Source organism: Lactuca virosa, chromosome 5 (genome assembly GCF_052849685.1).
Source record: "Lactuca virosa cultivar CGN04683 chromosome 5, Lactuca_virosa_CGN04683_v6, whole genome shotgun sequence".
NCBI classification, from domain to species: domain Eukaryota; kingdom Viridiplantae; phylum Streptophyta; class Magnoliopsida; order Asterales; family Asteraceae; genus Lactuca; species Lactuca virosa.
Window position 1 is genome coordinate 312,297,846 of NC_136430.1, and position 144,179 is coordinate 312,442,024.

The window sequence follows — 144,179 nt, forward strand, 5'->3', positions numbered from 1 at the left end:
ACAAATTAAGTCCGGATTTACACTTTTAACCCTCAATCTCTTAGTGTGTGACAATTAACTCCTCGAGACCAACCTTTGACATATAATTATCTATTTTAGGGCTACTATTTGCTTATTAAATTATTTATTTAATAAATAAATAAATAGAGTGTTACATAAAATTTACTATATTTTTTATTTTCTAAATTTTTTATATATAAGGGCATAAAATTTTTTATCTCGCCCGGGGTAGCAAAAAGCAATGGACCAGCCCTGATGCTATGTGTGCATATTATCTGTGTTCTTGATATCTATGCTGGATGAACAAAATATATACATTTTATTTGATTTAAACTGTATATGTATTTTATACCTATAAAATATTGGGTAAAGATGGGTAGATGAATGATGAGAGATGAAAGACGATATAGATGAACATTGGCGGCTATGGACTTCGTGCCTTACAAATGAACATTGGCAGCTATGGATTTAGTTCCCTATATATGAATATTGGCAGTTATGGACTTAATGCCCAACAAACAACATCGGCAGCTATGGACTTAGTGTCTTACGAATGAACCTTGGCAGTTATGGACTTAGTGTCTCGTAAATGAACATTGGCAGCTATGGACTTAGTGCCTAATAGATAACATTGGCAGCTATGGACTTAGTGCCTGTTAGATAAACCCTGAAAGTGATGGACTTTGTACCTATTTCTTAGGAAGATCCTTAGGAATGAATGAATGAATGAATGATAGATGATTGTTAGGGTAGATCCTTAAGAATAAAGAAGATAATGGGGATGGGTAATTGGGTTGATTGATTGATGATTAAACATAATAATTATATTATTGTGGGTTGAAAATCCTATGTACTCACCAGGTTTCCCAACCTGACCCACTCAGTTTATTTGTATCACAGGTGTCGATACGAAACTACATTACACTGAGAGATTAACGGAGATGTAGATCATTAGTGTAGATGAATGTAAGGTATGTTTATGCTTATGTTTTTGTATTGACGATGAAATCCCAAAGTTTTGATATAAAAAAAATACATTTCTTCGGAAATGCTTTGATAATATATTTATCATGTTTTCTGGGAACAAATTCCGCAATATTATTCTTTAAAAATGAACACTCTGATTTTAAATAAGCATAAATAAAAATTTTAAAATGACCGTGAATTTGGGGATGTCACAAAAATAAGCATAGATAAAAGGGTTTTTCTGACTGTGAAAAATGGGGATGTCACAGTTGGTATCAGAGCATTAGTTTAAGTGAACTAGGAATATTTGAGGATTTCTAGACTTAGACTTAGAATGTTAAGCGATGATCGTGAGATGTGTGTCTATTATATTTTAGGTAGTATACCTGAGTTGACACAATCACTAGAATACTTTAGAATAAGACACCTAATTTGATGTTATGTGCTAAATGATTTATAACATGCTTTAGGTTGCCTAAACTGCTATTACTTGACTAGATTTAAGGTCTGTTGTCGATTTGGATTAGGAAACTTTATGTGTTCAAGATTCTAAACGTATAAATTAATGTATTAGAAATGACATATAACTTTTCGGGGCTATAGGGAGGATTATGTGTCTAAACATAAATAAAACCATCCCCATCATAATAAATTTGTGTCTCGGTTCACTGAACACATGCATTAGGGATCATCATGGCGAGAACACGTAGCAGATCAAGAAACGGTAACGAAAAGCAGCAGCCTGAACCTCGATGTATGATTAAGCATGCACCAGAAGTTGTATCAGCATCTGAACCAATCACGATGGTATGAGTTAAAGCCATGGTTCAAGTGATGCTAGCTGAGCAAATGGAGGAAACCAGACAAATTGCTCCAAGGAGATAAGAGAGGAGTTACTGCACCAATTGTTCAAATAAAGGTCAGACCGAAGAAGGAAGCTATAGGAAGACTGTAAATCAAGCTGAACCACGAAGGATGGGGAGAAATAACACCAAAGAGGAGACGAGGAAAATCGTATGTATGTGGTAAAATGCATAAGAAGTAGATTCTACCAGGACAAGTGCTTATTTGGACACATTCGTATATGTTAAATTGTTTTGTGATTTTAGGAGTGGTAATTTGGGGACTACGAGGCAATTCATGAGACGAGTACGAGTACGTGTGAAAGGTAATAGAGGCATATACTAATTGAAGCACAAGACTCGCACTTGGATTAGGAAAAGTCACAAGGTTAATAAGACACTAGTAGTTTAGTTGTTTTGTTTGTTTCTGTCATTACCTTCGTTTCAGTGATAACTACGAAGATAAATGTTATTCCGACCCTAGTGTTCATATCAAATCGAGTCTTATTAATATCTGCGAAGTAACTTACTTGGTTCAGAGAACCACGTTCGATGTAGTATCCCACTTTAGTCAGGAAATTGAAGGAAAATATAACAGAAGCAATCGACAGAAGTATTACAACCGTCATTAAGGCTAAGCACCAAGTAGCTAGAAATGCTACCTATAATGATGTGGTTGTACCACATTATAACATGAAGGAAGGTGTCTTTCGTGCTAGAGTACGATTCATAATAAACCTGAGTCTAATTTCATCTTGTTCAATCATAAAGAATCCACATATGGAATTCCAGTTAGCATTCCAAACGGAGGTAATGTTCCATTCAAAGGAGTTGGAAGTGTCACTCTCCAATCGACATAAACATCAATGATGTTTTATACATTCTAAACTTCAAATGCAATTTATTATTTGTTAATAAAATTACCAATGAATTCAATTGTTTGATAACTTTCTTTCTGGATTCTTGCGTATATATGACTTACACTCGAGGAAGTTGATTGGCATGGGGAGATGTGATAATGGTCTATATCACCTGGAAGGATCTGACAAAAGAATCGTAGCTATGGCAGTCAAAGTCGACTCGGAAATTTGGCGCAGAAGGTTAGGACATGCTTCGAACAATAAGTTACAGCATGTTGATTCTATTGGTAGCATAGTTAGTAGTGAACATTGTGATTATTGTGTAATGGCAAAGAAAACTCGAATTCCCTTTTATGATAGTTCAATAAAAAAAATGCTTGTTTTGATCTTATTCATTGTGATATATGGGGTAGGTATCGTGTGCCTTCTACCACCGGGGCTCGTTATTTTTTAACCATTATTGATGACTTCAGCCGCTCTACATGGGTGTACCTAATCATAAACAAATCAGATAACAACTACAATCTTATCGTATTTTGTAATATGATTAGTACATAATTTGGGAAAAATGTTAAAAGAATAAGAAATGATAATAGTGGAGAATTTTTTTCAAATCAAATGATGAAATTTTATGAAGACAATGGAATCATTCATGAAACTTCATGCATACATACACCCCAATGGAATGGGGTTGTAGAACGAAAACATAGACACTTACTCAAAGTTGCAAGAGCCTTGATATTTGTGGCAAATTTACCAATAAAGTTTTAAGGAGAGTGCGTGATGACTGCCACATATATCATAAATAGACTTCTTTCTAGAGTTCTAAAGAATAAAACACCATATGAGGTTTTGTTAGGATGCAAACCCCAATATGATCATATGAGAGTTTCTAGTGCTTAGTTTATGAAAAATAAAATAAAGCTTCCAAAGACAAGTTTGAAGAAAGGGGACGGCATGCGTGTTTTTGGGATATCCTCAAAGACAAAAGGGTTACAAATTGTTTGATCTAAAGGAAAAGAAAATCATAGTATCAATAGACGTCAAGTTTGTAGAGTGCCATTATCCTTTCAAATCAACTAATAATGACCAGATTCTTGATAAGTCAGAATTCGAAAACACGACCTCTGGACCTAGTTCTTGGCCAACGGACGTTGATTTCGAGCAGCATCCTGTTATCGAATTTCATGATAAACCAAACTCTGGTCATACACCAAGCGCCACTTCTAAAAGTCAGCAGCTAACTCCATCACATCCGAAAACGAATGAACAACAAGGTTTGAGCATATATCCCTCTTAACATCATCGATCTGAACGAAGTAAAACAATGCCTTAATGCTTTGGTGAATATGAAGTGAACTTGCCACCTTCTATAGACCATTCTCTCCCTAACATGACGACAATGACCTCGACGGTACATCCTTTATCTCACTTTGTATCTTATAAAAATTTTACTAATACTCATAAATATTTTTTGACCGCCATCTCATCTCACAATGAGCCCAAGCATTACTCACATACATCAAAGAATTTAAAATGTTAAGAAGCTATGAAAGATGAGATCATAGCTCTTGAAAATAACAATACGTGGATATTGACAGATTTTCCCGTAGGAAAGAAACCCATTGACTCCAAATGGGTGTACAAAATAAAATACAAATCGACGGAGAAGTTGAACATATAAAGTGAGACTTGTCGCGAAAAGGTTCACAAAGATTGAGGGTGTGGATTTTCATGAAACTTTCGCACCGGTTGCTAGACTTGTAACTGTTCGTACAATTCTGGCTTTTACAGTACAATGCAAGTGGAGGATTCACAAGTTGGATGTTAATAATGCTTTTTTGCATGACGATCTTCATGAAGAAGTTTATATGAAGATGCCTCACGGTTTTGCCAAAACAGGAGACATGCGTGTTTGTAAACTTCAAAAAGCGTTGTATGGTCTTCTTCAAGCGTCTAGAAATTGGTACAACAAGTTTACTAAAGCCTTCGTTGCCATTGGTTTTAAACACTCTAAAGTTGATCATTCTTTCTTTATCTTCAAAACCTCATCCATTTACATTGTTGCTCTCATATATGTTGATGATGTTATTATCTTGGGGAATGATATGGATCGTATTGCTAAAATCAAGACTTATTTGAATGACAAGTTCAACATTAAAAATTTAGGGACCATTAAAATATTTTATCGGCGTTGAAGCAACTCGAACTCCAGATGGGATGGTGCTGAGCCAACGCAATTATACGTTGGACATACTAAACGATTGTGGACTTTAGGGCTGTCGACCAAGTTCTTTTCCTATGGAACAGAACCTTCATCTTGATGATGCTGACAAAACTCCTCTTGTTGATGCTAGTCAATTTCATCGTCTAATCGGGCGTCTTTTGTATCTACAGGTGACTCGACCAGACATTACTATTCCTGTCAACACTTTAAGTCAATATGTCTCCTCTCCTAGATAATTAGATTTTGATGTTGCTCTTCGAATATTGCGTTATCTCAAGGCCACACCGGGTGGCATTTTCCTACCTTCTAATGGAAATCTTACTCTCAAAGCGTTTTGTGATTCAGATTGGCTTTGTTGCCCGCTCAATCGACATTCTAAAACTGAGTATTTCATTATGTTGGGTAGTGCACCCATCTCCTAGAAAACTAAGAAGCAATCAATGGTTTTTAGATCATTCGTTGGCTGTTAGAAGATCTCGAAGCACCTCAATCCGGTTCTACTTCTCTTTATTGTGACAATCAGGCAGTTAGACATATTTGTCAACGATCTGGTTTTTTATGAACGGACCAAACATGTTGAAATGTACTGTTTTTTTGTTCGTGAGCGTATTGAATCTGGCCAAGTTCAAACGTGTGTCATAAGCAGTACTGATCAGGTTGCGGATATTTTCACCAAACCTCTTGGCACTTACATATATCATTATTTGCTTAGCAAGTTGGGCGTTCGTGATCTACACGTTCCAATTTGAAGGGGAGTAAAGGAAACCATATATCTTTCATTATACATATGTGATTATTGTTTCCTTATTCTAGTTTATTTTATTTATCAAGTCTCCTAATTTATTTAGGTTTCTTTTAAGCCTTGTAGAAATTCATGTTGTTTTAGCCTTCTTTTCAATTGAATGAATTAGCTTTAAACTCTTTATCAGTTTCTTTAGTTAGTGAATAAAGACTTTATTGGAATCGGTGAATTTTTTATAAAAAAAACCACCGCCTAAAAGGCGAAGACAAGGCAAAGGAAAAACAGTGCATAAAGACTGTTGGAAGTTTGTTAAGTTCGTTTTTGCTTCTTGTATATAGTTAGCTTTTGTATTTGTTTATTTCAATAATGAAAAATCAAACATTCATCAAACTTTTCTCTCTCTAAATTTCTCAAACCTTTATCATTCAAGAAATCAACACAAATGTCAAAAACAAAAAAAAAATTAAAAAATAATGAATATAACGATATATCTCTCTATTCTAATAAAAGAATAGTTTTATTCTCCTTTTGACATGTGTCATCATATTAGGCCTCATAATTAATGCATATTTTATTTTTCTTTTGCCAAGTGTCACCTTACTATGTCTCCTAATTAATGCATGTCACTTGTCAACCTATTGATTCTCTATTTCAAATTTCAAATTTTAAATTTTCCCACTTTAATTACATAAAATTAGTAACATTAGAATAAAAATTAAAATAAAATTAATACAAATTATAAAGTGATATAATTTTACATATTTATTTAAATCAATGATTATAATTTTATAAATTTAAAAATAAATCTCTTAATCTATAATTTATTTAAAATAAGTGATTAATAATTTTGAGTTTTTACTATTAAAGTTTAATTAATTTGGTAACCGTAGTTCCCACGGGTTATAAACTAGTATATATATATATATATATATATATATATATATATATATATATATATTTCTATTCTATGTTGCACCAATGTTATATACACCTAAATGCTTTTACACAGACAGCTTATAATGCCCCCAATGTGCCACCAAGGAAACAATAAAATACACCAAATAAAAAAACAACACCTTTTTTTTAATATGGTCATGACAATAAGTAAAAATGATTTTGTAGGCTAATAAATTATTATTTTTTTACATATTTAATCAATTTTTTTTATATACGAATTATCTTTAACTTCACCCGAGATGTTTCAGACCTATCATTTAAATGAATATTGGGTTAATGTTTTTTTGTGTACACGATTTACAATTATATTTTTTTAATAAAAATTGACATCAAATTTCGTCATGATTATCTTCTCCGGCGAACATCATCCACTATCACCCACTAATGATGTGATAGAAAATCGAAACCGAATAATCGAACCGAACCAAATGATGTTTGGTTTATTTAGTTTAGGTTATTCGTTCTCGGTTAATTCAATTTGGTTAACTGAATAGATACTTTATTCGATTTAATTTTGGTTAAATTCTCATTATTTTGGTTAAATCGGAATAATCGAATAAACTATTATATATATATATATATATATATATATATATATATATATATATATCCCCTATTATAATAAATAAGTACTAAATCGCCAAGTGTCACTCTCCCAGCCCCCTAAATCAAGTTTTTCCGCTTCTTTTATTCAACTGAATTTACGTCAATGCCCTTCAATTCCTATACATGCAATAAATATATATAAATATGCAAATTATATGCAAATAATATGCAAAAATCGGTAATTCAAATTTCAAATACGTGATATCCGATAAAATACGGAAGTTCGTTTTTTGAAATTGGAAATTGATTAATTTCCAGTGATTAAATCCCAAAAAATTTACACCAAATAAATGCATACCGAAATATATACCACTATACCATCTATACTCTTTTGTATCCACGATTCTGCTTCAGAGATTTCTTTGCAAACGGTATTCTTCTTCAGTTCTTCTTCACTATACCTTCTCAGTTTTATCTGTTTTAACATAAGTTATTCAATAAATCAAGTTGCTAACATAAATTATTCATTAAATCAAGTTGCTAACATAAGTTCTTCAATCCTTCCTGTCTACCAGGATTAATTTCCTTGATTTTGTGATCGTTTCCTGCATAATCATCCTCGACGACACCAACAACTACACAATGTTAGAAATCTGAATTCATGTGGAGTCTTTCTTTTACAGCGCAATCTGAATTCATGCATTTGTACAATGTCGATAATTGGATATATTTTTCAGAGTTTTCATGTTTATGTTCTTACTTCTTCCTTTTTGAGAACTCTACATAGTTAATCTTATATTGTTTCCTTTTAAATAAATTTCAATTGATCGTTTTTAAGGTTGTTTCTAATTTAAAACTGCATGGTCTGCTTTATATCTATTTTGCAAGTCTAATTAACCGTCTGTGGCAAAAGATCACCCTCGACAGATAACATTATAGAATAATGGTATCTGTAGGGACCAATTATGTAACGTTTCAACGAATTTGAGTTTTTTTTAGATTAAAAAAATGTGCTATATGCCGTATCATATTTACAGAAAAATATTAAATGACAGATTAAATTTATATAACAGATAATATTATATAATATTTATATGTAACTTTTTAATTACTTATTGTTATCTTATTGGGCAATTTGTTTACAAAAATGACAATTTGTTTAAATAATGTTATCTGTAGGGACCAATTCTGTAACATTTCAACGAATTTTAGTTTTTTTCAGATTAAAAAAATATGCTATATGCCATATCATTTTTTTCAGAAAAATATTAAATCGCAGATTAAATTTCAGATTTTTATTTTTCATTATGTACATTAGGTGATTGTATTTTTTTTAGATACTTTCATTTATGCTAAATATACTAAATCGCAGATTAAATTTCAGATTTTTATTTTTCATTCTGTACATTAGGTGATTGTATTTTTTAGATAATTTTATTTATGCTAAACATGTTGGACATTGACCATTTTACTATGTATTATTTTTCATTATGCTATTTGCTTACATTTCAATATGCTTTCAATTGTTTGCAGGAAATGAATATTGGTAATAAAGTTTACCTAAGAAACACTAAACAAATTGATGATGATTCACATATAAAAGTGCGGGTGCTGAAAATGTGGAATTTTATCAAGAATAATACGGTTTTATCAATTGAAATGATCGTGATGGATGAGGAAGTTTGTTGTATTTGTTATCTTTTTAATACCCCATTCAATATTACATATGTTTTAACCAATAAAATAATTGTTATTTATTTGATTTAACAGGGTACAAAATATCATTCTCGTGTTTTCAATCATAATTTTCCAGATTTGATGATCTTCTAAAGGAAGATCAAACTTATATCATTTTAAAACCCAATGTGGCGGCTGTGAATAATGGTTTTAGTGCTACGGGTCATAAACAAACCACAACTTTGAATTGGAAAAGTATTCTAAAGAAATGTGAGGATTTTTCAGGACCGGTGAATGGATTTATGTTTGTTGATTTTAATTCTATTATTGAACAAACATGCAGTTATTAAATTTTATTCCAATCACTTTTATAACTTGTGTAATTTATTATACATTTTAGTATTTGATTATTTTAATATTTAACTTAATCTTACTCATTATATTTTATTATACTTGTGTAGATGTTTTTTTTTGAAAGGGAACTTCCCCCATGAGGGCTTCCGGGCCAGCTTTCGCGCACCGACTAATCCCCCGCTGCAAACATGAAGCTTTGCCTCATGCCCTGGAGTCATTGCAGGCGAACCTCCATGGCCACAAGGGTTGAGTGTGTAGATGTTATTGGATAAATTGTCTCATTTCGAGCACTTGAAACATCAAATCCTAACCCATCCAAGCATTACATAAATATGACTATTAGCAACCTACAATGAGCTTATATTTCTTTTATTTCTTTATTATTTTTAATCACAATTTATTCGAAATAACTAATTTAATTTTTTATTTAGATCTGTACATCTGAAGGTCACTATATTTGGAACTCAACCATACCAGATGTCACAATACCTTGAAACTAACCCCACGATCACTTGTGTTGTTATAGTGATGCAGTTTGTAAAACTTAACATTTGAGATGGTTTGTATTCACACTTTATATATTTTTTTTAATTTATTTTTATTGACTAATTTATTTTTACAGGAATTGGTCAAGTCAAAAGTTATTTTGATGTAACCAAGCTTGATGCATTCATTAAAGACTTAAGGGAGAATCACATTTTCGACAAAGTTCAAGCATGTAATTCAAACTATATTTTTTCATTATTTATAAAACATTACTCTTATTATTCTATATTTTTTATATGTTTTTACAATCTAACCATATTTTCTTTTTTTTGCAAATTATTTTACACATGTTTATACCATTGAATTTCAAAAGAGAGGTTTGTCGCATTCGGACAACAAGCTACCAACTGTTGAATTTATCGATCCGATAATTTCCGCCGAGATACCAGACAGAATTGAAGAACCATAATTGTATTCACTTGTGAATGAGTTTATGATTCATGGTCCATGTGGAGCTGAAAATATCAATTGTCCATGCATGGTGGATAAAAAGTCCTCTAAAAACTTTCCAAAACAATTCTATAATCATTCTTCTGTTGATCAAAATGGTTTTCCGTAATATAGGTGAAGAAACGATGGTCATTATGTAGAAAAATCGGGTGTCAAGTTGGATAATAGAAATGTTGTTCCATACAACAAATATCTATTGAAAAGATATCAGACACATATTAATGTTGAATTATGCAATCAGGGATTTTCTATAAAGTATTTGTTTAAATACATAAACAAGGGTCCTGATAGAGCGACAATTGCTGATGTACGAGCCAACAATGAATATGAAAATAATGATGTGGTCGATGAAATAGCTGAATATTACGATTGTAGATATTTATCAGCATGTGAAGCATCATGGCAAATTTTTAAATATGATGTTCATTGCAGGTTTCCTTCTGTGGTCATACTACCTTTTCATCTTACTAATCAACAACATATTGTATATAGCGAAGACGATGATATTGACGATGTTCTGGACAAACCTTCTGTTGCTGCTTCAAAGTTCACATTTTGGATGGAGTGTAATGCAATTGATAGCGAAGCACGAGAACTTACATATGTTGATTTTTCTACAAAGTTTGTTTGGATATTAAATGGTCGGTTTTGGAAGCGAAGGAAAGTAGGAAAAGTCATTGGTAGAATTCATTCGGTTTCACCTAATCTTGGTGAAGCATATTTCTTAAGGATTCTTTTAAAAAAAGTTAAAGGTCCGACATCATTTGATGAAATTCGCACGGTAAATGGTGAAGCACATTCTTCTTTTAGAGATGCTTGTTATGCACTCGGCCTATTAGATGATGACAATGAATACATCGATGCAATTAAAGAAGCAAGCCATTCTGGATCTGGTTTTTTATCTACGCTTCTTATTTGCTACATTGTTGATGTGTAATAGTATGTCTAAACCAGAGGTCGTTTGGGAAAATACATGGGAATATTTGGTCGTATGTTTTGCGATGACTATTAATAAAAGTCAAGGACAATCGTTATCAAATGTTGGTTTGTTTCTTAAAGATCTTGTTTTTTCACATGGGCAATTGTATGTTGCATTATCTAGAGTTCAAAGGAGAGAGAGATTAAAATTATTAATTTTAGATAAAGATGGTAGACCCACAAATAAAACTTCTAATGTTGCTTATAAGAAAGTTTTTCGCAATTTATAACCGACTTTTTTGTAGCATCTTTTAGTCATTTTTAGCAAATCACACTTAATCCATCATATTACTTTATTTATTTATAATTACGTATTGTATTTTTTTATGTTAATTTCATTACACACATGGGTAAGGCATCATCTGCGTATGTTCAACGATAATCATACACCAAAAATCAAGGTTTTATAAATCTCCATTTGTAATTAAATACTTACAATTTACTGTATAATTAAACACGTACAAATCACAAAGTTATTAAAATATGCAATATTACAATTCATAATTTTTCTAAATTAATGAAATATTATTTTATTACATAATTAATTTTTAAATTCAATTTAAAATTAACGGGTTCCACGAGTTTTAACCTAGTATTTAATATTTAACTTTCCAATACAATATTATCGATGGAAAACACAACAAAGTGACGCGTGTCTCTCTATTGCCCAGTTTTTCAAGACACAAAACTCACGAGTTTTAACCTAGTATTTAATATTTAACTTTCCAATACAATATTATCGATGGAAAACACAACAAAGTGACGCGTGTCTCTCTATTGCCCAGTTTTTCAAGACACAAAACTCACACAAACATAATGTTTCTGTCGTATAAAAAAAACAAGTAAATACAAAACGCCCGAAAATCGGAAAGATCCGAACTTGGAACAGTTCTCTGATCTCAGCTCCTGAAACCAGATTCAGCGATACAGAGACTGCGTGAAGATGACGAAGAAAGCAAGGGTATTGTTCCATTTCCAGATGATGTTGTTAATGATGCTCATCATGGTGCAAAATGGGGAGTGCATATGGTTGAATTTACCCAAATCGGGAAGGAAGTGTGTGACGGAGGAAATCCATACCAATGTCGTCGTTTTGGCTGATTACGTCGTCATTTCTAATGTTCATATTCACCCCACTCCCTCCATCACCACCAAGGTAATTTCATTTTCTCGCTGCATGTATATATATAATATGCAGTTGATATTTCACACGTAGCCTTATGAAATGATGTGATTTCTGAGCTTGTTTCGAGGTCATAACATTGAACAAGTATGTGACATATGTAATCAAGCACGAATTCGTGTATAATATGCAAGACGGGTTGTGAATTTCAGTAACTTTGAAAGTAAACCCCCAATTTAATATTTTTAAGGAACGAAGGTTGATAGGAGCTAGGGTTTTTAGTTTTTAGGTTTGGAATTTGGATCTATATTATGAAGATAAATATAGTCATTTAGTTATGAAGTTTTGCACCTAGGTGACATCACCTTATGGAAACATTCTTCACTACAAAGAGAATGCAACTAATGGTCAATTTGCATTCACAACAAATGAGGCTGGGCAATATCTGGTGTGCTTTTGGGCAGATGACCCTAATCAAGGTGGAGCTTTAAGTGTCAACATTGACTGGAAAACTGGAATTGCAGCAAAAGATTGGGACTCAGTTGCAAGGAGAGAAAAAATCGAGGTAAGGAATGACTATTTTTTGTTGCTAATTGCTATCTTTTATAAATATATAAATAGAAAACAAATCTGAATTGCTTCATACATTGCTAGGGTGTTGAGCTTGAGTTGAGAAAACTAGAAGGAGCTGTGGAGGCCATTCATGATAATCTTCTCTACATCAAGAGCAGGTGAGGTGCTTCTTTCGAATTCCTATGCACTTAATATATTCATAATAGCAACATACTTATATATATATATATATATATTTTTTATTTTATTTTATTAATTAATATGAAATGTGGTTTGTTTGGTTGTATATGGTTATGCAGGGAGGCACAGATGAGAGAAGTGAGTGAGACCACACATTCTCGAGTAGCAATGTACAGTATATTGTCATTAGGTATTTGCATTGCAGCTTCTTTTGCACAACTATGGTATTTGACACACTTCTTTCAAAAGAAGAAACTAATCTAGACTTTGTTGTTAATTATCAACATTTTTTATACCATTGGAATCATTTTTTACTCTTTCAACATATGGCAAATAGTCTTTCTTCTTATGGGTTGTGTTTCAATCTTGTTATTGGAGTTTAATAGTGTCGCTCGCCAAGTGTTTGTTTAAATGACATGCCGACTCTTTTGCTTATTATGAAGAAACATAACATGCAACACGCGAGGTAATCAATGATGAAATGGAAACAGCCTTTGTATATATATTATCAGAAGTGGATGAACCCTTATTTTGTATTTGTGGATGAAATGAATACATATTGTTGGTGAAATAGATTTTACTGAGATGCTTGTTTTGTGCCAGGGAGAGAGAAAATAGGTGCTCTATCAACAAGTACTCTTCTTCCATGATGAGATGATGATTCAAACTTCCATGCAGGACCAATAAGCCATGATATAGCAACTCCACCTATTAACCCTCCAAGCTGGATAAAGTATAAACATTTAAAATTTGTTAGTATGAGAGAAATGAAACCCTAAATGTGAATCTAAGTAAAGTGTGATCAGAGACTACTGACATGTCCCCAGTTGTCAATACTTTGTGATAACAGCCCAATAGCCTACATTACAAGAGAATGTATGGATCAGATTACATAAGTTTGATGCTTATATATAAATCAAAAATCAAGAAAATAGAAACAATAAGATGAGATGTGATGTTACTACCATATTTAAGGCGATCACACGTGCAACATGCTTCAAGTCTCCTACACCACCTTTAACAATCTTGTTGTGTCTCAACACAAATATGGCAAAAGATCCCACCTATTTCATAACAGCAATGTACTTTTATTTTGTTCCTCTTAAAGCATTTTTACTTTGAGAACATTTACCCAATTTTAGCAATGTCATCCAAATAAAACACAATTTTCACTTGGGTAGTTAAGGTGTTGTACAGATTCAAGATTCTAATTATTACACTCCTGGGAGTTCATTTAAGGTAATATGAAATTAGAAAAATAATAAAGAAATGAAAACTCAACATGTTATTTCAAGATCTAAAAACTTACTAATCCAAAGATTGCCCCAGACGCACCAACTGCTGGTGATTTATTAAGCCAATAGCTCGTTGTTGAACCTATAATTGTAAAATAACCAAATTAGATGAACTCTCTCCAATACACATGTAATATATAGGTTAATGTTATTACTTGAGATTGCAGAAGCCAAATAAATTGTCAGGTATCTTTTGGGGCCACTAAGAAGCTCCATGGTAGGGCCAATGGAATTTAAAGAATAACAATTAATCTGAAAAGGGTTTAAATGATTTAGCTTGTTTAGAAGTACTACATAGAGATTATTGGAAATACGATATCTGAAGCAGAAAAACTCAAACCTGACCATAAGGTGTCCGAGATTTGCATGTAGAAAGGCAGATGTAACTAGCCTCCATAGCTGTCCTTTGTCAATTAGACCATTAATCTAACCACAAATTTTTAACTATAAGTTACAAAAAGTCATATAGCATCTAAATCATCTTATCAATAAGTAATTTTTCTTCAAAAGATCTAACCTTTGCTCCCCACATTAACAACTGTCCTTTTGATGCTACTTGTGCAATATATACCCTGAAAATACAAACTACCTCTTTAAATTTCCTTCCATTAACTGGACCTCTACAGAAGTAAGAGGGATGTACATGTACTTACAACACATTAATGGCAAGCAATGCATCTGTCAATCTCCTTCTATTAACTGGACCTCTTGTGGGAGTTGTTAAGTATGCCTTTTCTTGGTCTCCAAAATTGGTTTGGTTTCCTTCTCCACCAAAAAACAATAGGCAGCTAGAAATGGCAGCATGAGGCCATTGAGGAAGTTTAAACCATTGTAATTGGTGTGATCTTCCCCGAGACACTCCGTTTAACTGGAAAACATGAATAAGATGAGGAATCTGTTTGACAATTAACATATATTATAGGCAAAACATAATACACTCTAAAGTTCCAATGAAATACCCTTTTCACCTCAAAGATCAATTACAGGTTACAAAATGTGATAACTACTTAAATAGCATGACATTGATGTAAAAATTGCAAGAAGTGCTAATTCTGAGTCAGGTAAAAATTCAATTGGTTGAGTTGGAGCCCTTGAAAACGCAGAATCATCCGATATTCATGAAGCTAATTGAGTTCTATGTGTTATTTATTAAACAGGACGAGGAGAAATGGGACTTGCCTTTAAAGGTGATTGCAGAATAGACTCCAAGTGATGGCGATGGGAGACGAAACTGTGACGAAGGAAGCGACCAAGGCGGAGAGCGGCGACGTTGGTGATGAGATGGAAAGGTTTGGGACTTGCACCGAGCCCGGAAATCGAGAAGTCCGATGGCTGATGTGCAAACGAACCAACCATCGCAGTGAAACGATACCGTTATCTGATAGAGTTTTGATCCCAATCCGTCCAAATTCGACTTTAAACAACCGTCCAAAGTTGTTAATTGACGTTGTCTTGGTGTGCACTCAACTTCCGTTTTATACTCGAGATTCCATTGGTTTTCTTCCCGGTAAATGAATTACGGTTTCGGTTATCTGGCACTTTGAGTCCAAATTTTAAAATTTTAACATGGCTCATCTTGTAATTTTCAAAAGTTTATGGTCCTCATATAACTCCACCAATTACCATCTTAGTTAAATACATGTAAAATGACCATCATATCATTTTTAATTTATTTTTGTTTTAATGACATTATTGATAGCTTTAGGAACCATTTGCATAAAATATTGAAAACAAGTCCTAAGGACATCAAGTGTACATGCCCCGCAACAACACAGACTAATGGCCTTGAGCAAGGCGCGGATACACCATGCCCCTTTGCACGGTGTCCCCAAAAAGCAAGGGTTCGACAATCGACGATGAAGCATTGTGCAAGATTATCTCTCTTTCTCTATCTAAAAGATTAATGGGCATTTTTTTTAAACAATGGAATGGTGGGTATTTTCTTGGAAAAATTGTTGTGAAAGGTTGAAAGACATATAAACCTTATACCTTATTTCGGCCATCAACACGTCGTTATACGACTTCTTTGCCCCTCCCCTCTTGGCATCTCCATCGCCCTACAACCATTGTTGACGCTAAAACCAAAGCTCTAACTGCTACCTTTTCATCATCCTACTGCCTCCTCCTCCTACAAATCAATGTTGGTTGTCTTCCCTATCGTCGATGGTGTCCCCATTAACACCCATATGCTCTCTATGCTGCTTATCTCCTTTGACTACATGTTTCTCTCATGTGGCTTCAAGACCAATTGGCGACTGCAACCATCATCATGATCAATCAATACGTCTGTTGACCTCGTCGCACCTGTCACTCCTTTTTCCTTCCCATTTTGATTTAGGGATAGGGTTATATTTGGATCAAATGTTCATGTTTTGAATTTTCAGATATAGATTTATAGATTTGAATTTGTCAATTTGATTTTGATTTTGATTTTAGGTTATGGATTTAACTTTAGTTTTGATTTTAGATGGTTGTGGTAGTGTTCAACAGTTTTAAGTGGTATTGTTCATTGGTGAAGATGGTGGTGGCGATGTGCTTGGTGGAATCAATTATGGGTTTAATATGGATGGGGTGGGGATTACGATTGTATCGTGGGTGAGATGATAAATATATTTTAATAATTAAAATGAACATGACTAGAAAAAAATGATAAAAAAGAGCAATCTCATCATTTCACACGTTCTTAATGGAGAGGGATTGATGATAACCGGTTAAGAGACTGGCCGAGAATAATTTTATAACCATAAAAACCAACCATATCAATTTTTGAAACTTCGGGCTTAAATTGCAAATAAGTACAAATTACTTATACTAAAACTGTAATTTACTCTTAATCTTATTTCAAAGTAAAATTCTCACCTTCACACACACAATTGTTGTGATGGAATTAAGAAAATAGCGTGTATACATTTACATCAATAAATTAGGAGGTATTATGATCTTAAAGTATATATCTTTCATAATGACCAAGTGCAAAATTTTAATAATAACCATGAATTTTGAAATTTGTTATTTTCGAAATTGTTTTTTCCGACAAGAAGCAAGTTCAAAACTTGTTTTTTTTTCAAAAAAAAAAAGGTTCAAACTAAAGAACGAAAATACACGAATGATGAAATGTCATAATTTAAACTTTACATTTATTTGTCTTTCATCACGCTGCTACTTATGTTTCTTTGTCTAGCATTATGATGTCTATAATCATGTTGATCATGACCTTCATGTCGACATGGATTTGTGTGTATTTGAGCATAAAATGAATCAGATTTTGCTATTTGTTTGAACTTTTACATATTTGTACAATCTATGATGTGTATTGAGCACAAAGCGAATCATAATTTGCTATTTGGTGATATTTATTTATTTTCAAATAAATTATTTTATAAATTAGGATTCATGATTAATCACCAACTAATCTCGTCTAAACCATTGTCTTTTATAAATTAGGATTCATGATGTGTATTGAGCGTTTTCTCGATTGAAGTTAGGTTTTATGTTGTAAATATGGAACATCAAATTTTTATTAATTGTTTTACTATATTTTAACAAGTTTTCTTGGGACGTTTTTCAATTTGGGTCGAGGTAACCTAAAATTTTGAAATGTTATATTTGTCACTAACAAAATAAACTAAAAAGGCTTTTTATCTTTTGACTCTTTTTTTAAAAGTTGTGATATTTATCTTTATGAAAAATTAGGATTATCGGGTCACTTGAACTCGTATGAAACGATTAAAATGTGAGATCCATTTTTCATAAAAATGTTAGTTTCAAAAAAGGTATATATTTTAGGGATACATATAAAAAGGACCATTAAAAATGTCGATTCAAACCTTCTTTTTTTGGTATTTACCAAAATGACAACATTATTTGGAATGTGTATTTCGAACATCGGTCTCGGATTTCTTGCGCGGTGTAAAAGATTTCGAACAAGCATATTGTAACATTCAGTGGTATCCATGTATCTTACATTGTTGACCATTGATATGAAATTTTATTGCAAAGTTGGTCCTTTGGTGCTTTAATATGAACTGCGTGACTTTGATGCGTACGTTGGGCGTATGTTTGGTATGCTGGGCATACATGGTCAGTGGTCAAACCCTAATTTTTAGGGTTTGAGCTCTATTTAAGCATCATTAACTCCATAAGACTCCTTCCCTCATCAACCTCCAGCCCCATTTCGTACCTTGCAAACCCTAATCCATCTTTGTGAGCATTTTGAGCCTTAGAGTGTATTGTTGGTGTTCTTGAAAGAGGAAGAAGGAAGTGGATTCACTTTGGAAGCTCAAGACCATCTAGATCCAGAAGTATCTTGCCCTCAAACAACCTTTGGAGCTATAAAGTTCAAACCTTGATGTTTATTTGCTTTGGATCTTATTAGATCCTAAGTTTTGTGCTTTTAGTCCCATATTCTTGGTCTAAGTGAGTATGGACTACTCTAGACCAAATGAGTTGTCCTTTTGGACGTTTTAGAGTGTCTAGAGCTATAAAAAATGGAATCTTGATTGTTCATATCCCTCCATGCATGCTATTTAGTGGTTTAGAACCTTGTGTTAAGTTAGGGTTTTGGTGTTGAACACTTAATAGACATGCAAGATCATAAAGTTGGAAACTTTATGATTTAGAACGTTATTTGGGAACTAGATCTGGGCTTTGAACGAAAGGACTTAAGTGAATAAGTACTTAATGAGAAAGTTGCCATCTGTTGAGTACGTTGGACGTACTTCTGAGTACGTTGCGCGTACTCCCTTGAGCTTCGCTTTGGATTAGTGAGTACACTATGCATACATGCTGAGTACGTTGGGCGTACTCAACCTAAGTTGACTTGGTTGACTTTTTGACCTTTGAACTTGACCATGATTTTGACCAAGTTTGGCCCAGGGGTATTTTGGATATTTTGAGTTGTAAACTGAGATTTGGTCACTGTTTGCTGTAAAGGTGATCGGTAGAATTCGTATTCAGAGCAGCGTGTTATTCAACTATTTCGTCAGACTGTGAGATGAGTTTTCTTCACTGTACTTGTGGGTTGAAGGCACCAAGGTCAGCCCACTGGATTTTGTATCCTGATATATTGGATTGATGTTATGTTGAGTATGTGTTAGACTGGTAGATCTGTTTGATTACCTGTGTTCACTAAGTATGCGTTAGATTGGTAGATCTGTATGATTACATGTGTTGTTGATTATTGATTGTTATATATGTCGACATGTGTATGGTTTGTTGGGTTAAGGCGGTCCCACTATGTGTTGAAGGCCAAGATTCCCGCGGGGGGGGGGGGGGGGGGGATAGACTGAAGGTCTGCGAGGCGGTCCAGTCAGGCCGAAGGCCCGGAGAGCGGTCCAGATAGACTGTAGGCCTTGCGAGGCGGTCCAATTAGGTTGAAGGCTCATATATGCATGTTGTTATTTGTATTGGTTGTGTGTGGTACTTTGGGGGGACTCACTAAGCGTTGACTTACAGTTTAAGTTTCATGTTTCAGGTACTTCAGATGGTCGTGGCAAAGTGAAGGTGTAATCATGCACATCTTTCTAGTTTTATGTTATTGGATTTTGGAGATACTCTGATTTGTGATTATTCCTTTTGAGAACAATGTTTTGTAAACAATTATAGTATTTGGTTGGGTTTTAAAAATGAAAATTTTACCTTGATTTATGGGATGTTACACATATTTTTATTATTTTATTCTTTCAAATAATTAAAAGCATTATTTTTTTAAATGTGTTTATTATGCACATTTTTAATCTAATTCATGATTAGATGCAAACAAAGTCAAATTTGAAATTAAAAATAAATGAATAATCATTCACTTTAGCAGTGTACTTTCATTCATCTATCATGTATAATTGTTGTTGTATTTACAATATTAGGTTTTTCTCAATAATAATGAATTAAGTAAATTATTTAAAATTTTATAAACATTTTAAATATTAAGGTGTTTATATAGTAAAATATGGTGCTTTTTTATCCTACCCCTATTTCAAATATCCCTCAAATATATTCCTCAAATATATTATAACATTATAATACTTTTCTTAAAAAATAAAAGACAAAATTACAAAAATGGTCCCTATGGTTGGCAAAATTTTGCGGTTTTGGTCAAAAAAAAGTTTGGCGATGCATCGGTGGTCCAATTTCAGATACCTTGTGTGGTTTTGGTCTCTATGGTTGACATTTTTGTGTGATTTTGGTCCACCTGAAATGACGAATGCCTTTTATTAATTTTTTTCTAATTAATTTTAATTAAAAAAATATCACCCCTACTAACCCACCTACCCTCTTTCTTTCTTCCCCATCACTGATCAATGTCTATCTCTTTGTTTTTATTTTCGTCGGACACCACCACCTGATATGCCATGGAAAATCCAAAAAAAAACAGCTCCATTTTACCTCCGTCTTCCATCAGCATCTACGAGGCCGGAGAGGTTGTGGCTCAACAACCGGAGAATCGATCTAATTGTTGTTGCACACTACCTCCGCCAGATCCTGTTAAAACCCAAAAGTTTTGGACCTCCATTGTTGCCAGTCTTCACCTGTAGCCGTCGACCTCGTCGCCACTTTTCCCCTCCCTCTCTCTCACAGGTCTGCTCTGATCCGATCAAATCGGTTCATAACCCCACCGATGTCGTTTGTAGGAGGCTAGATGGGGTGTTGCTCTGTTGTGGTTTTCAGCTGAGGTGATGCTCGATGGTGGAAGGAGTGTTTTCGATGGAATGGTGGAGGTTTATGGTGGTGTGTGAGGCTTAACAGATGGCGATGGAGGCTATGAATGCGATGAAGGTTTTTGTTTCCATTGTCGTAATTCATTGGCATAAGGATCTCGTTTTTTGGTGTAGCAGGTTAGATGATTGATGGTGGTTTTAATGGTGGTGCGCTTCGACGATGATTACAGGTGGTACGATAGGTAGTTGTGTTGATTTTAATCGGGGGGAGGGGTTTGATTCCAACAAAACAGAAGGAGAGAGGACAATATGGATGGGGAATTTGAGATCTATGGCAGAGGTGGTGCTGGTGATTTGGGTGAACTCCGACGAGAATGTTGGCTGCCGAAGGTGGTTCAAAACAACGGTGATAGAGGGTGGAGTTGGAGATGAAGGGACCATTTTTACAACTAATTTATGTATTTTAGTAATTAAAAAATAAAAAATATAAATTATAAGGGCATAATCATCTTTTTAAGTGTATAGGGACCAAAATCAATAAAAAAGATACAATTTTGGACCACTGCTGCACCATCAAAACCTTTTGGACCGAAAATTAGAATTTTGGGGACCATTTTTGCAATTTTGTCAAAATAAAAATAAAATGGGGAGTAGTTAAACGGCCACAAATAACCAACCAATGACCAGTGTCCAAAATTAGGGACCAACAATAGCATCTTATCCTCTTCATCCGCACTCCCAACCCCTTCCCTCTACGGCGGCGCGTTTATGGAGGACCTCACCTCCAAACTCCATTACTGGCTAGTCGACCATCCAACCATCACCAACTTCCAGTGGAAACCCAACCAAACATGGGGCGCCTCCCCTCTCTTCCTCTCCATAACCCTCCTCACCTACCTCCTCCTCACTTTCACCCTCCACCATGCCCATCTCCCCACCCTCAATTCCACCTTCCTCCGCCTCATCTCCGCCCTCCACAACCTCATCCTCCTCATCCTCTCCCTCATTATGGCCGTCGGATGTTCCCTCTCTACCTACTCCCAGATGCCCAACCACCGGTGGATCTTCTGCTTCCCACCCAATTCAACCCTTCCACAAGGCCCTGTCTTCTTCTGGGCTCAGATCTTCTACTTCTCCAAACTTCTTGAATTCATCGACACACTCCTCATCATTCTCAGCGGCAGCAACCGACGGCTTTCCTTCCTCCACGTCTACCACCACACTGTGGTGGTCGTAATGTGCTATGTATGGCTCTCCACATCGCAGTCTCTGCTCCCGGTGGCGCTTGTTACCAACGCATCCGTCCACGTGCTAATGTACGCATACTACCTGCTGTGTGCACTTGGATGGCGTCCATGGTGGAAGGTTTTGGTCACCAACTGTCAGATTATCCAATTCGTCTTCAGCTTCATGGTATCCGGTCTGATGCTGTATTACCATAATACCGGGTCGGGTTGCTCCGGATTCTACGGTTGGTGCTTCAATGCCGTTTTCAACGCCTCCCTGTTAGCCCTTTTCATCAACTTCCATTTCAAGAATTACGCCAAGAGGAAGAAACCCCACGACAACACTAAAACCAAAAGCCTCTGATTTTCTTACCCATCACCATTGATGAACAATGTACGCTTGCTAATAACAAACCGTAATTGGTTTTTGGGTCTTCGTTATATTACAATTTTGAACGATTTTTGTTGTGATTTATGCACGAAAACATGAATGAATGTTTGATTATGCTAAAACACTACTATTTCAGTGTTTTAAAACACTCTGTACAAAGAACCCTTAAATGTTCAAATGGTTTAATCAGAGTAAAACAAGAAACAGAACCACACTTATTGTTTTTTCCGAGTTTTTTCTGAACTTAGCAAATTGTTTCTTTCCTTCTTTTCATCCTCCATGGCATGATCAGCAGCATCATTTTTGGACATGAATGGCAATACAGATACAGGGGTAGCAGGCACAGTGTCCCAACGTTCTTTCAACAACCTATTGAACCTCCTAACTGTTTCTTTCCTGAATTCAAGTTCTCTTGTGAAGAGATCAAATGTAAAAAACGCAAGAATATACTTGAAAGGGATGATGAGTAGAGTAGCAGACCCAAAAAACAGAACCACAGCAACTTCTGTTGTTATCTGAAACGTTTCTAAAAATGTCAGATGAGAAACATGATAATTGATATAATAAACAAAAATGTCGGTGTTAATTAATACCTTGGGTTGTCCTGCAAGAAGAATTGTACGGATTTTAAGAAGTGAAACATTTAGGGTTTGCATGAACTTTTCTACATCACGCATGGCTTCTTTCACAGCTATAATCTTCTCAATTGTATTAGATGGTGGTTGATCACATATGGTAACTTTCCCAAAATATCTTCCAAGGCGTCCTTGTTCCTTTAACCCCTTCACTACTAACATGCAACTTGCTAACACCATTAATGTTGTTGGGAACACATAACATAACAAATTTCTGAACCCAAAAACAAACATCATGAGCTTAATTTACATGAAATGTACATGAAGTGAGAAATTTTACCTGAAAATGAGTGTATATGTAAATGCAAGAAAAGAAGCAGTCAAATATGGTTCTTCCCATCGTCTAAGTTTCTCAAAGCTCTTAGCAGCCATAGTCAAAGGAAGCAAAAGCTCCTGAAAACAATACAAGATGAAGAAGTATAAAACTCGACCTTCTAGAAACTTCTCAAGCAAAAAGATAAAGTTTTTCATTTTTCAACCTTGAAAAGATCGATATTACTAGGAATCCCTTCAATCATGGCAGCATCAATGGTGGCTTGTGTGCTTTCAACCACTTGATATTTATCCCTACATGTAATCATCGCCTTTTCTACCAAATTTTTATCTTCAACAACATGACTTTTACTCAACACAAGTGCTTGTTTCACAGAAGCATTCTTCCAAAAAGCAATACTAACACTAGAATTCCATGATGGATGCTTCATCCACCTCCTTAAATACACACTTCCATCAATATCATACACATGATTACTATAAACTTCTGACACCTCACCAGGTGACATCATTCCTTGACCAGGTTTATTAGAGTCTGTTAATCTTGTGGTCAATGGTCCACCCCACAAGTTTACTGCTAAAGTTTGTAGGACAATTTCACCATAGGGTGCGTTTTGTAAATATGAGAATTGAACAAGTTTAGTAGGCTCATCCAAGAGCTTTTTAATGATTTGAAGAGCTTGAAGTCTTGCAATGCCATTAATGGCATAATCTGTTGCCCTTGTCTTACCCTTTTTAGCACCATATACATTGTGTAGTGCTTGATCTTTTTCTTTGGGTCCAAAATCTTGTACGAATTGGTGTACAGATATGACTTCTTTTATGAAAGCATGCCATACATCTCGCCTCATTTCACCTCCAAAATCAACAAATTCAAGTATCCATGATTTGGACCTGAGAAGATAGGAATACAATTAATCTTACATTGGTTTTTGATATATGTGCATATGACATTGTTGAAACTTACTTACTTTGGGCCAGAAGTAATGGAGACAGCTGAATCAAAAAGATTAGAACCAAATGGGCCCACCTTAGCTTTCTCTACCCTACAACCATGACATGTAAGATCCATTCTAATGGCATCACGTTTACCCCTCAAACCAATTTCCTGCAATGTGAGAGTGGAATAATCTTAGCTAACTGAGTTAAGTCATGTCCTCATTTAGTCAATTGAGTGAAAATTACATTATGGGAGCGGAATCTGTAGAGATAAAGAAGTGTACTTACTTCAAAGTAAAGTGCTTTATCAGTGAGAGTTAATTTTCCAGGCCATGCCATGTTATTCTCCCATTTAAGAACAGGTCTTTTACTTCCAGAACCAAGGCATAAAATTCTCTCATCACCAATATCAGGAATCTCCTCTAAAAGATATGATTTCCTTCTTTCATACACTCTGCAACATGGAGGAGGAAAACTGACATCACAGAATGAACGATATTGTATTCTAAAAGATTTTTGTATTTAAAAAGAAAAGGACAATATCATGTGATTATTAATGTGTATGATTTTAGAAGAAAATGCTCTCACTTGAGAAGTTCATTGACATATGTTGACCACACACGGAATGAGATGCCTTTTTGAGCACCAGAAAGAGCCTTGAAAAGGTTATGTGCTGTTGGCCAATCAGCTACCCCACAAACAGAAGGAGCAATGCGAACAAACGCCTCTTCTCCTACAAGCTTCCTCTTCAAGTTTCAAACAATAAAATTTTAATTTTAATTTGCAAATAAAAAGGGTTGTAAGTTTTAAACATATTATTAGGTGAAGAAAAAAGAACCTGAAATGGAACTTTATCGTCTTTGCTGTTTCTGTAAGGATGCTCCCATGCAAGCATGGTTGCAAATATCAGTCTTTGAAAAGCTGGCTCCTATCAATCAGAATCCATGATTAATTGGTTATAACAACACTAATCAGGATAAAAAAAAAAAAATAGTATCAAACATTTCTAAATTACAATTTAAAGTTGAAATCGAACCTTAAGGGAAGGATGAATTTCTGAAGTATCTCTGCACAAGAACTTAAAGCAGCAATACTCCACCAAATTACGGGCATTACTAGACACACTTTCACGCACAAGCTCTTTAAATGTCGTCTGCATTTTCTTCCCAGTTAATCCATTCATCCTGCGTTTTCAGTTTTGTCAACTTTCCAACAAATTCCATGTATGATTTATAAAATCACATTTACTTATAACAAATTCCATGAATTGTTTACCTGCTAAATTGTTCAATTGAAATAATAGCAACTATAGAAAGATCTCCCGATGGTGTTCTGCTGTCAATAGTGTGCTCTGTCATGAAGACTTCCTCCACGTCATCAGTCTCGTACGAATTATCGATTGGGGGTTTTTTATCTTGTGGAGAAGTTAATTCATTCAGAAAGTTCGTCGTCTTTGATACCCAAATGTTTATATGGTCTTGCATCAAATCTGTCACAAAATAAAACATGATTCAAGTTCTTCCCCACATCAAATACTGAAGTTCATAACTGTTCTCGAAGTTAGTCTGATCAAGCTCGCTTTTTTCGGTGACCCACTAGGAAATTTTTGACAAGAAGACAAACCCACAGTCAAGAAAAAAGAATTTTACCAAATGGATCAAGAATGAAGCAACTATAAAAACAAAATCAAACAAAAAGAAAGCGTACTCACTGCCATTTAAGTCGTTTAGCCTCGTCCTATAATCAGCCAAAGATTTACCCAGAATCTTGAACCCATTTTTGTTCTCTGACGACGACGACGAAGAAGATGATGATGAGGAGTTCTTGACACATGAAATAAATTTCGGGAAAGCTTGATGGGCGTGCTGCGAGGTTAATGGAAAGGATGGAGGAGCGTTTAGGAATTTCGAATGCATTTTCTTGGGAATAAAAAAAGAAAAAGAATCTACCAGTAGTTCTTAAGGTTCATTGATAGTAGCTTTGACTCCAGATGATTCTTTATAGAGAGGGAGACGTTGGTTTTAGCAAACGGGGATCTTGAAGACCAGGGTAGACTGGGTAGTGTGTGGGTGTATTTCTTTCTTGAGGTAATGACTTTTTTTTTTTGCTAAAGTGGGGTATACTATATCCGGTCGACTGTTGATTGCCCGATGGAAAAATGGGTCGGGTATGAATCCACGACATTTATGAGAAAGATTTTGTTGTTTGAAAGGATAGTAGTTTGCGGTTCGAACAAAAATAGAAAAAATGACATTTTGAATTTATATGTAGCTTATGTTTGAGTTTTTATATAAATAAAGATGTACATATAGTAGCATTTTTATAAACAGCACACTTTAAAATATTTTCTTGCTGGTTTAGAGGGTGTTTGGATAGGGAAAAAGTGGTTGTTTATTGCTTATTGTTTATTCTCACCACAATAAACTGAGTTGAAGTGTTTGGAGAGGAAGCTTAAAAAATCAGCTTATTGTGGTAAGAATAAGCTAAATAAGCTGATTTTAATAAGCAATTGGGGGGAGGGGGGAATGCTTATTGCTTATTGTGGTAGGAATAAACTAAATAAGCTAATCCAAACACTTTTTAAAAAACTGTTTATTTCCACCGCAATAAGTTAATAAGCAATAAGCTAATAAGCTAAAAACATATTTATCCAAACACCCCCTTAGAATAAAATTAATATAAGGTCTTCCGATATAGAGGAGATTTCTACGCGTGAAATCCGAGTTGGCGCACTTGAGGACGCGTGAACACCGCCCCAAGCCTAGTAGGCGTGTTGTGCCGTGAAGCTATTCACAAACGATCATGGAGGCTGTGATTGGTTGAAGGCTTGAAGCCATCTGTTTCTCCTCTACCTTCTTTTCATATTTCATCTCCACAATCGACTCTATTTTCTCCTCTCTTGTCTCTTTGATGTGAGAAGTGACCTTGTGTCCCAACACAATTCTTTCTTTTGTCATAAAATTACATTTTTTTCAATTCAAAACAAGGTTGTGTTGAACACACTTTTGTAACACAACATTCATATTTTTCAAACAACTCTCAAAAGTATCACCATGAACAGAAAAATCATTCATAAAAACTTCAACAAACTTTTCAACCATGTCCGAGAAAATAGACATCATGTACTTTTGGAATGTAGCTAGTGCATTACACAGTTCAAAGGGCATGTGTCTAAAAGCAAATGTATCAAATGACATGTGAAGGTAGTATTATGTTGATCTTCCGGTGCAATAAAAATCTAATTATATCCAGAGTAGCCATCTAAAAAGCAGTAAAAAGACTTCCTAGTAAGACGGTCCAACATCTGGTCAATGAACAGTAATGGGAAATAATCTTTTCTAGTGGTTGTATTTAATTTCCTATAATCAATGTAGATCCTCCAACCTGTTAGTAGCCTTTTGTGATCAATTCCCCACTCTCATTTTGTATTACCGCTGCTCCACCCTTCTTTGGAACACAATGCACTAGACTGATCCATTCGTTATCAACAATTGGGTAAATAATCCCAAAATCTAACCATTTGGTGATTTCCTTCTTAACAACATCTTTCATCAATAGATTCAATCTCCTTTGGTGCTCAACGTATGTTTTTGCTCCGTCCTCCAAATTTATCTTATGCATACACATAGATGGACTAATTCATTTTATATTTGCTAACGTCTATCCAATTGCCCTCCTCGTTATTCTTGAGAATCTCGATTAGTTCATTTTCTTGCATACTAGACAACAAATATGAGATAATTACAGGCAACATATTATCATCTCTCAAATATGCATACTTCACGTGTGCTGGAAGTTGCTTCAACTCCAAATCAGGTGCGTTCTCAACAGAGGGTAATGTCAGTGCAGTTACCCTATCTTTCAGGTAAAAGTCCTCTTTGATCCAACTCATATATTCTTTTGTTTTCCATTCTTCTATTTCCTCAAATTCATGAATCACTTTACTCAACTGCACCACTTTTTTCATTTACCAAGTTATTTATGACTCGGACAAATGAGCATTCTTCCATATCAAATGGTTGCTTGAGAGCCTTAAACATATTGAAAGTTATTTTCTCATCATTCACTGTAACACCCGTAGATCCGGGCTAGTCAATTTAGAGACAATAAGCATCAAAAATGAGTTTTTGATGGAAGATTATTTAGAGGGATTAATCTTTTCCAAGTGGCAGTATATGTTACAAGGGTTTTCTACATATAAAGAACGCCGAAATCTGAGTTATAACGAAGAAGTTATGGCCCGTCGAAGTTTCGCGGCAAAACCGGTACGGCACCAGGAGACGTAAATAGTGAATTTAAGATAGAGGACTTTTTGGCCATAGTAATCTAAACCAAAGTTGTAGTATACGTTAAACCGAGATCGTCCATAAAAAGAACGCCCAAATCTGACTTCGTATGAGGAAGTTATGAATTTTCTAAGATTTGGCATAGCAGTGCACGGCCCGAAACTCGAATTTTAGTTCGAGCGGTTTTTGGCCTATGCGACCTAAATGAGAGTTGAATATCTCATTAATAGGAACTCAACGATAAAAAGACAGACGAAAACGGAGTCCGTATGAAGGAGTTACGAATTCTCTACGGTCATTTAACAGTCTATTCTCCTCCTACTGTAAAATTTAAAATTGGTCGAGAATTAGCCAACGGAGTCTAAATGAAAGTTGTAGATCTTGTTTTTACCTACGCGTGGAAAAAAAGAACGTCGAAAACGGAGATCGTATGCAAAAGTTATGAATTTTTGAAAATCGGCTGATTTCCACCTTGTGTACGATGCCACGTGTCAGCACCAGGCTGTGCCTGGCTGTATCCAGCTGGCTCACGACGTGAGCATCTTAAAACTCACGACGTGAGTGACCCTCCAGCCTCCTATAAATAAGAAGTGAAGCCCTCTTCATTCCTCACACCTCCCATCACTTCCCTCTCTCTCTAGAACTTCTCTCTAGCCCCGAAACCCCCCGAAAAGCCTAGGGAACCTCCCTAGCACGAGGCAGAAGCCCCGGAGTGCCCGACGGCTCCAAGAAGAAGAGCCTTTCGGTTCGTAAACGTTGCTCCAGCGAAGCCCGGTTTTGATAAAAATCCGTTGTAAGTGAGCTACGCCTACCCTATCTTTAGTATAACTTATGTTTTAATATAGTAATGTTGTTATTAGGACCTTATAATAATTATTTGGGCTATTATTATGAGTTATATAAGTGTCGTTATAATATCTTTTAACCACTCGCGGTACGGGGAATCTGGTTTGGAGGGTCGCTTGGGTTGCTGGATTCAGAAGTGCAATATGCCGAAATGATCCTGCCCTCCGGTGTCTCATGTCTGGCCCCTGTCTGTACATAGTGGTTGAGAAATATTGTTTCGTACTTATATAATAGTAATAATAGCTAGACTAATAATGTAACATCCCCATTTTCACGGCCAGAAAAGACCGATTTTGTTTATGCTTTATAAAAATCAGAGTATCTCTTTTGATAAAAATGTTGCGGAATTTGTTTTCAGAAAAACATGATAAATACATTATCAAAGCATTTTCGAAGAAATGTATTTTTATTCATTTTTAAAAACATTTGGGATGTCATCGTAAATACAGAAACATAAGCATAAACAGAACTTACATTCATTTACACTAGTGATCTACATCTCTTTTAAATCTCTCAGTGTAAAGTAACTTCATATCGACACCTGTGATTCAAATAAACTGAGTGGGTCAGGTTGGGAAACCTGGTGAGTACATAGGGTTTTCAACCCACAATAATATAATTATTATGTTTAAACATCAAACAATCAACCCAATTACCCATCCCCATTATCTTCCTTACTCTTAAGGGTCTACCCTAAGAGTCATCTATTCGTTCATTCCGAAGTCCCTTGCCTCCAGGGTTATAAGACAGGCACTAAGTCCATAGCTGCCAATGCTCGTTCGTGAAGCACTAAATCCATAGCTGCTAAGGTTCATTCATCGGATATTAAATCCATAGCTACCAGTGCTCATCTAATAGGTACTAAGTCCATAGCTACCAACGTTTATCAGGTACTAAGTCCATAGCTACCAACGTTTATCAGGTACTAAGTCCATAACTACCAACGTTTATCCATCAGGTACTAAGTCGATAGCTACCAACGTTCATCTATCAGGTACTAAGTCCATAACTGCCGATATTATTTAGGCACTAAGACTATAGCTGCCAATGTTCATTCACATCATCTTTCATCCCTCATCATTCATCTACCCATGTTTCACCCAACATATTTGTAGATATAAAATACATATACAGTTTAAATCATATAAAACCTGTATAAAATCGTTTATCCAGCATAGATAGCAAGTATACAGATAATATGCACACACAACATGTAGTTTATATAAAATACTTCATATCTATGTGTAAGATGAAAGTAACTATGCACTCACCTGGAAGGTGGTGACTCTGCACTCGAACAGCGCTTCGTTACTTCTTAAAACAATTTCCCTCAACAAAACCTAGTATCAATACCACTAGGGTTTAGTCTAACGTTAACCGCGACTAATTAATAGCCTAGCTATTATTATTATTATATAAGCGTTAAATAACACTCAATATAATTCATAATAATAGCCAAAATAATTATTTTAAGGACCTAATAATATTACTATAATTATTTAAAAGCTATATTAAAAATTGCATAGGCGTAGCTCACTTACAACGGGTTTTATTAAAAACCGGGCTTTGCTCGGAGCAGCGTTTCCGAACCGAAAGACCCTTTTTCTCGGGACTCCGGGAGCCTCGGGGCTTCCTTTAGGTGCTAGGGATTTTTCCTAGGGCTTAGGGGTGGTTTGGGGAGCTAGAGGGAGAAAGAAACTAGAGAGAGAATGAGAATTGGTGTGAAAAATCCGGAAACCCTCGCCCCCTTTTATAGCCTGCGAGCCCTCTCGGAATGCTGGGCGTTCAGCAGCTACGCGGGGCGTAGCTTTGGATAAGACGGACAGATGGCGAAGCCTCGGTGGTGCGACGTGGACCTCCTCGGACCGCAGAATGAGTACGCGCAGCGTTCCCTTCGGACGCGAGGCGTTCCCCGGACGCGCTGCGTTCTTCTGGTACGCACTGCGCTTTGCGAGCCAGGTGTCCGAATCCGAAGGCTGAGCCGTGATCAGCAAGCGACGGCCCAGATGCTGCCACGTCATCAACTTCTCATCAGACTTCGCAATTTCGAGTGAAATCTTTAAAAATTCGTAACTTTCGCGTACGAGCTCCGTTTTTGACATTCTTTATATCCACGCGTAGGCGGGAACGTACTCTACAACTTTCGTTTAGACTTCGTCGGCTAATTTTGATTTATTTTAAATTTTATATTTTTAACAGGCTGGGACAGGATTGGTTCGTTAAAAATTCATAACTTCTTCATCTGACGTCCGTGTTCGTCTGTCTTTTTATCGGTACGCTACTATTAACGATATCTTCGATTCTCATTTAGGTTGTGTTGGCTAAAAACCACTCGATCTAATATTCGAACTTCGGGCTGTACACTGCTAAGCCGAAACTTCGAAAAATCATAACTTCCTCATACGAAGTCAGATTTGGGCGTTCTTTTTATGGAAGCTCTCGGTTTAACATTTTCTACGACTTTCGTTTAGATTGCTAAGGCTAAAAGTCGCTCTATCGTAAATTCACTATTTACATCTCCCGGTGTCGTGCCCGTTCCGTCGCGAAACTACGACGGGTCATAACTTCTTCGTTATAACTCGGATTTCGGCTACGTCTACCCTATCTTTAGTATAACTTATGTTTTAATATAGTAATGTTATTAGGACCTTATAATAATTATTTGGGCTATTATTATGAGTTATATAAGTGTCGTTATAATATCTTTTAACCACTCGCGGTACGGGGAATCTGGTTTGGAGGGCAGCTTGGGTTGCTGGATTCAGAAGTGCTATATGCCGAAATGATCCTGCCCTCCGGTGTTTCATGTCTGGCCCCTGTCTGTACATAGTGGTTGAGAAATATTGTTTCGTACTTATATAATAGTAATAATAGATAGACTAATAATTAGTCTCGGTGAATATTAGACTAAACTCTAGTGGTAATGATACTAGGTTTTGTCCGAGGGAAATTGTTTTGAGTAAACGAAGTGTTGTCCGAGTACCGAGTCACCACCTTATCAAGTGAGTGCATAGTTACTTTCATCTTACACATAGATATGAAGTATTTAATATAAACTATGTGCTATGTGTGCATATTGTCTGAATACTTGCTGTATATGCTGGATGAACAATTTTTATACATGTTTTAAATGATTTAAACTGTATATGTATTTTATATCTACAAAAATGTTTGGGTAAAACATGGGTAGATGAAATATGAGTTGGACGATAAGTTGAGAGGTAATATAGACCATGAGGTAAGTGTGAGAGGTGGACGATGTGATAAGCCTTTTTCCAAATGCTGGCCCGTCATCTAGCAGAGTATGGATGACAACCACGGACTATTCTAGACAGTCCAGTGGAACACTAGCAGGCTCGCAACCTGTAGGTGTTGTGAACGATGTGTTCACCGGTGTACTCTAAAAACCCATTGACATGTATTGCGAGTGGACTCTCGAAAATGATATTGTCAATAAACGAGATAACCATGGCAGATGAGCCAAAAGGACTCTACCGGCAGAAGCGCCTAATAGAAAACCTCATAACCTCGACAGATGCGCCTAAAGGACTATACCGGAAGATGCGCCCATAAAGAATGTCACAATTCTGGCAGATGCGTCTAAGTGATAATATTAGCAGTTGTGCTTGACAGATGTGTCATTAGCAACGATGGATTTTGTGCCTATTCCTTAGGATAATCATTAAGAATGAATCAACGAGGAATAGCTTATTCTTAGGGTAGATCCTTAAGAGTAAAGAAGATAATGAGGATGGGTAATTGGGTTGATTGTTTGATGTTTAAACATAATAATTATATTATTGTGGGTTGAAAACCCTATGTACTCACCAAGTTTCCCAACCTGACCCACTCAAGCTTATTTGTATCACATGTGTCGATATGAAGCTACTTTACACTGAGAGATTTAAAAGAGATGTAGATCACTAGTGTAAATGAATGTAAGTTCTGTTTATGCTTATGTTTCTGTATTGACGATGACATCCCAAAGTTTTGAAAATGAATAAAAATACATTTCTTCGGAAATGCTTTGATAACGTATTTATCATGTTTTTCTGGGAACAAATTCCGCAACATTTTTATTAAAAGAGGTACTCTGATTTTTATAAAGCATAAACATAATCGGTCTTTTCTGGCCGTGAAAATGGGGATGTCACAGTTGGTATCAGAGCATTAGTTTAAGCGAACTAGGAATAATGATTTATTTCTAGACTTAAACTTAGAATGTTAAGCGATGATCGTGAGGAGTGTGTCTAATATATTTTAGGAAGTACACCTGAATAGACACAAGCACTAGCTTAATTAGGGAAGATGCCTAAAATGCTTTTATGTGCTAAATGATTTGTGATGCTTTATGCTATTGTTTGATCGGATTTACAGTCTGTTGCCGACCGGATCTGGAAATTTTATGTGTTCAGATCTCTAAACGTTTAATTACGATATTAGAACTGGCATGTAACTTTTTGGAGTAATAAGGAGGACTACGCGTCTAAATCTTCCTCTATCTATATTCTCGTCTCGATACACCGAACGCATGCTTTGGTGTATAGAATGTCATGATAAGGACTCATAGCAGACTAAGAAAATGGAGGAAATGAGAAGGCTTACGATAGTGAATGATACCTATCGGAAGATATCGTAAGAGTGATATCTTGCCTTTAGAATGCGTCTAATAAATAATACGTCTAGTACGAGAGCAGTACACTTTTGATTAGCAGAAAGAAAGATTTTTGGTATAATCCATGAAGTTATCCCATCGTCTGAAGTTTCCATCACCAGCCAAGTTGAAGCAGAATTGTTGTTGAAGATATGCATGGAAGAAGTCCTAGTAGAGTCTAGGGAAATATTAATGATTATTTGGACACATTCGTATGTGTTAAATTTTTTGTGCTTTTAAGAGATAAGAACTTGGGGAACTGTGAGACAATACTTGGGACGAGTATGAGTAGGTGTGAATGGTAGTAGAGGCCTATACTACCGGAATCACAGGACTCGCACTTGGATCAGGGAAAGTCACAAGGTTACCAAGAAGCTAGTAATTGATTACGTTTTATTCAAGTATGTCGTTACCATCGTTTCGGTAATGACTAAGAAGATGGTTGATATTCCGACCGTAGTGGTCATATCAAATCGAGTCCGACTAAGATGAGTATGTTACATGGTACAGAGAACCAAGTTCGATGTAACATCCGGCTTAAGCCGGAAGATTGAAATGAAAGATAATCAAAGCGATCAGTAGAGGTATCGCGACAGTTGCTTGTAGCTAGAAATGCTACCTTTTAAGATGTGATCAGAACATGAAGGAAAGTATATTCCATTCCGGAATTTGACTCTAAGAGACCTAAGTCTAAGCGTTGCAACATACGATGAGAGGTCATTAGAACGTGACATATCGATCTATTGTAGTAATCAAATAAACTTATCTTAAGTTTGTTAAGAAGAAGAAGGAGTCTCTGATAAAGAGCGAGGTTGTGACATGAAGGTCATGATTGAAAGTCTAACGAGGCATAGAGAACGGGTGCAAGATCAAGCACCGCTTGCAGTCAAGAAGACCAGGAGTTAGATACGCATTCGAAACAACATAGAACTTACGGTTATTACCTAGGATGAAGAGATAACGTATGGAGTCATTATACAAGCCCTTTTTCGTTGATGATTCTGGGACGTAATCATCCTAAGGGGGAGATAATTGTAATGCTCATAGATCCGGGCTAGTCAATTTAGAGACAATAAGCATCAAAAATGAGTTTTTGATGGAAGATTATTTAGAAGGATTAATCTTTTCCAAGTGGCAGTATATGTTACAAAGGTTCTGTACATATAAAGAACGCCGAAATCCGAGTTATAACGAAGAAGTTATGGCTCGTCGAAGTTTCGCGGCAAAACTGGTACGACACCAGGAGACGTAAATAGTGAATTTAAGATAAATGACTTTTTGGCCTTAGTAATATAAACCAAAATTGTAGTATACGTTAAACCGAGATCGTCCATAAAAAGAACGCCCAAATCTGACTTTGTATGAGGAAGTTATGAATTTTCTAAGATTTGGCATAGCAGTGCACGACCCGAAACTCGAATTTTAGTTCGAGCGGTTTTTAGCCTACGCGACCTAAATGAGAGTTGAAGATCTCATTAATAGGAACTCAAAGATAAAAAGACAGACGAAAATGGAGTCCGTATGAAGGAGTTACGAATTCTTCGCGGTCATTTAACAGTCTATTCTCCTCCTACTGTTAAATTTAAGATTCGTCAAGAATTAGCCGACAGAGTCTAAATGAAAGTTGTAGATCTTGTTTTTACCTACGCGCGGAAAAAAAGAACGTCGAAAACGGAGCTCGTATGCGAAAGTTATGAATTTTTGAAAATCGGCTGATTTCCACCCTGTGTGCGATGCCACGTGTCAGCACCAGGCTGTGCCTGGTTGTATCCAGCTGGCTCACGACGTGAGCATCTTAAAACTCACAACATGAGTGACCCTCCAGCCTCCTATAAATAAGAAGTGAATCCCTCTTCATTCCTCACACCTCCCATCACTTCCCTCTCTCTCTAGCCCCGAAACCCCCCGAAAAGCCTAGGGAACCTCCCTAGCACGAGGCGGAAGCCGCGGAGTGCCCGACGGCTCCAAGAAGAAGAGCCTTTCGGTTTGGGAACGCTGCTCCAGCGAAACCCGGTTTTGATAAAAACCCGCTGTAAGTGAGCTACGTCTACCCTATCTTTAGTATAACTTATGTTTTAATATAGTAATGTTATTAGGACCTTATAATAATTATTTGGGCTATTATTATGAGTTATATAAGTGTCGTTATAATATCTTTTAACCACTCGCGGTACGGGGAATCTGGTTTGGAGGGCCGCTTGGGTTGCTGGATTCAGAAGTGCTATATGCCGAAATGATCATGCCCTCCGGTGTTTCATGTCTGGCCCCTGTCTGTACATAGTGGTTGAGAAATATTGTTTCGTACTTATATAATAGTAATAATAGATAGACTAATAATTAGTCTCGATGAATATTAGACTAAACTCTAGTGGTAATGATACTAGGTTTTGTCCGAGGGAAATTGTTTTGAGTAAACGAAGTGTTGTCCGAGTACCGAGTCACCACCTTATCAAGTGAGTGCATAGTTACTTTCATCTTACACATAGATATGAAGTATTTAATATAAATTATGTGCTATGTGTGCATATTGTCTGAATACTTGCTGTATATGCTGGATGAACAATTTTTATACATGTTTTAAATGATTTAAACTGTATATGTATTTTATATCTACAAAAATGTTGGGGTAAAACATGGGTAGATGAAATATGAGTTGGACGATAAGTTGAGAGGTAATATAGACCATGAGGTAAGGGTGAGAGGTGGACGATGTGATAAGCCTTTTTCCAAATGCTGGCCCGTCATCTAGCAGAGTATGGATGACAACCACGGACTATTCTAGACAGTCCAGTGGAACACTAGCAAGCTCGCAACCTGTAGGTGTTGTGAACGATGTGTTCACCGGTGTACTCTAAAACCCCATTGACATGTATTGCGAGTGGACTCTCGAAAATGATATTGTCAATAAACGAGATAACCCTGACAGATGCGCCAAAAGGACTCTACCGGCAGAAGCGCCTAATAGAGAACCTCATAACCCCGACAGATGCGCCTAAAGGACTATACTGGTAGATGTGCCCATAAAGAATGTCACAATTCTGGCAGATGCGCCTAAGTGGTAGTATTAGCAGTTGTGCTTGACAGATGTGTCATTAGCAACGATGGATTTCATGCCTATTCCTTAGGATAATCATTAGGAATGAATGAACGAGGAATAACTGATTCTTAGGGTAGATCCTTAAGAGTAACGAATATAATGGGGATGGGTAATTGGGTTGATTGTTTGATGTTTAAACATAATAATTATATTATTGTGGGTTGAAAACCCTATGTACTCACCAGGTTTCCCAACCTGACCCACTCAAGCTTATTTGTATCACATGTGTCGATATGAAGCTACTTTACACTGAGAGATTTAAAAGAGATGTAGATCACTAGTGTAAATGAATGTAAATTCTGTTTATGCTTATGTTTTTGTATTGACGATGACATCCCAAAGTTTTGAAAATGAATAAAAATACATTTCTTCGGAAATGCTTTGATAACGTATTTATCATGTTTTTCTGGGAACAAATTCTGCAACATTTTTATTAAAAGAGGTACTCTGGTTTTTATAAAGCATAAACATAATCGGTCTTTTCTGGCCGTGAAAATGGGGATGTCACATTCACTCTCAGCGTGACTTCTCCCTTTTTCACATAGATCAATGCTCTGGTAGTGTCCAAACATGGTCTTCCTAAAATAACTCCACATTCATCACCAGATTCATAATCTAAAATGATAAAATTCAAAGGGACAAAAAGATTGTCAACCTTGATAGCAATGTCCTCGATTTTACCTTCTGGATAGACCACCGGTCGATCTGCCAACTGGAGTGAAACTATGGTCGGTCTAACTTCTCCAACTTCTAATTGTTGAAAGAATGAAAAAGGCATCAAATTGATGCTTGCTCCTAATTCACACAAACCTATCATGTTTAAATTTCCAGTTCTACATGGTAGGCAGAAACTACCTGGATCATCTTTTTTTATAGGTAATTTATTTTGGATGATTGAAGTGCAACTTTTCGTCATGGCTACCGTTTCAAACTCTTCAAAGACTGTTTTCCTTGTGAGAACATCTTTCATGAACTTAGCGTATGTGGACATTTTCTTCAAGGCTTCGACAAAAGGAATGTTGATGTGTAATTGAGAAAGGATCTCAAGAAAGTTCTTGAATTGTATATCATCGGCCTTCAACTTACTTTGCCTTGGTGGAAAAGGAAAAGTTATTCGTGATGTTCTTATGTCAGTCTGAACATTATTCTCTTTAATTTTCTTTTGATTTTCATCATTATTCTCTTTCTGCCTAATTTTTTCATCGGCCATGTCTTCTGTCTTAATGAGCTATTTCTCTGTGTACTTCGGCTCAAAATCTTTCTCATTTGTAGTTTCCTTCTCCTCAACTATCGGATTCTCTTGTGACTTCTATGAGGTTGTCATTTTATGGTCTCTTTTCTCTTCTACTTCTTTTCCAGATCTCAATGTGATAACATTACATTGAGACTTGTCTTTACCATTTCCAAGATTTTGAGTATTACTTGGCAACTGGTTCCCTAGAGTTCAATGCTTGCGCTAATTTCCCTAACTATTTTTCTAAATTTCTCATGGCAACCGCTTGATTTCTCTTACGCTATTCCGTCTTTTTTATCTTGCTTGATCATGAACCCCATCATTGCTTTTTTGAAAGAAGTCATCTCTTTATCTGGTGCAGTTGTTAATTTTGAACCACTACTTGATGCTTGGTGGAATGCACTTTCTTAAGGTCTCATTTGTTGATTTAGGATATGATAAAACCCCGGTGGATTTTGAGACTTTTTTTTATACTATCCTTGTTGTGGTTGCATTTGTTGCTGCTGTCCTCCCCACAAAATTTTTGGATGATTTCTTCATCCTGGTTTGTATGTCTCTGAGTAGGGGTTGTTTTGTTTTGGGAAACATTATCTTTCCAAGAAAAACACGGAGTGGAGTCAAACACAGTCTTTGGTATCTTCGAGGTACAATAGATATGGGTTTATACTAATAAAAATTATCAAATGCGGAGTTAATTGGTTATGCAAATACTGGATATTTATCCTATCTACACAAAGCTCGATCCTAAACAACTTATGTATTCACTTGTGGAGGTACCATAATTTCTTGGCGTTCTGTTAAACAAACTTTAGTTGATACTTCTTCTAACCATGCATAGATTATAACAATTCATGAGACAAGCTGTGAATTTATTTGGTTAAGAAATTTAACTCATCACATTCATGAAGATTGTGGTCTAACTTCTAACAACGACGTTCCAACCATACTATATGAAGATAATATGACATCCCCAATTTTCACGGCCAGAAAAGACCGATTTGTTTATGCTTTGTTTTATAAATCAGAGTAATCTTTTAAAGAAAACAGTTGCGGAATTTGTTCCCAAAACAAAATGTGATAAGAATTTATCAAAGCATTTCTTTAAAGAAATGTATTTTCATTAAATAACAAAATCTCGGGATGTCATGTTCCGATACAGACCAAAAGCATAAACAGTATAAAATAGACCTTACAACAGTCATTTATAACTACTGATCTATAATCCAAAATCTCTCGTCAAGTCCACCAACTTATACTCTTGTGCCATTACCTGTAATGCAAAGAAAACTGAGTGGGTCTGGCTTGGGAGCCTGGTGAGCGTATAGGGTTTTCAACCCACAATAATATAATTATTATATTTAATCATCAAACAATCAACCCAATTACCCATCCCCATTATCTTCATTTAATCTTCCCTAAAGATATTATCCTAAGGGTCATCTCATATATCATATTTACCTCTCATCTCCTTACATCTTATTTCCTTATATGTTTGTTCCTAAGAACTTTTCCTAAGGATCATCGCCTGCATCGCATAGACAATACTAATTCGGGGATCACTCCCTCAATATGTGTCTAGTAAGGGTTAGGGTATCATCGCATGATTACGCAGCCACAACATCGCATGGACTCGTAAATCATAATAAGGGTTAGACTATCATCGCATGAATACGCAGCCACAACATCGCCTGGACTCGTAATTCATAATAAGGGTTAGACTATCATCACATGAATACGCAACCACAACATCGCCTGGACTCGTAATTCATAACAAGGGTTAGACTATCATCGCATGAATACGCAGCCACAACATCGCCTGGACTCGTAATTCATCACCTATCTATCATCACCTAATTATCATCACCATTATATCCTCACCTATCTCTTATCACATTATTTCATCACACACCAACTATTTCATCTACCCATGTTCTACCCAACATATTTGTAGATATAAACTACATATACAGTTTAAAACTATTTAAAAACTCGTATAAAACATTCATTCAGCATCCATCTCAAGTAAACAAACAAAGTATAAACACATAGCACGTATTTCATAGCAAATACTTCATATCTATGTGTTAGAAGAAAGTAACTACACACTCACTTGATTAGACGATTCTCGGACAGCACTACGGCTCGTAAAGTAGTATTCTTCGGTAAAACTGGAAGATCTTCACACACCGGGCTTCTCGCAGGCAGAGCTTCGGCTCGGAAACTATTTTCTTCTCGGGATCTTCGGGCTTCGGGACTTGCTTCGTGTCTCGGGATGATACCGGGGCTTCGGGGGGTTAAAATAGGGCTTAGAGAGGGTATCGGGAGTGGGAGAGAAGAGATTAAGCAACCAAACTCGGCTGCCCCTTGAATTCTATTTATAGGGCCATTTTTCTGGATTCACGTCGTGAATCTCAAATATTCACCTCGTGAGTTCAACAGTCATCAGGTGCGTCATCGCAACCTGCGTCTGTCAGGCTCCAGAAGTCATAAATACTGAGTTCACATCGTGAACTCTGACAGTTTTAGGGTTTCGCGCCCTGAACTTCAGAAATTCATAACTTTCGCATACGAACTCCGTTTTCGACGTTATTTATATGTACGCGTAGGTGAGATTACGCTCTACAACTCTCGTTTAGACTCCGTCGGCTAATTTTGAATTTATTTTTATTATATTTTTATTATATTATTTTTAGTAGGCCGGGACAGGAAAACTCCGTTAGAAATCCATAACTTCTTCGTCTGACGTCCGTTTTCGTCTGTCTTTTTACCTTTGGACTACTATCGATGAGATCTTCGATTCTCATTTAGATCGTTTCGGCTAGAAATCACTCGATCTCATATTCGAACTTCGGGCTGCATACTGTTAATGCTGAAACTTCGAAAAATCAAAACTTCCTCATACGAAGTCAGATTTAGACGTTCTTTTTATGCACGCTCTCGGTTTAACGTATTCTACGACTTTTAGTTAGATCGCTAAGGCCAAATATCGCTCTAACGTAAATTCACTATTTACGTCGCGCTGTGTCGTGATGGTTCTGTTGCAAAACTTCGACAGGTCATAACTTCTTCGTTATAACTCGGATTTCGGCGTTCTTTATATGTACGGAATCCTTGTAACATATACTACAACTTAGTTAAGATTAATCCCTCTAAATAATCTTCCATCAAAAAGTCATTTTTGATGCTTATCGTCTCTAAATTGAATAGCCCGGATCTACGGGCGTTACAGATAATGCGGCTTGTATAGCCAAATTCAAAGAATGGTTTATCAAAGGAGACAAACCAAACATATATTACCAAAGTTATTTATTTATTTTTTCTTTTCACGCATGATCTTCAAAAAGAGCGTGACATCAGCATCTAGAAAATTCAATCAAGTAACAACTGACCGATTTGTTCACTAAAGCGCTTCCTACATCCAAATTTTAAAAGACGGTACGAAACATTGACATGCGACGCTATAAGGATGTCAATTGATATGATGATCATGGGGAGTTGAAAACATATTATACTCTTTTCCTTAGCTATGTTTTTCCCACTGAGTTTTTTTAGCAATGTTTTTAACGAGACAATTGTTTCCAATATCTATTATTAATCATGTACTATTTTTCCTTAACAAAAGGTTTTCCCATGAGGTTTTACCTGTTAAGGTTTTAACGGGACATAATACAATCGTCATTTAAGGGGAGTGTTATAATTATTATTTAGTAAATGATTATTGGATTCCCCATATTTCCCCATCACTCTCCATAATTAGTGAATATTATAACAAACATTATTATGAGTTTTATGAGTATAGTTATGCACCATTATAACGAACATTCACAACATACATCACTTTTCATCTTCTTTGTCTAGTATAGATAGTGAGTATTATGTATTGTAAAGTTTGGTTGTTTTTACCACAAGTACTGAAATAAAGATCTTTACAATCTCATTTTCTATATTGTTCTTTAACTTAGCTTAATATTTTATAATATATAAGAGGTATTTAGTACGAAAAGAAACTATATTTTTCAAATCTATAAACGAGTAACCGTCAATTCTCCCAATTTAGTAATGTTTTTATAAAAGTTTGACACTGAAATTAAATTTGAATCTTTGAAAACATAATTAAAAAAATAAAATAAAAAATGGAGCAATTAGGGTATCTCATGATTTGAAAACTTTCCTCTGGAATTTTAGCAAAAGTTGTCTCGTTGAATTAGCTTTCTACTTCACAATACTAAATACTGTTTTAAAATTCGTACCATATGCTCTAACAATTGATATGTTTGAATATGATTTTAATTATATTGTAATCACATGCTTTATTTTTTTAATATAATGATTTAGAAAGTTGTACAGTATTAGTTAATTAGATTCAATTTTGACGATGGTCGGCTCAGTTGACCCGTTTGACCAATTTCAATATCACACAGATTTAATTTACCTAATTCATACAGAAACATAATAAATATAAAAAACAAAAGATCTATTATATGGATAAGATGTCCCGGGTTCGGGTTCAAGTTGGGTTGTGGTCCGGGTCAACCGTTACCACTTACCAAGTTCCATTTTCAGGCGCGTGAGAAATTGGACTCCCTTCTGAATCACTGTTGACAGTCGTTGCTCATTGTTTGTTGCCGTAGCTTCGATTTCACTCCTCCCTCTTTACTCTCTCTCTCTCTCTCTCTCTCTCTCTCTCACACACACACACACACACACACGCACTGCTCCCACCAAATTCGCCGATCCCGTTTTTCTCTCTCTCCAGAATCCTCGAGTGAACCTCCATGAATTTCGTAGGCATTTCAAATCTCCGGTTCATCACCGTCACAACGCTATATTTGTTCCTAGCATTAGTATTATTGGCGATCGACTCCACCGACGCCTCAATCCACGTGTACGATCGAGATCCATTCCGAGAAGTCGGCAATGCTTATCTTGTCTCCGGGGGTAGCGAAGGTCTCGCAGCATCTCGCATCACAACTCCGCTCCCGCATCATATACCCTCTCCCAATGCCAATGACGGTCGTTCCTATATCGGGTATGATATTATTTCCCTATCGAACAGCAATTTCCATACCTGCTCGATGTCTGTTTGTGTATATTATTGTGTCGGTGTGTGATTGATAGCAACTCAGATCTGTGGCAACATTGGACCAAAATTTTAGATTTGCTTAAGTACTTCGAAGTATATGACGCTTTTAGTATGTTTCATAGTGAAATTTGCAAAACTGATTCCAAATTGCTTCTAACTCTTTGCACAAGAAGATCAAGAACAGTTTTACAATATATCATAGCTAGAAATGAGGCAATATCTTGTCACTTATATAAATTAGATGGAAATATTGGTGTTATATTATGGAAATCAAAGACTATGATGGCTTATGAACTGAAATAGTTTGTGGATGAATCCAAATAAGGGATGTTTAAAATTCAAAACATCCATCTAGAAAACCATCTTATCTAAAAGATTGAAATAACTGACTAGGGTTATAGGCAAGAAATAGCAACACATTCTCATTGGTTTGCTTATTAGTTATTATAATTCATACTTTCATTTTCTTCGTACTAGAACATTCTACTTTGAACATTCTACCCAATCATAGCAATGTCTTCAATATGCAAATCAATATTTACTGCTATAACTGGATAGATTTTCTAAGTATAACATCTAATAACAAAAATAATTCAAGATAAGCTATCATTGGGCAGATTTCTCAAAGCACAATACCTTAATAAGAAAAAAGAGATTGAAAGTACAATGCTTTAACAGAAAATACACAAATAAATGAAGGTACATTGCTGTTTCTTTAACCCTCTCAGAATCTTATTTTGTCAAACACATTCAGATTTCAAAACATCACATTTCATAGGACTAAAGAAGCTTCATCCAATCATTCAAGAACAGCACGTCGCACGGGATTAGTACAAGTTATAATCTTTGAGGCTGCAGACCGTGATAACATTGGTGGGTCCCCATACGGAGGACAAAGATCCATTTGTTGCACCTCTGATCTATCTAAAATTGAAGGCTGCAAACAAGGAGAAGTCATTAGAATCCCATCTAAAAGAGACCCCAACTGGCCTGTAACTGTCAATGTCTACTTTCGTGGACAATCCACAACTGCACAATTAAAAACCACAGAAGCTTACATCACAAAAACTGGAATGTACAACTTGTTCTTCATATCATGTGACCCAACTCTCAAAGGAATGACATTGACCGGTCAAACCTCATGGAAGAACCCTGATGGATACTTACCTGGAAGAATGGCTCCTTTGAAGAAATTCTATGTGATCATGGCTATTGCTTATCTTCTTCTTTGTGTAGCCTGGTTTTCTCAATATGTGAGATTTTGGGATGATGTGTTGCAACTTCAACATTGGATTAGTGTGATTGTTGGTGTTGGGTTGTTTGAAATGACACTTTGGTACTTTGATTATGCGTATTTTAATAACACTGGAACAAGGCCTGTTGTGATTACAACATGGGTTGTGACTGTTGGAGCTTTAAGGAGAAGTGTTTCAAGGTTGCTTATGTTGTGTGTTTCTATGGGGTATGGTGTTGTTAGGCCTACACTTGGTGGGCTTACTACAAAAGTCATGCTTCTTGGGGTAACCTACTTTTTGTCAACTGAGTTGTTGAATATTACTGAGTATGTGGGAGCTATAAGTGATAAAGCTGGAAGAGCTAGGGTTATTCTTGTCCTTCCTAATGCACTTTTGGATGCCTTTTTGATCATGTGGATTTTCACTTCTCTTTCAAAGACACTTACACAGCTACAGGTTAGGCTATTCTTTTTTTTATATGGGATACTGAGTATGTGGCTATTATTATGCATATAAGCTTAGCTGCTTAGGTGTAGTTTAACCACTCAAAACGACGTAGTTTTGAATAAAAAAATAACTTTTTTGGTTTTCTAAATAGGAGTCTCATGATTCTATAATTGGTGATTAGTTTACTAATAGTAATTTTTGATTGGTCCACAGGCAAAAAGGAGTTCTGTTAAGCTGGATACATATAGGAAGTTCTCAAATGCATTAGTAATTACAGTTGTTCTTTCAGTTGTTTGGATCGGATATGAGGTATGTATTTTGTAGATGTTTTACATAATAGACAATCACTTATCTTTTTATTTTTGCGTATTATTATAAAAGTCTTTATGATTTTGATAAATGATTTGTCGTTGAAGGTTTACTTCAAAGCAACGGATCCTTTCAATGAGAGATGGCAGAGTGGGTGGATTATCACTGCATTTTGGGACATTCTTGCATTTGCATTGCTTTGTGTTATCTGCTATCTGTGGGCCCCATCACTGAGTTCTCAAAGGTACATTACAAATATTATTATATTTAATGGAATGTTCATATGAAAATAGTTAGGAGTTAATGTGAAAAGTGTTGAACAGATATGCGTATTCAGAAGAAAAAGGTGAGGATTCTGATGGAGAAGAAAGTGAAGCACTATACAGTGGAACACCTAAAGGTGACATCAGCTTAGTCAACCAGGAAAGACGAGAAAAGAATGGTCAAAATGTGGTTGAGTTTGATTTAGAAGAGGATCATGATGCAGAAGAAGGCAAGAGAGAATGAATAATTACCAAATTGTATTCATTTGTTGTACAGATTTAATGCCAAAAAAAGAAAGAAAGAAGTAAAACTTTCAACACAGGGAGAGAAAAAAAAATGCAACATGCTTTTCGGCTTATTGTGCTTTCACTTCACAATGTTGTTGAGTTATTTTCTGTTTGCTTTACTCTCTAGTGTGGGTTCCATGTTAAGTCATTGTTGAGTTGAACTCTGGTTAAGGAAGATTGAGTCTATATGTTTTATTTTTCAAAGTTTTGTTGTTTGCTCATATGATGATTATGTACAAATAGCCTTTATTCGTTGTATGCCACTCATGGTATGTTCTTGTGGGTTTCACTTATCATTAAAAACAACCAAATTGACAACTTTGCTTGGTAGCAAGTGGTTATTTGTAATGCATGTCCTGGGAATTGGATTAGGGTTGAGAGTTAGATTTATGTCAAATGAGACATTGTAACATACATCTAACTAGTTTGAAATTGATGTCATTGAGACAAAATTATGCTACAGGCTTCCTATTGGGGAACTCTCGCTAATGTAACTATAATGATGAAGGTATCGTGTGATTTGTTAACTTGGTAGACATCTTAACAAGTTGAAGCCAAGGGGGTATTTGGTTCATAAAATGTTAATGAAATAAATCTCTAAAAGATAACAGAAGTTGAAAAAAAATCAAATGAACTTGCATGTGTTTAACCATGTGTTTGGTTGGCAAAGAATGGAATGTAAACAAGCAAATATATGCATGCAAACATGGAAAGTAGGAACCGTAAGAAATGGGTACATCAAAGGGTACAAGTGTATTTTGAGACCCAAATAATTGATCCATAACATGTATTTAGTACTATGGTGGTGATAATGGACAACTTTCGGTAATGTTTATGACATCTATTGGTCAATAAAGTATTAACTGAGAAATATTGATTGAAATACTTCTGGAATGAAATTGTTTGAAACATGAACTATGTTTACATAATGTGTTTTTGTATAATTGGAAGTAGATTGTCTAAAATGACAAGATGGCAAAGTACATTACCTAACTGAGAAATATAATTTATAGAAATGCTTGGAAGTATTCCACAAGGTATTTGGAATAAGACTTAAGTATTACATGTATGAAAATGGAATTTTGGGGACTTAAGCGTTAAAAGTGGTCAAATCTAATAGTTTTTATAAATGATGCAAATCTTGATTCATAAGTGGTATGACTATGGGAGGCTACACAACATGTGAGCTAACGTCTAAGTTGCATGGAAGCTCGTAAAATCAATGTCACATAGAGATGGAGTATGTCACACAATGTCATATAATATAGACTAGGTCTTCATAACAATTTGTAATAAAATTTCTAGGTGTTAGATATAACAAGATTCTAAAACCAAAACCAATATATTTCTGACAAAACAAGTAAAGCAAGAATTGATCGGTTTTATCTATTATATGTAATCATATATTCCATAAATGAGTAACATGGACAACCAAGAATCATGTATTTTTGATTACTTGATATACGATGGTTATATAATTGAAATAAGGACAATGAAAGAAAGCAAGAAAGAAAGGAGAATTTGAGATTGAGGAGCACCATAAGAATAAAGTGACATATACAAGAAGTTGAGAATATATTTGAAACTATTTATTAAAATATATATATATTTTATAAATTTGATAAACAATTTCCTAATTTATTAATACTAGAAGCTGTCAACTCCCCGCTTCGCGGGGGACGCAAACATGTTCGTCCATTGTCGATAGATGTTTAGTTTTGGAAACTTTTTTGGTTCACCATGTTATTTCTTTGGGTTTACATGACTAACTTCAATTTATATCGTCGTATGAAAGCGTATTATATGTGAAAAAAGTTATATGTGGGAAACGTACATAAAAATAAACACGAAAACGTACACAAAATTTACGTCGAAACGTAAAGAAACTTGAATTTACAACGTAATCTTTAAATTTTCGATTATATAGGGACTGTTTTTGTAATTTTTTTTAAACATATGGACAATGTCTGTAATCTTTAAATTTTCGATTATATATGAACCGTTTTTAAACATATGGATCATTTCTGTAATCTTGAAGTTTTCGATCATATAGGAACCATTTTTAAACATATGGATCATTTTTATAAAAAAAATATTCACATCTTTTCTGTAAATTTTAGAAAGATATTTTTTGTAATTTATTTTCTATACATGGATCAAACTTACCAACAAATAAAATTTTTGTGGCCAAAGTCCTAAAAACAAAAACTTTGTGGTCAAAGTCCTACTTTGCTTTTTATTATATAAATGTTAAAGACTAAAGAGGGACTACTTTTGTAATTCGTTCATAATTTATTTGGCACTCTTTGTTGGGACCAAGTATTTCACTTTCGCCACTTCAAAACTCACTGTTCGTTTCCCGCCTCCTTGAACACATCTCTTTCTTCCTCAAGCCTCCACTCACTTTCCGCTCTAGCTCACACGCTAATGGAGGATTCAGCCACCATCACAGAATCTTCACTCCTCTCCAAGCTCCAATCGTCCTCTGATCTCTCCTCCATCCACCAACTATTCTCTCTTTACCTCCACCCCTTCTCAGCCATCATCAATAAACCCAATAAACAGTCCAAATCTTCAAAAACTAATGCGGAAACATCAACTATCATCCGTTCGCTCGCCAAAAAGTTCCTTTCATTCCTTAGCAAATCCTTGTCTTTAATACCGAAACGCCTAAATGAAACCCCCAAAATCGATTCTTGTTACGCATCCGAACTGTTTGAAGCGTACAAGCTTTGTCTACGTTGTTTGGAATCGGTTTCTTCGGAGCTGTCGTGTAAACCCCATTCCGTTCAGATCCAGCGGGTTCGGTTGATACATTGTTATGAAAATTGGGGGAGATATGAAGATGCACAAAATGAAGGGTTTTCTGTGCTCGAGTTTATTGGGAAATTAGCCGATAAAGGAAGTGTAAAGTTAAAGCGAGGGGTTATCCCGGAATTAAGAAACGAGAATTGTGACAAGGAGGTTGCAATGTTGATCCTGGAAGTAGCTGTGACCCTTATTAAGTGTGTTTCAAATGGTAGAAGCAAAGATGAGGAAGATTATCCGAGACTACTTTCTATGGTCGATGAAATCCAACCATGGTTGAGGTATAGTGCATACTTGCAATTTTAATGTTTATAATTGGATCATGGATAGTTGTCAGCATGCTATTGCGATGATTTCATCAACACTGAATTGAGCAGTAATCATCTTTTAACAACACCAAAGAATTGAAGTAATCTTGAAGTTATTCTTTTATGTATTTAGCAGCTAGAACACGATTCTTTGCTTAAAGCCATACTAGGATGTGCAGACACAATCCCTTGTATCTAAGTGCATCAACTGTAGGAATTTTATCTGAAATGTTAGGTTGTAAACATGACAGGGTTGTTGATGTGGATGCATATGAGAAGCTACAAAAAATGCTTGTGACATATCTGAATAAATGTACATTGTTTCTGGTTGGAGAACTTGCAAGCTTTGATGGGAGCCTTGTCCATAGATTTTGTGTTTTAACATTTTCAGAGTTTAGAAAATCGTCCATGAATGATCAGATGGAAAAGGTGAGATGCCATTTTTAACATCCACCTCACCAGTATCCTGTTGAAGTTTAATTGGTTTTATGTCTTATATATATGTTCTCTTTGCAGTTTGGACATAGGATATGCAGTTCAGTTTTTTCCCAACTGGATGACAAAATTATGTGCAGTGTAGACATACTAACTTGTGTGTTGGATGCTATGGCTCATGAATGCAAGGTAATCTTCTAACAATTTGTTGTGTTTACTTCATTGTGCCATTTTGCTAGGGAAAAAAAAACTCTAGAGTATGTTAGGTTTGAACAATGCAAGATTATATTAATATTTATTGAACATAAAAGAAGAAACTAGACTTTGATATGCGAACTTTGCTTCATTCTTTTAGCCCATATGAAGTTTAACCCAATATTTATCAAGTTACATCTGAGTCAATGCTTCCTAAAAAAAGAGAAATTGCCTACTCTAGAAAACCTCCTTAAAACAAGAAATTACATAAATGTACAACAGAAAGAAAGTCTCTATTGGGCCTATATGAAAACATAAGTTACCAATAATATAATGACCAAAAATGAGAACAAAACATCCATAAAACTGTTTTACCAAAACCTTACCTTTGACAGAATTCTCTCCCTATATTTCTTATTTATCTTGTGATCTTCAAAAGATTGATATGTTAAGTCCACTATAAAGATACTAGGAACTACTGTTAATGGAAATCATAGTAGACATAACAAAACTCCAGAGGCATAGATTTAACACCAATGAAACATGAGGGAAAAAGGTATGATCATAGCTATTAGTTAAGAGGCTCTGACTCGATTAACATTTTTCTATAACTGAACTTGATTTTTTTGAATTAATCAGGTTATTATTTTTGACACATGATCCGGAAAAACTTTAGAGACAAAAGGTCTAGATAACTATCACAGTTTTGAACCACATAACGATCACAGAAAATTAGTTGAGATGAATTTGTTACTAATCTACAATCTCACTTATTCTTTTTGTAAGAAAATTAAAAAGCCTTTGGAAAATGATGTTTTTTTTCTTACTTACAACATGAATTGTTGTGGCATTATAGTCAACTAGAAGAACAAGGCATTATAGTCCATGCATTGTTGTGGCATTTTGTTTGTTTCTCATGAGTAATGGTAATTCCATTTTAATTTATATGCACCAAATAGGAATTTGCTTTATTTGTTATAATTATGATTGGCAGAATGGCAAGGACAAGTCCCATGTGGAGTTTTTGGAACTTGCAGAATATTGTGCCATCAAATGTCGAAATGCAAATGTTGATTTTTGTAATGCAGTTGCAACTCACTTTGACAAATTAGCAACTGAATTTTCTCAGGTACTTGTTAACATGTCATTTTTTTACTTGAACATGTAACTTTTATGTTTTCCAGTTTTAATAACAGTCTGTTTGTAGGTCAATTTATCACCAGTTGATTTGATAATGAGGCTTTATGCTATCACATTGTCTATGGGCGACTTGAATTCTTACACAAATGGGGGCAACACCAAGATACCAAAATCTGGAAAGGACATTTCTATCCTCAACATTTTGCTTAAAGTGGAAGATCAGCTACAAACTTTAAACACCACAGATGGATTATTAACGCAAATGACCTACGTGCCCTTGTACTTTACTGCATTAAAGTTCTTGTGTGGGCCACTTTCTGAGCTGATTATCTCTGAACGAAAAGATATACTTTGTGGACTTGAAGACGTCTCTTTTTCTATTAAGCTACCTAATATACAAGATGCTTTCAATCAGTTTGGACTTGTTTTTCTCACATATCGGTAAGTCTAATGACATTTTCTTTAATGCAATTCATTTTTACATTCTAATTTAACAATTAACAAACTTCTTTTCTTTAATTAATGAATGCAGGGCATCTGAAAAGGAACGAGATGTATATGAGGACAACAGGCGAACTGTACTTGCTGTAGCTGCAGCTTCTTTCACACTCTCATTTGCTACACAGAAAAATGTCAAGGTTCCTTTTTTTAAAGCATCACATTTACATATTATCTTGTTTGTCTTCTTGATGAATGATGAGTTCAGATCCAAAGTATATATTGAGGTTATGTTTTTCTTTACTCATTGCAGGAGAGCACTAAATTTCTTAAGCATCTTATTTCAGCAGATTGGGTCAAAGTCAATGGATTGCAATATCTCTTTGCCACTCTACACAATGTTGGTATAGTGTTGTACAGAAGCAATAGATTAAAAGAGGTATTTTACATAATGTACATTTACCTTTTGTATTCTACAAGTCTACAACCACAGTTACATACAGTATTATGTTGTTTGTCTTTTTGATGATTGTGTTTTGTTTGTAGGCTACAAAGTTATTCAAATTATGTTGTAAAGCAGCATGGAACTGTGTATTACACTTTTGCAAGACGTTTACTTCAAGTAGAGATGGATTTTCCAGTGATCTGACAGAGGATACCATAGTTGGTTTTGTCACAGAGGCATGTGCAAAAAGTGCTTTTTTGTTGGACATACTTTATCAGTGTGGTAGTAACAAGATAAGTAAGATTTTCATGGATTGTCTTGGAAGTTGGTCTGTTGGTCAAAGCTTGTTTGACCAGATTCCGACCCCTATAGCACTGATTAAACAATGGGTGAAGGTGAGTTACAAAAAAGTGTTTTTTGAGTTTTGATATATTACTCTACATCTTCTTTGCTATCTGATGTCTTTTGTTTGCAGATACAATGTAAACAGATAAAAGACCCTGAAGCTGGGCATATGATTCCAACCATATATTCGCAGATGTCTTCTATAAATATATCAAAAGAAGCTTTTGGCATCTTATTGGAGCAGGTTCTCTCTATCTTTCTACCATTTGTAGTTTTCTATGAACTTCTTTTTATATAAATATAAATGTTAAGATCCATTACTCTCTTGTTCAGGAGCTTGAAGCGTATAAGGAAATGAAGATTCTTAATCCAACATTATGTAAAACAATGCAAATGACTATCACAAACATTCTCTTAGAAGAGATCTATAGTACAAAAGATAATTATTTACAAAAATCAAGAATTCTCATTGCAAATGCAAGGGAATCACGAGCACATGGAGTTGAAGGCCTAAATGACTGCAGTAAATATTTATCTGAAGCAATATCTATAATGGTCAGTTACTCAATTTGGCTTCTACTTTGTTTATGTTTTCTTATTCTTGTTTGATTCAACAATTTATTTTGCACTCATTGAGCCAGAATGACTATAAGAGCAAGGATGACAGTGGTTCAGCTTGTCATGTATTAGCCGAGGCTTACTGCTTGCATGCATTATGCACCCAAGAGGCAGATCCAAACTCAAAGGTTGTAGATTTTTTGTTCATATATCTTTTTATCATATTATTAATCTCTTGTTTCCTATTTACTTTTCAAACAGAATTTTATTCAAGATGTTGGCAATGCCTTAAAGCTATGGTTGAGTCAAGAACATTTCCAATCTGATGAACATGCTCAAAATACTCTTATCTTGCTGTACCATGTTGCTGATTTTCTATCACTTAAGGTTCTTTTTTTTGTTGGAGTTTATAGTTATTATGTTTATTATGGTGCCTTATTGTTTATTATCTTCTCTTATTATAGGGCTACATGGAAGATCATTCTAACATATACGAGACAATGATCAAAATTATTACATGGAAGAATATGCCTTTAAACAAGTGGTTGACCATGCTTTGGCAATCCAGAAGCCTTAGTCATGCACTTTGTGCTTCACCTGTGAATGATGCATTCATCATGACATTGTCAAATCACTGTAACTTGTCAAAGTCTATGGAGTTCTGGATAAGTTGCATGAAGGGATCAAAATCACTTGAAGTTGGATTTCAACAGAGTTTGTCACTCATTTCTACTCTTTCCTCTCCAGATTCTTGTAAGCATAATCATGCTATCCAACCACATATAACAACTGATGAAGTCAAACAAGCTGCTTCTGATCTCATTAACAGTGTATGCTCCTTGGATATATTATATATCACGATCTCTGTGATTACATATAGAATTATCTATACATATGCTGATGTTTTATCCATTATCACTTCTTGTTTTAGGTTCCTCTGTCCACCAACTCATTGTTCTTTGCTGCACATCTCTATTATGATTTGGGTGAAAGAATGATTGCACAAGGTTTAATGATTGAGGTACTTTGATTTGCTCTCAAATCTTGTACATCATAGATCTACCATTTGCATATTGTGCTACTTTTTGCTTCTGCATCTCTTATTTCCCTGACTTGTAATTTTACATATGCTGAAATCTATAATAATTTAATGGAACTCTCTTTTTTGGCTAGTCTATATAGGTTAATTGGAAAATATACAACCAATTGTGTTTGCACATGTGATTTGTTTATGCATGAGGCCAACTTTAATGGAACATGATTTTTGTGATTTGGTGTGAAAATGTACTCTAATCACACTTCATTTTCATCACCAAAATGGTGCTAATGAATAGTAACACACCGATTTGGTGTTTTCCTGTTCACTTTACACTAAAAACATCTTGTTGATTTATAGTCATGTTTGTTGCTACTTGCTAGTTTCTACGTCTGTTGCATATGAGTAATTGGCATTGTTTCATTAGAGAGAAATAATTATTTTTTAGGATTTTTAGTTTGGCCTCATATCTTACTCTGTCTATGAAAAAGTGTCTTGCTTAATTCTACCGAGACAATCATCGCCATTCACAGTGTGAACTTTTAGTTTTAGTAGATTATTCTATTCACCTAAAACTTAATATCTTTTGATGAGTCATCTCTTTTCTTTAGGCTCTTTGTTATGCAAAAGAAGCTCATCGTTTGCGCACCAAACTTCTTCAAAAAAGTTTTATGTACTCAATAGAGCAACAAAATGACATGGTTGGTGTTAATGGGGACTCCATTCAGAAACACAAATATGTCCTCAAGACTTTCCACATGCATCCTTCAGTGGCTACATCTGCTTGGTCATATGATAAGGGTTCTTTTGACTTTGAGGACTGTGTAGTAACCCCATGGAATGTACTTCGAGTTTATCTTGAAAGCACTCTTCAGGTATAATTGCCAACCTTTTAGTATTATTACATTGAAATATGTTTCATGTTTGTGTAAATTGTATTGTAATTCAGATAGGAACCCTTCAAGAAATAGTTGGAAATGGATCAGAGGCTGAATCTCTTTTACTGTGGGGAAAAAACATTGCTACTTTCCAATCCTTGCCAATCTTTATAGTTGGATTCTCTTGTGTTTTGGGTACACACTTCTTTCCTTTTGTATTCTCTCATATATGTTCAAGCTACATTTGTTTAATTCACTCAATGCAGTCAATAGGTATCCAATTGAAAATCCATTATATTTTTCCAGGAAAGCTTTATGGTAAGCAACACCATTGGCATTTAGCTGAAAAGGAACTGGAAAGTGCCAAACATATGTTGGCTGATAGTTGCAGGCTTGTTTCTTGCTTGAAGTGCAGATTAGTTTTAGAAGTTACAATTGATCAGCAACTTGGTGATCTATTCAGAATCCGTTTCAAGAGCACTAATAAACTGTTAGAGGGGTTGTCAAAAGCTGAAGCTTTTTATAGGTCTGCTACAGACAAATTGAAAGTTTCTGAATGGAAAAATTGTGTTAGTGATTGTGAGGAATCTGGTGCAAGAAACACAATTTTCTGTGATGCACTTTCGATTGGTGAAAATCAAGTTGAACAAAATGATGAATCCCAAATTAATGGGAAGGAAACCATTCGACCCAAAGTAACTAGGAAGAGTAAGAAAAGTGCTAAGCCTTTACCAGAGAAAAATACGACTTCCAGAATTACTAGATCATCTAAACAAAGGGGTGAAGTTACTTGTGTTTCTGATGAAGGAAAGTGTTGGCATTGTCTTCCTTCTGAAGTTATGAAATCCAAATTGTTGACAAGTATTCTACAAATGAAATGGGAGTGCATTCGCAGACGCCTTTTGCTTAGACTACTCACTGGGATAGGTATGATAAAAATAACCTGAAAACTTTACCTTTTTGTCATCATAGAAATGGAGAAAATACTCATGTAATTTGCATAAGCCACTGCATGTCATGTTCACATTTAAAAAATAATTACAATGTCTCAGAACAGTCTTGTACATGGGCAGGAAAATGTTTGGGGATTCGTGGTGAAATTCAGAGAGCACATGAAGTATTTATGGAGAGCATATCTGTGTTAGTCCACAGAAGCACATTTCACCAATCACATTTCTCAGTTTCCATTGCTTTCTTGGCTGAGTTGGTTGAGAAGAATGTAACAGGAGATGTCTTTGCAGTTGAGCATGCATCAATTCTGTATAACGTATGTTGGTTTTCACTAAAAAACTTATGTGACAAGGGTACAAGGTATTACTAGAAAACTATTCTTCTCAATTTGATTTATGAAAAAGTTGTTAAATGAATTTGTATTTCTTATGAAAGTTGCATATGTCTTTTGATTACACTAATGCACCATCTCTTTTGCTCTTGTTTTTTCTAGGCATGATGGTTATGACATGTTGATGATTCCCATAACAACAATTGTGTCTGGATTGAAGTTATCCTTTATACTTTGTCGTGAGGTTCCTGTGCTCTTTCAAAAGGTTATACCTTTTTCCTTCCATTGTTTTGCATTTCTTCTTTAAAAAATCAAATCAAAGGAAGTTTATTGGTTCATGAATTGAGAATTGACAAATTCTTTTAAGAGGTCTTTGGTGATATTTCAACCGTATAGAACTTAGGTTTGACACACCTCTATGATGTTTTGCATATATGCCATAATGCCATATTAGATATTGATGATTGTTCAAATTCAATGGTTTCATTACAACAAACTTCCACATTCTAATTATGTTTGTTTTTGGCCATTGATAATGACATCACAGGTTTCACGGTTGCTTGCTATGTTGTATACACTTTCACCTTCAAACAAGGCATTGTCCATGTTGTCATCTTCCAGCAGTGTTCTATCAGAAAGCCAGTGGGCATCATTTTTCCATCAAGCATCACTTGGAACTCATCTACATCATCAATTGGTTTCTCGTATTGGAAAACACAAAGACCAAAACACCACTGCTGATATTCATGTAAGTATTTTGAACAAAAAAAATATATTTGTTGCAATTATAAATTGTTCATATGTTGGTGCTTTTTTCTATTACATGTTACTTATCTATGTGGTGCACTGTATCATGTCTCTAGTTAAGGAATTTATTTTATTCTTCCAACTAAGTTTAGATATAGTATTGATTATGAATTTAGCTCGAAAATGGGCAACTGTTAATTTGCACATGATTTTGTGTCATATTTTTGTTTTCAGGGTACTTGTCTCAACTTGCTTAGAGTGGCACCAGAATTCATTCTGGATCTTGAAGGATTTGTATTGAAGTTTTATAAAGGTCTCCCCTGCACAACGATTATCTGTATTAGCATGCTTGGAGATGATTACACCACCTTGTTGAGAGAATTATTGCCCTATAATCCCTCTACTCATGCTTGGATTATATTGTCTCGTTTGAATTCTGATACCATACCTATTATCACACTTCTGCCTATTAATTCAATCTTAACAGGTAACAAAACTTGTTCACAATTGTTCTATATCATGTGCTTTTGCACTAATCTGATGTTTGTTTGATACCTTTAGAAAGTTCAGAAGGCAATGAAGATTCAAGTTCCAGTTTCTTATTCAACAAAAAGAATTGCAACAAATCATGGCACTGCCCTTGGGGACACACCATTGTTGACAATATTGCACCATTGTTCAAAACAATCTTGGAGGAAAATTACATATCATCTTCAGTGTACCCTTTGGAGGATACTAAAGAGAACAGGTCATTATGGTGGGGTCAAAGGAGAAAGCTTGATCAATTGCTAGGTGATCTTCTGAGGTGAGGAAGATTTACTGTTTTTTTTTTTACTCCTAAATACAGTTTTAGTTGGATTAATATGAAAAAGATAAATTTCTTATTTCTTCAGAGACTTGGAAGATTTATGGTTTGGGCCTTGGAAGGTGTTGCTTTTGGGGGAGTTTTCAGACAACAAGCACATTGACTCTGTACACAAGAAATTGATGAATGATCTGAAATTTGAGAGTAAAGTTGATGTACGTGAAAGCATTCTCAAAGTGATAATCGGAGGTGGTGGGCCCCATGCTGCCTCTCAACATGAGGAATGGGTATCAGAGATGATCATGAAGAAAGGATGTTATGTTGGTGGAATAAAATGTGAAGAAAGAATTGACACCTTATCTTCTTCTGTTTCAGAACTGATACTAGATGCAATCCGTGGAATTGAGGAAGAAGATAGAGAACCTGTGATATTAGTTCTAGACTTTGACATCCAGGTAATCTATTTTCAATGAAAAAGACATGAATGCCCTTCTCATGTTCATGTTTGTCTGTTTTGATATGATAACATGTGATGTGGATGCACAGATGCTACCATGGGAAAATCTGCCAATACTAAGAAACCAGGAGGTGTATCGCATGCCTTCTGTTTCAAGTATTTCTTACACATTTGATAGATGTTGTCAATATCAAGAAAAGTCTGCATTCTTTCCTATGATTGATCCACTGGATGCATACTATTTGCTCAATCCAGGTGGCGACCTTCCTAGCACCCAAGCTGAATTTCAGCATTGGTTTAAAGATCAAAATTTGGAGGTAACACATTTTACCCTTTTTGTCTTTTATAATCTTGATTCTTGAAATGATTTCATTTTAAAATCTAAGCAGGGGACAACTGGTACTTCACCTACAGTGGATGAACTGAGCATGGCCTTAAAAAAACATGACCTTTTCATGTATTTCGGCCATGGAAGTGGTATGTATGCTTTTTATTTTATTTTTTTAATAAAAATTTATGCATCTGTATTTTTTGAAAATACCTAATTGTATTATTTATGATATGGTGATAATTAGGAGTGCAATATATCCCGGGTGATGAGATACAAAAACTTGATGGGTGTGCAGCTACACTGTTAATGGGGTGCAGCAGTGGATCTTTATCTTTAAACGGATCATACAGCCCAAAAGGAGCCCCGTTGTATTATCTATTTGCAGGATCACCTGTAATAGTTGCCAACTTATGGGAGGTGACAGATAAAGATATTGATAGATTTGGTAAGGCAGTTCTTGATGCCTGGATTAAAACAAGATCAAGCAGCTCTACAGATTGTGCACAATGCACTGAAATTTCGGATAGGTTAAAGAACATGAACATAGTAGATGATGATGATGGTGATAAAAGAAAAGGGGGGAAGAAGAAAACATCAAGAAAGAAATCTGTTGAATGTTGTGAAGTTAATAGTAATAATAATAACAATAGTAGTTGTAAACATAGACCAAAGATTGGGTCGTTCATGGGACAGGCTAGAGAAGCTTGTACACTTCCTTTTTTAATTGGAGCTTCGCCTGTGTGTTATGGTGTTCCTACAGGTATTAGAAACAAGGATTTGTGAGCCTTTCATTTCATTTCATTGGCTTTTGTATTCTTTAGTCTATATGAGCAAAGCAATAGAATGTAGAGTGAAATCTGTATTTATGTATCAATATGTACAAGACGAATCAAATATAATGAAAAAAGTACAGATAGATCATTGTTAGTTAAGAACGAAATTTGATGATGGTGGTAAACGGCCTTGTAAATATGGGGTGGTGTAGGATTCTATCATGGGAAGGGAACCTATGGATTTTAACTTTTTTATGGAAATGACTTTTCTAATCTCACTTGAGAATGAGATAATGCTTCTAACTAACTAATAGAGGATGAATGGTACAGGACAGATTATTTTGCCATTGTTTCATCCTTTTCATCATCTTATTTGGTATGTGAGTATTTTTAAAGTAGGTATTTTCATTTAAAATTAGATTATATAAAAACTGTATGCTTTTATGAGAGGAAGATAGTCTTGAAATCTATAAGTTTTGGATTATATTTGATATTTTAAAATTAAATAACATTGTTTCTGTTGTGAAGTACGACGGATCCAAATTGACTTAAATAATATTAGCTCAATGCGGAATGGGATCAAAAATTATCAAAGTGTAATAATCACAACGAAATACGAGTAAAATAAATAGAATAGAGACACAGGAATTTACGTGGAAACCCAAATCGGGAAAAAACCACGGGCGGAGGAAGCCGAGAAACAATTCACTATAATTTGCAGTGTTTACAGGAATTATGAAAGAGATTACAAATAGAGTGAGAGGGCTAAAATATATGGTGGTGTATCAGTATATATATATATATATGTAATGTTTTACTATATATATATATTTTGATTGTTGGGTTATTTTCTCTGGTTCATGGCTTAGACTATTTATAGCCAAAAACAATATAATATGAATTGTAGAAAAAATGTGCCGTCCGAATTCCAATTGTAGGCGCCTACCAAAAATTCACCGTCCAAATCAAATTCACATATATATACTACTATTCATAGTCAAGCTATGAATAGTGAAAGATAGACGTCCAATTTCATTTCAATTAACATATATATTACTATTCATAGTCAAACTATGAATAGTAAATGATAAGTTACTGAAATAACACCTGAATTATTTGCCACTTGCTAATTTTGGAGGCAACTTTTCCACAATCTCCACCTTGACATCAAAATTAAGCAAGTCATGCTTTACGATTAGTCAAAACCTATAACTCATCAAACTCTAAAACTTCCATAAGAACCTGCAAATTTTATATAGAGAAAAAAATTGTTTCCGAAAAATAAATAATACTTCCTCCACCTACGAGCCTTCAGGCTCAACTGCGATCAGAAACACCCACCATGTCCAAACATAATTTGAACTTGGCTATAGGAAGACTTTTAGTGAACATATCCGAACACCCCAGTGTTAGATTTACCAAAACGTAAACACATAGAAGACGTACCACGTAAATAACGAAAAATCCACTGTACTGCTTTCCAGTGTTCTTTCCCCGGGTTCGCCATGTATCTACTAACCATGCTAACAACATAAGCCAAATCAGGGCGCGTGCAGATCATAGCATACATCAAAGATCCAACAGCACTAGAGTATGGAACACGTGCCATGTAAGCCATATCAGTCTCATTAGTAGGACTCAAAGCGGATGATAGCTTGAAATGAGCTGCAAAAGGTGTGTTGACAGACTTTGCTTCGTGCATACTGAAGCGTCTTAGGACTTTCTCAATATAACTTTTCTGAGAAAGATGCAAGATCCTAGACTTCCTGTCACGAATAATTTCCATACCTAAAATCTTTTTGGCAGCTCCTAAGTCCTTCATTTCAAATTCAGCTTTCAACTGGTCTTTTAACTTCTGAATCTCCTTCATATCTTTTGCTGCAATCAACATGTCATCCACGTACAAGAGTAAGTAGATCTTTGAACCATTGTCACCTTTCTTGAAATAAACGCAGCTGTCATAGGTGCACCTGCTGAATTTGTGACTGGTCATGAAAGAATCGAACCTCTTGTACCATTGTCTAGGAGACTGCTTGAGGCCATAAAGAGATTTGTTCAACTTGCATACGTAGTTCTCCTTTCCAGGAACTACAAAACCTTCAGGTTGTTGCATAAAAATCTCTTCCTCAAGCTCACCATTTAGGAAAGCTGTAGTGACATCAAGTTGTTCTAACTCAAAATCGTTAGAAGCAACCAACCCCAACAATACACGAATGGAAGTATGTTTGACAACTGGGGAATAAATGTCAGTGTAATCAATACCAGGAATCTGACTGTAGCCTTTAGCTACTAACCGAGCTTTGTATCTTGGTTTATCATTTGGGTTGACAGGTTCCTTGAGCTTGTAGACCCACTTGCATTTAACTGGTCTCTTCCTTTTCGGAATAGGAACTAAATTCCAAGTACTGTTTCGCTGCAAGGATTCCATCTCATTTTGCATAGCGAGCATCCAATCATTTGAGTCTTCAGATTTGATAGCCTCGTCATAATTCGCAGGCTCCGTTGCGTACTCAATATTATCAGCAACAATAAAAGCATAGGCAACCAAATCAGATTCAGCATACCTCTTCGGAGGAATAATCTGTCTTCTCGGTCTATCTCTTGCAATGCTTGGAGTAGTAGCTTGTGGTTGTGAAGGTGTTGAATCTTCACCAACAACATGCTCATCCGACGAAGAAGAATCTTGATGCTGATTTGTACTCTGATTAGTGGTAGGTGAAGTAGGAAGCTCCACCTCCATTTGAGCATACTCTTTATTTGCTTCGGATGATACATCTGATGCATCTGTTCTTTTAGAAAAGTCAGCAACTGGTTGAATCATAGCAGACTCATCAAAAGTAACATCTCTTGAGATGATAATTTTCTTCAAATCAAAGCTCCATAACTTGTAACCCTTTACACCTTGATTGTACCCAAGAAAAACGCATTTGATTGCTCTTGGTTCTAGCTTCCCATTGTCAACTCGTGCATACGCTGGACATCCGAATGGTTTTAAATCTGAATAATTGGCAGGTTTACCGGACCATAACTCAAACGGAGTTTTCTTCTCGATTGCTCATGACGGTGATCGGTTGATAACATAGCAAGCAGTCGAAGCAGCCTCCGCCCAAAAAGACTTTGGCAATTTGGAATTAGAAAGCATACACCGGACCTTCTCCATAATGGTGCGATTCATCCTTTCAGCTACACCATTTTGTTGAGGTGAATGGACTACTGTGCGATGTCGAGTAATGCCTTCCTTTAGACAATAGACATTAAACTCTTCTGAGCAAAACTCAAGTCCATTATCCGTACGAAGATACTTTACCACCAGACCTGATTGCTTTTCAACCTGAACTTTCCAATTTCTGAAGGTATAGAAAACGTCTCCTTTATGTTTTAAGAAGAAAGACCACACCTTCCTGGAGAAATCATCAATAATGGTGAGCATATAAATAGCTCCACCTTTTGAAGCAACTCGAGCCGGTCCCCACAAATCCGAGTGAACATAATCAAGTGGTCCTTTCGTTGTATGGATGCCACTTGCAAACCTCACTCGTTTTGCCTTGCCATATACACAGTCTTCACAGAAAACCAAATCAACAATCTTTTGTTGACCAAGTAAACCTCTTCGACTCAATTCTGACATGCCTTGAAAACTCATATGGCCGAGTTGAAGGTGCCAAAGACGGGACTGATCTGGATCAGAAAGAGACTTTGAAACAACAACAGCATCACTCGAAATTGTTTGCCCGTCAAGAAAGTAAAGATCTGAGGTTTTTCGTTTGGCTCTCAGTTTGTCGGAGCCGTCTTTGAAAACCCTGAGAACTCCACCTTTACCAGCAAACTCGTATCCCCTTTTGTCAAAGGAACTGAGAGATAACAAGTTTCTTCTGAGGTCAGGAACATATCTAACATCCCCCATGGTTCGAATAACTCCGTCAAACATACAGATCCTAACTGAACCATGTCCAAGAACTGGACATGTAGTATTGTTACCCATCAACACATAGCCCTGGTTAACCTTTTCAAATGTGTAAAACCAACTTTTGTTGTGACACATATGAAAAGTACAACCAGAGTCGAGTATCCAATCACCAGTGGAATCCAGTTTATCTGAATAAACTGTCAAAAGTTCTCCAATACCTTCCACCTCAGCTACATTGGCTTCACCCGAAGTGCTAGCTTGTTTACCATTTGCTGCCGTCTTCTCTTTTTCTTTATTCTTCAACTTGAAGCATTCTTCAAGCACATGTCCCTTCTTGTGACAATAGTTGCAAAACTTTCGTTTGCCTTTTGATTTGGATCTGGTTCTGTTGGAAGATTGAGAAGTTCTACTTCTCTCTGTTGTTCTTCCTCTGGCATTCAAACCTTCGGCTTTAGCATCACTTGAACCACCACCAGTAATATGCTTCATCTTCTCTTTGGAATCCAAAGCTGTATAGACTTCATCTAAAACTAAAGTGTCACGGCTATAGATAATAGTATCACGAAAATGGCTATAGGATTCTGGCAACGACGACAGTAAGAATAAAGCCAAGTCTTCATCTTCATACTGAACATCCATATTCTCTAAGTTATTTACTAACTCTTTAAATGTGGATATATGTTCAGTTAAAGAGCCTCCTTCAATCATCTTGAGATTGAACAACCGTTGCTTCAAATGCAACTTTTTTGGTAAGCTCTTGGTCATCAACAGTTGCTCCAACTTTAGCCATAAAGAAGCCGCTGACGTTTCTTTTAGAACATCTTGCAAAACATCGTTTGACAAGTGCAAACGAATCTGGGATAAAGCCTTCAGATCTTTCATCTCCTTTTCTTCTTCGGTCCATGTATCGGGCATCTTATTGAAATCCAAAAGCGCCTTGTGTAAATCCATCTGAATGAGAATGTCTCTCATCTTTACTTGCCACAACGGAAATCGTGTGTTACGATCCAGTAGTGGAATATCGTATTTTACCGAAGACATGATTAATTACTTGATAAAATGATCCCAATGAGCTAATATTACAACCCGGATGCTCTGATACCAATTGTTGTGAAATACGACGGATCCAAATTGACTTAAATAATATTAGCTCAATGCGGAATGGGATCAAAAATTATCAAAGCGTAATAATCACAACGAAATACGAGTAAAATAAATAGAATAGAGACACAGGAATTTACGTGGAAACCCAAATCGGGAAAAAACCACGGGCGGAGGAAGCCGAGAAACAATTCACTATAATTTGCAGTGTTTACAGGGATTATGAAAGAGATTACAAATAGAGTGAGAGGGCTAAAATATATGGTGGTGTATCAGTATATATATATATATATATATATATATATATATATATATATATATATATATATATATATGTAATGTTTTACTATATATATATATTTTGATTGTTGGGTTATTTTCTCTGGTTCATGGCTTAGGCTATTTATAGCCAAAAACAATATAATATGAATTGTAGAAAAAAATGTGCCGTCCGAATTCAATTGTAGGCGCCTACCAAAAATTCACCGTCCAAATCAAATTCACATATATATACTACTATTCATAGTCAAGCTATGAATAGTGAAAGATAGACGTCCAATTTCATTTCAATTAACATATATATTACTATTCATAGTCAAACTATGAATAGTAAATGATAAGTTACTGAAATAACACCTGAATTATTTGCCACTTGCTAATTTTGGAGGCAACTTTTCCACAGTTTCCATTAGTTTATAGTTATTCTAAAATGTAAAAGTTGTAATGCTAAACAAACACCTTTTAACGCTATATGAAGTGGTAGTGTAACATCCAAAATTGAGATGATGTGACAAACCCAACACTATTTCCTATAACCAGTGAGTGTGTAGTGGTGTAAGTCCATTTATAGGACATTAAAAAGGATCTTTCTCTCTCTCTCTCTCTCTCTCAAGCACACATACACATGTGAACACTATTTTCTAACGTTGGTGATGATGTGACTATCTTTGACTCGTTAAGTATTCCTTAGGCTGGAGGGAGTGGCCCTCACTAGGGACTCGCCTCCTGCTCGTTAAGATTGCCAAATCCATTCCCTTCAAAGTGTTAAGGAGCTCGCCAAAAATATCTCGCCAACCATATAGCAAGAGGAAAGAGAGAATGAAGAGAAAACAAATGGCTTTGATTGACTTGGTTTTTTTTTTCTTTTCTGTTTTTTTCTTTAAAAAAAAAATTAAAACACAAATATTTAATGTTATCACTCCCTATCTTTTACAACTTGGATGCTACCACTCTCTCTATCCTAGGTGGCTTTAGAAAATCTTATGTGGCAACATGCTAAGCATGTTACCACTCCCTACAACCTTATAAGGGATTTACTAATGATATCTTTATTTATCAATTTAATATTTTAACAATAAATTATTTAAAATATAGAATCAAGATATCTTTTTTTTTTAATTACTAATGGTATCTTTGTTTTTCTTTAATCTTATTATATAAACTTTTACTTTATTGTTATTTTTACTATCTATTGATTATAATACTATTGTTGTAATTTTTTTTTGGTTTAAAGTAAAGGAAAAAAGATTTAATAGGATAATTTATTTTTTATTTTGTACACATTAAGTCATTGATTTTTTATCCACATTTAACTATTTAACTTGTTTTTTTTTTCACATCCAATCCTTATGACCGGTTACTCCAGATAAAACCGAAAAAATGACTTAATAAAGTAATATAATTTTCAGTTTTTACACATTTAGTCATTAATGCTTTTGTACAAATTTAGTCATTATGATTGGTTTCTTCAAGTTTTGCTCATGATATCCTACATTTGAAAATCATTAATGAGTTGTTCTCATTCGTGGCTTGTTCCTCACTTATATCGGTAGCCTAATTCATTAATTGGTCAAATAATGTTGGTGTCTTATTTTTCTTCAAGCAGAAGATGTCTTCGACTTCAGTTTCATCTATCTTCATAGCAGACAACGAAATTCTTTGTCTTGGAAGTGCAAATTGGAGTTGGGAGGAAGCAATCACAAAGAATCTCGTTGTCAGCTATAGAGATAGATGAAACTTTTTTCCAGGGTGTTCTTTTGCTATAGAGATAGGGCACCAACATTATTTGACCGATTTATGAATTAAGTTACTGATATAAATGAAAACGCGCAAAATATGAAAACATTTAATTAATGATTGCCTGTAGGATGCTGAGAACAAAACCTAAAGAAACTGATCATAAAGACTAAATGTGTTAAAAAACATTAAAGACTGGACGTGGATAAAAAAAACAAGTTAAATGGTTAAATGTGCACAAAAAAAAAATCAATGATTAAATATATACAAAATAAAAAATATATTATTTTATTAAGTCATTTTTCCTAAAATAAATAAAAACGTATTTTTATTGTGTATAAGTAGAGATGCATATATAATTAAGATAAAAAATGGAAAAACGTAAATTATATTAAAATGAGAAACCTAGTTGTGGAGATTTGACTCTTAAGTATCTAACGTACAAACGATTTTTAAAATCATAATTATATCAAAATTTTCTATTAGGGTATAAGACGTTGAATTTCTAGGGTTTTTTTTTCTAGATTAAACTTTTTTATTATATTAACAAATAGTTACATTAAACTAACTGTTTATAAATTTTATACAATAAGATTTTGGAGCTAATTAACAGAATACCAATATTGCAGGTGTTTTTATCATCATTTGATATTTTTAAACATTTATACAAAATTAGTACACTTTTGCCAAAAGGCTTAGCCCAGGTGTTTTACCTCTCTCCAGCAACTGCTTTGATTTGCTTACTTAGACTAAAGATCAATAATAAACGAAAATGAGTTCACACATAACCACAGAGTGAGAGAAAACACATCAGACCCTGCCACCCAGCAAGGTAACTGTAACACTCAACTTTATGATGATTCGTAATACACTATGGTCCCCACTATTTAATTAGTTAAGGTTGTGAAAATCATTCGACGGTCGACTGACGTTAAACGATTAATCGAACTAAACGGGGACCCTAAATTATTAATAAAATTATTTAAAAAATTAATGTATCCTAAAAAAATAAGTACTTGAAAATTTTAAATTTTAAAAATTTGAAAATTTAAAATTTTGGTGTAATATTTGAAAATTAAAATTTTGAATTTTTTAAATATTCTCCGCATATGACCGCCAAACCCAAGTTTGACCGATTTTGACCAATTTCCAACAAACAACCTAATCATAATCCGTTCAAGGCCGCCAAACGATTAATTGCCGATTTCTACAACACTGAATATAATCAATTTGTCTATTGCTAATTGTTATCAATGAAACCCTTATATCACACAAAAAAATAACCTAATTTGCATATGTACTTTTCAAGTTTTCACAAAAATATATAAGCTGTTTAGTTAACATGTTGGATCAATATGATTTTATAGGGATGAAAGTGGGTTAAAAAAGGGACCGGTTTACCCGGACCCAGGAAACCCGGAAACCGGAATTGAAGGATTATAAGAACCGAGAACCGGACCGGTATACGGTAACCGGTTCCGGGTATTAAACCGGGTATATAGAGGGTATGGAACCGGTTGGACCGGAAATTGCTAATTGGAACCATATTCGTATATTAGACCCAGAAATAACCGGAAACCCGTAAATGAAACCGGATTCGTATATTATTTTTTCACAATAATTTAATGCCATAAATAATATGATTTTCATATACTTTCACATTTTGCCTCTCTTACGTTTTTGCCCCTGATTTGGGCTTGCCGTGTGTGGGCATTTTCTTAATCATCATCTCCAATGTTCATGGAGCTGTTGGCATTTTGGATGAGCTTATCTCTAGTCTTGTTTTTGCTGTTAGTTGCTGGTTATTTGGTAATTGTTAGTGGGAGTTCTTTGCTACACCTTGACCATTTTACCTAGGCTTGGCGATAGGGGCGGACACAAGATTTTAAGTTAAGGGTTGTACGGGAAAGTCAGAGGTTGCACAATAGAAAAAAAATTTCGAAGAAATTTTGCACTGCGTCTGAAAAAATCAGAGGTTGCACAGGCCACTACTGTGTGTCCTATACTAGAAGTCTAGAACCGCCCCTGCTTGGCGATTTTGGTGTGGGGCTGTTTGTTTTGGTGCAGGTTAATTGGTATTTTCAACCTCGTTAGTCGTTACATCCATTTTCAATTTTCTGGTGCATTTTGCTTTCAAGGTTGCTGGTGGGTAGATTTTTTTTTTTTTTTTTTTTTTTTTGTGTTTTTGACCATTTTACCCTTTTTGGGTTTTATCTTCTTGACTTTAGGCCTCTGCTTGTTTGGTATTAACCTACTCATGACCTTGCTTTCGATATCTATCAAATATAATTGCATTATCTGTTTCTTGTATCCATTAATTACAACTTAACACATTTGATTTTTTTCATAGTAATGTAACTAATGGTAGCCTTACAAACTGATGCCACATAAGGTATAAGTAACAAAATTAGATTAAGGTGCTCTTGCATTTTTTTTTAATTAATTACTAAAGGGAATGTGAATATGTGATCGACAATGTGGATCACATAGATGAGAATAACTTTTTTGTTTTGAGTCCCTCTTCTAGTCCACCAAGACTCTTGTCGTCGATCACAGTGAAGGGCAAAAAAATCTCGTTGATTTTTTCTAGTCGATGTTGATTACAGCAGAATGAGGAGATTTTTTTTTGAGAAGCCTTGTCGTCGCGTCGAGCAAGAAAAGAGACAGATGAGCCATATATTTTTGATAACCCTTTGTTTCCGGTTCCTCGGCCCATTAAACCGGTTCCGATCCATTAACCCAGTTCCGGTTGTTTTACATATCCGGTTCCAGAAACCGGTTCCGTATTTTTTTACCCGGAATACCCGGAACCGTTGGACCCATCCTGGAACCCGGATAAAACTAATTTTGGAACCCAATACCCGGACCGACAAAGCATTTTTCGGTTATACCGGTTCCGATTTTATAACTCATCCCTATGGTTGTATGCCTATTTAACCAAACTGCTTCTTCATTTAGGTGTAGTTTGTTTTTTGTCTGTAGATCTTCTTGGCTTCTTCTGTACGCGTCGCGCAGACCACGCGTAAACATTAACCTTTGCAGACTGTTTGATTTTATGAAGACCGCGGACCCAAAAATGTATGCGCGTCTTTTTCTTGGCGCAGACATGAACCAGAGTCTTCTAACATCTTCAAGTCTAAAAAAACACATACATCTTCGTTTTTTTTTTTTTAACTTAGATTTATTCCAACTTTATCTATGATAAATAATTTGAAAAAAAAAGTTACAATACTTCAAGAAAAAAGGTTCGACCACACCTTTGTAACAAATTTATAAATAAACATTTAATTACAATACTAATTGATTGTTGGAGCTGTTTATATAAATACGAAAAAAATCTTAATATTGTTTTATATTTTTTGTGCCAAGTTTTATAAAACATTAGTTAATGATGTATCAATCATTTCTTAGGAAAAATATTATGATAAATTTTTAATTGATTTAATTAAAAAAATGAAATGAAAAGTTTGAAAATTTCATTTTAAAACCGAAGTTTATTTACATCCATTTTATGTGTCAAATTCTTTGATCCCTAATTACAATATTTAGACATAAATTTGTGATTAAAGCTTATTGGTTTTTTATCGTTAATTCATATAATTTTATTTTCACTTTTTATATAATAATACATAAAATTGATTTAGATTTGTTAATTATCTATAATAAAGTCATGATTTAGATTTGTTAATTATCTATAATAAAGTCATAAGAGTATTGAAAACCTCTTTTAAGTTTAAGAAAAATGAGTTTATTTAGATTTTAGTATATATTTTAACATTAAAAAACAAACAGAAAATATGTTTTTAGTAACTATAAAAACTACAATATTCCATTCTATAGATTGTGAACAGAAAATTAACTAATAAATTTTGCATCACAAGGCATAACCTATTTCATTAAAATAACTTCACAATTAGTAAGCAAAACAAACACAAATTGAGAATAGATGGAAGATTGAACACTAATAACAAATATATGCAACTTTGGCATATTTCAACAATAAATCTTGTTGGGAGATTGACAAAAAAAAAAGATTCAAACTTGAAAATTAATAACAAGAACAATTAAGCAGATGGGTTACTGTCTAGAACTGAAGACCATGTTCTCTGGCTGCATCAGCAAGCGCCTGAACACGTCCATGATAAGGATAACCACCTCTATCAAATGCCACAGCTGTGATCCCTTTCTCAATGCATGATTTTGCAATTGCTTCCCCTACTTTTTTAGCCACATCCTGACACCAAATAAAAACTCAATAATCTCAACTCTCATAGCTTTTACAAATCATGTTAAAATAAATGATAAGTTTTGTTGAAAATGATATACTTACAATGGTGGGACCAGAGGTGTAATCAAATTCTTCAGAGAGTGGTTTCTGCATTGTTGAAGCTGATGCAAGAGTATGCATTTTGGTATCATCAATCACCTGAACATATAGATGTTTGTTGGATCGAAACACACATAATCTTGGTCTTTCTGGTGTCCCTTCCACCTACAACAACAAAAGAAAAGGGTCTTGTAAAAATGGCAGCAACGGGAATTGGGAAATAACAGTTCCTCCATAAAATTACTTCATCTGGTTCAAACAATGGAATGCGTCAACAAATAATATGAAACAACTTGAGTTCTTACAAGTTTGGTTGGAACAAATGAACAATTGTTCATTTCTTCTTCTTTGTTACGTGTGTTTATCATTAAGGTGGAAATTAGTGGAACTTAAAGAGTTAGGGTTTGACATTGGATGCCAAAATGAGCGTCGTTTATACTTCAAACAGATTCTATGAAATACACACAAAAGTTGATGAAGATATTGGAGATTACAACAAATTATACAATTAGGAATACCTGGAACACAAACTTTCTGTTTGATTTAAGATAGACTAATAGTAAGCGAAAAATTTAAGCTAATTAGTGACTACTATAATCTAAATGATAAAAATTGGGACAATAGTATAGACCTGGAGGAACTAGGGCTAAAAAGTGGATAAAATTGACCTTCTTACGGAGACGAGCATGGCGAGCTTGTCTGTTATCTTGACGAGTTCTGGCCTTGGCTTCTACAACCAGAGAGGTTCTTCTCGGCTGAGAGGACGATGATGATGCTATCAATGGCGTTTGAACGAAGAGCTTCTGTTGCTGATGAAGATTAGAATAGGAGCAAGTGCTCTGTAGAAATGATAGCGAAATCGATGACATTGTTGCCTTCCTCCACAAACGCCTCTTCTTCTTCCTTCTTCTTCTTTCTCTGTAACACCTGCTCAACAGACGAAGATAACGTTTTATTGAGCAGATAGACAAAGCACTGATCTTTTAGCAAAATGGTCCCTTGACTTTTCTCTTTTTTAAATAAAACCATAAATTGTATATTTACATGACATATTGTATCCTTTAAACTTCAAACCATAATATTTGATTTTTATAGGAGCCAGACAGGTTTATTTTCGGTTAAATAGATTTGATTATATTCAAACAAGTTTTTTTAACAGCTTAATTTTATAAAAAAAAACACAAGAAACTAGTGAGAAAACGTAATTACAAAGAGTCACAAGAGAATTTTTCATCCGTTGGAACCAATAAATTTTACAGCTACTACTCCTATGAAAAAACCAATTGAAAGAATGAATAACGACACTTTCAAATATATGACTCTTCCACGTCTTGAACGATTGAAACACGACATTGTTTCGATATTGCCATAACACGCATATAGCCGTGATACAAATAACCTCTACAACTTTCTTCTTTTCATTCTTTAATCTCAACGAATCAATCCATAAAAACAACTCCAACATATCATTAAACAACGGAAACAGAAGATCCAACCACTTAAAAAACCTTATCCCAAATCTGATTAGCTATATCACATTTCACAAACATATGACAACAATCTTCACTCTGCAAAGAGCACATATGACATAATATAGAATGAAAATCAATACTTCTTTTCACCAAATTTTCTCTAGTAGGAAGTCTGTCGGACTCGCCAAAAGAGCACATTAAGCTTTAAAGGAACTAATCTACACCATCTAGTTTGGACTAAATCTTCCTGCAACATAATACAATCAGTATGTTTGCTGGTATTGTAAACTTCAAAACTCACATACGTGCCAATTAACCACTCCTCTTTATCTGGACAATTACTAAAATTCATTTGATTCAATAACTCCATAAGTTTCTCCAATTGAGCAGCCATACCACCTCCTTCACGAAAAGGACGATGCCAAAAAAAAGTCCACCTTCACCAACCCACTTTTCAGCAACACAATAATCTTTATTCAAATCCAATGCATAAATCCTAGGAAACCTAACCACCAACGTATCTTCCACCTTTTGGTTTAATAGATGTAGCTCCCATCCAGGGACGAATCTTCTTGGGGGTTAGGAGGGGCTGTGCCACCCCCCCCCCCCTTGTTTTTTTGTCACAAACTATTCCATAAGTATTAAAAATTTTACATATTGGACCCAAAACTATAAATTTTGGCTTTAACCCCCCTGTTCTCCAATTTTTACATATTGGACCCAAAACTATAAATTTTGGCTTTGGCCCCCTGTTCTCCAATTTTCATACATATTATACTTTGCCCCCCCCCCCCCCCAAGCTCCGTCACTGCCCATCCCACAATGTTTTCCATGAATATTCTGAACACCTTCACTCAAATCGCATCAGATTCATTATAAAAGCGCCAACCTCCATTTAGAAAGTTATTATGAGTTTTTCACCACACATTTTTTTTTAAATATACAAGTCTTCTTTATAAAGTTTTTTGTAATTCTAATGCATGTTATCACAATGATGAGACCGATAATCACATATGAGATCAAAATCAAGAAATTCATTTATAAAGTCATATAAATAGACAAATAACCATACAACCTGTGCTACAAAATCTCAGTCTAGCATTCAAACAAATGGATGATTGATAACAATACATATCATAACTAAGAAACAACATCGCGTATTTTTATGTTTGAGTGTTTTTATGGGTGCAACAAAAAACAGAGAGAATGGAGAAAGGGGTGGGGATAAGGGATGTGCGAATGGGGGCCAAATAACTAACATGAGGTTGCGTAACTTGTACATGAGAGGATCTTAATGTAGATGGTATCAGAGTGAAATGAGATGGACCAAAATAATTGCGAAGTTTAGAACAATGGTGTTATATTCATCAAAGATTCAAGACCAAACATGTAAATTATTCTATATCTGGATTTTACAAGTTTTAAGGTTTACCGTATTTAAAATCCAAATTAGGTTCTAAGTTCTAACTGCAAATGGTTCGTTAACTGGCGTTTTCCAGCTAGAGGACATTGTTTTGGAAAAATCATATACAATTTATAGAATATCAGAATTAAGTGATGCAATTTTTTATAGAAACGTTTTTTTTCGCTTACAAAGGTTAGCAGAAAGTTAGTCAGCAAGTTGACCACAAAAGATTTCAGTTTGGCTTTCTCCTAACCATCTGAGTACATAAATCATCACCAAATGATTTCTCTACCCGTACCCTTTTACCGTATCGGGACTCTAATTCTTATTTATTGAGATATGAAAATATATTTTCAAAAAATAATGTATTTCTTGATTTCATTGTGATGCCTTTGTGAAGGTATGTATTTTAGACACATGCACTAAAAAAAATAGGAACAACTACCGTTTTGTGCATATCCGTAATCGTCACTTATCATCATAAAATTCTGAAATATACATACTTATTTACCAAAAACAAGGATGTTGCAACCAACCCTCTCTTAACATGAGGCCAAACATAGTTTAGATTGGGTGTTGTGGTGCTTTTTATCTTTGTAATTTTATTGTATCATCTTTTCTAACGTTTATTTTTATATAAATATTTTGTCATTCTAATAAAAATCAAATAATAAAGAAAGTAAAAAAAAAAAAAAAAAAGTAAACCACAATGACGGATGGAAAAACAAATAACAACTACATGAGTAAAGTAGTCCTTGTGCATCAATAGAGTAGTCATTTTTTTCACAATTTACATATTAGCATCTAAACTTAGGAGATTGCAAGAGGGCTGATATCAAAGAAAGAGAGAGGATTGACTAGTTGAGTTTGCAAAGTGCCATACACCAAACGTGATAGTATCAAACTTATGTTAATAATAAAATATACATTGTATTTATGATTATATACCATTGATTTTGAGTACATGGAACAAAAAACATAATCATTTCACCATGTACGCAATTATAAGAAACAACTATGAAGATTTCATAGGACTTGGGGTCAATGTGGCTTGTTGAGTTGGAACGTCTAGGCACTAAATAGTACATAGAGATACAATTTAGACTAGTATTGGAAATCAAATTTCATGACAAAGTAATCTCCCAATATCTGGATATGTAAAATTGATGAATTGCAAGACAAATCTCCCTTGGCAGTTGGTGTTAGCAAACGACTTACTAACTGCCAAAGGAGTAATTACCTGGTAATACATCCATACATTAAAATAATCTTCAAGGGCACTTGATTGATGAAACACATAAGAAACCATTTTATAGACCAAAAGAAGTATGTATATATTTACTGATAGCATATACTTTGCACATCCCTTCTCTCTCTCTCTCTCTCTCTCTCCTCATTCACCCAACATCAAATTGAGCATGTTTGCAAATGATACTTTTGTGCCATGACCTTTTACAATTCCAAAAGACATAATAATTATAATGTGTCATACAAAAATGAGTACGGATTATGTTGCCATATATTAAGAAAAGTGTTGAAAACCATGGATTCGCTTTTTAGGATGCCAATTATGTAAGCAATACCAAGGTCCACAAGATCCTTGTAAAAGGTTCTTGGTCAAGATTGCAAATGTACACTAAATTATTCCTATATCACCTAACATGTTTCAATAGCTTCAATGTAAATCGATATTTTGTCTATTAATATAATATAATATAATATTTTGTTTTAATAATAAATCGATATTTTGTCTATTGATGCAACATAATTTTTTGCCTGTTAACTTCAAATGTACACCAAATTATTCCTATATCACTAACATTTTGTCTGTAGATATAAAATACTAATAAACCAAAAAACCTATCAAAATATATAAAAACTTTAACTTTTGTTTTAAAGTACCACTGTAACCATGAAAAATGATTATTACCGACAAGAATTAAAGTTTATTACCTGTTCACTATGTTTTTTTAAGGTTAATGATATTTTCAAAATACTTTAGATGGTTTGTTATCCTATTTTATCATTAACCTATATATATATATATATATATATATATATATATATATATATATATATATTTGTTTATTTGTTTTAGAATGACCTATAAATAATCTTTGTCAAAACTTCATATCTTTATCAAAAATGAAATGACCATAACAACAATAACACCCTTCCTTATACCAGTATCATCGTTGTAATTAAAAGAAAAACAAAACATAACATTATAATTTATAGAAATAAACACCATTGTATATAATAAAGTAATAAACACTCTTATTAAGTGTAACATTTTTTTACAAGAATGATATTAGCCTATTTGCAACAAAAAAAAAAAAAAAAAACTAAAATTACAAGAAATACTGATATTAATATGTACAACAAAATTACTCTACAAAGGTGGTTGGTTATATACATCTGCTAGCTACAACATACCCCTCTCTCTACAAATAAAATCAACATGAGAAACAATACATAACACATCATCTTCACAATTCTCAATTCCTCCCATCCCAATAAATGCTGCTGATTAATTCAATAAAAACCATGCACAATTTATTTATTTCTTTCTTTCAATTAAAAAAAAAAATCATATCTAGTTAAAGTAAACTTGCCTTGTATTATCATTATACATGTAAGAGGCTTCTTTGTAGCTGCTATGCTATCATCAATCAACACATACCATAGATATCATTGTCTTAATTCATACAGACCTATTGTTGTTGTTGTTGTTGTTATTGACAAAGGGGTGCATTAATAATTGAGCAGCAGTTGGACGATGACTTGGGTTAACTTGTAAACATTTCACAATGAAATCTTGGGCATCTACTGACAATGTCTCAGGAATAGGAGGGGGTTCACCCCTCCCGATTCTGAACAATGCTTGCATCTGTCAATATTACAACAATTATAAAATTTATAAACAATATCTCAAAAGAATCAAGATATATTTTCTATTTTCTATTTTTTTTTTCTAATGTACCCCTTCCAAGTGAGAGTATGGAATTTTTCTTGTTAACATCTCCAACACAGTGCAACCAAGACTCCATATATCAACTGCAAGTCCATACCCGTTGTTTTTTCGATTCACAACCTAAGGACACAATCGTAAATTGTCATCCGATTACCTTTTTTTTGTAGTTTGAAAGTACAATGTTTTAATATAAAAAATAAATATGGGATGATAAAATAATAGACAAACCTCTGGTGCCATCCAATATGGTGTCCCTTTGCAAGATTTAATGTCATTCAGTTTGGTTGCCTGTGTAAATAAACAGTGTTATGTTTAATAAAAGAAAATGACACAAAAGAAAGAAAGGGATCTAGTTAGTTAGTTACCTTTGCTAACCCAAAATCTGCAAGCTTCACAGATCCGGTTACATCAACCAATATATTAGCACATTTTATATCCCTGCAAAATTAATATCAACTCCTCAAACTAGAAAAAAGATGCATTGGAAATTGGCAATTAGCATAAAATACAAAAGGAATAAACTTTAACCTATGAACAACATTCCGCTCATGTAGGTAACTCAACCCACTCAAAATCTGTCTGGTGTATACAGAGACTTGGGAATCTCCTAAATGATACTTTTGATAAAGACTTGCTAGTGAACCTTTAGTTACAAGCTCAAGGAAAATGTAAAGTTTTCCATCACCCTGAAACACCATTTAAAAGCTAACTCATATAAATATGGTAACATAAAAGGAATTTCAGTTTTGGTAAAAGACAAATTGCATACTGTATTTGTCCCAAGGTATCGAACTATGTTCTCATGTTTGAATTGGCTTAATAAAGAAATCTCCTAAAGGGGAGAAACAATTATACAAATTAGTATAATTAGTATAAAGAAAATCATGATTGAAGATAGAAGAAGAACCAAATTATAGATTATTAAATCACCTGTTCAAGTTGAACAATGCTCTGCTGTCCTTGGCTTCCTTCATCAAGAAGTGAAACCTCCTTCACAGCAAAGAATATTCCATGTCTGCAAATAAGTATCTGTCATATGATATAAAATAGTTTCAAAGAAAACGATCTTATGATCAAGTAAACACTTTGACATGTTTACAATAGAGCAAAGATGCAAAACCTTTTTGGTGATGACAGAAGTTGTAGTGTAATTGCACTGAAATGTTAATGTACTTACTCGGTGAAGCCTTCATAAACGGTTCCATATGACCCCCTTCCAAGAAAGTCGCCTTTCTGCCAGCTTTTGTACCTCAGAGGTCCATTAGGTGAATCGGAATCCTCCAGTTCAGTGGCTGCGTTTGAGGAAATTTCATCTTCATCTTCATCTTCATCATCCAAGGTATTTGAACTACTTGGTGAAACGATGGCATCGTTTCCCAACGTTATCCCCCCGTTTTGATTTTCTTCAACACCAATTTGTTCATGAACATCGGTGTTGGCATCTTCATTTGAAGCCCCAACTATTGCAATTGGTCCAGCCGATGCAGAGTCTTCGTCGTCCTTTGTAGCAAAACCCCGAATTAGCTCCCAGCTGGAACCCAGGTTATCCACCACCACTCGTGACTTTGATATACCCGGTGGAGGAGCAAGTAACGGCGGCCGTACACCCTTGATTCCACTTTGACCCTCCACATGACGTTTCGCACGAGATTTACACGCGCCGTCGTCATCGAAGACCGGAGAGCTCTCGGCATTAACTAAGCCAACACCAGTTCCCAATTGCGAACCAGTTACACATTTTACCTCATTAATTCCCCATTCATTGACATCATCATCACGTTCCTCAACCTCGTCTGTCCGCAAAACCCTAGCTTCTTCTGCCAGCGGTAACCTAGAACGCTCTGATTCACGCTTGACCTCGTCATCATTAACTTTAACTTTACTTCCAAAAATCTCCGACAAACCACTCCCCTGTGAATTTCGAGTCGCATTCTGAGCAGGATCAGGAAACGTAAAACTCGGCGGAGAATCGACATCCGTAGGGAAGGAAGCTTTACGAGCTTTCCAAGCAGCCGCCGGAATCTCGAAGTCTTCCGGCCCTGAAAGCCCTAGAGAGCGGCAAATCAAGTCGACCTCGCCATCAATCCCTCCAATCCTGAAACTAGTTTGATCAGAGAGCAAAGCAATATCAAGTGATCGAGTACGATGAGCTGATCCACCATGAGAGGATGAGGATGAGGATGATGATGATGATGATGTAGAGGCGTCATAATCGATGTTCTTGATTGCATTTCTTCGTTCAAGCTTCGGTCCTAACCGGTTGGGCTTCCTTGACATATTCGTGTTGCTTTGTTTGCCTCTGCAGAATTCTTCACCAGCATAGAGAGAGAGAGAGAGAGAGAGAGAGTTTCTCTGTGTATGTGTATATATCTATATATGAATAGGAAGATTTAACTGTGCATGAAATGAATAGTGTGCAATGGGACGTTGGACCATTCAACAGGATAACCTTTTGTCTGAATTCAGAAGAAGCGTCCTTTAAGGTCGTTGAACAGCGTTGACTCTGGACCTACACCAAATTCGACAAATATATAATTAAAAAAAACAATAAATTATAGTTTTGATCGTTATGTTTGGTAAAATTCACATTTTTGGTCCCTTGTTAAAAAAAATTGATAGATTGTACTCTTAATAAGATTCGATGCCATAACTATGACGTTTTCTAGATAGCTCTTGGTCCATCCTCGCTCATTAAATGCAGAGTTTTGTTTTGTTACAAAGGAAGAGCAAGGAATTGTCGATTGTTGCAAAATTGTGGTCTTGGATGTGATTACACGAGATGATCTTTGGTTTGATATCTCAATTCATCTAAGTAATCAATCAAAGAAATGTATGATTTTGATTAATCTCTTTCTATTTCTTAACGTTGCAAGGAATCATTGAATATGTGATCCTAGTGGATTTTTGTAACATCCATAAAGTTCAAGTCAATTTAAAACTTTTTCAACTATTCAAAAACCATTAATTGTTACAAAGTGTTTTCAAAATAGCTTAAACATAAGAGTATCCCATAAATCCAAATCATAAAACGTGAGGAAGTGTACGGTCACGCCTTCGCCTTCCCGCGATCATCTGAAGTACCTGAAACAAAATCAACAACTGTAAGCCCGAAGGTTAATGAGTTCCCTGAAAATACCAACGCCATACAATCAAAACAATATCATAGCAAACAACAAGCATCCTGAGCCATCAGCCTGACTGGACCGCCTCACAGGCCTACAACCTATCTGGACCGCTCCCGAGCCTTCGGTACGTCTGGACCACCTCGCAGGGCCTACAGCCTATCTGGACCGCTCGCCGGGCCTTCGGTCCGACTGGACCGCCTCGCAGGGCCTTCAGTTTATTCGGGCCGCCCTGGGTTTGTTGGCCTTTAGCACAAAGCAGGATCGCCTCAACCCAATCACACACACATATGTCGACATACTCATAACACATAAACAATCAACAGACAAGCATAGATCATACAGATCACTAAGCATAACATCATCCTATCTACTAGGATACCGATCTAACATATCATAATAGCATAACAACATCCTATCTACCAGGATACCGATTTAACAGATCATAACTGCATATAACATACTATAACTAGTATAACAATCCAAAAAGGGTCGGCCTTAGTGCCTTAGACCCTGTTAATATAGTGAGAAGAACTCATCGCACAAGTAGTGCTGTAGTGACAATCTCCAACTCCTAATCACAACTTCGAACTCAACCGTCTGTAATCACCATAGGACCAATTCTATCAAAATCTAAAATTACCAAAATACCCTTAAGGTCAAACTTTGTCAACCCTGGTCAAAGTCAACAGTCAACATTCAAGGTCAATAGTCCTTGTTGACCCAACTCGTCAAGTGCATTTAGCAACTCGTCGAGTTCCTTCAGAACTCAGAAATCGGGAAAACTCTTGTCAACTCGCCGAGTCATCTCACCTACTCACCGAGTTCACTCAGTAACCAGAAAGCGGGTAAACCCTAATCAACTCATCGAGTTGGCTACGCAACTCGTCGAGTTCTTCCTGTCTTAACGTGTTCAGCCCTTTCCAGTCGACTCCAAGGCCCCAAACTACAGATCTAGCCTCTTAGGATAGAGATACCACGTAAAGTTGCTAACTTTACGTGCATGCAAGGCTTCAAAGGGATTAAAGCACTAAGACTAAGCTTAATAAGAGGTTTAGGGCATGGAAGAGGGCCAAGACTAGCTAAAGTCGACCACTTTATGTTCATGGAGGCCTAGAGGTGTCCAGATCTGAAACCACCTCCTCTGGACAAGCTCATATCCAAGAATGACCCCATTTGCACTAGGAATGATCATATTCTTGCATAAGGGAAGATCTAAGAAATGGAAAGCCAATGTAAAAACTTTTTACCTCAAAATGGTTGCTAACACAGAGTAGATGTTGGATCTACTGCTTCTCCCTTTGCTCTAACCTCTTCAAGCTTCAAAACCTTTCCAAAAGAGCACAAAAATGACCTTCTAAGCTCACACACACACAAGGAAGTAGTAATGTAACATCCATAAAATTCGAGCCAATTTAAAACTTTTTAAAACATTTCAAAACACATGATTATTTCAAACTTGTTTTCAAAATAGTATATTGTCAGAGTATCCCAGAATCAAATCATAAAATCATAAAAATGTGAGGAGCGGTACGATCACGCCTTTGCCTTCTCGCGATCATCAGAAGTACCTGAAACAATAATCGATAAATGTAAGCTCGAAGGCTTAGTGAGTTACCCCCAAAATACCAATGCCATACAGTCATAATCGTATCATATAACATAATAGCAAACAACATGCATAATGAGTCATCAGTCTGACTGGACCGAATCCCGGTCCTCAGTCTATCTGGACCGCTCTCCGAGCCCTCGTCACGTCTGGACCTCCCTCCTCGGGGCCTTCAACCTATCCGGACCACTCGCTGGGCCTTCGGCCTGACTAGATTTGCCCGGCCCGGGCCTGCAGTCTACCCGGTCCGACTAGGGTGTCTTGGCCTACTGCACACAGCAGGACCTGCCTCAACCCTTTCCCCAAACCAACAAACATGTGCACATATATATAGCCAAGTAAACATGCAGATCTAACAGATCACTAATCATGGCAACCATCCTATAACCAGGATACTGATCCAACCGATCTCTAGCATAGCAACCATCCTAAACCAGGATGAAACCTAACATAGGAACCATCCTAAACCAGGATAAAATCTAGCATAGCAATAATCATAGCAACCATCCTAAACCAGGATGTAATCTAATATAGCAACCATCCTAAACCAGGATGAAATCTAACATAGCAGTAACATAGTGACCATCCTAATCCAGGATGTAAATCATAAAGGGCCGGCCTTGGTGCCGTAGACCATATTGATATAGTGAGGATAACTCACCTCCCGAATGTCGCACCGAAGTGATAGGCTCAACTCTCGAATCACCAACACGAACTCCACCACCTATAGTGACCATAAAACCCTTTTCCATAAATTTCCAAATTACCAAAATGCCCCCAGAGGTCGACTGGTCAACCTTTGGTCAAAGTCAAAGTCCACAGTCAAAGTCAACAGTCCATGTTGACCCGACTCGTCGAGTGCAGTTTACCGACTCGTCGAGTCCTTCCTGAACTCGAGAAGTCGTGAAATCCTTGGTTGACTCGTTGAGTTTCCCCGCAACTCGCGGAGTTCATGCATGTCCAAGGGTTGAGAGAAACCCTAGCCGACTCGTCGAGTCATTCGACTGACTCGCCGAGCCCAAGGCAATCTTCATCGGACTCGCCGAGTTGTTCATCCAACTCGTCGAGTACAGGACCATCTTCATGTGGCTCACCGAGTTGACTATGCAACTCGCCAAGTCTCTTCAGACCTTCATCCATACAGGTACTTTTAAGCCATGCAACGGCTCCATATTGCAGATCCAAGCTTCTAAGGCATGTTTATCACGTAAAGTTGCAAACTTTACGTGCATGCAAGGCCCTAGAGACTCTAAATGACCAATCTAAGCTTCTAATGGAGCTTTACACCTTAGGAGAGTCTCATTCTTGCAAGAGCTGGAAACTTTATGGACTTAGAGACCCAAGAGAGTTCAAATCTGAGGTTGCAACCTCAGATCTGAGCTCAAACACAAGAAAGGCTTCCTAATAAGCTAGAAAAGCCCTAAAATCCACCCAAAATAGATCTAGAATGAAAAGGGGTTAGGATAACGGCTTAATACCTTCCAAAAAGGATGCCAACTGAGGTAGATTTCTGGTTCCACACGTTCCTTGCTCCTAGTCACTTGATCTCCAAGCTTCTTCCCACCAAAAATCCTCTTCCCAAGCCTAAGAATACAAATGGAGTACACTCACACGGATTAGGGTTTTGCTGAGCTCTCAAGGGACTGTAAAGAGGCTGAAGGAGGCTTATGATTCTTTAAATAGGGTGCAAAGCCCCGGGAATTAAGGTTTCACCCTCCAGCTTCAACTCGTCGAGTCACTCATCCGACTCTGCGAGTTGGTCACTTAAACCCCCGTCCCAAACCCACTACTACTCGACGAGTCAGGGCATCCAACTCGTCGAGTAGACCTTGAAACTTGAAAAATTAAAGCCACAATGTTAATACCTGATAATCGGGGCGTTACAAGTAAAGAACGGCTAGGGTTTCTTTCTTTGGGTAATGAGGTGATAAGGGAGGCCAAAGGATGCGGGTTAAATCTTTTAAATAGGGTGCAAACCCTAAAAATTAGGGTTTTCCCATTCAATTCCTACTCGTCGAGTTGGGGTCCTCCAACTCGTCGAGTAGGTCCCATAATTTACGCGGCATGCTCAGTTTCTACACGACGAGTTGGGGCCTCCAACTCGTTGAGTAGGTCTTAAATGATGAATAAAATTCTTGAAATTCATACCTGGGAGTCGGGATGTTACAATTCTCCCCCACTTGAACTAGACATGTCCTCGAAGTCTGCTGCGACAAACAACTCAGGATAATGCTCCCGCATCTCGGCCTCCGTATCCCAAGTCCACTCGGATCCTTTCATATGTTGCCACTGTACCTTTACCAAAGGTATTTCCTTGCTCCTCAAAACCTTCATCTTTCTCTCCAATATAGCTATGGGCCTCTTGACATAGTTTAGGCGGTCGTCCACCTGAATGTCATCCAACGACGCGACCACATCCTCGTCCAATATGCACTTCCGCAACTGTGAAACGTGGAAATTGCTTTGAAATCGACTGAGCTCCTCCGGAAGTTCCAGTCAATAAGCCACCTTGCCAACCCTGGCAATAATCCTGAATGGCCCGATGTATTGGGGACCCAACTTCCCCCTCTTCCTGAAGCGTATCACACCCTTCCAGGGTGAGACCTTCAGTAGTACCAATGTACCATGTCACCGACCTGAAACTCCAATTTAGATCGGCGTCGGTCGGTGTAACTCTTCTGTCGACTCTGAGCAATCTGCAACCGCTGCCTGATCTGCTGAATCATCTCGGTAGTCTGCAGAACTACTTTGGTCCGACCCATCAACCTGTGACCAACCTTGCCCCAAAAAAGTGGGGTACGACATCTCCTTCCATACAACAGCTCATAAGGTGGAGCACCAATGCTGGAGTGAAAACTGTTGTTGTAGGAGAACTCTGCAAGGGGTAGGTAGGAGTCCCAGCTCCCACCGAAGTCAATAACGCAGGCCCGTAATATATCCTCGAGGGTCTGAATGGTCCGCTCGCTCTGGTCGTATGTCTGCGCATGATAAGTTGTACTGAAATGCAGCCGCGTGCCCAGTTCCTCATGGAACTTCTACCAGAAACGAGAGTTGAACCGAACATCACAGTCTGAAACGATAGAGACCGGAACTCCATGGCGAGCAACGATCTCGCATATATACACATCGGCCAGCTTCTCGGCCGATGAGCTCTCCCGAATGGGCAGAAAATGGGCACTCTTGTTCAATCGATCCACAATGACCCATATAGCGTCGAAACCCTTTGTCGTTCTCGGCAATTTGGTGATGAAGTCCATCGTGATCTGCTCTCATTTCCACTTGGAAATCTCTAGAGGCTGCAGCTTTCCATGCGGCCTCTGATGCTCGGCCTTGACCATCCTACAGGTCAAGCACCTCTCAACGTACCAAGCAATCTCTCTCTTCATGCACGACCACCAGTAACTCAAACTCATATCCCGGTACATCTTGGTGCCCCCGGGTGAATAGAGAAGCGAGACTTATGAGCCTCCTCCATTACAATATGTCTGAACCCACCAGACATCGGAACCCATACCTGACTACAACGGGTCAACAATCCCCGACTTTCCTGCACAAATTTGGTGATCTCGCCCCTAATTCTCTCCAGTTTCCAGTTCTTGTGTCGCACACTCTCGTCCCGAGCTTCCCTAATCAAGCTCACAAGTGGAGAATCCACTGATATCCTCATAAATGTCGCTGGAATAGAAGATCCAGCCGACTTGCGGCTCAAGGCGTCCGCCAGAACATTCGCTTTACCCGGATGGTAAAGGATCTCGCAGTCATAATCATTGACTACGTCCAGCCACCTGCGCTGCCTCATGTTCAGGTTTGGCTAATCCATGATATGTCTCAAACTCTTGTGGTCCATGTATATGGTATAACGGATCCCGTAGAGATAATGCCTCCAAATATTGAGAGCGAATACCACCGCTCCCAATTCCAAATCATGCGTGGGATATCTGGTCTCATGCGGATTCAACTACCGCGATGCGTAGGCTATCACTCATCCTCTCTGCATGAGGACCGCTCCCAGTCTTGTGATGGATGCATCACAAAACACTACAAAATCCTCAACTCCCTCCGGGAGAGTCAAGACTGGAGCCTTGCAAAGTCGCTGTCTGAGGGTCTCAAATGCCCTCTGCTACTCAGGGCCCCACCGAAAATCCACCCCCTTCCTCGTCAGACGAGTGAGGGGTACTACAATCTTGAAGAAATCTTGTATGAATCTCCAGTAGTACCCTGCCAATCCCAAGAAGCTCCTGATATCCGAGGGAGATTTTGGAACCTCCCACTGCATAACCGTCTCGATCTTGGCCGGATCGACCAAAATCCCATCCTGGTGAACGAGATGTCCAAGGAACTGAACCTCTCGTAACCAAAACTTGCACTTCGAGAACTTGGCATAAAGTCGTTCTCGTCTCAAAACTCCCAGTAGCTCGCGAAGATGCTCCTTATGCTGCTATCTGGTCTTGGAATACACCAAGATGTCATTTATGAACATAATAACCGAGCGATCGAGCATCAGTCGGCATACCCGATTCATCAGGTCCATAAATACTGTCGGCACGTTGGTGAGCCCAAACGGCATCACCACGAACTCGTAATGTCCATACCGAGTCCGGAACGGGGTCTTCTCCACGTCCTATTCCCTCACCCTGACCTGATGGTATCCGGACCTCAACTCTATATTGGAGAGCCAAGATGCTCCCTGTAGCTGATCAAAGAGATCATCAATCCATGGTAGTGGATAAAGGTTCTTCACCGTCAACTTGTTCAGCTCCCGGTAATCAATGCACATCCGGTGTGAACCATCCTTCTTCTTGACGAAGAGAATCGGCTCTCCCCACAGAGAACTGCTCGGACGAATGAACTGCTTGCCTAGCAGCTCCTGCAGCTGAGATGACAGCTCCTGCATCTCAGGTGGTTCCAACCGGTACGGTGCCTTGGCGATAGGGGCCGCACCTGGCACAAGGTCGATCCTGAACTCGACCTGCCTCTCTCGAGGCACTCCGGGTAACTCCTCCGGAAACACATCAGCGAACTCTATGACGACTGGAGCCTCTGATACTAAGACCTGATCCACAACCCGCGTATCCACCACATACGCCAAATAACCCGCACACCCATACTGAATGTTCTGCCGAGCCCTGACGGCTGAGCAAAACCCTGAACCCAACCTGGTGTCCTCGCCATAGATAACCAGCGCTTCCCCACTTGGGGTTCGAACTACCACACGCTGACCCTCGCAGTCGATCATAGCACCGAAGCGACTCATCCAGTCCATACCCACTATCACACAAACCTCCCCCATGGGAATCGAAATCAAATCAATCGAGAAGGACACCCCGAAGATCTCGAGAACGCAACCCCGGTAGCCTGAAGAAGCAGAAATCCTGTGTTCGTTGGATATGGAGACTCGCAATGGACACACTAGCTCTCCTAAGGGCAAACCGAACTCCGTACTAAAAGATTAAGAGACAAACGACCAACTCACTCTAGAGTCAAACAATACAAGAGGAGGCAGAGAGTTCACTAAGAACGTACCTAACATAGGCACAACATATAAGAATAAAATAAATATAATCAATAAGTTAAGGGATAGAAACATACCAACAACCACATATGGCGCTGTCTTGGCCTCCTCGGTTGTGAGCTGGAAGGCGCGTCCCCGAGCCCTCGGGGCTCTGCCCTACCTTGACTCCCGTCAGTGATCTGTAAAGTAGCAGGCGCGGGAGCCTGCACCGGCTTGGCAGCGAGCGACGGACAATTGACCTTCATATGGTCAACCTGATGACAATGATAACAGATCCTCATATCCGGAGTAGGGGCGGACTGGCGACAATCCCTCGCATAGTGCCCCTCCTTGCCATATTTGTGGCACCCACTACCAGATCGACATGCTCCAGAATGAACCTTCCCGCACTTCCCACAAGTGCGGCCATGCTGACCTCCCGTCCTAGAATCAGCGGCCTTGTGCCGCTTCGGCACCGGCTGCGCCTGTGTCGAGGCCTGGCTCTGCTCCCTTAACTGCAACTCAATCTATAACATCCCAATTTTCAAGACCAAAATTTTTATTTTTAATCAAGTAACTTATAACACAATTTACTAAAAAACATCATCGATTCATATCATTTCATAAAACATAGTCACGTGTCTCAAGCCATATCATCAAATAGTAATAATGTCAGAGTACAATCCCATGGATCTCAAAATTCGGAAATCATATGTGTGCGATGCGCTGCTACCGTGTCGACTCCTTCCCCTTCGCTGAAGAGGTACCTGAAAATAAAACTGAAACTGTAAGCACAAAGCTTAGTGAGCTCCCCATCATACCACATACCATACAACATACATATTGCCAGACAATTCTGGGGTGCCCGACCTAGCCTGCCAAGCATTTTTGGGGTGCCTGACCTACCCATGTCAAGCAGTTCTGGGGTGCTTGACCTACCCTGTCAGGCAATTCTGGGGTGCCCGACCTACCCTCAGGTCCTTACAACCGTGGTACGGGGACTATTCCCCCTACTTCTACTATCACATATCCTCATATCATGCTAACACATAAAAAATATCAAGTAGTAGCAAACCTAGATAATTATCACAAAGACAATCATCTAATCAACAACTCCTACTAGTGGGCAGGCATTGTGGCCGTAGACCCACTTCTATTGGAAGGTAACTCACCTCAATATCGTGACGAAACTGAACTGTCCTCGATGATGGGATCAACTCCTCTCAAACTCCTACACATGACATTCTTCCTTAATTACTATCTCATACTCTTGACCCTTCAAGGGTCAACTCAGGTCAAAGTCCAAGTCAAGGTCAACACCTTGGTCAAAGTCAACTTTTGGTCAAAGTCAACATCTGGTTGACTCAACTCGCCGAGTTGGTCCACCAACTCGCCGAGTTCCATAATCCACAAAACACTGGGACTTCGATCCTACATGTCGATCCTTTCAAGAACTCGCCGAGTTCTCCTTTATACAGAATCGGGACCTTTTGCCTATGGCTCGCCGAGTTCATCCTTGAACTCGTTGAGTCCTTCTTCATGCATGTTGGAATGTTAGTCCTTAAATCACCGAGTATTTCCTTGACTCGTCGAGTTCTTCTTCATATTCATTGGGACATTGCCTTGAACTCGCTGAGTTCATCCTTGAACTCGTCGAGTTCCTCGATCTTCAAGTCCATATTCAAGTCCATCTTGTTGAGTCCTCTTCTATACCCAACCAGATCGATCAGAAACAGAAAAGGCTGGGGAACCATAACCCGACTCACCCGAGTCCCCATGGTCCAAGTCTACCAAGTCGATCTCAGTCAGGCTTAATGCGTCCAGAACATAGATCTGGCCTCCTAGGGTCCATATTATGCGTAAAGTTACAAACTTTACGTGCATGCAAAGCATCATGAACCAGAAACACCATTTCCAAGTCTAAAATGAAGTCTACAAGATGCATGGGGCTCCCATGGCCATAAATTTGGCACCTTTATGCCATGGGAACCCTTAAAGGTTCAAGATCTGAAGTACAACTCCATGGATACTTACAATCCCAAATATGGCTTCACTAAGACCTAGAAAAGGTACAAAATAGTCCTAAATGGAGATCTAAGAAATGAATAGTCAAGGTATCAACTTTATACCTCAAATAAGCTGGGAATGTGCCAAAACTTCTGGATCTTCTTACTTTCTCTTGATCTCCCAAGCTTCCTTCTTTTTCTCAAGTTTCAAATACACACAAATGACACAAAAAGCTCAAGAACACTCAATATTCGATTAGGGTTTCGTGAAGAGAGTCTGAGGGTGATGGAGGCTGGAGTGGAGACCCTATAAGTTGTTTAAATAGGGTGCAAACCCTAAATTTTAGGGTTTCATCCAGACAGACCTACTCATCGAGTCGGGGCTTCTGACTCGGCGAGTAGACTTTTCCACCCGCGTCCAATCACTCGCACCTACTCGACGAGTTGGGCCTATAACTCGTTGAGTCCCTGTGTAACTATGCAAAAACTTGTAATAAAAATACGTACCGGGAACCGGATGTCACAAATCTCCCCCACTTATTTTAGACTTCGTCCTCGAAGTCTGCTGCTGCATCTGGAAAAAGCTCGGGGTAGTGCTCCCTCATCTCGTCCTTCGGCTCCAAAGTCCATTCCGAGCCCTTGCGGTGTTGCCATTGCACCTTTACCAACTCGCCCTCTTGTTCCTCAGATCCTTTGATTTCCTGTCGAGGATAGCTACTGGTCGCTCAATGTAGTTTAGGCTGTCATCTGCCTGAATATTCTCTAGAGGCACCACTGCAGAGTCGTCTACCAGGAACTCCCGCAGCTGGGAGACGTGAAAGGTACTATGAATCTGGCTAAGCTTGGCTGACATATCCATCCTATACGCCACCTTGCCCACCCGGGCTGCAACCTTGAAAGGAACGATGTACCTGGGGCCTAGCTTGCCCCGCTTCCTGAACCGGATGACACCTTTCCAAGGTGACACCTTCAGGAGAACCATATACCTGACCTGGAACTCCAGGTCCGAACGACGCTTGTCGGCATAACTTTTCTGCCGACTCTGAGCAGTCTGGAGCCTGCTCCGGATCTGTTGGATCCTCTCCGTCGTCTTGAGTACGACTTCGGTACTCCCCAGGACTCTCTGCCTAAAATCACCCTAGCAAATCGGGGTCCTGCACTTCCTCCCGTATAACATATCGAAGGAGGATGGTCGATGCTCGCGTGGTAGCTATTATTGTAGGAAAACTCTGCCAAGGGAAGGTAGGTATCCCAGATACTACCAAAGTCTAGAACACATGCTCGCAACATATCCTCCAAAGTCTGGATGGTCCGCTCGCTTTGACCATCCGTCTGCGGGTGAAAAGCCATGCTAAAGTGCAGACGAGTGCCCAACTCGTCATGAAACTTCTTCTAGAATTTGTAAGTGAACCGTAAGTCTCTGTCATAAATCACGGAGACTGGCACTCCATGTCACGGCCAACTTTTCAGCCGAGATACTCTCCTGTATCGGGATGAAGTGGGCACTCTTGGTCAATCGATCCACGATGACCCAAATCGAATCCACTCCCCACGCGGTCCTGGCAAGCTTTGTGATGAAATCCATAGTAATATCTTCCCATTTTCACATAGGGATATCTAACGGCTGTGTATTGCCGTGAGGCCTCTGGTGCTCTGCCTTGACCTTCCTGCAGGTCAGGCACCTCTCGACGTACCAGACTACATCCCGCTTCATACAGGGCCACCAGTAATCAAAACGAAGATCTCTGTACATCTTCGTTGCCCCGGGATGAATAGAAAATCGGGACTTGTGCGCCTCCTCCATTAGAACCTGGCGCACACCTCCATGATATGGAACCCACACCCTGAGGTGTAGTGTCAACAACCCTCGGTTATCATAGTCGAAGGAGGAAACCTGACCCACAATACGCTCGCTCTTCCGATGTTCCTCCTTCATAGCATCCTGCTGAGCCTCTCGGATCTGCTCCAGAAGCGGAGTCACTACTATCATCTACAGGCAGATATCTCTGATCGGGGCCGCCTTGCGGCTAAGAGCATCGGCCACCACATTGGCCTTCCCTGGGTGGTAAAGGATTTCACAATCGTAATCCTTCACCACATCTAGCCACTGACGCTGCACCATGTTCAGATTTGAATGATCCATGAGGTACCTCAAACTCTTGTGATCCGTGTAAATGGTACAACGAGCCCCGTAGAGGTAATGCCGCCAAATCTTGAGGGCGAAGACGACCGCCCCCAACTCCAAATCATGCGTCGGGTAGTTCGCCTCGTAAGGCTTCAGCTGCCTCGAGGCGTAGGCGATGACGTGCCCTCTCTGCATTAGTACTGCGCCCAAACCCGAAATGGACGCATCGCAGTACACTACAAAATCCTCCACGCCCTCTGGCAGGGCTAGAATAGGCGCCTCGCACAACTTCTGTCTCAGTGTCTCGAACGTTGTCTGCTTCTCAGGCCCCCAGCGAAAGACCACAGCCTTCTTCGTCAATCGGGTCAAGGGTACGACTATCTTGGAGAAGTCCTGAATGAATCTCCGGTAATAGCCCGCCAATCCAAGAAAACTCCGAGTCTCAGATGGAGACTTCAGAACCTCCCATATCATCACGACCTCCACTTTAACTGGGTCAACCAAAATAATGTTCTGGTTGACAAGGTTCCCAAGAAACTACACCTCGCGCAACCAGAACTCACACTTGGAGAACTTGGCGTACAAGCTCTCCCTCCTCAAGGTATCCAACACCTCTCGCAAGTGCTCCTCGTGCTGCTCCTACGTCTTGGAGTAAACTAAGATGTCATCGATGAAAACTATCACAGACCGATCCAACATCGGTCTGCATACGCGGTTCATGAGGTCCATGAACACGGCAGGAGCATTGGTGAGCCCGAAGGGTATCACCACGAACTCGTAGTGTCCATAGAGAGTCCGGAAAGCAGTCTTCTGTACATCCTCGTTTTTGACCCTCATCTGATGGTAGCCTGAACGCAAATCTATCTTGGAAAACCAAGATGCTCCCTGCAGCTGGTCGAATAGATCATCAATCCTCGGGAGTGGGTAACGGTTCTTCACCGTTACCTTATTCAGCTCCCTGTAATCTATACACATCTGATGCGACCCGTCCTTCTTCTTCACGAATAGAATCGGGGATCCCCAGGGTGAACTGCTCTGCCTGATAAACCCCTTGTCAAGCAGCTCCTGCAGCTGCGTAGACCACTCCTGCATCTCGGGAGGAGCCAACCGATATGGTGCCTTGGCTATCGGAGCCGCACCAGGGACCAGGTCGATCCTAAACTCCATCTGTCTCTCCGGAGGTATCCCAGGAAAATCCTATGGAAACATATACGGGTACTCTCGCACCACTGGCACATCACTCACAGTCGCCTTACCCTCCTCTCGGGTATCCATGACGTAGGCAACATATCCGGAGCAACCCTGCTGAAGGTAGCGCCTAGCCCTCACTGCTGAGTATAAAGCTGGTCCATGTTGTGGCCTCTCGCCATGAATCACCAGCTCTCCCCTACTTAGGGTCCTGACACATACCAACTGTTGCGCGCAGTCGATCACAGCCCCATTAGGGCTTAACCAGTCCATACTGATGATAACCTTGTTCTCACGTAATGGTATGGGAACCAAATCTACTAGGTAGCACTCCTCGAACAGCCTCAAAACACAATCTCTGAAAACCTCTGATGCTCGTATAGATCAGTCATCAGTAATCTCGACCTCTAGAGGGCAATCCAACATGCCCAACGACTTAGGGAACCTCTTGCTAAGTGCAAGAGAGACAAATGATTGGGTAGCTCCCGAATCGAACAGCACCTGAACTGGGATACCGTTCACATGGAACGATCCTAAACACAACACATAATTGTCAGGGTCATATATAACCTTGGGAGATCTCACATACTAAAAGTTCCACTGGTTCTATCTTAGCCCTCCTTGACTCGGGTACCGATCCTCTGCTTTCAGTAGTACGGGCCCATACTACCTTCCACATCTATCCGTACTTTTCTCAAGGACTGCTTTGACTTCACCAAGTCCCTTTCACTACTAGTGCTCGCTGCACTAATCTCATCCTAGGCTTACCCTAGGGTAACTCTCCGACCTACTCTCCTCCATCAGCTGCATAAGGAATTCCTGCCACCTTTACCTAACTAGCTTGTGAATACCATTACATACCACTAAGACCAGATAATTTTTCGAATGAAAGATCCTACCCTACAACGGTTGGACTCAAACAAGAGCTGCGCAGTAGGGCTAGACCTAACCTTCTGAAATTTTTTAGTCCTCGCAATATGTAACTTAATGTGTCCGTTTACTAGTTAGTTAAAGATAACTAGAACTCCTAATAGCACAAAGCAAGCAGCATTCGGGCATTGAGTAACCATACCCATCATATCCTATCCAGGCCATCGTATTACCGACTAATCAGTTCTAGCATGTATCTCAATAAGCACATATAGCAGGCACATAAGGCATCTCCCTAGATCCTTAGCCCTAATCTAGCATGCAGTTCTCATAATCGTATCATATCATAACATGTATGGGTATCTTGGGGAAAACTTACTTGAGCTCGGCCGATTGCACGCATCACACACCTTGTTCTTTCTCAAAACCTTTTCAAAAATTCATTTTTTATAAAAATGATTTTTCTTTTGAAAAATTTCATACCAAGTCCTCAGTTTGAGTCCAAACACACCCGAGAGTGCGCCCAAATCCCTCAAACTAAGGCTCTGATACCAACTTGTAACATCCCAATTTTCATGACCAAAAATTTTGTTTTTAATCAAGTAACTTATAAAACATTTTACTGAAAAACATCATCGATTTATATCATTTCATAAAACATAGTCACGTGTCTCAAACCATAACATCAAATAGTAATAATGTCAGAGTACAATCCCATGGATCTCAAAATGCGGAAATCATATGTGTGCGATGCGCTGCTACCGTGCCAGCTCCTTCCCCTTCGCTGAAGAGGTACCTGAAAACAAAACTGAAACTGTAAGCACAAAGCTTAGTGAGCATCATAAAATTAGGCAATTCTATCATGCAATCTCTGAAGATCCCTAGCCTATCACTAGAATGTTGTTCTAACATATCACAATATCAAATAACCATATGGTACTTTGGGGTCTACTTACTGGCTCCGACTGATCGTACATTTTGCATCCTCCTTTAATATTTTGCAAACCATTTGAAAATCATTTTGAAAGTCTTTTCCTTAGTTTGAGACTGGATTCACACGAGTGTTCCTCTAATTCACTCAAACCAAGACTATGATACCAACTTGTAACATCCATAAAATTCAAACCAATTTAACACTTTTTCAACCATTCAAAAACCATTAATTATTACAAAGTGTTTTCAAAATAGTTTAAACATCAGAGTATCCCAGAAATCCAAATCATAAAATGTGAGGAAGTGTACGGATACGCATTCACCTTCCCGCGATCATCTGAAGTACCTGAAACAAAATCAACAACTGTAAGCCCGAAGCTTAGTGAGATCCCCGAAAATACCTACGCCATATAATCAAAAAAATATCATAGCAAACAACACGCATACGGAGCCATCAACCTGACTGGACCGCCTCGTAGGGCCTACAACCTATTTGGACCGCTCCCGAGCCTTCGGCACGTCTGGACCGCCTCGCAGGGCCTACAACCTATCCGGACCGCTCGTCGGGCCTTCGGTTTGACTGGACCGCCTTGCAGGGCCTTCAGTCTATCCGGGCCGCCCTGGGTTTGTTGACCTTCAGCACAAAGCAGGACCGCCTCAACCCAACCACACATACATATTTCGACATACTTATAACACATAAACAATCAACAGACAAGCACAAATCATACAGATCACTAAGCATAGCATCATCCTATCTACCAGGATACCTATCTACCAGGATACCGATCTAACAGATCATAACTGCATACAACATACTATAACCAGGATAACAATCCAAAAGGGCCGACCTTGGTGCCTTAGACCCTGTTGATATAATGAGAAGAACTCACCTCACAAGTAGTGCTGTATTGAAAATATCCAACTCCTAATCACAGCTCCGAACTCAACCGCCTGTAATCACCATAGGACAAATTATATAAAAATCCCAAATTACCAAAATACCCTTAAGGTCAAACTTGGTCAACCCTGGTCAAAGTCAACATTCAACAGTCAAAGTCAATAGTCCTTGTTGACCCAACTCATCGAGTGCATCTAGCAACTCGTCGAGTTCCTTCAGAACTCAGAAACCGGGAAAACTCTTGTCAACTCGTCGAGTCATCTCACCTACTACTCGTCGAGTTCACTCAGTAACCAGAAGGCGGGTAAACCCTAATCAACTCATCGAGTTGGCTACACAACTCGTCGAGTTCTTCCTGTCTTAATGTGTTAAGCCCTTTCCAGTCGACTTCAAAGCCCCAAACTACAGATCTAGCCTCTTAGGACAGAGATACCATGTAAAGTTGCTAACTTTACGTGCATGTAAGGCTTCAAAGGGATTAAATCACTAAGACTAAGCTTAATAAGAGGGTTAGGGCATGGAGGAGGGCCAAGACTAGCTAAAGTCGACCACTTTATGTTCATGGAGGCCTAGAGGTATCTAGATCTGAAACCACCTCCTCTGGACAAGCTCAAATCCAAGAATGACCCCATTTGCACTAGGAATGATCATATTCTTGCATAAGGGAAGATCTAAGAAATGGAAAGCCAAGGTAAAGACATTTTACCTCCAAATGGTTGCTAACACAGAGTAGATGTTGGATCTACTGCTTCTCTCTTTGCTCTAACCTCTTCAAGCTTCAAAACCTTTCCAAAAGAGCACAAAAATGACCTTCTAAGCTCACACACACAAGGAAGTAGTAAAGAATGGCTAGGGTTTCCTTCTCTGGGTAATGAGGTGATAAGGGAGGCCAAAGGATGTGGGTTAAGTCATTTAAATAGGGTGCAAACCCTAAAATTTTGGGTTTTCCCATTCAGCTCCTACTCGTCGAGTTGGGGTCCTCCAACTCGTCGAGTATGTCCAATAATTTATGCGGCCCGATCGGTTTCTACACAACGAGTTGGGACCTCCAACTCGTCGAGTAGGTCTTAAATGATGAATAAAATTCTTGAAATTCATACCTGGGAGTCGGGATGTTACAATTTTGGTGTTAATGATTGATTTCTTCCCTCAATCCATAATTGTTCACGTTTTTTACTCTAAGTAACTTTCACATCCTTTCAAACTTTACTTTGTTCATTGGATTCGTCAAAATGTCAACTTTATGTTCATTTGTACTCACAAGCTTTACTACAACATCACCTTTTTGTATATACTCATAGATAAACTGAAACCTTGTGTCAATGTGTTTGTTCCTTCAATGAAACATTGGTTTTTCATCAAACCCAATGTTGAATTGTTCTCCACATTTAGCTCAAATGGACCATGGTTTCTTCTGATTAACACACCAAGTAGTCTGATTATCCAAATACTTTGACATGTTGCACTAGTAGCTGCCATAAACTGTGCCTCACATGATGATAATGCAACACACTTTTGTTTCTATGAGCACCAAGTCACAAGCTTTCCGTCCAAGTAGAAAGCCATATCGGATGTACTTCTTCTGTCAATACCTCTTGCTAGGTCATTGTCCTTGTACCTAGTCACGTCATTCATCTTTCCACATCTTGTGTACGATAACCCATATTCAACAGTACCTTTAACATATTGTAGTATGTGTTTCACAACTAGTTGGTGTTGCTTGGTTGGTTTCTCCATGAAACGACTTATAATGCCTATATAGTAAGCTATGTCGGGTCAAGTGTGAGTAAGATACCTTAAACCACTTATCATGCTTCGATATGAGGTAGAATCCAAGAATTTTCCTTCTTTATCATTAGTCAGTTGTAGCTTTATTTCTATGGGTGACACGAGGTTTTCTCCCTAGTACGTTGGGCGTGCCTACAGTACACATGGCATACTCGTGTATGGGGCAAACCCTAAAATTTAGGGTTTGGACCCTATTTAAGCACCTTATAACCTCAAGACCTCTTCTATCATCAGCCTCCTTCGTCCCAAAGCAGTTCCCACGAAACCCTAACTCCTTTTTAGAGAGTATTGAGCCTTTTGTGTGTTTTTGAGTGTTTTTTGTGCATCTTGAAGAAAGAAGAACCCTTTGGAGAAGCACTTGTTAACTTGAATCTTGTAGATCCATACCTTGCTCACCTTGATAATTCTTTTGGAGGTATAAAGTCTCAACCTTATTGAATAATCTCTAATGTAACACCAGTCAAATTTAGTGTCAAAAATAAATTGTTCAATAATCTTAATTGGGATGAACAAAATGGTATAGATTGTAACAAGGTTTCCAAAAATATAAAGAACACTAAAATCCGAGTTATAACGAAGAAGTTATGACCAATCGAAGATCCGCGACAAAACCGACAAAACACTGTTCAGCGTAAAAAGTGAGTTTTCAATAAAATGCTTTTTAGACTTAACAATCTAAATGAAAGTTGTAGAATATGTTAAACCGAGAACTTTCATAAAAAGAATGTCAAAATCTGACATCGTATGAGGAAGTTATGATTTTTCTAAAGTTCAGTATAACAGTATACAGCTAAAAACTCGAAATAAAGATCAAATGATTTTTAGCCGACACAACCTAAACGAGAATCGAAAGTCTTGTCAATAGTAGTACAACAGTAAAAAGACAGACGAAAACGGACTTCGAATAAAGAAGTTATGAATTTTTAACGGATTTCCTGTCCCGGTCTGTTAAAAATAATAATATTAAAAATAAAGTCAAAATTAGCCGATGAAGTCTACATGAAAGTCGTAGAGTATAATTTCACCTATGCGTGCATATAAAGAACGTCGAAAATGGAGCTCGTATGCGAAAGTTATGAATTTCGCAAGTTTTGGGCACAAAAACCGAAAAAAAATCTTGAAAACCGGGAAATTTCGCATGGCTGGTATCCGGACATGTCACCTCGCATGCGAGATCGCCCCGTGTCCGCCTCGTATCCATTGCTGATTCGACCGAAGATGCGGCCCAACCTGGTTCCGACGCGTGTTGCGTCCGTGGCAGCGTCCGAGATGCGATGCGTGTGCAGCGTCCGAGACCGACGCCTGGCCTCCCCCTCGCATCCGAAGCCTCCGCATGTCCTTCTTATCCTCTCGGCCGAAGACCCTCGCAGGGTATAAAAGGAGGTGCGAACCCTCCCGGTTCCTACACCACTTTTACACCATTTTTCACCATTTTTCACATATTTCACCCCCATAAACCTCCTTACAACCCCCCGAAGCCCCGATATCATATCTAACACCCGAAGCAAGCCCTGAAGCCCCGAAATTCTCGAGAAGCTAACCTCTTTTCAGTCGAAGTGCTGCCCGCGTAAAGCCCGATTTTAATCAAAAACTCGCGGTTTCTTCGAGAAAGATCATTTATAGAAACGAAACGCTGCCCAAATCACCAGTTATCAAGTGAGTTCATACCCCTATAATCTACCGTTTTAATGGTTTTAAATGCTTTTTAGGGGGGGGGGGATACAAGTTGAACACAAGCTAATTGTGTTAATAATTGTTGGATTAGGTGTCTAAGCCCATAACTATAATTGGTATGTACTTGAATTGATAGCAGCACAGTCATTTTGGGTTGCTCTCAAACCTAGCAACTGGACAAGGAAATTATGAAAGGAGAGATATTTCTTTATTATAAGATTAATAAATTAATATAAATGATTTATTAATATGTTAAAAGATTAATATATTAATTAGAAATCATTATGTTTAATTAATAGTTAGCCAGAAATTAATCAGAATTAATTTTGGGGTTAAAAGTATTAATTATAAAGTGCAGGGACTAGTTTGCAATTATCAGATAGTTGAGTGGAAGGCTCCAGAACCTCCTTAGAAGGAGGTGGACGAAATCTATAGGGAAAACCCTAAGGATTTCGTCCAAGGGGCTTGGATAAGGCCTTTGGATTAGCTTAGGCCCCAAGCAAAGGAGTATTAGGGTTTTCCCTAAACCCTAGATCCCTCAGCTATATAAGGAGCCTCCCAGCTCCTAAATTTGGCCACTCCTTCCCTTGTGAAACCCTAGGGCCGAAAATTGCATACCCTCTCTCTCTCTCTCTCTCTCTCTCTCCTTCAAGTTTCCTTCTTGCTAGTTCTTGGGTGTGATTCCATTAGAGGCATTACATTTGTGGTGCTAGGCTTCCAAGAAGATCAAGTTCAAGAGGATTAACAATTGTTTGCTATAACAATTGAAAGGTATGTAACTCTTAAACCCTAGTTAGTTATTTTCGAAAATAGCCTCTCTCCTCTAGGGTTCTTGTTTTGAAATTCAAAGTTATATGTTCAATAGTTAAAACATAGATCCAAAGTAGGTTGCATGTGAACTTAGAAATTGTTTTCTAGTTTATTTGTTTCACCTAAAACCCATCAGTGGTATCAGAGCCATTGTTTTGTTTTAAATTGAATTGCTATAATAGTTGAATTGCAAATTAGGGTTTATAGCTATTAAACCCTAAAGGCCAAATTTTTCGATTTTTAGGGTTTTGGTTCAAAGGGTTTTCGAAAAATCCTAGCCTCCATAAACCCTAATCGAAATTAGGGTTAGGGTTTTGAAAACCCTAGCCTCCTCCCTTGAATTTCGAAATATGCTTAGTATTTTTAGGGTTTCTTGTTTTGGATAATTGTTACTTGATTAGATTAATTGGATAATTATCCTTTACCCTAATTTTCGAAATTTAGAGGGATAAGGATTATGATTAAATTAATTGTTTAATTTGATTAGATAATCCTTACAAGATTTAATAAATTAATTAAAAGTTAATTAATAGATAAATATTAAATCTAGTTATTTGGTTTATTTTAAATTTAAAATTAATGGCTTAATTTTCGAAATTTATATATAAACCTCAAAGTTTTAAAAAGTTTAAAACACACCTTATATATATATATATATATATATATATATATATATATATATTATAATTAAAAGTTAACTATTATATATGTATAAGAATATGGTCAGTCAAATCGCTAGTATGCCTCATTCACAAAGCTAGTCTATAAGGGGGGTATAAGGAAACTACCTATAAAATGGTAGTTGAATGGGTGTCCACTCTCACCCACCGCTTCCTTGATTAGTGGAGGGTCGTTAGCAGAACGGGTTTGATAGGACAACTACATCTCATTAAAAGTATAATGTTATTAAAGAAAGTACTGGAACATTATTTTACAAAATCCCAACTCTAGTTACTTTAGGAAAAATGTGAAAAGTATGCTAATCCATGAAATTGCACATTATGCTTTATTGGTCGTTAGTGGAGCGTGTGTGGTTAACCAGCACACTAAAAGGCATTAATAAAGAGTAGTAATGGGTATCTCATAATTGTCATTTTGATGGAGCGTGTGTGGTTTACCAGCACATCAATAGTTAATGATAAAGACAATGAGGTTACCAATCATATTTGCATGGTTATTCACATCTTGATTGTGATCCTCGGCATCCCAGTCACAAATAGAAGAGCATAATCCGAGATTAAAACATGCCATTGAATAGTTTCAATGTATCTCAAAAGAATTAGGAATTTCACTTCGTTTATTTCGTCTAATGGTGGAATTGGTGAATCGTCATTCACCTACCTTTATGAATTTTACACTTGGATCTCGGCATCCCATTTCTAAGTTGTGAATCTTCATAGTTGGATCCTAACCTTAATATTATATCTTTGGGTTATTATATTAAGGTATCTTGAAATCTAACTAAAACTTTCTTTCTTTTCAAGATGTCTACTCCTGGAAACACTTCTGCTTCATCATCCTCCAACCACAACTTCTCTTTGCTTAACATTTGCTCCAAAGTCGTTATGGATGGCTCTAACTATAACGATTGGATGCGTAACATCAAGATGGCGCTTCGATTTGAGGACAAAGAATATGTCCTTGAAAAGGAGCTCAAAGAGCTTGTTGAGTCTAAAGCTATTCCTGAAGAATATGCTGCCTACAAGAAACACTATGATGATGCTACCAAAGTGGCATGCATCATGGTCGCAACCATGTCCCCAGAACTGCAGAGGTACTATGAGGACTACTGGCCCTTTGAGATGAACAAGGACCTTATGGAAAATTACCATAAGCGAGCTCGTCAAGAAAAGTTTGAAGTAGTCAAGTCACTCATGGCTTGCAAGATGAAAGAAGGGGAGTCAGTTGTATCTCATGTGCAAAGAATGCAACGCTACATAGAGCGTTTGGTCAAGCTCAACATTCACTTTGATGAGGAATTGGCCATTGACATGGTCTTGAACTCATTACCTGATTGTTATGGTCAGTTTATTCTAACTTACCATTTAAACAACACTGAGCAGACACTGGCCCAATTGCACAACTTGTTGCAGGCAGCTGAAGCAGGGATGAAGGGTAAAAGTATAGCCTCCACTCCTGCAAGTGCCACTGTCTTGGCTATTGGACAGGGAAAGGGGAAAAAGAGGACAGGTCCTCCTAAACAAAACTGGAAGAACAAGGCTCAAGCTGGGTCATCTAGTAATGGACCAAAGGCTAAGCCCAATGCTACCATACCCCATGTTTCTGATCCAAAGGATGCTGATTGCTTTTATTGCAATGACAAAGGGCACTGGAAGAGAAGCTGCCCAAAATATCTGCAAGACATCAAAGATGGCAAAGTGAAGCCATCTTCAGCAGGTATTTACACTATTTCTTCTAATAACTTATTATCTTCTCGTTCATGGGTCCTTGATATGATTTGCAGGGGCTAAAAGAAAGTGAGGAGGTGGAGCGAGGGAGGATAAAGTCTTCACCAGTAACCAAGATCGGAGTTTATCGACTTTTGCTTAGTAATGATGTTAGATTAGACTTATTGAATTGTTGTTATTCGTCTGAGATGACGAGAAACATTATTTCATTTCATGCATTGTTTAGACAAGGTTTTAAATATTCTTTTAATGATTTAAATGGTTCAATTTCTGTTTATAAGAATGGTGTTTTTATGTTTGAAGCTTTGCCTTGTGATGGTGTGTATGAAACAGTGACTTGTGTTGATAGCTTAGGAAATAGTGTGTTTAATATTGACTTGTCTAATAGTGTAGACAAGGCATGCTTGTGGCATTGTCGACTTGGACACATTAACAAGAGACGCATAGCCCAACTCCAAAAGGATGGAGTGTTGGAATCATTTGACCTAAAATCAGATGATATGTGTGAATCTTGTCTTTTGGGAAAGATGACAAAATCACCATTCACAGGGTCTTGTGAAAGAGGTGAAGGTCTGTTGGATCTCATACATACAGATGTGTGTCGGCCCTTCAGATCAACTACAAGGGATGCTAATCGATTCTATGTGACTTTCACTGATGATTATAGCAGATATGGCTATATCTACTTAATCAAGCATAATTCAGAAACCTTTGAAAAGTTCAAAGAGTTTAAGCATGAGGTCGAAAATCAATTGGGCAGGAAGATAAAGGTACTTATATCCGATAGAGGCGGGGAGTATCTTAGTATCGAGTTCAACGACTATCTAAAAGAATGTGGGATAGTCTCACAATTAACTCCTCCTAGGACACCACAGTTAAATGGTGTAGCTGAGAGGCGTAATGGAACCTTGTTAGACATGGTTCGTTCTATGATGAGTCGTGCTTCGCTTCCTATTCACTTCTGGGGGTATGCCTTAGAGACAGCCGCCCACATCCTCAATCTTGTCCCTACAAAGAAGGTTGCCAAAACACCTCACGAAATGTGGACGGGGAAAGTTCCCTCGTTAGCACATATTAAAGTCTGGGGTTGTGAAGCTTTCGTAAGACGAGAGACTCACGACAAGCTAGCAACTAGAAGTGAGAAATGTGTTTTCATTGGTTACCCAAAGCAGTCTTTTGGATATTTGTTCTACAGACCTAGTGAAAATGTGGTCTTTGTAGCACGAAGAGGAGTCTTTCTAGAAAGAGAGCTCATATTCAAAGAGGACAGTGGGAGCACCATAGACCTTGAAGAAATTCAAGAGTTGGCCAATGAAGGAACCTTAGATAACCAGAGGAAACAGTTCCTGTTGAACCAGTTGATAACTCATTACCTCTTCAAAGATCCACTAGGGTGAGTGTGCCACCTGAGTTGTATGGTTTTCATATTACTTCAGATGGTGACACATTCATCAGTGATAGGACACTGATAAATTTAGATGAACTAGTTTCTTACAAGGAAGCAATGGCAGGCCCAGAGGCTTCCAAGTGGAAAGAGGCAATGGACAGCGAGATTAAGTCCATGTATGACAACCAAGTTTGGAATTTGGTTGATAGTGCACCAGGTCGTAAGACAGTTGGGTGCAAATGGATCTTCAAGAAGAAGACAGACATGGATAAAAATGTGCACACATTCAAGGCTCGACTGGTTGCAAGAGGTTTCACTCAAACCCCAGGGGTTGACTATGATGAGACCTTCTCGCCAGTAGCTAAGATTAAATCTATTAGGATATTGCTCGCTATAGCTGCCTTTCATGACTATGAAATCTGGCAGATGGATGTCAAGACTGCTTTCCTTAACGGGAAGTTGGCTGAGGATGTTTACATGAATCAGCCAGAGGGTTTTGTTGATGCAAAGTTTCCCAATAGAGTGTGAAAGCTTGAGAAATCCATTTATGGATTGAAACAAGCATCTCGCAACTGGAATCTTTGCTTCCATGAGAAAGTCAAAGAGTTTGGTTTCTCTAGAAGTGAAGATTAGTTTTGTGTGTATATCAAGGCTAGTGGGAGTATAGTAACTTTTCTGGTGTTATATGTCGATGACATATTACCCATTGGTAACGACGTTCCAACCTTGAAAGATGTTAAGTATTGGCTTGGAAAGTGTTTTGCCATGAAAGACCTTGTAGAAGCTGCCTATATTCTTGGGATTAGAATATTGAGAGATAGAAAGAAGAGACTAATTGGACTTAGTCAGAGCACATACTTGGATAAGGTACTAAAGAGGTTTAGTATGGAAAATTCCAAGAAGGGAGAGCTACCTATCCAAAGCAATACCAAATTGAGTAAGACTCAATGCCCGAGTACAGATGAGGAAATAACAGACATGATTCGTGTACCTTATGCTTCCGCTGTCGGATCGATCATGTACGCTATGACATGTACTCACCCTGATGTGGCATTTGCTTTGAGCATGGTCAGTCGCTATCAGGGAAACCCGGGTAGAGCTCATTGGATAGCGGTTAAGAATATACTCAAGTATTTGCGAAGGACAAAGGACTGGGTCCTTGTGCTTGGTGGCAATGATACTTTGAGAGTAGATGGTTACAGTGATGCCAACTTTCAGACGGATAGAGATAACTTCCGTTCTCAATCTGGGTGGGTATTTCTACTGAATGGAGGAGCGGTTACTTGGAAAAGTTCCAAGCAAGATACGGTGGCTGATTCTACTTGTGAATCAGAGTACATAGCAGCGAGTGAAGCGTCGAAAGAAGCAGCTTGGTTAAGGAACTTCATCGGGGATCTCGGAGTTGTTCCTACCATCCAGGAGCCTATGGAACTATTCTGCGATAATGAAGGAGCGGTTGCCTTGACAAAGGAACCAAGAGATCATGGTAAAACCATACATATCGACAGAAAGTACCATTTTATCAGACATAGAGTAGAAGAAGGTCATCTTGTAGTAAAGAGGGTGTCATCTGAAGATAACCCAGCAGACCCCCTCACAAAGGGTCTGAGCAGGGCTAAGCATATTCAGCATGCTCGGAGCATAGGACTGAAAGATGATATTAGTTTTAGTAGTTAGATTAGTTTTGTTCTAAAACTTGTAACAAAGTAAATGTAATTGACTTTTGGTGATTAAATAATAAAGTATTATTTATAAGTTTGGTTACTGCCTTTTGTCGATTGTTTATTATTGTGTTTCATATTTTGCATGTTTTACTTCCCGAATAATTTAATTATTCAAACTCCACAGTCGCTCGTACTTTTGGAAGTAAGTAGTGAATTATGACTGTCGTGAATTGGATTGCAGATTGTCTAAGGATAGACATGGCAATAGAATTGCTGCAATGTTCATGAGTACTCAGAAATTGAGATTTGAGTATTGGATAAACCCTCGCTCAGAGTATTACTTTATGGAATTCATCACGAGTAATACTGAGACGATAATATCTTATAATCTTGAAACGAAGATATATGAGTTGTAATTTGTAACATCCGGATTCCCATGTATACTATGTTATTCATTTATTTTGAGTTTTAAGGAGGGACTCGACGAGTTGACGCCTAGACTCGTCGAGTAGGATCGTGTTTTGCTGACTGGATTAATGAAGGGACTCGACGAGTCCGCGCTGTGGACAGAAACCCTAAATCTTTGGGGTTTGTGCCCTATTTAAGGGTCCTTATAGCCCTCAATTGCAGCTACCAGTCCAGAGAGAGAAACCCTAGAGAGCTTGAACGAGTTGTGTGAGAGAGAAAGCCATTTCAACCCTTTTTGGTGTTGTTTTGCAAGGAAGAAGGTGTTTCCAGCTAGAGGAGGTCAAGAGGGTTGCTAATCCGTGGTTTCCAAGCTTGGATCTATAATGTTGAGGTAGCAAATCGATCCTTTCTCTGTTTGGTTTAAGATCCTTGAATTTTTGGGGTTTTCTATACCCTTTATTGGCTTGAAATGTTAAGTATGTTGTCCCTTTGAGTGTTAGTCTCTGGATCTGGACCTCTAGAGGTCCAGAGGGCCTTATCCATTCTGCTTTATGTTGGTTCATGGAGGGAATGAGACTATGTTGCCATTTTAGAAGCCATTTCACCAAGGAAAGCCTTGTGTGTGTTACATGAATGTCAAGACTGAACCTTTACGTGATTATCGTGTTTGGGAAGGTCGGATCTATAGGTTAGAGGAGCAGATCTGACCTCAGAAGGTCATTTGAGTGTTGCCATGGAAGGAACTCGCCGAGTCCATTAGTGTACTCGATGAGTCGAGTCGGGGTTGCCCCGCGATTCATGACAGGTGTAACCCGTCGAGTGAAGGGATGACTCGACGTGCCAAGTAAGGCTAGAAGGATTCAAAGGACCTGCATGGACTCGCCGAGTCGCCCATGTGCACTCGACGAGTCGGGTCAAAGTTTGACCGTTGACTTCAACTGACCTTAGGGTTTTGGTCAAGCTGATTCAGGAGAATTCAGGGAGGGGTAGAATGGCCTTCTACCCAATCTTTAGAGATGAGTCTAAGAGAGGGTATTGATCAGGAATGTTATTATGTTAATAGGAGGAGGCTAGGTCGGGTTATCGAGCACGAGAGGTTATCCGACATCGTACGAGGTGAGTCTTCTCACTATACTGTACCTAGAGTGGTACCTATGTGTGACCGGAAGGTCTTATATGCTATGAGATGTATGTGCTATATACTGTTATATGATATTGATGTGTTATGTATGTTGTGAATGCTAAGGACCGGAAGGTCATTATGATATGGACCGGAAGGTCATTATGATATGTACCGGAAGGTCAAGATGATATGGACCGGAAGGTCATTACGGGTAGGACCGGAAGGTCTACCAGGGTTGTGGGACGGAAGTCCTCTGAGACACAGTGACCGGAAGGTCTTATAGCCTTGAGTGGCGTATGTGCGTATGTTGTATTTTGGGGAACTCACTAAGCATTTATGCTTACAGTTGTCGTGTTATGTGTTTCAGGTACTAGCGAGGATCGCGGGAAGGCGCCGGAATGATCTGTACACACTCATGGAGTTTATGTCTTGAGATTCTGGGATATGTTTTAATATGATAACATTGGATACATTATGTTTTGATATCATCTTATGAATAAAAGTATGTTTTAAAAATGAAAAATTGTTTTGGAAATTTTACGTCGTTACAAGTTGGTATCTGAGCCTTGGTTTGAGGGATTCGGATGCACCTTCGGGTGTATTTGAACTCAAACTGAGGATTTGAGAAAGTTTTTCATAAAATAAACAATTTTTCAAAAAGTAAAAGGATTTGAGAAAAGCAGAAGGAAGCAGTGTGTACGATCAGCCAGCGCCCGAATGGTGATTTCCCAATATACCCTTACATTATGTATTATGAGATATGATATGATATGATATGCATGCTAGAGTAGGCTAGGTATTCATATTAGGACTAGAGTGGCCTGATTTTTGATGCCTTAGCCTTGGAAAATTTATGCTGCTATGTGATGCTTGAGAGTGAGTAGGTAGCAGTGAGGAGCTTTTGAGAGGTCTACCGAAGGGTAGCCTATGCCAGCGAGATGTAGAGTACTTGTGATCTGGGATCCTAGGAGGAGGACTTGGGGTGAATACTGATGCGGTGTGGACGGTAGTATAGGGCCCGTACTACTGAAGACACCGGATCAGTGCGCAGTCCAAGTAAGAATCCTTAGGGTACTAGGGAACGAGTAGAGTTGAGTTATCGAGTGCGAGTATGCTCGAGCGAGTCTATGATATTTTATGTTGCATTTCAGAGACATCATGGTTGGGACACGCCACAGACCAGGGACCAGCGGCGTGAGTGACGAGGAGCTTCGTCAGATGATCCACGATGAGGTGGCTGCGGCTATCCGCGCAGAGATACCGGAGATGTTTGGGTCTATCAAGACCACCCTGATTGAGACCTTTGACGAGAGATACACAGCAGTTACTGAGGCTGCGGCTGCTGCAGCTACTGCTGCTGTGGCTGCTGCTAGACCTCAGGGGGGTGACTCATTGCTGTTTCGGGAGTTCAGCAACACAAAGCCACCAGAGTTTGATGGGACGCAGGATCCGATTGCTGCGATGAGATGGATTTCTGATATCGAGGGATGCTTCTACACCTGTTCGTGTCCGGAGCATCTGAGGGTTTGGTTTGCACTGACCCAGCTTCGCTTGGGGGCGAAGGATTGGTGGAAGTTCGTGACGGCGAACTTCACTCTTGCAGAGATTTCAGAGGTGACCTGGGAGAGGTTCACCACCATGTTCAGAGACGAGTATGTTCCCCCAGTGGAGAGGGAACGGTTGGCACAGGAGTTTTTGTCCCTCAAGCAGGGGACGGAGTCAGTGATTGTGATCATACGGATGTTCCATGAGAGGACGTTGTTTTGCCCTGAGCAGGTGTCGTCTGAGCAGGCACGCATGAGTCGGTACTTGAGCATTTTGAGGAGGGATATCAGGGAGTTCGTGGCGAACTCATCATACCGGACATTTGCTGAGCTCCAGGAAAATGCCCGGAAGAGGGAGATTGAGCTGGAGACTCAGGCCCGGGAGGAGGCCGAGTCTCAGGGGAGGGATCGGCGGCCGGCACAGTCTCAGCCGGCAGCCAAGCGGGCAAAGCCCGCCGATTCGAGATCTGGAGGCCAGAAGGGCCGCACTTGTGGGAAGTGCAGAAAGGGACATGATGGGGTTTCTCGATCAGGTGCTTGCTATAAATGTGGCAAGGAGGGGCATATAGCCAAGGATTACCCCATGGGTTTCATGGTTTGCTTTCATTGCAACCACACAGGCCATCGGAAAGCCGAGTGCCCGCAGCTGACGCAGGGATCAGTACAGGGATCTGCCCCTGCTACTACACGAGCTTCTGAGGGTCGGCTAGTGAAGGCCGAGGCACCGAAGGCTCACGGGAGAGCCTTCCAGTTGACAGCGGAGGAGGTCCGCGCAACGCCCGATGTTGTGGCTGGTATGTATTCTTTCATTTATTTATGCTGAATTTGAGATATTGTGCTTATATTATGATATGCGTAGGTACTTTTCTTGTGAGTTCTGTACCTGCTTTGGTGTTATTTGACTCGGGTGCGAGTCGGTCATTTGTGTCTTTAGCGTTTAGTCAGCACATCAGTATCCAGCGGGAGGCGTTGAGTCGACCTCTACGAGTTTCCATAGCTGATGAGCGAGCGGTGTATGCTACAGATGTGATTCGAGGATGTGTACTCGAGATCTTCGGGGTTGAGTTCCCGATAGATATAGTCCCGATTGCGATGGGGGACGTGTGTGTCATAGTGGGCATGGATTGGTTAAGCCGATTTGGGGCTGTTATAGACTGCGAGCGACAGTTGGTGGCGATACGAGACCCTAGTGGGGGAGTACTTACGGTGTACGACGAGGGTACCCGATCTGGGTCAGCGTTCTGTTCGTCAGCTAGAGTGAGGCAGAGTTTACAGCAGGGCTGCAGCGGTTTTGTAGCTTATGTGATGGATACACGAGTGGCCGCGGGAAGGCCGAGTTCGGTTGATGATGTTCTGATAGTGCGTGAGTTCCTGGATGTTTTCCCCGAGGAGTTGCCGGGTGTGCCTCCCGAGAGGCAAGTGGAGTTTCGCATCGATTTGGTTCCGGGAGCGGCGCCTATCGCCAAGGCGCCTTATCACCTTGTGCCACCAGAGATGCAGGAGTTATCCTCACAGCTTCAGGAACTGTTGGGGAAAGGATTTATCAGGCCGAGTAGCTCACCTTGGGGAGCGCCGATCCTTTTTGTCAAGAAAAAGGATGGTTCACACCAGATGTGCATTGATTACCGGGAGTTGAACAAGCTAACGGTCAAGAACCGTTACCCACTACCGAGGATTGATGATCTGTTTGATCAGTTGCAGGGAGAATCTTGGTTCTCCAAGATAGATTTGAGATCTGGATATCACCAGATGAGGGTGCGAGATGAGGATATCCATAAGACGACATTCAGGACTCTTTATGGGCATTACGAGTTTGTGGTGATGCCTTTTGGGCTCACCAACGCACCGGCAACGTTTATGGATCTCATGAACAGGGTGTGCAGACCGATGTTGGATCGTTCGGTGATCGTGTTCATCGATGATATACTAGTGTATTCGAGATCCAGAGAGCAGCATGAAGAGCATTTGAGAGAGATCCTCGGAGTATTGAGGCCGGAGAGGCTTTACGCCAAATTCTCCAAGTGCGATTTCTGGTTACGAGAGGTCCAGTTATTGGGACATCTCGTTAACCAGAATGGGATATTGGTCGATCCGGCCAAGATTGAGGCTGTGATGAGTTGGGAGGTGCCGAGGTCCCCCACCGAGATCAGGAGTTTTCTGGGGTTGGCCGGCTACTATCGGAGATTTATCAAGGATTTCTCTAAGATTCCCGTGCCCCTCACCAACTTGACCCGGAAGGGCGTTGCTTTTTCATGGGGTCCGGAGCAGCAGACCTCGTTTGAGACTCTTCGCCAGAGGTTGTGCGAAGCCCCAGTGTTATCCCTTCCAGAGGGAATGGAGGATTTTGTGGTGTACTGCGATGCATCGATATCGGGATTAGGTGCGGTGCTTATACAGAGAGGGCATGTGATAGCGTATGCATCGAGGCAGCTGAAGCCTCATGAGGCCAGGTATCCCACCCACGATCTGGAGTTAGGGGCAGTGGTGTTCGCTCTCAAGATCTGGCGTCACTATCTGTATTGGGTTCGGTGTACCATATACACGAACCACAAGAGTTTGAAGTATTTGATGGATCAACCCAACCTGAATATGTGCCAGAGGAGATGGTTGGATGTGGTGAAGGATTACGATTGTGAGATCCTATACCACCCGGGCAAAGCTAATGTTGTAGCTGATGCTCTGAGCCGAAGGGAAGAGAGTGCCCCGATTCGAGACACTTGTATGCGATTGACGATGATGACTCCGGTGTTGGACACCATTCGGGAGGCCCAGGCAGTGGCCGTGATACCGGAGAACCGCAAGAGGGAGCGGGTGATCGGGCAGGTGTCTGAGTTCGTTACCGATAACCGAGGGCTAATGACATTTCAAGGTCGGATTTGGGTGCCATATGCAGGCGGGGCACATACCATTCTGATGGAGGAGGCGCATAGATCGAGGTTCTCGATCCATCCCGGAGCCACTAAGATGTATTTGGATTTGAAGAAAGACTATTGGTGGCCCTGTATGAAGAGGGATGTTGCATGGTTTGTTGAGAGGTGCTTGACCTGTCGCAGGGTTAAGGCCGAGCACCAGCGTCCGCATGGAAAGTTGCAGCCACTTGAGGTTCCCCAGTGGAAGTGGGAACATATTTCCATGGAGTTTATCACCAAATTTCCAAGGACCGCGAGGGGTGTCGATGCAATTTGGGTGATTGTTGACCGGTTGACGAAGAGCCCTCACTTCCTTGCTATCAGTGAGAGCTCTTCCGCAGAGAGGCTGGCCGAGTTGTATGTGAGAGAGGTGGTATCGCGTCATGGAGTACCGATCTCGATTGTGTCAGATCGAGATGTACGTTTCACTTCCAGGTTCTGGAAGAAGTTCCATGGTAGGAGATGTCGGACTCCCATTTGCTGGGGAGAGGTAGGGCAGCGCGTGATGGGCAGCACTGAGATAGTGCTTCAGATGACTGAGCAGATACAACAGGTCAGGCAGAGGTTGTTGACAGCTCAGAGTCGCCAGAAGAGTTATGCGGATAGGCGACGATCCGAGCTTGAGTTTCATGTGGGAGACTTCGTACTCCTGAAGGTGTCTCCTTGGAAATGAGTGATCCGATTCAGGAAGAGGGGCAAGCTGGGGCCCCGGTACATCGGTCCGTTCAGAGTGACCGCGAGGGTGGGCAGGGTAGCGTATCGTTTGGAGCTACCTGCGGAGTTGAGCCAGATTCATGATACCTTCCACGTGTCTCAGTTGAGGAAGTGTATAGCCGACGAGTCGGCGGTAGTGCCGCTGGAAGATGTTCAGGTGGATGCGAGATTGAATTATGTTGAGAGACCGATCGCGATCTTGGATCGGAAGATCAAGGTTCTGAGGAACAAGGAGGTGCCCCTGGTTTAGGTCCAGTGGCAGCATAGGAGAGGGTCCGAGCTGACTTGGGAGCCGGAGTTAGAGATGCGGGAGCAGCATCCAGAGTTGTTTGTCGAGCGAGACTTCGAGGGCGAAGTCTGATTCTAGTGGGGGAGAATTGTAGTATCCGGATTCCCAGGTATTCTATGTTATTCATTTATTTTGAGTTTTGAGGAGGGACTCGACGAGTTGACGCCTAGAATCGTCGAGTAGGATCGCGTTTTGCTGACTGGATTAATGAAGGGACTCGACGAGTCGATGGGTGGAAAGCCTTGTGTGCGTTACATGAATGTCTTGTGTGCGTTACATGAATGTCAAGACTGAACCTTTACGTGATTATCGTGTTTGGGAAGGTCGGATCTATAGGTTAGAGGAGCAGATCTGACCTCAGAAGGTCATTTGAGTGTTGCCATGGAAGGAACTCGCCGAGTCCATTAGTGTACTCGATGAGTCGAGTCGGGGTTGCCCCGCGATTCGCGACAGGTGTAACCCGTCGAGTGAAGGGATGACTCGACGTGCCAAGTAAGGCTAGAAGGATTCAGAGGACCCGCATGGACTCGCCGAGTCGCCCATGTGCACTCGACGAGTCGGGTCAAAGTTTGACCGTTGACTTTAGTTGACCTTAGGGTTTTGGTCAAGCTGATTCAGGAGAATTCAGGGAGGGGTAGAATGGCCTTCTACCCAATCTTTAGAGATGAGTCTAAGAGAGGGTATTGATCAGGAATGTTATTATGTTAATAGGAGGAGGCTAGGTCGGGTTATCGAGCACGAGAGGTTATCCGACATCGTACGAGGTGAGTCTTCTCACTATACTGTACCTAGAGTGGTACCTATGTGTGACCGGAAGGTCTTATATGCTATGAGATGTATGTGTTGTATACTGTTATATGATATTGATGTGTTATGTATGTTGTGAATGCTAAGGACCGGAAGGTGATTATGATATGGACCGGAAGGTCAAGATGATATGGACCGGAAGGTCATTACGGGTAGGGCCGGAAGGTCTACCAGGGTTGTGGGACGGAAGTCCTCTGAGACACAGTGACCGGAAGGTCTTATAGCTTTGAGTGGCGTATGTGCGTATGTGGTATTTTGGGGAACTCACTAAGCATTTATGCTTACATTTGTCGTGTTATGTGTTTCAGGTACTAGCGAGGATCGCGGGAAGGCGCCGACATGATCCGTACACACTCATGGAGTTTATGTCTTGAGATTATGGGATATGTTTTGATATGATAACATTGGATACATTATGTTTTGATATCATCTTATGAATAAAAGTATGTTTTGAAAATGAAAAATTGTTTTGGAAATTTTACGTCGTTACATAATTTATAAAGTCGGTTATACATTGGTGATACGAAAACACATCTGTAACTTGGTGTTATAAAACGTATTGTCATGTATAATTTGATGAGTAAAAGATACAAACATATGAGTCAACGTTTATTCGTTCCTTTTGCCCTAACCGGAAAAGCGATATCTGTGGGCCCCTCGATGATTTGGTGTTGACTTATGTGCTGGGCCCAGCCAGGACTAAATTGATGTGTTCAATTAGAAGTCCTACATCATCACATATCAGAAATCGGGAAACATAGATTCTGGACAAAGAGATTGATTACATTCAATGTCTTATGTCTGGGGATATCTTGCAGAACGAAGGATTATATGATCACTTATCTAAGGACACGTAACTGACTGGGTCAGAGTTCAGCAGCAACTTTTGGAAGCTACAATTTGCTGGTCAAATTTTGAAGGCATACTAGCAATTATAGTTACAGACTTATCCAAGTGGGAGACTGTTGGATTAGGTGTCTAAGCCCATAACTATAATTGGTATGTACTTGAATTGATAGCAGCACAGTCCTTTTGGGTTGCCCTCAAACCTAGCATCTGGACAAGGAAATTATGAAAGGAGAGATATTGATTTATTATAAGATTAATAAATTAATATAAATGATTTATTAATATGTTAAAAGATTAATATATTAATTATAAATGTTTAATTAATAGTTAGCCAGAAATTAATCAGAATTAATTTTGGGGTTAAAAGTATTAATTATAAAGTGCAGGGACTAGTTTGCAATTATCAGATAGTTGAGTGGAAGGCTCCAGAACCTCCTTAGAAGGAGGTGGACGAAATCTATAGGGAAAACCCTAATGATTTCGTCCAAGGGGCTTGGATAAGGCCTTTGGATTAGCTTAGTCCCCAAGCAAAGGAGTATTAGGGTTTTCCCTAAACCCTAGATCCCTCAGCTATATAAGGAGCCTCCCAGCTCCTAAATTCGGCCACTCCTTCCCTTATGAAACCCTAGGGCCGAAAATTGCATACCCTCTCTCTCTCTCTCTCTCTCTCTCTCCTTCAAGTTTCCTTCTTGCTAGTTCTTGGGTGTGATTCCATTAGAGGCATTACATTTGTGGTGCTAGGCTTACAAGAAGATCAAGTTCAAGAGGATTAACAATTGTTTGCTATAACAATTGAAAGGTATGTAACTCTTAAACCCTAGTTAGTTATTTTTGAAAATAGCCTCTCTCCTCTAGGGTTCTTGTTTTGCAATTCAAAGTTATATGTTCAATAGTTAAAACATAGATCCAAAGTAGGTTGCATGTGAACTTACGAATTGTTTTCTAGTTTATTTGTTTCACCTAAAACCCATCAATAATTACATGTGATATCAATCATATAAACGATTTCCTTATGCTTTTAATTATTGTTTTTATAATAAAAGATTACCAAATGCTTCCAAAATGACTTAAAGTCATGTAACATCTTTAAAGTCATTTATACTCTTTTCAAAATCACATAGACCCTTTGTAAAATACCGATAAAATCTTTTAAATGTGTTTATAACTCTTTAAATTTATAATTGTCAAAAGCATGTTCATATTTCTATAAGTATATAAATAAGACTTAAAAGGCTTAGGACTAATGAGTTGCCTTAATTCCTTTTCCTTGTTTGGATGTGGACTTAAGGTGGTGTTATTTGTCCGAAGGCCGTTTCCTTCTTAATTATATATATTATACATATGGAAATATAAAAGGTTACTTCAGTCGGTATCATTACCTTTGTATCATGCTGAGCAAAGGGGTACTTTCAGGATAGATCATGCTAATCAGATAGAACGTATAAATTATAATAGGTATAATTTATGAAAACAACAAGAAATCTATTTTCTAGATAAGTATACGAGATCTAAATTACTTTGTCAAGAAAATGTTATAATTTAATCTTTACTTAAACTAAAATGTGATGGTACGTCTTCAGGACATAGCAATACTTGCTATGTTACATCCTTGTAACCAGAGTCTCCTGGAGGGAGAGCGGGCATTGTGTGTATAGATCTATACGGGACCGACAATCCCACATCCCGAGTGCTAGCTACAGTCCGGCATACCAGCCATGGGGTGACAAATGTCACATATTCAGTTTCGACACCAGTAGGTTGTCGTGTTCATTCTAGTCCAGCATGGTTACAACTTTATCACATTTTAAACCCTAATTAACCAGGTTAATATTAGGGTAGTTATTCATCAATAGTTTATTTTTAAGAAATACTGCTGTATTAATCTCCTTCCATAAATAAAACTGAACGGTTTTATGGAGATTTAAAACTATTTATCAGAACGGTTTTATGGGGATTTAAAACTACTTATCAGATGGAACTTAGTCATTCACTCTCTTTAAACTAGTATAACATAAAGGACCTTTAGTGACTAATTCTATAATTCCTTAGTTTATACATCAGAGTTATATATAAGTAATATCCGATTGACAGTGAAATGTGTGACTTCCGCCTTACTTCCTGCTCCTTGTTTGGTTGTGGGCTTAGGGCAGATTCACCCATTTAACTGTCAATTCAATATTAGGTTATATATAACTAGTATAAACTAAGTAATTGCAGAGGGAACTATTGAGGTTATCATTTTATCACATCAGGAAATATAGGATTTTCTGGAGGAACCAGCGAACTTTTCCAAGAACTTAGAGTATACTTTATATAACTAAAATACCTATGAACTCACCAGCTTAAATGTTGATCTACTCTTTCAAAAATAACTTGTATTCTCAGGAATCCAGTAGACAGGTACACTCCCGAAGCTTTTGAGAAGACTACCTAGTACCGTACTGCGACTCTTGTCTTCTACTGTATCTACTTTGATGTTTGAATATGTAATGTTTAAACACTTATGTAAAACTTATACTTATTAATGCAATGGTTGTTTGTACTTTGATTACTATATTGCATGTGTTGTGTTACTTACATGATGTCCTCCGCTCCCGAACGTTTCCGCCGTTCTGGTTTGGGGGTGTGACATCTTAGATCTAGTTAGTTTAGGGTTTTTGGCATATTTTGGTCCCTTGAGTTGATTCATATGAGTATAAGCTACTCTAGAAGCTTATGATAGTAGATCTTGATTTTTTTGAGGTCCCTAATGCATAAAATAACATCTTGATGGATTTAGCTCAACTATGTATGAGTTGATGGTCATAATATGTAGTTAGAATGTTAAAAATGGGTGTTGGGCCTCTTTGAGCCATGCAAAAACATAAAGTTGATGACTTTATCATTTAAGACGTTTCCCAAGAGCAAGATCTGTGATTTGGACGTTTGGACTTAAGGCGTTAAATGCTTAATGTGATTTTTGGCCATTAAGGAAGTACGCGGGGCGTATATATGCGTATGCTCAGCCTAACACGTTTAGCCCCGTTTCCCCTTCGTTGTTGAAGCTTGTACGTTGGGATTAAGAGGGTGGTACGCCTAGCGTACTCACCAAAAGATCTTGGGCCATTATTTAGGTCTTGAGTCTTTATGGGTTTGGGCCATTGTTGGGCCTTAGGTATTTATGGGCCTGAGCCATGGTTAAATGTGTAAAATAAGAGAAGGGTAAAATGGTATTTTACCCTTAGCATGAAGATGCTAATCCGGGCCATTTGTTATGGGTTATTACCCTGATTATTTATCAGGGTTAATTTGGATATGTTCGGTGTGAGTATTCGTGGTAGCAGCAACCTGAGAGTGTGATTTGTCTATCTTCAGACTGAGGTGAGTTTCCTCATTGTACTTGTAGGTCGAAGGCACCAATGTCGGACCACTAGATTATGATATAGGATAGTAGTGATCTTTTTGACCCTTACTGATATGTCTGTATGTGTTTGATGTCTTTGTGACACTTCCTAGTATGACTGTATGTTTAGTTGTAGGGGGTGAAACAGACCTGTACCGGTTAAAAGATACCGAAGGAGTCGGAAGGGAATCAGAGAGTCGGAAGGAACTCATGGGTGAAATTAACCCGTTACATGTTTCAGTATGATATGTATGATTGATTTATTGTATGTGGCATTTGGGGAACTCACTAAGCTTTATGTTTATGGTTTAAGTTTATGTTTTAGGTACTTCCAGTTAAAACGGGAAGGGCCCGGCCTGATCGCAGCGCATTTAACCGTGTCTAGCATTTTTATGATTTTGGGATTGTACTCTGATAACTATTTTCACATTCGCATACTTTTAATGGTTAATATGATAACTATTTTCACATTGGCATACTTTTGATGGTTAATATGAATATTTGATGGATTTTGGTTAAATTAAAAATGAAATTTTTATTCATGATTTTTGGGATGTTTCAAGTTGGTATCAGAGTCTTGGTTTGAGGGATTCAGACACACTCTCGGGTGTGTCTGAACTCAAACTGAGGATTTGGTAAAATTTTGATAAAAATAAATGATTTCTAAAAAGGATTTCTACTAGAAAGAAGGGGTGTGATTCATGCAATCGGTCGAGCTCAAGTAAGTGTTCCCAAAATACCCATACATGTTTGCTTGATTCAGTATGAGAATATATGAATAACATGCTAGATTAGGGATAAGGATCTGCTCAGGATTGCATGATATGAGAGATGCCTTGTATGCTTACTGTATGAGCCCCTAGAACTGCATGCTAGTTTGGATTACAAATGATATGTTGGGATGGCCTGTTAGGCAGTGATCTGGTTAGAACTCGATGCTTGAATGCTGCTTGCTTTGTGCTTTTAGGAACCACTGCTAATACTAGTTAACTATCAAGCGAATATGCTAGGTTACATGTTGAAGAAATTAGATAATTTTAGAAAGTTAGGTTTAACTCTGTTGCACAACTCTTGTTTGAGTCTAACCGTTGTAGTGGGAAACCTTGCAGTCAAAAAATTATCTAGTGTTTGTAGCATGTAATTATTCGTAAGGTAGTTAGCAGGTATTAATGGGAGTTTCTTTTGCAGCTGATGACGAAGAGTGGCATGAAGGGAATCCTAGGAGAACTTACGAATCATGTTATCATTAGCAGATACGTTGTTTAGGGAGTCACTTAGGGGAATCGAGACGACTCTTTAGGAAAGTACAAATAGGTGTGGAAGGTAGTATTAGGCCTGTACTACTGGAAGCACAAGATCCGTACTCGAGTCAAGGGAGTCATGAGGATACTAAGGGACCCACTCGGTGTGAGATTCTTCGAGTGTTTTCTGATGATTTGTATTGTTATTTTCAGTGTGGTGGTCACTCGATGTGGTTCAGGTCCTGGTGAGAGACCGGGTTCAGGCTTTAGAGCCGGACCCTTAGATGATCAGATGCGGGAGTTCATTTCGTCTGAGATTACCCACAAGATTTTGGAGCAGACTCCTATGATCTTTGGTACGATCAAGGAGGGTATCATGGAGATTTTTAAATTTCGCACTGAGTTAGTGGCTATGGTGGGTGCACGCACTCTGACGTTCCGAGAGTTTCATGCCTGTAGGGATCCTGTGTTCTTTGGAATGAAGGACCCCATTGCTAGTAGATGGTGGTTGTTGGACATCGGGAACGCCTTTTGGATTATCTTCTGCCCTGAGGGGTCGAATGTTAGATTTGTATCCTATCTTCTGAAGGATAGAGTTCATAATTAGTGGGAGGAGTTGGACTATGCTTTGGGAGGTGAGGCAGTTGAGACAATGTCTTAGGATGACTTTGTTACGAGATCCACGGATGAGTTTGCACCCGTTATTGAGGTTCAGCAGCTGGCAAGGGAGTTTCAGGACCTTTGCCAGATTATCGAGACCATGGCGGAGATCACCACCATGTTCCATGAGAGGGCTTTGTTGGTTCCGCAGTATGTGGTGGACGAGGAGATGAATAAAGGTCAGTATCATGATATGTTGAAGGATGAGATATGGGAGTTTGTGAGTATGTCTAGCTGCAAGACATTGGATGACATGATCGCTCGGGCAAGAGATTGGTCTGGAGACTGTGAGGAAGAGGAAGTTGGTTCAGGCGCAGACATCAGAGGCCTTGGTTAAGAAGCCCAAGGTTGATTCGCGATCGAGAGGCCGACTGGGTCGAAGCCACTGCGGCAAGGCGCACAATGAAGTTTGTAGGATGGGTGGGTCCGACTGCTACAAGTGCGGAAAGACTGATCACTTTAGCAGGGATTGCCCCACCATCCATGTATCTAATCTGATTTGCTTCCATTACAATCAAAGGGGCCACAAGAAGACCAATTGCCCAAGTTTGGTTGGAGGAGCAGTTGTAGCACCCGCTTCGACGACATTAAGGATTATTGACGGCCTCCAGAGCAACGCGGAGGTGCCAGATGTGAGAAGTCGAGCTTTCCAGCTGTCAACCGAGGAGGCTCGCGCAACATCAGATGTGGTTACGGATATGTATTTTCTCCCTATTTCATTTATTGTTTTGATGTTTATGCTTATTCTATGATGGGTGTTATATAGGGACGTTCCTAGTGAATGGTGTTTCGACTTTAGTCATGTTCGATTCGGGTGCCGCCCGATCATTTGTATCTCTTGCGCTTAACAAGAGATTCGGTGACGCTCCAGGGGAACTTGATTATCCACTAGAGGTAGAGATTGTCGATGATCGTCTAGTCCGTGTATCGAGTGTAACAACCCGAAAATCATTTTGTTAATGATGTTATTTTCTGTTTCCCAGATATTAGTTGTTTCGATTCGAAGTTATAAAACGAAATAAATTAAATAAAGTCAGGGGGTCGATTTGTTATTTTTGAAAGTATATGATGTAATGTTTTTGGATCATGGGGTTTAAAGTGTCTTTATAGCAAAGCTTAGGAACTAAGGTTGTAAATATGTATTGATAACTCCCGTTTAATTTACAATGTATGCATCTTTTTAATGGTCATGGTCCGTTACATACGACTCAATTGCCGACCCTCCATCCTTGAAAACCGATCACGATCCTCCATTGGAGAGAGAGAGAGAGAGAGAGAGAGAGAGAGAGAGAGAGAGAGAGAGAGAGAGAGAGAGAGAGAGAGAGAGAGTTTCCCGGCGACTATCTACCACTCTGATCGCTATCTTCCTTGTGACCAATCCTTGTCGACCAAGGGAAACAGTGAAACCGAAGGAGCGGTGAGGGGGCGAAGAAGTTCTCGGCTATGAAGTTTTTCTGGTGAGATATAGGTCCAACCCTTGTTTATATATTCGGTATTTGATAGAGATGACGGAGATATGAAAGCTTCAGCCATAAGTTTATTAGAAGGTTCCAAGTTGATTGTATTCAAGTAAATTTTATTTTAATTGAAGTTGAAGGTCGGCTGGCATATGAAGAACCATACGGTATGTGAGATATTAATCAGATTAAAATGGAACTCTGAGGCCTTTGAAACTTCCTTAATGTATGCATATGTTGTAGATATAGATGATTGAATCTCATAAAATAGAAAGTCGCAGTAATTATTTTACCACAAATTGTTTGTATCGATTAAGGTAGTGAATTACTTCAAGACGTGGCATCCCCTAGGATCAAATACTTGCATCAAATGAATGTTTTCTTCTCATGTGAAAAGTATCAGGTATTATTTTCCTTAATAATTGTTTAGCTATTTAGTTTGAAATAAAATACTCTAATGCCGTTTGATAGTGTGTGAGTATTTTTGGAATTAATCTGATTGGACCAAACCCATGATGAAATGTGAAATCATGAATCTACAAATGGGCTTTATGGATTCCAAAGACTAAAATTAGTACTAATAAATGGCTTATTAAGATTATGGAATTACGAATAACACAAGGTTTATATTAAGCATTAAACATACAGTAAGCATTTAACTTAAACTAAAAATGAGGTCATGCTTAATTTGGCTACGTAATATAGAATAAACGAAATATGAATTTATGACTATTTAATTTAGTATGTAGTGCTAAAGGTCATAAGATATAGTATAAGCATAATTACGTCAATATTTAGATAATTTACTTACCATGCATAACCTAAGATGTTAAAAGCATTAAACTAAAGTAGAAATTATATATGACGCTTATGTGACAATATCTAAATGAAATTAAATTATGTTTAGGTGGGTTCTGAATTTGAGAAGTACTTTGGAGTTACGTTTTAAAGTGACAACAATACAAAAAGGCAAGGTGAGTTAATCTTTGTGGTTTTAAGTACTTTGTTAGAGAATTATATATCTTAGATGGATTGGAGTGGATCTAAGTTTTTAGTTTGTATGTATCCATATTGTGTGTGATATGTTATTGGTTATTATACTTCCTTATGTGTATGAGAATTTAGGATGCATATATGCTAGATTCTTATTCTTTTTTTATGTGAGAGGTGTGCTAGGGCCATGATAGAAAGAGTGTATTGTGTTGATTTTATGTTATGTGTGCATGTCATGATCTCTTGGAAATATTTGTCTGTGATGATTTAAGACAAAGTATGCTAGTGAAGTGATATCCATAATGATGATATGTGCATAGAAATTGGATGTGTGTAATTCCTTAAAAGATGAATTAATAATTAATTAATTAAAAAAGGGAATACACTAGTGGGGCGAATGGTAGCAACCTAGACATAGGTACGTACTATATCCGGATTATTTGATGACCTAGTGGGTTGAAAGATACCTGTAAGATAAGAGCTTAAGCCAACTTTGACGCCAAATGGTTTTTCTAGACAACCACTCGGGGCATGGTCCATGGTTTCTAGGAGTGGTGTTGACGATTGATGGAACGTCTGTGCAAACACCACATGGGGTTTGGGAGGTGTAACTTGATGGAATTGGCATCGCTTGTACCAATCCTTAACGGCAACGGATGTACTTGTATATGTAACGTCGGAGTAGCGAACACAACCAAAATCGGGGACAATGTTACGGGTGAGAGTCGTTTCTTACTTAGTGCATTGGGTCGTGCCAGTTACGTTAGTAGCGAACGAGATACTTACCTTCACTACTAGAAACAACACTTTAATGACACGCGAACCATGACATACACTGATTTATGATACGCAAAAGTGTGTACCCTAAAAAAATGTCAGCTCTCCCAAAATTTGAAGGATTTAGGACACACATTTTTGCGTGCCCTAAAATTAGTGTCACAAAAAAATCGGAGGGCACCTATAAACAAACGTGTCGTATAAGCATGTCGTTTTATATTTTTTTCAAAAAGAAAGACGCGCGTTCTCCATAACTAAAAGGGGGGGGGGGATGATGAAATCCCCTAAAATTAAAAACCCCGCATTGTTCTCTGATCATCACTCATTCGTCTTTTTGATGTCTATGATGCGTATCCTCATTCTTCTGTAAATTCCTCTACCGAAGAAACCCTAATGGCATTTGCGGTTGTCCATCTCCCTTTCATCTTTTTGGAGCTCTGCTGTAACATCCTAAAATTTAAGACCGGGTTCTTAAATTGATAAAGTAAATAAATGAAAAATGATTTATATAGTTAAATCATCAAGGGACAATCATATCATTAGTTGATATGAAGTTTAGAAAGTTATAATTGAAAATAATAACAATTCTGAAAGTCAAAAGGCCAAAAGTGTCAAATTGGAAAAATAGAATTAGTTGACCAAATGGTTGACTCAGTTAGTGGAAAGGACTGTAAAAGTTATATGATGGATGGAGAAGGACTTATTATGTCAAAACTTAAGTTAAAATCACAAAAATTGAGGCTTGGTGGGTTTTGGCCAAAATGCTCAAACTAGAGGGACCAAATATGAAAAATAGGAAAATCAGATGCACACCCTCTCATTTCATTTTCCAGATTCGTGTTCTTCAACCTAGAGACTTCTCCAATGGCGATTTTCCATCCTCTATCATCTAATGTTTGAATCAAGTGGAGAATTACGCAATCAAGCAAAGGAAAGAAGGAATCAAAGCTTACAAGGTAAAAATCTTCTCCCCATTTGGCCTAGAAATCGTTTTTGGTGAAGTGGGTAAAACCCAATGTCGAAATTTGAAGGATATAATGATTGGGGAATTGGTTTCTAACCTCTTTTGGGTAGTTTTGATTATCTCAACCTAACTCCAATCATTCCATGATGGATTTAAGGATTTGGGTGAAAACCCTCATGAACCCTAGAAATCCAACTTGGAGATTTCATGTTGTTATGTTAGGATTGAGAGATGTTCAATGACCTAGTTGATGTTTAGAAGCAATAAATTCAATTGGAATGCTCAAACACATCTATGATGGTAGAATGTTGCATAAACATGGAATTTATATGGTTTTAGGGAAAATGTGATGAAACAATGGAATCCTTTGAATTTGAGCATTTGATGAGTATATGATACTCATGAATATTATTTGATACTAATAATATGATTTAAACTCAATAACATGAAGAGTCGAATGATTCCTAGTTGAATTTATGGAATATTTGGGCATAAGGGTATTTTGGGAAATATATGGATTATTACATAGATTATGACATATTAGAAGTGAATGACATTCATGAACATGAATTAACATTCTAGATATGTTATTGGAACATTAACATGAAGGATTGCTAGTGAAGTTCTAGCTGTAATGATTGTTTTGACCCAAGGTTAATTTGGGAACATGGAATGGAATTGAGGATTCCATAGTTGGATGAAGTACTTGCAATGAGATAAATTGCGGTTCTATGTACTTAACAACACCCAATGATGTATTAAATGATTTGGGAATAAGTTATATTGGTTCAAGAGTGTTTTTGAGCAACTTAAGCTCTTAACCATTTCATTTGAGTGTTTGTAAACATTATGAGCATAACACTTTGATAGAGGGCTTGATGAATTAAGTTGAATGTTTTGACATGATAAAAAGTCCACTAGTAGTGCTTGAAAACCTTTAAAAGTGTTACAATTGGTTACCTAAAAGACCAAAACCATCCAAACAAGTTTAAGACTCAAAAAGTGAGTTTTTGGGGGTGTTTGGGCTGCTACGGCCCGTGGCCCGCGCACAAGCATCAGTTTTCCTAGCTCGACCAAAAATCTGAAATTTAGTATTTTCTTTATAACTTTTGCATACAGATTCAGATTTAAGCATGATTTTCACCTACATTCATATTTTTGCATAAGGAATGAGATGAAACAATAAAATTTAGTAATGGAACCTTTGAGGGGTATTTTGGTCATTTTAATGACTTGTGTTCATGTTAAATAGTTGTTGAATGTGAGTGTTTCTATAAGGAAAGGAACTAGAAGAAGACTAGCTATCCTACGTGTGATTGAGGTGAGTACGTGTTGACATTTTCCCACTTTGGGGTACATGGAAATATAATTTTATGATAAAGAAACACTAATGTTTGATATATGAAATGTTTTGAAATGAAACTGTTAAATGTTTTTGGAAATGATATTTTGAAAGAATGCCTTGAAGGCAATAATATTTTTTGAAAGCAAAGAATGTTTTGGAAGATCGAATGTTGTAAAAATGTGTTTGAAATATAGATGCTTATGAAATGTTTAAATCATGGAAGGTAATGACAAGAAATGAAAAGTATTGAAAAGAAATGAAAAGTAATGAAAAGAACTAGAAAGAATCAGAAAGTAACGAAATGAATATATTGCTCGAGCCATGATGTCCCTGTAACGAGATATAGAGGAATCTATCAGGGTTGCACCTCCCATTCGCAAGATAGATGTCCTAATGGAAATGATGCCTTAGTGAATTGATTTGTTCTTTCCACCTTGGTATAGACTTGAGGATATTGCTAGGCCCTAAGTATAAAAATGGCAACGGTTTAACACCAGAATTAGCCCATAATGAAACAAGGAATGGAATGTGAAAAGAAATGTCTTGAATTACGTTATGACTAATGAAATGTTTTGATATAGAATGGAATGAGGAAATATATCATTTGAAATGAAATGATAATATATGAAATGATATTTATGATATGTATGAAAAGAGTTTTCTTGAAAATGCTTGAAAATATATGTTTTGTAAAAATGAAATGTTTTGATGAAAATGAGATAAATGTTTTGGGTCACAAACCCGCGTAGCTCACGAGACATTATTGTCTTACGTATCTCTTTTTAATGCCATGTATTCCACGATTGTACTTAAAGAAAGAGGATGATAGGTGGAAGTTAGAAGTCAAGTGATAGAGAATAGAGTGGAACTTGGTAAGTTCATTGTTAATTGTATTGATGTAATTCTTATTTGCTTGCTATGGTTTTAATGATGCTTAATGGTAACACCCAATGATTAAATTATAAATTTTTTGTGGGACCAAGTTTTTGTTAAATGTGGGTTAGTACCTGTAATGATTTTGTTTAAACCATAGCATTTGAAAAAGTTTTGAATTTTTTTTGGTTGTTATAGTTTGGTATCAAAGCCATATTTGAAGCGAATTAGGATTGGATCATTCCACTCCTAGGCTTAGACTTTGGTTATGGAAAGTGTGAATGGGTCATAGTATTGCTATGCCTTGATTTAGGTAGAATCTTATACAACAAGTGATAGGGAATTGCCATGCTAGATGATATGAGGCTTTAGATAAGTTTGATTAGCTTGTAGACTGTTACATTGAGTGCTTCTAAAGTAAGTAATGGAAGTAAGACTAATGTACGAATGATCTAAACCAATGGATCAAAACTTCCTAAGTGGTGAAGTCAAGGTTGGTTATGTATGATGTGGTTATAATAGTATAGGGCCTGTACTATTATAAACACATGATACATACCCGAACTTAGTGGAACCATGAAAGGGTTTTGAGAAATATGGTAAGGATTCAAGTGAATTAGGGACTTGACAACATGCATTGTGTCAAATAAGAAATAAGAGTCGTGAAATAGTTTAAAGCATGATAATTGACCATTGGAAATTTTGACAGCTTTGACTTTTCTGTAAAAGTCAAATAGCTAGTATGAAAATGAGAAATTACTTGGGATACATTTGATACATGTCGTAAATTGAGCTTGTACCCATTAAGTAATATTTGTAGTGAATTATAAACACCAATGAATGAAACAAATTGAGATATTAAAGTTGATAACAAACAATTAGCTAAAAAAAGAGACATATTTGACTTTTGGTAAAAGTCTAAAATGGGACAAAAATGTGAAATCTCAAATTTATGATTAAGAAAATAATTGAAGTTAGTTATTTGAGACAAGCCAATGTTACTACCTATTGATGATAACTTCAAATTACATGCAAGTTGATTGAGAAGAGAATGGAATAGAATCATGAATTCCATATTTTTATGAAAGTAAATACGGGGATATGATTGACGACATGAGAAGGTGGGCCAATAACCTAATTGGTGAAATGGTGATATGATGATAAAATAGAGATAGTACTAGAAAACACGACCGAGACAACTTGGAAAGGAGTATGATGTGGTCGACTCAATGAATTTATTGGAATCCTATGAGTTGACAACCATACGACAACAATATCGAGTGTCGAGTGTAATGGTAAATGTGAAAGAAAGGTGTTCTTGTGAAAACAGGATACTAGAAAAAGGCGAGCAATTGTGCATTAACCTAATATACTAAACTAGTGAGTGAAGTCATTACAAGAAAATGAGGATAGTGTGAAATACCTTATGGTATTTATTGAGCCTGAAAGAAGACAAATAGTATGAAGACCGCCTTGAATGGTAAAATAATGGAAACTAAAAGTGATGATGATAAGTCCATGAGAGTACCTTACCTTAGGGTGCTAGACTATTATGATGAAAAGTTTAACGGGAGCAACTTTGTAAGCCCTACTTACAAGTTCTGTGATGTGTGATAAAATGTTAAGATTACACAGAGAACATTATGAGGGCGATAAAAGAAACAAGACTCCAAAGTGTGATAGCTTGATGATGAAATAGCAATATCTAGAAGGTGTTCCATGACCGATGAAGTAGGAAGACGTCTACATGATGAAATATCAAAGGATGCAAATTGAACATCAAAAGAATTTATAGTACTGACGAGGTGTGGATAAGAATGAACACCTGAAATTCGTATAAAAGGACTGTCAAGGAGACGATGATGAGTAAGAAATTTTTGAAATTTCCAAGGACAAGTTAGAGAAATGAATAACTACAATGTAAGAATAAAATGGTGACTTGAACCTTAAAAGAAATGCCCTCATTTCTTTTAAGGGTCAGATCTTAAGAAGGAGATGAAAGTGTGATGGTGGTATGTTACAAGAGTTCACAACACTTGGAAGACTCAGTAAGAACAACACATGGTGCTTGGAATTACGAGTAAAATAAATAAATCATGGTTACAAGATTTAGAGCTTCCAACTTATAGAACTTGATGGAGTGAACTGAGCATCCTCGAGTACAACTGAGAACTAGGTTTGAGCATTGTTATTAATCTGGATTCGACAACCAGACAAAGAACGGGAAAACTTATGATATGAGATCTTTTGTTATGAGTTCATGTAGGAGATAGGACTTTGACTCAGAGAAATATGGGTCACCTAGCAGTGACTAAAAGGCACAAAACTCAATCGATATAAAAGTTGTTTAAAATATTAATGAGGAAGGGTTAAGGAACACTACAAATAAAATTACATTTAGTGGCAGTTTGCTTTTGTGCCACTATAATCCATTTTTAGTGGCACTTTGCTTTTGTGTCACTATAAGTTTTAAGATACAGTGGCACCTTATATCTTATGACACTAATAACCTAGTTTTAGTGGCATTAATAATTTTATGGCATTATTTGCATAATTATTAGCATAAAAATAACACTAAATTTTTATATACCATATATTATATTTAATTTAAGTTTTTATAAAATATAAAAAAATCATTGTAATAACCTGAATAAAAAAATGTGAATTAAAAACAAATAAATACATCTTTTAAAAGAATAAAAAAACAAATAACTATATTTTTGAAAGAATCAAACTAAAAATTAGAATATCCCTCTCTTTTTTATGCCAGCGGGAAAATATTTTCCCCAAAAGTTTCAAAATCCCGCCTACTCTTTGATTCTCTCCTATTAAAAATTTTCCCCTCTTTTGATTTCTACATATAAGAAATTAAGAGATGAAAATTTATTATTTCAGTTCACCCTTACCCTTATATTACACGCTCCCAAGTCCCACCCATGCCCTAAATCTCTAATCGTCATCTCCATCGACCTGACTCCAAGCACCAAATCGTCGCCATCAGTCTTCGGCAACCTCATCCTTGTTGTCCCCTGCAACTACTTTTCATCGCACCCTACCCACACATCTCCGAATCAGGTATGAAATCCTTCATCTTCCAAGCATTCTAGTATGTCATTGCCTTCACAACTCACTATCTCATTCGATGCTCGTCGTCGCATTAGGGACTCGAAGTCGGTCCTAAGGTGCGTTGATGCTTCTGCTAAGATTTCGTCATCTTCTAAGGTTAGTTCTTTACCGATTTTAAGGAATGTAAAGCTGATTTTAGAATAAACAATGGCAAACTTAAGCTGTTAAGTTGATTTTAGTATTTAATTTGCACTAGTTATTGGTTATGCATCTAGGTTTGTTAAAAGTGTTATGGTTGTCTTATTTTAGCATTTGATTTTCTTGTTTTCTTAGTTGTTAACTTGTTAACCTGTTTATCTGTTATTGGTTATTCTATGTTAAACACTTAAGCTGTTAATTGTAATGTTATCTGATATAAAAATGTTATTTCTATTGATTATTATTAGTTTGTTGGTTAAAAATAAATAATTACATTCAGTCTTTTATTTGTATGGTTTGATGATTCTATACATTAGACCAGGATATGGAAGTCCCTTCTATACAATTCAAATTACTCATTTTACTAGTAGAAACACCAGATATGGTGGGAATGGAAGCTATTTGGATTGTGTTTTTGGTAGGTCCTTTTGATCATCATCATGTGTTTCGTATCCAGATGAATGGTATGGCTTGTGCAGGTCCTTTTGATCACCATCATGCTATTTTAAATGTGTTTTCTGTTGATTGTTATTTCATCTTTTCAAGGCATCAACACTGTCATGAAATTTATACAAACTTGAATGGTATAGGAAACATATCACTGAAAGTATTATTGGTATTTCCTATATCTAAACTCCCATTTGGTTTGTGTATTTTTACAATATTTAATGATCAATACGACATGATTTAATTTAAATTGTTTTAATCTTTTTTTGGCAGGGGCAATAAGATATTCAAGTTTCCATGCACATATGGGTCAAACCATATGTAGAGGGATGACCTTTACTCACTTTGTCAGGCATTTTTAAGAATTTTGTATGATTTTTTAGTTTTCAACACATAAGTTTTCATTTTTATCTGTTTTTATTGAAATTCTGTTTTTTTACTAAATATTTGTTTTTTTATTATTGCTGTCTTTTTCATACTGAAAATCTATTATGTTCAGCTGAAAAACTATTTTTTTATATTATTGCTAAAATTCCATGTTTTATAATTCTTACTTTCTTTTCTTCTCTTTCTTCTTGTTGCTTCACACGAAGAAATGGAATAGAATGGAACAATCTAGGTTGAATGACATGGTGTTTGTCAAATTCAGTCGTGCTTGGGATCGGATGAAAGCTTTGTAGATTGACCATACTTGGGTGTATATGAATAATATTGGAATTGGGTACATAAGTGTGTTGTAATATTATGTATCATGATAATCTATCTTGATGTAATAGAGTATGGTTATATTGAGTTAATTATAAGTGTGATACATGGAGTGATTGTTGTTAGACTAGTAAAAATAAAAGTAATGATATTGTGTTTCCATTTATTATCTTAATTGTCATATTATTATTATATAGTTCATTTAAAATTAAAATAACGCCTAACCTAGTTTAATAATATAATATTTTTATGTTAAAGTATCACTAAACATATGAAATAATATTTATTTTATTAGTTAAATAGTGTCACAAAAATAGTTCCACTAAAACTTACAAATGCTTTAGTGGCATAACCAAAAAGTGCCACTAAAACCCAAAAGGGCTGCAACGAGACAATCGAAAAGTGCTACTAAAGGCCTTTAGTGGCACCGCTTTTAGTGGCACTTTTTTTTTGTGCCACTGATTCCTGAGGTGGCCTTTAGTGGCACTTTTTCGGTTTTTAGTGGCACTTTTTCTGTGCCACTAAATGTCATTTTATTTGTAGTGGAATTAGAAAGAAGTTAAGTATGATGATACTTGAGAAGTTAAATTGATAAAGTGTTGAATGGAAGAGCTAAGTACTCGACCAACAATGTTAAGGGACACATGGATGATGAAACTGTGAGTACGATAATCAATGCTCAAGGACAAGGTTTGAAAACTCAAACCTTGAGTTAATCTTTAAGATGAATGTCTGCTCTTAATATAAAGTCCAGTCGAATATGGTAAACTAGTTAGGACTTGAAGATAAATAATCAACAAAGTATTCAAGTAATAAATGAAGTAAACTTGAGTATAATCAATGCAAAAATATTTAAGAACAAGAAGAATGTTATGAAAGAACGTTGACTTGAAGGAAAGTGAAAGTGATGTGAAGAGAATATTTTCTATTCTTGGATTATTACTTTGAATCGTTCATACCTCTTAAATTGGTGAAACATTCACTCCTTATATAGTGGAGGAGGAACATAGTACAAACCGAAAAACATTCTTAGGATTGGATAATAATCAGTGTTTGACAAACTGATACAAAAATGATACACACAAATAAGTCCTATGAACTGTTACATCAAAGATAAGACAAAATGCATTAAATGCATGAACAGACTTTGGATCTCGAAACATCTTGATCTCATACTTGATCTTAAATATTGGAACTTCACCATATATCGAATTCAGCTGACATTGGAACTTGGTTGCTTGGGATTGCTAGAGGTTCACTTTTCATGTTTCAACAATCTCCCTCTAAGTGAACTTAGCAATCATGTCAGCTTAGTTGGCTTTTTCAGAAATAAACAGGTAAGCTTTGTAGAGCCAATTTTGGACTTCCGGGTACCATTGGAGATGGTTGATGAATTTGTTCTTCACATGCTCCGAGGAATCGTACTTGGATGAATTGGCAATCAATTTTTGGAGGATCTTAGAGGGACGAGGTGTTTGTCAAGAACTCGAAAGAAATCCTTTTTGTTGGTCTTCCTTTGCACGTAGACATATCTGAGTTCTGGTTCCTCAATATGTCCCTCTGCCAAAATTTGTGCTTCATGAAGTTTGTAGTCGATCTTTGCCAAAACGTTTTCAGTTCTGAACAGATGCGCAAGCTCGAAATCAAATCTGTAGAACTCAGCTACATAATCTTTCAGAAATTTCATTGCAACACTGTATGCAGCGATGCTCATTTGATCATTTTGGCGACTTCGAAAGTGAGCGGCAATCGTGAGAATATCATTTGGATTGATGGAAGGGAAATCTGCATCCGTGATGGTGGTGGTGGTTTGTTTGTTCCAAATAACGTAATATCTGTACAACATGCAGTTCATGTCAAACTTGCTCTTAACATTTCTTCCGAACCCAACAATTTTTGTGATTCTCTTCCAAGACCACACTTCCTTTTGAGGTCGTGCATTGACGGAGTAGTCTTCAATCTCTCCCACTCAGTCCTAATGATTTTTTAGGATCATCATTGGGGTGGAGTGGAGCGAACTTAATATAATACTTTTCGAATGGAGAAATTTGGAGATCAATTTGGTCTGAATCTTGCGTGGGTAGATCAAAGTACATGAACGACACAATGTCTTGATCGTGAATTATCCCTTCTCGAAAGAGTGGGGATATGCCCAATATTGGATTAGGATTGTCTTTTAAAGCTTGGATCTGAATGCTCTCTTCAAGTTCTTGATCTATTTGGGCATGTGACCAGCCTTCGGACTTCTTGAATGTCCTTTCAGGGCTATGAGGTTCTGATGCAAGATTTTTTTCCTCTGTCTTGATGTGGCTTGCTAAAGTCAGAAATGAATTTTTGAATGTTTTCGGTGATAGTGAACTCTGGTGGAGGAGGAATCATAGGCTCTTCCGAAATGTCGTCAGGCTTCTGAAGAGGAGAGTCTTCATTAATAGGAACAATTCTTGGAGAGGGGATGGGAAGCAGCATAGACTGGGTAGCTCGGAATGAATCGATGGTGAGCTTAGTCTTAACTTTGTCCATTTCGCGACTTCTTTGAAGAACTTCTGCCAAGGATGATGGCCAAGTAACAACGGACCATCTCCTTTTCTCTTCATCTGAAAGAACTTTAGCTGGAAATTTCCGAGGAGCTTGAATTCCAACCACAACATTAGTGATATACTCAACATCTACTTCATCATCTTCTTAATCATCATCTTTGGATGGAGGGTCCATGGCCAAAACCTGTATATCATCGTAATCATATTCATCTCGGAGACTGAACTCCGAGGCAGGTTTCTATTGAATAGATCGACCCTTTCTGGTTGGTCCTTCTCCCCCTCTTGCATCGGATAACCCTGCTTCCGAGGCAAGTCGATATGTATCTTGAACTTTGGATAGTCTTTCAAATACCTTTTGGAAGCCCATGTTAATTTGCTTGGAAAGGGCATCATAGGCTTCAGCTGTGGGAGCTTGGGCTTTCAAATGATCAAATAGGGTAGCAAGAATGGAGAGCATTTCGTTGAACTTGTTGTTTGGAACGACGACTATGTTCCAACAAGCTCGGATTAGTTTGATAATGACCTGCTGCATGATGAGATTAAGTTCATCCTTCTTTTTGATTTCCTTCTCCAACCTATGAATCTGCTTCTTATGTCATACATGTGTTTGCTTTATAAGCTCGTTGGTGGCACTGATCATATCTTCATGCATTTTGAGCAAGGTAGAGGTGGTGTCGATGTAGTTGTTCGATTAGTGTCTAAGTCCATAACTATATTTGGATTGTACTTGACCCAGTTGTAGCATGGTCCTTTTGGGCTGCCTTCACCAAAGCAACTTGACTGGATGAATAATAGAGAAAGAGGTTATTATGGTTTATTAATATATTATAAGAATAATATGTTAAAAGATAAATCATATTTATTTAATTAACATTGGTCAAGAATTAATTGAGAATTAATTTTGTGGTCAAAAGAGGTTAATTGAATTATGGGGACTGAACTTGTAATTATGTGATAGTTGCAAAGTTGGGTAAGGAAACCCTAGAGTATAGGGTGGACGAATTCTAAGGATAAAGCCTTAAGAATTCGTCCAAAAGAGGGATTCTAGAATTATCTTTGGGCTGCTTGGTGGCTAAGTAACCAGATAAGGATAAGGACTGAAACCCTAATTTCCACACCTATATAAAGACCCTTTGGCATAAGGAATTTGGCTAACACTTGAACCCTAGAAGTATTGGAGCCGAAATTCCCTTCTCCCTCTCTCTCTCTCTCTCTCTCTTTCTCTCTCTCTCTCTCTCTCTCTCTCTCTCTCTCTCTCTCTCTCTCTCTCTCTTGCTTCATCCAATTGCTTTTGGTGTTTATGATTCATTAGAGGCACAACATTTGGGGTGCTAAGGTTCACAAAGCTTCAAGATCTACAATCAACAATCAAGGTATTCATCCAACTTGTCTATTTGATATTCAATTGTTTTGTTGTATGCTAGTTTAGGGTTTACAAGCTTTGGATAAATTTGCATGTACAATAGGTAAACCTAGATCCAAAGCTTTAGGGTTTTGCATGTGCACATAGGAATGTTCTTTTGCTCAAAACCCATCAGTGATATCAAAGCCTTGCTTGGTTTCTATTGTATTTGATGCATTGTGTGTTTGTCCTTTGCTTGAAATCGTTTTTCTGGCCTTCTGCCTGACAGACTCAGCGAGTCCCAAAGTGGGCTCGCCGAGTCAGATGAACTCGCCTAGTCAAAAAGGGGACTCGGCGAGTCGGGTTGTCAGACAGAGGGAAATTCGGGATTTTTGCTTATTTTGACTTGGGATAATTACCATAATTGTTTCTTATTAATAAAATCCGAATTTTATTGATTCCTTATGATTATCTTTGTCAAAATAAAAGATACTTTTCATTTAATTAGATAATTATTACCTTATTTGATAAATCTTAATTATTTGAATTATTTGATCAATTATTTTGCATGAAATTGAATTAGGTCAAAATTAGATAATCACCAAATTAATTGTTTAATTGTTTATTTGAATTTTGATCTAGATAGTTTTGAAATGTTTCAAAACTTGCCCTCAAGTTTTGGAATTTAAATTTTTTGGATTAAAAGTTTAATTTTGAAATATTTAAATTCTAAACCCTAGAATTTTACAAGTTTAAAATTCACCCTATACTATTATAATATCATAAGAATAATTATTATATATGTATAAGATAAATGCTAGTCTTACTGTTAGTAGGCCTCATTCACGAAGCCGATCTATAAGGGGGTATAAGGTTGTTGCCTATAAAATGGTAGTTTAATGGGTGTCCACTCTCACCCACCGCTTCCTTGATTAGTGGAGGGTCGTTAGCCGAACGGGTAGGATAGGGAAAATAAATTCCTCATTAAAAGTATAATGATTAATAAAGTAACTAAATGTTTTTTCCCAATCATAGTTACTTTAGGAAAAATGTGAAAATGATGCTATTCCATGAAATTACATTTTGTACCCTTGCCACGACGTTAGTGGAGCGTGTGTGGTTAACCGACACACTAATTTGGGTCTAGCAAAGGTGGCAAAGGTTGAATCGATGTTTGTCATAGATCAATGGAGCATGTGTGGCTAACCGACACATTGATTAGGTGACTGTAACATCGAGGGCACCATGTACATTTTCATGGTTATTCACACATTGTTTGTGATCCTCGGTATCCCAGTCACAAACTTGAAGGGCATATCGAGATTTAAACATGCCATTGAAAAGTTCATTGAATCTCAAAGATCTAGGAGTTTTCAATACATTTAAAACTTAATTTTTCTTTTGTTTTTCATGGTGGAAATGAGTGAATCGTCATTCACTTACCTTCAAATTATTTGCAATTTAAATTACGACATCCCTCTTTTAAGTTGTAAATAATGTTGTTAGATCCTAGCCCTAATTTCTCATTTGGGTGTTTAATTGGGGATTCCTATCTAATCAACTTTGTCTCTTTTCCCTTTCAGATGTCTAACTCGAACACCAAAAGTCCTACGAGGACTTCTACCCTATGAAATGCATCAGAATTTACTGGACAGGTACCACCAAAGTGCCAGGCAGGAAAGGTACGAGATCATCACTTCGATGATCACGACCAAGATGAGGGACGAAGAGTCTGTCACTGCTCATCTCCAGAGAATGCGGAGATATGTTGACCGCCTGCTGAAGTTAAATGTTAACTTCGATGAAGAGCTGGCGATTGATATTATTCTTCATTCCCTACCTCCTTGCTACAACCAGTTTCGCATGACCTACCACATGAACAAATAGGAGGTATCGCTGCGCAAGCTTCAAGGTCTATTGAGGACTGCTGAGATAAATCTCAAAGACAAATCCATTGCACCAACTCCTACTACTGCTGCCCCCGTCTTGGCTATTGGGCAGGGGAAGGGTAAGAAGAGGAAGGCTCCTTCCAGGAGCCACCATAAGGGAAAGTCCCATGATGGCACCTCTTCTAGTGGAACCAAGGCTGGTACCACTGCACCCTCCTCCAACCCTAAGGATGCAGAGTGCTACCACTGCCATGACAAAGGGCATTGGAAACGAAGTTGATCGAAGTATCTGCAGGACATCAAGGATGGAAAGATAAAACCATCCTACGCAGGTATTTATATTATTCAATCTAATGACTCATCGCATGCTATTTCTTGGGTTCTTGATACAGGATGTGGTTTTCACATTTGTTCTGATTTGCAGGGCCTAAGAAGAAATAGGGATGTGGAGCATGGGAAGATAAACTTGATCATGAGGAACAGATTATCATTACCTGTCACCAAGATTGGAGTTTACTCTTTAGTTCTTAGTAGTGGGTTGGGACTAGAGTTGAATAATTTTTGCTATTCGCTAGATATGGCAAGAAACATCATTTCTTTTCATGGTTTATATAAACAAGGATTTAGATTTTCGTTTGATAATGAAAAGGGTTCTATTAATGCTTTCTTTAATGGTGTTTTCTATTTTGAAGCATTGCCTTGTAATGGAATATATAAAACTGTGATGGTTGTAGACAATTTAGGAAATGATGTATTGTATATCGATTCTTCCAATGATTTGGATAAAGCATGCTTGTGGCATTTTCGTCTTGGACATGTCAACAAGAAACGCATAGCCCAACTCCAAAAGTATGGAATGTTGGAGTCATTCTACCAACAATGGTTCTTTTGTTTTCACATATTTTTTATAAGTATATAGTGCCTAAAATACTTCTATAGTATTTTAATCTTTATGTTCTGTTCTAGAGTTCTTCTGAATATGTATAGTTGGTACGTTTTAGACATGTCGCAACACTACTATCACTCACAAACACATGTTGGTCATATCTCAAACCAATATAGTTGACCAGGCTATATTCATCCCAGATATGATTACATAACTGCCCAGGTTTGACTGTAATGTCCAACATCCAAATACTTTTAAGTTCTTATGACTGTGATACTGTACTTGTAGGTATGAGTGTTAGTATACTTCTTGTAAGACTACTTAAATTTTTAAAAAGTATACTTGTAGTCAGAGCTCTTAGCCCCAATATATTTATAGTTTGTATATCTTTTATGGATTGATATACTGAGTTCACTATAAACAATGCTCTGATACCAATCTGTCACACCCCCAAACCAGACCGCAGAAACGTCCGGGGGTGGAGGACTTCATTTGTAGTATCTCAACACATGCATCATAGTAATCAAAGTGCAAACAACCATTGTATTTAAAAAGTATAAGTATTTACATGTGTTCAATCATTGTATATTGAAACCAAAATAGTTATACAAAAGAAGAAGATATGACTCAAAGTAGCTCCATCTTCTCAAAAGCATGGGGAGTACATGTCTACTGATTCCCTAAGAATACAAGTAATTTGAAAAGAGAGTATCAACATAAAATTGAGTGAGTGCATAAGTATTTACGTTTGAAAGTATGTTTCTGTTTCTTGAATATGTAAACTGTTCCAGAAAATCCTATATTTTCTGTTGTATATGAAAAGTAGTTTTAATATCATAAAATCGTTCTATTTGTAAACCAATGTTCTGTATTTGTATTCGGTTATGTAAAACTTGTAACTGTGAGTGTGCCTGGTTCCACCAGCTGTTATTGTAAATCGTAATGTAATCCTGTAAATTGTATATTGTAAACTAGTACTTTGAAAATGTACTTATGTTTAGTTAATTATACATTAACGTATTGTTAATATCTTTTTAATGAGTTATTATAACCATACTGACTAGATGGCCTGACCCAATGCTATGAGTGCTTTGAAAGTTGTTGATAACAACTGTCACTCATAGACGTGTATGCCTGACTGTAGCTAGCAGTCTGAGTGCGGGGTTGTCAATCCCAATATAGATCTATACTCACATTGTTTCGATCCCCAACTGGAGATTCTGGTTATAATGTCAAGACTTTAACTACATTGTTTAAATGAATTAAACAACCTGAATCAAATGACTCATAAAAAGCATATAGACGTTACATGTATAATAGTTATGAAAACCCATTCATTCTGAAATGAATGATTAACAGTATGCCCTTGAATTTGTATTTGAAAGATGTATGTTCTTGATTAGTTTTGAATCAAACCCTTGTTCTTGTAAACAGTGTACTTTAGTGTACTTGAATTATGAATTAATGTTCTATGAATCATAAATTATACCTATTATAATTTATATGTACTTTCTAAATTGATATTAACTGTTCATGAATACAACCCCTTGCTCTACATGTTACAAAGGGTATTTGAACTGAATGAAATAGATTTTATATTTATGTAAATATATATATATATATATATATATATATATATATATATATATATATATATATATATATATAATTAAAATTTAAATGACACTCTGACAAATAACCAATACTTATAATCCCACATCCAAACAAGGAAAAGGAACCAAAGTGAATTATCAGTCCTAAGCCTTTTAAACCTTATATATATATATATATATATATATATATATATATATATATATATATATATATATATATATATATATATATATATATATATATATGATTTCTGGGGAAAAATATAAGTTTATAAAACCATTTAAAAGAAGTTTAATATTTTGAAATACTTTTGGTGACTTAATGTCATTTTAACACAATCTTTGAAACCATTTGATTTGATGATAATTGAAATCCATTTTGATAAGATATTTTGAAATTCTTTGTTTATAACACAAAATCTTTGTGTTAAACTTGTATCCCCCCCCCCCCTAAAACAGTAAAAACTATGAAAATACGGGGGTATGAACTCAGCTGTAGTAAGTTATTCGAATGAAAGATCGATATAGGATGTTAAGGATGTCACTTGTAATCTTGAGCACAAACGGATCCTATTAACTATATAATGACACATATATGTGTATAATTAGTGTGTATAACTACTAATCATGTAAGGTAATCAACCTTAGGTGCTAGGAAACACTTGTAATGAAGTGTTACAATCATATGTGATTGTTGAAAGGGTGTTCACGGCCACACTATATGTGTTTACGGCCATAAAGGTGTTTACGGCCACACACTTGAAGTGTTTATGGCCAAGACTTGTTCTTAAGAAGGGTTTACGGCCATATGATGATCTTATGAAGTGTTTACGGCCACCTCAAGATCATATGAAGGGTTCACGGCCATGGATGAAGGGTTCACGGCCATAGATGAAGGGTTCACGACCATGAACTCTTGAAGTTCATGCATTTGGGTGTTTGTTTCATGGTGGGATTCAAGAGTTTCTAATGTATAACAAGATGATTGAAGAGATACTCACGTTTTGAAGGTCTTTAGGGAGGTTTACGGCCCAAAGAACAAGTGTGTGTTCTTGGTGGAATGGATGGTGATTTGATGATCTAAACCAAAAGTGTTGAATTCATGGATGAAATCAAAGAACTTCTTGTGAATAAGAAGGATTTCAATTGAATATGAAAGAATCACTTACGATTTTGAAGAGAATGAAGAGTGTTCTTGATGATACTTGAGAGAGTTTTGAGAGTTCTTGACTTAAGGATGTGAGAAATGAAGGAATAATGAAGGAACACTACACTTATCATGAGGAGTTCACGGCCATGATGGGTTCATGGTCGTAAACCCTAGTTTGCGGCCGTGAACTCTTAGTAAAGGTGATTCCGGCTCAATTGCAACCAAGTTATTTCAAGTTAATACTTCCGAACACACAATCCTTGAGTTTAATTGGCTTAGAACTCTCAAACAGACCCTTAACAAAGCTAAAAGTTATCAGAAACAAATCTGACATTTGATTGAATTGATTGACTTTACAAGATGGAAAATAACGGGATGTTACATGGTATACCTAATCTAGGCCCAAATTTCGTAGACAAAGGAAGGCTTATTCTGAGACATGTTCTGATAGCAATGCGTTTCCATAACAAGAAAGGACTAAGAAAGCATACATGCCCAATATATATATATATATATATATATATATATATATATATATATATATATATATATATATATATATATATATATATATATCATGGAGAAAGTAATTTGATCATGGATTACGAGCCCCTGCTACTATCCATAGGATCAAAATACAACTAGTTCTCCTATGTTTGGTGTTCAATAAGATATATGGATTTATAATGCCATTGGAACATTACTTCTAAACCTTGAGTAATTTACTAAGGATTAGGTACTGACATTTTCAAGAATGTGCAGTGACTAAAATGAAGTAAGAAGACTGCAACATGGAGAATACAAGTTGACCATGAATGTCAAGCCCTTGCTACTATTCATGGGATGAAAAGACAACTCTCTTCCCAAATGTTTAGTATACGGTATTATAATTGAAATTGTTTATACTATGATTCATGAAATAATTCTAACTTATTTAAATGTGGAGCATTCTAACATGTTAAAAGAAAGTCATGAAATCTATGAAGCTAGTATATTAGCAATAGTTCAAAATTGATTCAAATATTTGAATAAGATGTATTATTATGGTGTAATATTTGTTGAAATTAGTTTACCTAATGGATTATTCAGATTGACCACAATACGTACTGATTCAAATACATCCAAAAGGTTTGGGTGAAATGTATTTGTGGAATCATAGTCTTGGATACATAAATAAGAAATGCATTCCCAAGTAACCAGTTGGATTGGATTTTGGATATCATTTGGCTTCAAATCTCATGATAAATGCAAATCTTATTAAGATAGACGATGAATACATCACTGGGTGATGTGAATATCTGTTGGAATTAGTTTTCACTAATGGACCATACAGATTAACCACGATACATGGTTAGAACGAATTTGTATGAACATGAGTTTGGAACCTTTCAGGTGTTCAGAGCACTCATAAAACGAAGTTAAGAATCAATTGGGCAGTAAGACGAGACACCCATAGTAAGCATCTCGGTCCAAAACCTTATTGATCATCTAAGTAATTGTGAAAGAGTTTCACAAGCTATCTCCACCAGAACACTACCACCACGAAGTGTTAGTTGGATAGAGAAACAAATCGTTCATTGATTTTGTACTAGATGAGTCGTACTACGCTTACTAACAATTCATGGATTGTACCATGAATAGTGTTATGAGAAGTCCCTTGGTCTTGTACCAACTATGGAGGTTCTTGAAACACTCTATGCTATATGAAGTGAGTTTCACACTTCACTTGCACATATGAAAGTCTATGATTATGAGGCTTATGCTAGTCATCAAGCGCTCACTAATCTATAACTTAGAATAGAGATGTGTCATATCGTTGGAGAACCCATCAAGCATTTTGGATAATTATTTAACAATCCTTTTGAGAACAAAGTATATGTTGCTCGAAGGGTAGTCTTCCAAGAGAGGGAGATGATTTCCAAGAGGGCTAGCGGGAGCCACATTGATCTTGATAAGATTCGAGAGTCAACCAACAAAGAGCCTAAAGTTGGACCTAGCATTCAATTCAAGGTTGAAAGAGTTATTGAGGAAACTAACATACCTCCACCTCTTCCTTATAGATCTGATAGAGGACATCAGACACTAGTTATATAAGAGTTTCTATTACTAAGGTATATAAGTTACTGGTAGATAGCAATCAGAGTTACTAGCTATCGGAAGCTATGGTAGGCCCTAAAGGCTACTAAATGGAAGGAAGACATGGAAAGAGAGATTTAGTCCATGTATGTCGAAACTTGGTAGATCAAGCACTTAACCTTAACCATTAGGTATAAGTGGATCTTCAAAAAGAGACAAGAATGGATAGGAACAAACACATAATCAAACCAAGTTAGGTTGTGAAGGATGTGTAAGATTGCTAAGTTCAGTTATGGACCGAAATAAGCATCTCGCAAGCGGGATCATTATTTCAATGAGAAAGTTCAAGGAGTTTGAATTTCGAGAAATAAAGATGAGCCACACACACACACACACACACACACACACACACATATATATATATATATATATATATATATATATATATATATATATATATATATATCAAAGCTAGTGGGAGTGATTAGAATCCTTGTTTCAATGAGAAAGTTCAAGGAGTTTGAATTTCGAGAAACATAGATAAACCATATATATATATATATATATATATATATATATATATATATATATATGTCAATGCTAGTGGGAGCATTGTAGCCACCCTTGTATTTTACATATATAATGTACGATTCATAGGAAACTACGTTCTAGATTAGCAAGTGTAAAAAATTGGCTTGGTATGAGAATGTTTTCGCTATGATATACATGGGAGATACAGAACACATACATAATAAGGATCTATGGAGATAGATCAAAGTGATTCGTTTGATTAAGCAAAATCACATGGAATCTTGAGGAAACTCGACTTGCAGATATTGGAAAGGTTTGTGCTTAACATGGCATGACATTGAGCAATGTTAATGTCCTAAGTTCTACTATTGAGATAAAAGAAATGAGTCGTGTCCCACATGCTTCTGCTATGGGATTGATCATATATGCCATGACATGTACCACATCTGATAACGTGTATGCTTTGAGCATGACAAGTTGGATCAGATCAATTTGGCGAGAATCAATGAATTAATATCAAGAACATTCTTAATTGTCCTAGGAGGACATAGGAAATGATCTTGACAATATGGAAGAGATCATTGTGAAACTTACATTAATGTTAAGTTCCACACTGATAAAGACGATTTTGTTAGCAGTCGGAATTCGTGCTTTTACTTAATTGTGAAGTACTGGCTCGGAAGAGTACCAAGTAATAAACCATAGTGGATTTGACAAACTTAGACTATATTGCAGTTGGTCAAATTGCAAAGAAGACAATGTGAGTAAAAGGGATTCATTAGTGACTTCTTTGTTGAAGTTCAATCATTGATTGTCCTTATAAAGTTTCTTGTGACTATTAGGGTGAACTTACCTCGAGTATGGATCCCAAGTCACACAAGCTCACATGACACATACTCAGTAAGTACCATCACATTTAATAGTGATTAAAATGTAAAGCCATCACAGTCAACAAGTCATATCGAAAGATAATATTGTCGATCCATTTCGTAAGCCAATGTTACTGACCAAGTCTGACAGTCAGACAAAGTCGAGAGGCATTAGATTTTCAAATGAATTGGCTTGAAAAATCTTAGTTTGGTTTGTTTTAAACCTGAGAACTTAAGCAGTATAAGTGTTAATTTGATTTGGCGATTATTAAGTGGAGATCTTAATATATGATGGAGATCAGTTATTTCAATTATCTTATCACTGTGTTCTCCTTTTGCATTTTGGAACCCACTTCCCGAGTATTAATTTACTCAAACGTCCACACTTGGTCATACTCTTGGAAGTAAGTAGTGATTTAAGACTATCATGAGTATTAGTGGATTGTCCATAGTGAATGGACATATTATAGAGATTGCGCTAACACTCATGAGTACTTAATAGATATTTAAGTATTGGACCAACTCACGCTTAGAGATTACTTCATGGATCCAGTCACAAGTAATTCTAAGACGATAATATATTCTATTCTTCAAACCAAAATACATGTGGGGTTTTGCTCTATGATTCTATTATGCATTGGTTTACTCCAACGCTATCCGTAACTGGTAGTCATAAAGGGTATGTCCATGTGTGACATGATGAAGTATACAAAAAACTATGTAGTCAAAGTTTATTTGTTCCTTCAACCTTAATAGAAGAAGCAATATCTATGGGCCCCTCGATGATTTGGTGCTGACATCTAAAGTGCTTGGCCGATCCCCAACTGGAATTGATGTGTTCAATTTAGTAGTCAGATGTAGTCGTCACAAATCTTTATCGGGAAACATAATCTTGAATTCTGAGATTGACCATTATCCATGTCTCGAATTCATACAGATATCATAGAACGAAGGGATAGTTGATCACTTATATAAGGTGTGACAACCCGTAATTTCTATCTTGTAAAAGTCAAACTTGGTCAACTAACGACAACTTAATTTTTATTCTATCTTAAATGGGTTAGAGTAATGACTTTTAAGTGTTTAAACCTTGTATTCAAGGTGTTATGTGTTTAAGAAGGGAACTAGTTGGAACCGAGAAACTTCGCACCTCTCTTCTTCTCTCTTCCCTTCGGACCGCAAACCCTCGCAGGGCCGTGAACGAGCCTTCAGCCGTGAACAGCCTTTGGCCCGTGAACCGGCTTCGAAACGTGAACAAGCTGCGGGCCGTGAACCCTCGGTGTACGGCCGTGAACCTCCCTCCTATATATATTAGAGTTGACTAATTATTGACTCACTTCTACCCTTCTAATCGTGAACACACCATTTCTCTCTCAACTATCATCTTTCAAGCCTTCCATTCTTCTTAGAATATCGCTTGGATCTTCAAGGTGTTCATCATTTCATCATCATTCTAGGGATTTGTAGGCCGAAAAAACTTGAATCTTCATCATTCATCAAGAAGTTGGGCCGTGAACCCTTCGAAGCTTGGTCGTGAACCCTTCAAAGCTTGGTCGTGAACTCCTTGCAGCCACTTGATTTTGATTCTAACACTTCTTTTGTAAGTGTTTCTTGCATCCTAGGTTGTTTTCCTAATACCTTTGAGGTTATATTCACTAATTTCATGCCAATATGTTGCATAAATTGCTATTTAGGACTTGTTTTGTCCCGGGAACTAGCTTGTGAATCAATCTTCCTATATCGATCTTTCATTCAAATCACTCACCCAAGGTGAGTTCAAACCCCTACAAATTACAATTTTAAATGTTTTTAAAATGCTTTTAGGGGGAGAATACAAGTAGAACACAATATAATTGTGTTGATATCTTACATGTGAAAACGTCAAACAAAAGGATTTCTTATGCTTATTATTGTTGTTGTTAAAAATCATTTCAAAAACTCTTTTAAACTATTTTAGATTGCTTTTATTATCAAAATCATATCCGTGTATCTATTCATGTATAAATATGCTTTAACGGACTTAGGACTATTGCTAAATACCTTGACTCATGTTCCTTGTTTGGTTGTGGGCTTAGGGTAGGATCACTAGTCCGACTGTCGGCTAAATCATAGTTATACTGGCTAAATATATACATGAATATTTAAGCCCCCATTTTTAAGGAACATACTTAACTCAGTTGCTTATGTTGAATAATTGAGTC

The 144,179-nt window shown here is 37.5% G+C and overlaps 9 protein-coding genes across 13 annotated transcripts; 4 read left to right on the forward strand and 5 right to left on the reverse strand.

The window, feature by feature from the left end:
* Positions 1-11,951: 11,951 nt before the first annotated feature.
* LOC145116605 (transmembrane emp24 domain-containing protein p24delta3-like) lies at positions 11,952-13,344 on the forward strand. Its single transcript, XM_079052935.1, has 4 exons — positions 11,952-12,301; positions 12,624-12,833; positions 12,923-12,999; positions 13,141-13,344. Exons 1-4 carry the CDS (start codon positions 12,089-12,091, stop codon positions 13,283-13,285), a joined length of 645 nt encoding a protein of 214 aa, XP_078909061.1. The 5' UTR covers positions 11,952-12,088; the 3' UTR covers positions 13,286-13,344.
* Positions 13,345-13,498: 154 nt separating this feature from the next.
* On the reverse strand, positions 13,499-15,767 carry RBL10 (RHOMBOID-like protein 10). The gene is made up of 9 exons (XM_079052934.1): positions 15,496-15,767; positions 14,970-15,184; positions 14,834-14,888; positions 14,662-14,742; positions 14,472-14,568; positions 14,331-14,398; positions 13,987-14,085; positions 13,839-13,880; positions 13,499-13,745 (listed from the first exon to the last, which is right to left on the reverse strand). The coding sequence occupies exons 1-9, from the start codon at positions 15,670-15,672 to the stop codon at positions 13,599-13,601; spliced, it is 981 nt and encodes a 326-aa protein (XP_078909060.1). The 5' UTR covers positions 15,673-15,767; the 3' UTR covers positions 13,499-13,598.
* A 5,866-nt stretch (positions 15,768-21,633) lies between these two features.
* Positions 21,634-22,708, forward strand: LOC145115122 (fatty acid elongase 3-like). The gene has a single exon (XM_079051299.1). The coding sequence runs from the start codon at positions 21,738-21,740 to the stop codon at positions 22,557-22,559; it is 822 nt and encodes a 273-aa protein (XP_078907425.1). The 5' UTR covers positions 21,634-21,737; the 3' UTR covers positions 22,560-22,708.
* Positions 22,683-26,508, reverse strand: LOC145115121 (uncharacterized). 2 transcript variants are annotated; one of them, XM_079051298.1, is made up of 12 exons: positions 26,383-26,508; positions 26,145-26,298; positions 25,709-26,028; positions 25,470-25,617; positions 25,272-25,361; positions 25,022-25,179; positions 24,722-24,887; positions 24,466-24,602; positions 23,701-24,388; positions 23,502-23,614; positions 23,180-23,435; positions 22,683-23,101 (listed from the first exon to the last, which is right to left on the reverse strand). In XM_079051298.1, exons 3-12 carry the CDS (start codon positions 25,939-25,941, stop codon positions 22,802-22,804), a joined length of 2,289 nt encoding a protein of 762 aa, XP_078907424.1. In that variant the 5' UTR covers positions 25,942-26,028; positions 26,145-26,298; positions 26,383-26,508; the 3' UTR covers positions 22,683-22,801. The 2 variants fall into 2 exon arrangements, with proteins under 2 accessions (XP_078907424.1, XP_078907422.1); XM_079051296.1 differs by having other exon boundaries at positions 25,709-25,922; positions 26,145-26,508.
* Positions 26,509-27,820: 1,312 nt separating this feature from the next.
* Positions 27,821-38,526, reverse strand: LOC145113077 (uncharacterized). Its single transcript, XM_079049174.1, has 3 exons — positions 37,831-38,526; positions 28,179-28,382; positions 27,821-28,045 (listed from the first exon to the last, which is right to left on the reverse strand). Exons 1-3 carry the CDS (start codon positions 38,524-38,526, stop codon positions 27,821-27,823), a joined length of 1,125 nt encoding a protein of 374 aa, XP_078905300.1.
* Positions 38,527-43,147: 4,621 nt separating this feature from the next.
* On the forward strand, positions 43,148-46,461 carry LOC145115882 (Lung seven transmembrane receptor family protein). 2 transcript variants are annotated; one of them, XM_079052243.1, is made up of 5 exons: positions 43,148-43,579; positions 44,388-45,324; positions 45,529-45,624; positions 45,732-45,868; positions 45,948-46,461. In XM_079052243.1, exons 1-5 carry the CDS (start codon positions 43,326-43,328, stop codon positions 46,129-46,131), a joined length of 1,608 nt encoding a protein of 535 aa, XP_078908369.1. In that variant the 5' UTR covers positions 43,148-43,325; the 3' UTR covers positions 46,132-46,461. The 2 variants fall into 2 exon arrangements, with proteins under 2 accessions (XP_078908369.1, XP_078908370.1); XM_079052244.1 differs by having other exon boundaries at positions 44,412-45,324.
* Positions 46,462-48,523: 2,062 nt separating this feature from the next.
* ESP (separase) lies at positions 48,524-59,392 on the forward strand. Its single transcript, XM_079052013.1, has 26 exons — positions 48,524-49,264; positions 49,543-49,720; positions 49,808-49,915; positions 50,916-51,050; positions 51,129-51,502; positions 51,594-51,699; positions 51,813-51,938; positions 52,046-52,339; positions 52,420-52,533; positions 52,623-52,844; positions 52,931-53,035; positions 53,109-53,234; positions 53,312-53,677; positions 53,779-53,868; positions 54,495-54,758; positions 54,833-54,956; positions 55,068-55,688; positions 55,835-56,072; positions 56,206-56,308; positions 56,591-56,791; positions 57,025-57,277; positions 57,352-57,595; positions 57,684-58,050; positions 58,142-58,369; positions 58,442-58,529; positions 58,628-59,392. Exons 1-26 carry the CDS (start codon positions 48,603-48,605, stop codon positions 59,164-59,166), a joined length of 6,276 nt encoding a protein of 2,091 aa, XP_078908139.1. The 5' UTR covers positions 48,524-48,602; the 3' UTR covers positions 59,167-59,392.
* Positions 59,393-70,116: 10,724 nt separating this feature from the next.
* On the reverse strand, positions 70,117-71,453 carry LOC145117665 (large ribosomal subunit protein uL18c-like). The gene is made up of 3 exons (XM_079053970.1): positions 71,176-71,453; positions 70,511-70,672; positions 70,117-70,414 (listed from the first exon to the last, which is right to left on the reverse strand). The coding sequence occupies exons 1-3, from the start codon at positions 71,374-71,376 to the stop codon at positions 70,265-70,267; spliced, it is 513 nt and encodes a 170-aa protein (XP_078910096.1). The 5' UTR covers positions 71,377-71,453; the 3' UTR covers positions 70,117-70,264.
* A 4,263-nt stretch (positions 71,454-75,716) lies between these two features.
* LOC145115338 (mitogen-activated protein kinase kinase kinase 1-like) lies at positions 75,717-78,788 on the reverse strand. 3 transcript variants are annotated; one of them, XM_079051612.1, is made up of 9 exons: positions 77,536-78,787; positions 77,289-77,373; positions 77,128-77,190; positions 76,887-77,044; positions 76,724-76,796; positions 76,587-76,646; positions 76,368-76,478; positions 76,000-76,274; positions 75,717-75,907 (listed from the first exon to the last, which is right to left on the reverse strand). In XM_079051612.1, the coding sequence occupies exons 1-8, from the start codon at positions 78,633-78,635 to the stop codon at positions 76,089-76,091; spliced, it is 1,836 nt and encodes a 611-aa protein (XP_078907738.1). In that variant the 5' UTR covers positions 78,636-78,787; the 3' UTR covers positions 75,717-75,907; positions 76,000-76,088. The 3 variants fall into 3 exon arrangements, with proteins under 3 accessions (XP_078907738.1, XP_078907739.1, XP_078907740.1); XM_079051613.1 differs by having other exon boundaries at positions 75,717-75,910; XM_079051614.1 differs by lacking the exon at positions 77,128-77,190 and having other exon boundaries at positions 77,536-78,788.
* Positions 78,789-144,179: the final 65,391 nt, after the last annotated feature.

Excerpts from the sequence above, each read along its gene's own strand:
- RBL10 (XM_079052934.1), bottom strand. The coding sequence starts at position 15,672 with ATGGTTGGTTCGTTTGCACATCAGCCATCGGACTTCTCGATTTCCGGG. Across the intron at positions 14,743-14,833 it reads TGTTAATGTGGGGAGCAAAG|ATTAATGGTCTAATTGACAA; the intron begins GTTAGATCTTTT and ends ATTTGTGGTTAG. Across the intron at positions 14,569-14,661 it reads CAAATCTCGGACACCTTATG|ATTAATTGTTATTCTTTAAA; the intron begins GTCAGGTTTGAG and ends AACCCTTTTCAG.
- LOC145117665 (XM_079053970.1), bottom strand. The coding sequence starts at position 71,376 with ATGTCATCGATTTCGCTATCATTTCTACAGAGCACTTGCTCCTATTCT. Across the intron at positions 70,673-71,175 it reads ATGCTCGTCTCCGTAAGAAG|GTGGAAGGGACACCAGAAAG; the intron begins GTCAATTTTATC and ends TTGTTGTTGTAG. Across the intron at positions 70,415-70,510 it reads ACACCTCTGGTCCCACCATT|GATGTGGCTAAAAAAGTAGG; the intron begins GTAAGTATATCA and ends ATTTGGTGTCAG.
- LOC145115121 (XM_079051296.1), bottom strand. The coding sequence starts at position 26,349 with ATGCATTCGAAATTCCTAAACGCTCCTCCATCCTTTCCATTAACCTCG. Across the intron at positions 25,618-25,708 it reads TCAATTGAACAATTTAGCAG|GATGAATGGATTAACTGGGA; the intron begins GTAAACAATTCA and ends CTGAAAACGCAG. Across the intron at positions 25,362-25,469 it reads AAATTCATCCTTCCCTTAAG|GAGCCAGCTTTTCAAAGACT; the intron begins GTTCGATTTCAA and ends TCTGATTGATAG.
- ESP (XM_079052013.1), top strand. The coding sequence starts at position 48,603 with ATGGAGGATTCAGCCACCATCACAGAATCTTCACTCCTCTCCAAGCTC. Across the intron at positions 53,235-53,311 it reads CTGATTTTCTATCACTTAAG|GGCTACATGGAAGATCATTC; the intron begins GTTCTTTTTTTT and ends CTCTTATTATAG. Across the intron at positions 53,678-53,778 it reads CTTCTGATCTCATTAACAGT|GTTCCTCTGTCCACCAACTC; the intron begins GTATGCTCCTTG and ends TTCTTGTTTTAG.
- LOC145115882 (XM_079052243.1), top strand. The coding sequence starts at position 43,326 with ATGAATTTCGTAGGCATTTCAAATCTCCGGTTCATCACCGTCACAACG. Across the intron at positions 43,580-44,387 it reads GACGGTCGTTCCTATATCGG|ATTTCAAAACATCACATTTC; the intron begins GTATGATATTAT and ends AAACACATTCAG. Across the intron at positions 45,625-45,731 it reads TTGTTTGGATCGGATATGAG|GTTTACTTCAAAGCAACGGA; the intron begins GTATGTATTTTG and ends TTGTCGTTGAAG.
- LOC145113077 (XM_079049174.1), bottom strand. The coding sequence starts at position 38,526 with ATGGCCGATGAAAAAATTAGGCAGAAAGAGAATAATGATGAAAATCAA. Across the intron at positions 28,383-37,830 it reads AGGGAGAAGTCACGCTGAGA|TTGAGTAAAGTGATTCATGA; the intron begins GTGAATGTGACA and ends AAAGTGGTGCAG. Across the intron at positions 28,046-28,178 it reads GAGATGATAATATGTTGCCT|ATAAATTTGGAGGACGGAGC; the intron begins GTAATTATCTCA and ends TGTATGCATAAG.
- LOC145116605 (XM_079052935.1), top strand. The coding sequence starts at position 12,089 with ATGACGAAGAAAGCAAGGGTATTGTTCCATTTCCAGATGATGTTGTTA. Across the intron at positions 12,302-12,623 it reads CTCCCTCCATCACCACCAAG|GTGACATCACCTTATGGAAA; the intron begins GTAATTTCATTT and ends TTTTGCACCTAG. Across the intron at positions 12,834-12,922 it reads CAAGGAGAGAAAAAATCGAG|GGTGTTGAGCTTGAGTTGAG; the intron begins GTAAGGAATGAC and ends ATACATTGCTAG.
- LOC145115338 (XM_079051612.1), bottom strand. The coding sequence starts at position 78,635 with ATGTCAAGGAAGCCCAACCGGTTAGGACCGAAGCTTGAACGAAGAAAT. Across the intron at positions 77,045-77,127 it reads GATACCTTGGGACAAATACA|GGTGATGGAAAACTTTACAT; the intron begins GTATGCAATTTG and ends ATGGTGTTTCAG. Across the intron at positions 76,479-76,586 it reads CATATTGGATGGCACCAGAG|GTTGTGAATCGAAAAAACAA; the intron begins GTTTGTCTATTA and ends TTGTGTCCTTAG.
- LOC145115122 (XM_079051299.1), top strand. The coding sequence starts at position 21,738 with ATGGAGGACCTCACCTCCAAACTCCATTACTGGCTAGTCGACCATCCA.